Source organism: Marmota marmota, unplaced genomic scaffold, assembly GCF_001458135.2.
Source record: "Marmota marmota marmota unplaced genomic scaffold, marMar, whole genome shotgun sequence".
NCBI lineage: Eukaryota > Metazoa > Chordata > Mammalia > Rodentia > Sciuridae > Marmota > Marmota marmota.
This window is the reverse complement of record NW_026003318.1, coordinates 797,751-929,223: the sequence shown is the minus strand read 5'-3', so window position 1 is coordinate 929,223 and position 131,473 is coordinate 797,751. Positions and strand designations below refer to the sequence as shown.

General features: G+C 41.6%; 10 protein-coding genes and 1 pseudogene across 10 annotated transcripts; 10 read left to right on the top strand and 1 right to left on the bottom strand.

The window, feature by feature from the left end:
- Positions 1–6,068: 6,068 nt before the first annotated feature.
- LOC107160357 (olfactory receptor 2M3-like) lies at positions 6,069–7,003 on the top strand. Its single transcript, XM_015507036.1, is given in 2 exon segments — positions 6,069–6,684; positions 6,687–7,003. Coding segments are annotated over 2 exon segments (933 nt in total).
- Positions 7,004–18,185: 11,182 nt separating this feature from the next.
- On the top strand, positions 18,186–19,122 carry LOC107160361 (olfactory receptor 2M3-like). Its single transcript, XM_015507038.1, is given in 3 exon segments — positions 18,186–18,671; positions 18,674–18,803; positions 18,806–19,122. Coding segments are annotated over 3 exon segments (933 nt in total).
- Positions 19,123–30,050: 10,928 nt separating this feature from the next.
- On the top strand, positions 30,051–34,215 carry LOC107160344 (olfactory receptor 14A2-like). The gene is made up of 2 exons (XM_048797511.1): positions 30,051–30,309; positions 32,020–34,215. The coding sequence occupies exon 2, from the start codon at positions 32,031–32,033 to the stop codon at positions 33,198–33,200; it is 1,170 nt and encodes a 389-aa protein (XP_048653468.1). The 5' UTR covers positions 30,051–30,309; positions 32,020–32,030; the 3' UTR covers positions 33,201–34,215.
- A 7,511-nt stretch (positions 34,216–41,726) lies between these two features.
- Positions 41,727–42,686, top strand: LOC107160343 (olfactory receptor 14A16-like). The gene has a single exon (XM_015507023.1). The coding sequence runs from the start codon at positions 41,727–41,729 to the stop codon at positions 42,684–42,686; it is 960 nt and encodes a 319-aa protein (XP_015362509.1).
- Positions 42,687–52,555: 9,869 nt separating this feature from the next.
- Positions 52,556–53,554, bottom strand: LOC107160342 (olfactory receptor 1020-like). Its single transcript, XM_015507022.1, has one exon. It carries the CDS (start codon positions 53,552–53,554, stop codon positions 52,556–52,558), a length of 999 nt encoding a protein of 332 aa, XP_015362508.1.
- An 11,147-nt stretch (positions 53,555–64,701) lies between these two features.
- Positions 64,702–65,550, top strand: LOC107160341 (annotated as a pseudogene).
- A 7,002-nt stretch (positions 65,551–72,552) lies between these two features.
- On the top strand, positions 72,553–73,498 carry LOC107160340 (olfactory receptor 2T4-like). The gene is given in 2 exon segments (XM_015507020.1): positions 72,553–72,798; positions 72,800–73,498. Coding segments are annotated over 2 exon segments (945 nt in total).
- A 12,593-nt stretch (positions 73,499–86,091) lies between these two features.
- Positions 86,092–87,956, top strand: LOC107160339 (olfactory receptor 14C36-like). The gene has a single exon (XM_015507019.2). It carries the CDS (start codon positions 86,289–86,291, stop codon positions 87,291–87,293), a length of 1,005 nt encoding a protein of 334 aa, XP_015362505.2. The 5' UTR covers positions 86,092–86,288; the 3' UTR covers positions 87,294–87,956.
- A 439-nt stretch (positions 87,957–88,395) lies between these two features.
- Positions 88,396–89,541, top strand: LOC107160338 (olfactory receptor 14C36-like). The gene is made up of 2 exons (XM_015507018.1): positions 88,396–88,432; positions 88,892–89,541. The coding sequence occupies exons 1-2, from the start codon at positions 88,396–88,398 to the stop codon at positions 89,539–89,541; spliced, it is 687 nt and encodes a 228-aa protein (XP_015362504.1).
- Positions 89,542–103,025: 13,484 nt separating this feature from the next.
- On the top strand, positions 103,026–103,971 carry LOC107160336 (olfactory receptor 14C36). Its single transcript, XM_015507017.2, has one exon. It carries the CDS (start codon positions 103,039–103,041, stop codon positions 103,969–103,971), a length of 933 nt encoding a protein of 310 aa, XP_015362503.1. The 5' UTR covers positions 103,026–103,038.
- Positions 103,972–121,946: 17,975 nt separating this feature from the next.
- Positions 121,947–122,903, top strand: LOC107160335 (olfactory receptor 2T6). The gene has a single exon (XM_015507016.1). It carries the CDS (start codon positions 121,947–121,949, stop codon positions 122,901–122,903), a length of 957 nt encoding a protein of 318 aa, XP_015362502.1.
- Positions 122,904–131,473: the final 8,570 nt, after the last annotated feature.

The window sequence follows — 131,473 nt, the reverse complement described above, 5'->3', positions numbered from 1 at the left end:
AGAGAAGGGAAATTGCATGGAAATGGAAGGAGACCCTCATGGTTATACAAAATTACATACAAGCGGAAGTGAGGGGAAAGGGAAAAAGAACAAACAAGGGGGAGAAAGGAATTACAGTAGATGGGGTAGAGAGAGAAGAAGGGAGGGGAGGGGAGGGGAGGGGGGATAGTAGAGGATAGGAAAGGCAGCAGAATACAACAGACACTAGTATGGCAATATGTAAATCAATGGATGTGTAACTGATGTGATTTTGCAATCTGTATACGGGGTAAAAATGGGAGTTCATAACCCACTTGAATCAAAGTGTGAAATATGATATGTCAAGAACTATGTAATGTTTTGAACAACCAACAATAAAAGTTAAAAAAAATTAAAAAGAGCAAAGTCTCTTCACATGTTCTGGCATTTTAAGTTGTACCAGTAGACAGGGGGGATCTTAATTGAAACAGCTGGGTAAAACTTGGTGGCGGGGCTGGGTTGTTTCCCTTCCAACAGTGATCAGTTCCCACTGGGAGGAATGCTTCCCATTAACTTCTCATTTATTGTCAAGATAAAATTTGAAATATTAAAAAAAAGCTGTCTTTCTGGTGACTACTTCAAAGCTGAGCGTGGAGCAGCCAGCCAGTCAGCCTGGCCCCCATGGTGATATCAGACCCTGCAGGAACACCTCTGCCCTGGAGTGAGGAGGAATTGCTGTAACTGTTAGGAGAACACATAGGTGGGAGTGGAAGAAAACCCAAATCCTGCCAGCACAGGCTAAAAGGCCCCAGCCCGTACTCTTCTGGAGACTTCAGCAGTTTATCTTTTATGTTGCTAGTCCTTGGGGACCATGGCAAGGGGGCCCTGGTTTCAGAGGACACTGAGACTGAGAGCTGGTGAGTGACAGGCAGGAAAGGCACAAACCATGCTCTCAGTGGCTGACAGCTATGAGTTGAGGTCCCCAGGGGGCATTTGATCTTTTTCTTTGGGGTGGGTTGATGATCTCAATAATATGTCCTACTATAATTAAAGACAAGGGACTGAATCATCCGGAGGGATTGCAAATATGAATCACCCAAGATTTAGCAAAATCATGTTCCATGAGTTTTCCCCAGAAAATGAAACCTTTATAACTACTCTGTAAGTAGTACTATGTCTTCTTGGAAACAGAGAGAAGGTAAGTCTTAGAGACTCTCTGCATTCCAAAATATCTTATTCTTTCCTGAGTTCAACAACAGCTAAATATTAGAAATTTTGTTACTTGGATCCCTGAAGAGGAAGGTAAATTTTTCATGTTGACCTGTAACACATCCATTTATATCCTTTGTAAAATTATAATTTTTTATATTTGTCATAGTGAGGTTTTTAGACTAAATGAAACAATGCCGTTGAAGGTGCTAAGCGAATCTAAGGTTTTATTTAGAGCAAGAGAACATGTAATGGGAATCATCACAGGACTCTCAGCAGATCTAGTCATGCATTGAGTCTTTATGGGGACCTGGTGGACTCCACCTGTGTGTGAGCCTCTCTTGTATGATCAGCAGCATCTAAGAAACAAGCACACGTGTTTAACAATCAGGAACCAATCATCTAGTAAAGAAAACAGAATATTTTGAAAAACATTTTCTGCTAACAGTAGAGCTTATCCCAACACGACAAGAATGACAAAGCCTAAGTAATAATGTAGACTCATCTGAAGAATGTGTTCTACGAGACACACTTTAGTGGGGATTTATAAGGATTAACTCATTCTATATTTTGACAATCCATTGAAAAATGGGAGACATTAAAAATAAAACTCAGAGAGATTAACTAATATGTCTAGTGGCAGAAGAGTAACAAGGAGGGCCAAAATGCACACTCTGACTGGCGTGAAGTGAAGGCTCACGGCATTTGGCTTTCACAGCAGAGGCCAAGACCATGCATCTTCTGGGAGCCTGCACTTACAGACTGAAGGAGGGGACGTGAGGAGACAGGTATGGCTGTTTGAACTAGAAGAGAATGTGGTTAACAGAGGACTGTGGAAGGGGAAGGACTTCAGGATAAAAGAACCACCCTGGGAAGAGGCCAAACTCTGGGCTGAGAGTTGTGGAATCTGTAAATAGAAATGCACAGGGTTTGCCCTGTAAAACAGAGAACATGAGACACATCTTCCAACAACTTTCTGCAACGCCTTGCAAATGAGATCAGTAAGGAGGTAGAAGTCAGTTCTGCAGAACATTAGGATCCTGTGAGCCTTGAGCTTCTGAGAAGAGGAGTGCTCCACCTGTTTGTGAAGAGCGGAAAGAGGGGTATTGGAGTAACAGAAGAGTAGATTAGTTCTATCAGTGATGTTGGGGTGCACATGCATATAAGAAGGGTTTTCTAAAGTAATGAAGCTCTATTCCAAAATGGTTCAATGTAAGGAAATAGAGAAGGGATGCAGCTCAACAGTAACCCAGTTTATTCTGGCCACACCTCGGGGGGAGCCTGCAGTAGACTGACTCATCTTCCACTTACAGCCTGGGATACATGCTAGGAAGTTTGAGGGGCTTTTTTGCAATTAGACCACTGACAGGTGTTGTCAGGAAGGGTCCTTTCTGTTGGCACCTCCAATTTTTTGAGGTGGTCACTGTTCCATGTTGACCAAGTGTTTCAAGATTCCAGTCCAGGTCACATTTCCTTCTTTTGCTTCATGATGGGGTGTTGTCCGGAGTTCAGGTCAGGCTGAGTCAGAATGACCATGAGGTGACCCTGCTCTAAGATGAAGGATGGTTCAAAATGGCATTGCCTGTATCGAGTGCGACATAACCTTTAGCACTAGTTTCTTTTCTCTTTTTGTTTTATGAGGCAGTGGGGGAGGACAGAGGGGTATGCAGGGGTCTTACAGTTTTCTATCTGGAAGAAAGTATGGTTTTCCTTTACGTTTTTGTCTTTGCCCCTTCTATTGGAGGGAGGTGAATGATTTACTGCCAGGATGCAGGCCAGGGAGGACATAAGTGGGTCTGGGATACCAGTCTATTTTCACCCAACTCTCTATGGCCTTATTTTGTTTCCCTCCAACTTCATTTTTTTTTGTAGTTTTCAATATTCAGTGTCCTGATAATTTGTTAATTTCCACCAGCGACCAAGCCGGAAATCCCAGCTGTCTGCATAAGAAATAAGCCGGTGGTGGGAAACAGAAGCAAAGGCCATCACACTTCCGCAGACACTGGGAGGCAGACAGCCCACCCCAGTGGGTCCCACAGGAATGGTAATAATCTATAGAGACAAAAGCCAGGAAAAGTGTGTGTGTAGATTTACTAGGCGCTGCTGGTCAGAAAGATAGCAGCTCCTGGCTCCCTGGCTGGAGCAGCTTCCATTCTCAGCATGAGAATATTCAGTTGCAGGAAAACAGTGGAGCTTTTTAATTTCAAGGGGTTCTGTTACACCCTCCACATGAACCCAACATGACACCCTTCCTCTCCTAGTCCCACCCTACTTCCTTCACCTTTTAGCCTGAAAGTATAAAACCCACACCTTAACTCCTAGGTTCTGAGCTATGGAAGGTTGAAGGAAGGATGCACCCAGTTAGCCAGTGTTGTCTTCTTTTGCAAGTGGGGTCCTCCTTTCCTCTTGGAAGGAATCAGACCCCAAGCCCTTCTTCTGTGGTAAGACCACTCCCCAGCAGAGAAGCAAGGGGCGGGGGATACTATAAGAAAATACTGTCTTTATTTGCTATTTATCAAAGTAGGTAGATGTGAATATTTTCTTACAAAAGGATATCATTTCAGAGCCTGTCCCGTGTCTGCAGAGGTCTGCAGTTTCTGTGAATGAACAAACTGAAATATCTCAAACTTACATTGAGGGTGGAATGTGTTTCTGTCACTGTTGTATGTGTAACTAAATGCCTTCTTCTTAGTCTCACGTGACCGACTTACACTAAAGCTGTGCTTACATAGTACCCATGGAAGAGCCCCAGTTAACTGCATTCAGAAATAAACACCTTGACAGCTATGAAACACTGTGTGCTTTGCATTGGGCTACCCAGCCTGGGACTGCCTGGATCATGACTGGTCGGATTCTACCAACTTGCTGCTAAGGAACAGGAAAATGATGGGAAAAGGAAAAATGGGCTTTATGCATTTTGACCAGATTGGGGAGATGCAGCTAGATTGCTTCTCCTCAGATCCTACAGAAGTTGTAACAGCTTATAGACACAAAGTCCAGGTGATGTGTGGATGCAGAATTAGCTAGGCTGTGCTAGCCAGGGAACATGTCACAGTCTCAGGCTCTCTGGTCACTATTAGGGGTAGGGACCAGCCCTGAGCATCCATTCTCAATATGAGAAAGTTCAGAAGTTAATACAGTTTGGAACTTTTGATTACAAAGGAGATCGGTTTCAATCTTAGTCCTCATGACAGGGCACTAAAGAAAATGAGTTTGTTATGATCAATTACAGAATTTAAGTACAACTGTAAAGAGCCCATGAATCTGATATCCTTTTTCTAATTCAAAGATGTAGCACAAATTGTTGTAAACTTGGTTTGAAATCAAGGAGTAAGAGAATGCCAAACAAATATAGCCAAGTGAGAAGACTCATCAGAGAAAACACCCATTGCTTCTGGGGGGCTGTCATTATACTGAGCCAGATTGTCAAAGTACACAGGCCTTCCATAAAAATGAGGCAGCACAGAGACCTCTGTTCACACCTTAACTCTCGCAATCATGCCAGAAAGACTTGAGACATGTCATTCAGAATTGCAGGCATGAGTTTATTAGAAGGAATGGGGAAGTGATAATGGGATGCTATCAAGGGAAATGGTGGGTTCTCCTAGAGAAGAGAGGGGTGGTGCACCCTTCTTGCCCTCCAGTTTTATTGGGATCCTAGGGAAATTTCCAGAGTGTCCCCCAAGTCCCCCTTCTGACTTTGACTGACAGCACAGGAACTGCCTGTTCCTCCTCCAGAGACAGGGTGGTGCTCACTGAGGACACTTAGTCCCTGATTTTGCCTCAATTTCCTGCCCCCTGACTCAGTTTATCACCCTCGGACAGTGTCCCTTTTCTTATCCCTTCAGTAATCTCATGTCCTTCTGAGTGACATGTCTGAAATCTGTCTGACTTCATCACAAGAACAGGGGTTTGAAAGGGATGTTTTAATGCAGCCTCCATTTCTCAGAAGGCCCCAGTTCTGAAACACCACTACAAGAAACAGAATTAATTGAATAAACAGAAATATAAGATAGAATAGTTTCTTCCATCCAATAACATTTATTTACTTAGAAATATCCATATGGCATAAATTCTATTCTAGATAAAATGCTCAATGTTTTTTTAAATGACTTTAATCTTTATAACACTCTACAACACATTATTCACATTTTCTAAAGTAATGCCTAAAAAATTATTAATTGTTTAAGACCACCCAGCTAAAATAATCTTTATCAGGGTTTGAACCATGCCCTAGCACACTGTCTTATACCCTCTTCTCCAGGTGAGTGTCAATCCCAGAATGTTCCAGGAAACACCCCCTTTACAGGTGAAATGAGGGTAGGGAACTGTCAACAAGGCTACATTTCTACCAAGTTCAATACGACCTCCTAATAGACCTCTTACTATTGATGTATCAATTTCTTGGAATTTCTTTCCACTGGAAAATGCTTCCCTGTACATATTGGTAGAAATAATTTTATAAGGAACATAGAGTGAAAGTGTGGTATTTCAGTGGAAGAAGGTTATGGAAAAATATCTCCAACTTTCCAAAATGTGAAATTCTCCTGGCTCTTAGTGAAGTGGTTAAAGGATAAACTAGTCTGCGCATTTGACTTAACTTGTTGCTCAAAATGGATTGGAAGCCTCTTGAGAAGCCTCCTACAGGCTTAATACAAAACCTACCAGGCTGCTGGTTTGCATTTAAAATTCACTTCACTCTACAAGTGGGGCTCATCATCCATAGGCCACAAATTAAAAAAAAAAAAATTCAGTAAATAATTTTGTCATTCAGAAGCAACTTTGTAAGCTTTTGCTACAAAGTTGCAACTTTTTGCAACTTTGTAGCAAAAGCCTTTATATTCTATGACACATCCTGGATGTTCCTTACAAACTGTCCTCTCCACAGTGAGCAGCTCACCATGGCCTGGGGGAACCAGACCTCCAGCCCTGTCTTCATCCTGCTGGGCATCTTCAACCACAGCCCCACCCACACCTTCCTCTTTGCCCTGGTCCTGGGCATCTTCACAGTGGCCGTCATGGGGAACTCCACCATGGTGCTCCTCATCCACCTGGACGCCCAGCTGCATACCCCCATGTACTTCCTCCTCAGCCAGCTCTCCCTCATGGATCTGATGCTCATCTGCACCACTGTCCCCAAGATGGTCTTCAACTATCTTTCTGGCAGGAACTCCATCTCTCTGGCAGGCTGCGGGACCCAGATATTCTTCTATGTGTCCCTGCTGGGAGCCGAATGCTTCCTGTTGGCAGCAATGGCCTATGACCGCTATGTGGCCATTTGCCACCCATTAAGATACCCAGTTCTCATGAGCCAGAAAGTCTGTGGCCTCATGGCTGCTGCTTCCTGGCTTCTTGGCTCCCTTGATGGTATAATTGTCATTGTGGTAGCCTTGTCCTTCCCATACTGTGGTTCCCGGGAAATACCCCACTTTTTCTGTGATGTCCCTGCCCTGCTCACCCTCGCATGCACTGACACCTTGACATTTGAAAGGATGATGTTGATCTGCTGCATCATTATGCTTTCCCTGTAGGCATCATCATTGCTTCCTATGCTCGTGTGATTCTGGCCGTCATTCACATGGGGTCTGGGGAGGGTCGCCGCAAAGCTTTTGCCACCTGCTCCTCCCACCTCATGGTGGTGGGCATGTACTATGGAGCAGCCATGTTCATCTACATGCGGCCCACTTCTGACCGGTCCCCCACCCAGGACAAGATGGTGTCGGCCTTCTACACCATCCTCACCCCCATGCTGAACCCCCTCATCTACAGCCTGCGCAACAGGGAGGTGTCCAGAGCATTCATCAAGGTGCTAGGGAAGGGAAAGTCTGGAGAGTGAGCTGGCTCTCGTGTCCACACATTTTTTGCTTAATGTTTAAATTTATGGATTTAACCAATACAACTTGGTAGCAAAATGTTTTACAGTGAAAAATTTATACTCAACCATATAAGATTTGAAATTGAAGGACATTGTACATACTCATTTGTTCAAGTATTTCTCTTTTCTTCTTATTGTGGTAAAATGTTTTGTACGATTATAAGTGAATATTTGCAACAAGAGGAAGTACAGAACTACATGGTTTATTTTCATAATGACAATATGTGAGAACTATTTATCCATTCTAATACCCATTGTTTGCATTGATTAAACCTACTATGTCTTTTAACAAATAGAATTTAAGAAATAGTATTTTTATATTTGTATCCAACTTATACCTTAGGCTGATCAATTTGTAAAAAAGTAATCAAATTATTCACAGCATTCTTATAAAAACTAATTAAATTTAACCAAATGGAGAGAAGAAAGTTATCTTAAAGTTGACTGGGTATATGGACACTGTGTTCCTTTAGACTGTGTTAGATATGTTTCCACTTATTTCCTTCTACTACAGACATCACGTATATACATGGGAGACTGAAATGTGAATATAATTCTTCAAATTGTAGACTTATTCTCCTTAGATATTCTGATTCTTATTTGAGGCAAACACAGTAGTTGCATGGAAATGTGGTCAGTTTTTTTAGAGAAGTCTAGATTTTCTGAAATCCACAATTGCGTGTAAAATATATGTGTAATATATATATATATATATATATATATATATATATATATATATATATATATANACCTTACAATTTTAGAAGACTTGCTATATATATATATATTTTTTTTTTTTCATGCTTTCTAATAAAATTTATTCAGTTCTGGAAATGTTTGTAATTTTTTAGGGAAAACCATTGTACTTTAACATGAATTAAAACTTCTCTCTTAAAACTCTGTTGGAACATCCCCACCAATTTTGTTTTCTTTTATTGTATAAAAGTTACCACATCCTGGTCACTCTAAAGAACAACTATGCCTCTTATCACAGCTTACATTGGTCAGTGCCAATATCAAATAGAACTTCAGCTCAGGGTCTTACAACATCGAAATCTAAATGTTGGCTGGGATTGCAGTTCATGAAAAGTTCAGGGTCGTATTGTCTTTTCAACTTACTGCTGCACATTCAAAGCACACTGCTCCCATTTATGTGCTTACATGTTCATTCATGCTGCCAAATGAATACTCACCTGAGGAGGTATGTATTGCAAGGTGGATTACTTGGTCAAATACCCTGAAATACCATGTTAAATTATCTTGTAATGATTGGAGGATGTGAGCAAGGCAACAATGCAAGGAGGTAGGTGATACACAGAATCTAGAGATGATTTCCAAGAGAGAGGCTATAAAGAGATGGTATATTTTATGTACAGAAAAGACAGCCAAAATCCAGGTTTGCTGACACACACCTGGGATTCCTGGCACTCGGGAGAATTAAAATTTTGAGGTGGGGCACTTGCCTAGCAATTGCAAAGCCCTGGGTTTGATCCCTCGGTACCATTAAACAAACAAACAAAAATAATAACAAAATAAAGACAGTCAAATTCTGTCATGTCTCATAATGGTAAAGGGGTTATTAAAATATGAATAAGAAAATAAATAGTAGAAGGAAAAGGAAGGGCAGGAAAAGGATCAAAAAAAAGAAAGGGATAGAGGTTACTGTGATTACAAAGAACAAGGAAAGAAGTTAACTGTTCAATTTCAGGCCAGTTGTGATGGAAGCCCTAGGGGATCAAAAGAAGATGTTAAAAGCATGTACTCAAAAATATAAGAATGAATTTTAGGGATAACCTGAGGTTAGAAATTGTAATTTAAAAAGCATCCCCACTAAAAAAAAAAATATGAACACATCATCAAAGGACGTTACAATTAAGAAAGATTATTTTTGAATCCATCATAAGCCTAACAAAATATGTACAATATTTATATTAATTTTTAAAAAACTTTGATGGAAGACATAAAAGAATAAACAAACAGAAGGCAAGTCCATGTTCATGGATAGAAAGATTCAATATTGTCAAGGTATCGGTTTTTCCCAAATAGATCAAAAATCTATAGATAGAATTGCAATCAAGATATCTGAAGGTTACTTGTGTATGCAAACGGCAGAGGATATATAAGAGCCAACATAATGCACTATTTGTGAAAAATACGCAAAGATTCAATAAAGCATATGTAGTCAAGTGACTTAGGGCCAGGCAAATGTACTCAATTGATATTTTTGACAAAGGAACAAACATAAAACAATTTTAAAAAGATATTATCTTCAGGAGACCAGCATAGTAAAGGAAGAGACTTGAGAGCAAGGAGAAGGAAAGGGTAAAGAAAGTACTGGAGAATTAAATTATACATGTTCATGTATAAATATATCACAAGGAATCCACTGATATATACAAACATATATATCATTAATTTTTAGAATATACATACATATATATATATATATATATATATATATGATTATAAAAAAGAATGATAATGTAAATCTTAGACCAGGATATTATATTAACAAAATGCCTATCCAGAATTACTGTTATATACAAAATATAAACAATAATTAAAATTTAAACAATGAGAAAATGAATAGCCTATTTAAAAAATGAATACAACATAAGACACCTCACCAAAGAAGACATACATGGCAAATAAGCATGTGAAAGATGCTCGGCATCATATGAAATTAGGGGATTACTAATTAAAACAACAGTGAGATGTCTCTACCAACTAATTAAATATCAGAGCTTCAGTCTTTTAAAAATGTCTACACTAAATGCAGTGAAATTCATGGAGAAGCAGGAACTCTCATTTCTGATTGAATGCAAAATGGAACAGCCACTTTGGAAGAAAATTATTTGTTTTCTTAATAAACAAGACATACTCTTATCAAAAACCTCGCATTTAAAAAGCGTACTCAGACAACACAAACCCATGATGTGTCATGAAATAAATTGTAGGATATTTCAACATGCTATAAAAACGGCCTGCTTGGTTGAGGCTTCCTTGATGTGAACTAGAACCAATTAGCCACATGCACAGTAACGACATTCCATGACATTTTCCCAAGTGAGGTGAAAATTTATGTCCCCATGAAAAGTTTCACATGGGTCTTTATAATGGTTTTGTTCACAATTACCAAACTGGAAAGCCAAGAGGATGTTCTTCTGTGGGCGGAGGCATAAATGAAAGGTGGAACACTCATAAGTGAAACATTATTTAGCACTAAAGAGAAATTTGCCATCAATTTCCATGTAAAGACATTATGGAAACTCAACAGCCTATGAGTTAAGTTAAATTAATCAATTGTGAATAGCAAGCTGCATTCCATTTGATTCCAAATGTATAATATTCTGCAAAAGGCAAAATTTCAGAGGCATAATTTTTTATGCCTATTTTTATCTGATGGATCTTAGCAAAATTCCTAAAGCACAAGAAGTAAAATTAAGAATGAATAAATGGAATGGCATCAAACTAAAAGTAATTAATACTGCATTATAAATATTGTATGTCACTCTAATTTAGCACCCCAGTACCTCTCCTGCCCCTCACCTTTAGCACTTCTTCACAGCAAAGAAAACAATCTAGAGTCTAAAGAGAGTATACAGAATGGGAGAAAAATCTTTGCCACCTGCAACCCAAGGCATTAGTTTCTAGAATATACAAAGAACTCAAAAAACTTAACAGTAAAAAAAAATTAATAAATGGGTAAAGAACTAAACAGACACTTTTCAAGGAAGAAATACAAATGGTCAAAGAGATATGAATAGAAGTTCCATGGAGTAGACAAAAGGGGAATGAAGGGAAGGGAGGCGAACAGGGAAAGGAAGGGCGGGGGCATGAATCTGACATCACCTGCTATGTACACATATGAATACCCCACAGTGAACCTCGCCATGTGTACATCCACAGAATAACCCTGAGTCAATGGCAGAAAGATCTCTAGAGGAAGGGAACAGGGGGTGCTAATTAGAGTGACATACATTCCATGCTTGTATAATTTATCAAAATGGATTCTACTGTCAGTTATAACTAAAACAAAATCATTAAAATATAAAAAAAAGCATAGAATACCTTCCAAGTAACAGTTTAAATGTCTACTGGAATGATATACTTAACACATTTTCTAAAAATCTAGTTGACCTTATTTAAACAAAAATGTTCCTTCTCTAAAGCTTAATGTCAGGATTTTGTATTTGATTAAAATTAATATTCTGCTAACTAAACTCATTAAGCATTATTGACCATAAAAATATACTTTTTTCTTCATTTGAAACAGAGGTATTTAGAGTATAAACCAACATGAGCTACTCTGTGTACGTTTCCATATCACTTAACATGTTCTAAGTAATTAATATTACATTATAAATATTTATAGTATTTATAGTCTATCATAAATAAAATATATCATAAATGTTTATAATATTTATGAATATTTGTCATAAAAATTTTAATTTAAAAAAAAATTCCATTTTTTCTTAGCTATGTCTCATTAAAGATATGTAATAATTACTATATTTCAAAATCACTTAAAACAGTTGCTTAGCTACCCTTATGTTAAAAACATGATTTAACATGACTTAACCTCTACATTTCTTTTCTTTTGATTTTTTATTTCCTAAATTTAAAAAATGTATTTCCAACAGAAATGTTACTGGTAAAACATGAAATCAGTGGAGATAAACAAAAAGCTTTAGGGAAACTGAACAAACAAAAGAGCATTCTCGAGTTCACCAGATGGTGAAAAAGGGGAATGAAGGGAAGGGAGAGGAAAGACAGTAGAATGAGTCGGACATCACTTTCTACATTCTGATGTGAATATAGTGTCACTCCATATCACGTACCACCACAAGACTGGGAAGTCACACTCCATGTATGTAGGACATTTCAAAATACCTTCTACTGTCATGTATAACTAAAAAGAACATTTAAAAAGCGTTCTCAGACAATACAAACCCATGACATGTGTCATTAAATAAATTGAGGATAATTCAACATGCTACAAAAACGGCCTGCTTGGTTGAGGCTTCCTTGAGGTGAACTAGAACCAATTAGCCACATGCAGAGACTGTGGGAGGTGGGGGGAGACAAAGATCCTCTGTGGTCCCGGAGGCTTCAGAACCCTCTGCTCAAGGATAAGTCACTATACCACCACACAAAGAGCCCTGTGCTAAAGCGCTCAGAAAACATGAGAGGTTAAAAAGATCATCATATTTATTAGAGCCATCAAGTATTGGAGTGGTAATAAATATGCAAATAGAACTGGAGTGTTTCATTGTGGACTCCCAAGGGTACTCTCACAGGAAATTTTTATTTATTTGCTATCTCGTTAGATTTTACTTGCATATATTTTGATTAGCACTTGCAATGGTTTAAATGAATGAGGTTATCCCATTGGAAAGTCATGTTGAAACTTGATCCCCAACACTACACATTAACAAATGTGGCCTCTGGTGTTGATTAAGTCAGGACAGTGGAGCTCAGAGGAGTGAAATTAGCCCCTTTATAAAAGAGTCAAGGAGAAAGGAGACATGGTTGTCTTTCTGTTTCTTCTCTTCTCTGATAGATGCAATGTAGTGGCACCATTTTAAAAGTGCCGACCTAGTCCTTACTGGAGATAAATCTGTGCATACCTTGATCCTGAACTCCCAGCCACAAGAACTAAAATAATTTCTGATGTTAAAAATGACCCAATCTCTGGAATTTTTCCATAGTTCACAAAGAATATTTATTTTTATTTATTAATTTTTATACAATGGAGGAAAACTGAATATTTCTTGAGGACCGAGGATGTAGCTAGTGGTAGAACACTTGCCTAGCATTTGTGAAGCCCTGGTTTAGATCCCCAGTACTGCAAAAACTAAAAGCAGGTAAACAAACAAGAATCCTTTTTAGATGTGAAAGGGTGTTTAACATAATAAAATTCCTTGAAAACTATTGGCACCTTTCATCATTTTTATTTTTTTGTATGTCCCCTAATATTACTTTACACATGAATATAGAAACACCTTTGTCATTATTCCTCTGTTTAACATAGCTTTAATTTAATTTAAGAGATGTGTATAACCATTCATACATTTTCAAGCATTTTTGCGTCAGTTGCAGTAAATACATCATTCCACATTTCACAATCTGTTTGTGATAAAGTCTTCACAGTGGACTTCAGATAGTTCTACTTTTTCTTTTCCTGAATCCTCTATTTTATGATGTATTCAAACATATTGTATAAGAAAGGAGAAATTGCCTTTTAAAAGGAAAAAATGCGATATCTGGTGTGGAGAACTCTTGGTCAACAAACAGAATAAAACAAATTTAAATTTCTACTTAAATGTGTATTTGAAGCAGTATGTGAAAAATATGTCCACACACCTGGTGTGAGCAAGGCTGTGTGGAGTGGTGTGAGAGATTAGGAAAAAAATAAATTTAAAAAAACCTTTGGTCTTTTTTCTCTATGCATTTTATAAGAATATTCTAAGATGGTTATGAGAGAGCTAGTAGTAGATTCCGTCATCACAGATGGCAATCTTTCAAAAACAGAAAAATTCACAACAGTGCTGTAATCCCAAATGTAGAAGGGCAGCCTGCATGAACACAGAATGGCACCTCCTGATGTGCCCATTTGAAAATAACTAATCAACTTTTCAAAAGTTATATTTACCGGTAAATAAGGAAAAAAGAAAACTCTTAGAGATTCAATTTAATTAAGAATGAGAAATCGAACTGCCCTCTTTCCCTTGAACCATACAGTTTATGGATTTAAAAATCTTGAAATATTGAAAAAGCAGGGTCAACCAGAGAAAAAAAAATATAGGGAATTTGTAATATTCATTAATAAAGTGAAATGACTTTCTTTTTATGTTAAATATTGAGTCACCTTCACAAGTTCAGAACTAAATTTTATGAAACCCTAGGAGAAAACGTGGGTCGTCACACAGAGTACCATAATTGAAGACAGGGGACTGAATTCCCTGCAGGATTGCAGAAGCAAGCCACAGATTACTTTACAGAACTGTGCTGCAGAGGCTCACTCTAGAAATTTAAATGCTTTTGGTGGCCTTGGAAGTGGGGTGTCTTCTTGAACACATGTGGAAGGTAAGTCCCAGGAAGAAGGTATGTTCCAAAATATTTAGATGGTTTGGCCATTGTGGAGTCCAAGTCACTGGGTGGAATCACAGTCTATTCAACCATTGTGTATTAGAAATTCTGTCATTTGAAATTCTTCCAAATAGTGAGGTGATTTTTCATGTTGATCTACAACTTACCCCTTTATAGTCACTGAAATCGTAGAATAATGCATTTCTTATATTTCCAACAGTTTTCAGATTGAATGAAATAATACCAGTGAAGATGCTAATGGAATGGAATGCCTTGTTTACAGTGATATAAAATATGATATCTTAAGAATAACTGCAAGACACTCCAGTTCAATTGATATTTATGGGGATCTTAGGAACATGCCTTATACATGAATCTCTGTTGGATTAGGAACATCTCAGAAATAAGCACATAGCTTACCAATCAGAAACCAACAATCTCGTAAGGAAAATGAAGGGGTGACAAGGTCTGAGTAGAAATGGCAAGATTGATCTGAAGAATGCACGCTGTGACAGATGTGATTGCATGAGGAATTTTAAGGGGTAGCTTATCTTTAAGACAACCATGTGAGGGGTGGAGAGGATAGAAACAAAATCCTAGAGATGCTGTTTAACTTGTCTGGTGATAAAAGAATTGGTGTAGAAAAGAACGTAAGCCCAGGTTTTCCTGACCTAGAGGTCCTGGCCTTCACGTGCATGTGGAACAGAGAGGGAGGCCCTGTCGAGCTCGGTGTGTGCAGAGCTTGCCCTGGAATGGAGAAGGGAACAGAAAGCCAGCCATATGGCTGGAAGTGGAAGGAGATGTGGCTATCAGGGCTCCAGGACTGTAGGGAAAGAACGTAGTTGACTGACTGTACCCAGGCCCTGCTCACAGGAGGATGATGTCTTCAAAACCAACAGCCATGAAGGGCTGCTCATGCCAGCCCCCGTGGCAGGCAGCCAAGATTGCTGAGAGCTGTGGGTTCAGATTTGGCAAAGATAGAAGCAATGCATTAGCCAAATGTGAAATGAGAATCAGCAGAAGTTTATGGCCTCTTTGGGCAAAAAGACAAGCCAGAAGACAAATGCAGGTGAAGAAGCGCCCAGCGCATGGAACTCCTGCTAAGAGGAGCCCGCAGCTTTCTTAGCATCCCTAACCTTTCAGTTATTGGCTGGCTAATCCCGTGATTTGTGTCCAATCTGAAAGATGTCACTCTGATGCTCTGGGTACCCTTCAACTGCAGCACGTGCAGTTGAAACATGGCTGCAGAAAATAGAAAAAGGAGAGGATATTCAAGAGCTGACTTGATGTGTGTCGTTTTCCAACAATTTTATAGTCATCTGTGTATTTCAAAACTTAGAGAAAGAAGGCCAGGCAGGGTGACAGCACAAGGGAAGGAAGGAAATGCATATTGATAAAGAGAGGGTATGCAACTGGCTCACGGGAGTGGTCTTCATCTACTGGGCAATATATTTCAATCAGCAAGCATGGGCAATCAGGAGCATTTTTTTTTAACTTGATTCAAGATTTTCCTGAGGGGTGTATAGTGAAAGGGTTGCACAAGAGTGAATGATAGAAAAAGGTTTAGAATATGTAATTAGCCCTTTTGAAACATAGAGTACATTCTATAATCTATGGTCACCCTGCTGAGCAATAGAACTCCAGAGATCATCTCTCTGATCTTGCCATAATCTAGGAGTCCTTGACCAACCTTTCTCATCCTTCCTTCTCCCACCCCATCCTCAGCCTCTGGAAAGCACCATTCTATTCCTGGTTCTGCAAGGTCCACATGAGTGAGGCCATGTGGGGCTGGTCTTTCTGTGCTCAGATTATTTCACTTAATGTAATCTCCCCCATTCTGTCCATGTGGTTGAAAGCAGATCATAATAAGCACATTTCAAATATTCTAGAAGAAATCATTTTGAATGTTCTCACAACAAAGAGACAACAAATGTTTAAAGAACTATATGAGCTTATCCTGATTTGAACATTACGCTACGTATACACATGCAGAAACATCCCATACACCACGTAAACATGCAGAAGTATTACATGTCAAACAAAAATAAATATAACATAAATAAATCACATAAAGAAAACATAATTAGCAAAAATCTTATGAAGGGTGGGAAAGTAAAAAATTTTAAACAACTAAGCAGCATGGTTTGTATTAACCCACACAATTAGGGTTGACTTTAATGTTAATATAGGAACTGTGAGAAGCATTGATAGGACGTGTGGAACTGATGAGGAATCACGGCTTCAGGGAACGCCTAAGTTATAACTGGAGTGTGTTCAAATAGTGGGGGACCTGCACACAGACACTCAGGAGGACAAACAACTAAAAATACAATTATCACAATTTGTTCAGATAGCATTAAAGAAGAAATAAAATGCCTGATCTCCCAAGAAGGAGGACCATAAAGAAAATGAAAAGGAGGTCAAAACACAGAGTTAGAAAGATGCTACTTTTCAGCCAAATAAGGACTCGTAAAGGGATTTTCCAAAAAATATTGAAGAGATTGACGTTTGTATAAACTACATTAGTTAGAGATAGGGGCTGGGGTTGTGGCTCAGTGGCAGAGCTCTCACCTAGCATGTGGTCGACCTGGGTTCAATCCTCAGCACCAGATAAATAAATCAATAAAGGTATTATGTCTCTCTATAACTAAAAAATGTTTTTAAACATAGTTAGAGATAAAGTAGGGATGGGCTTTATTCCCTCCAGTGGTACTTAATATAAAAATACTTACAGAAGCCATGACACAAGCAACGTTCTAAACAGCTTAAGGTTTCATTTCATAACTTCATGCCAACTTCTAATATGTCCATTTACAGAGTGAAAAATAAGGCTTAAGGAAATTGATAATTACTTAATGTCACACAGCAAAAATAACCTGTAGGCATAGTTTGTGTTGTGTGCTTATGGTCCCCTCTGGTGGGTCCCAGGGAGAATGGTCTATTCTAATGTCTCACAGGTACACCTGACTTTCAGTGATGGAATAAGAGAAGAAAACACTGGTGAGGACCGTCTTCCATGATAACTCACTTATCAGCAACACCCACTGGTTAACAGCTTCTGTGTGTGTGTTAAGACATGCTTCCCTCTACATGAAATTTTATAAACACCACAGTGTGATGAAGAAGGTTCCATGGAAAATGTAGCAGAAATGCCACAGAATCCCAGGAAATCCAGGACTCCTCCCATGATCGTAGTGTTGTTTGGAAAATAAAGGTAGACCCAGAGACAAGATGCAGAGGCAGGAAGGATGGCAGAATGGCAGAGGGGTCAAGCTGCCAGCTTTATTTATATCTATCGTACTTTAGGTCATTGGCATCATTAGGACCTATTGTTCATGGTATCACTAGGCATGGTACAGACTTAGCAACTTCATGCAGCTTATTCCTCAGTGACATACTAAGTTGCAATATCCAATGTCTCTCAAGAAGTTCCATTGTATAAAGTTACTGTTAAGTGGACAGGTTTAGGCTCAGCGAAACATTGTGGTTGTCTAACAAGAGAGTTCCTTTATTCCTAGGAACTGTGTGCCTAAGGTCAAGGTAGAGGCTGATAAGACTCTAGTACAGAGCCTCCTCATGCGGGGCATTGCCACATCAGCTAGACATTGCACACATGTTAGTTATCTTAGTGGTTCCTAGGAGAAACTGCAGGATGTCCTAAGGGTGGGAAACAGAGTACCTGTGACCCCCAGGGAGTTTGCTCACCAGAGGAACACTTCCCTGTGTATTTGCACAGTCAGAATTCCTACATAGTGTAACTATAAAGGGCATTGACACTACACCTTTGAGCTGAGTTCTCCCTGTAACCAGATTATGTGACTTTGAGAAGACTTCCAGGTTTTTACTGTGATACCCAGCATGTGCACAATGTAGGTATCTTGCATTTAAAAGCACATCAAGTTACAAACAAGCCTTAACCACCTGATGTACAAATCAAAATTACATGTATAATTTTGTAGTGTGCTTGTATAAGAGAAAAATCCTCCATATTTCCATAGCACAAACCTGCCCATTTCTTACATGCTGTCCTCTCCACAGTGAGCAGCTCACCATGGCCTGGGGGAACCAGACCTCCAGCCCTGTCTTCATCCTGCTGGGCATCTTCAACCACAGCCCCACCCACACCTTCCTCTTTGCCCTGGTCCTGGGCATCTTCACAGTGGCCGTATTGGGGAACTCCACCATGGTGCTCCTCATCCACCTGGACGCCCAGCTGCATACCCCCATGTACTTCCTCCTCAGCCAGCTCTCCCTCATGGACCTGATGCTCATCTGCACCACTGTCCCCAACATGGTCTTCAACTATCTTTCTGGCAGGAACTCCATCTCTCTGGCAGGCTGCGGGACCCAGATATTCTTCTACGTGTCCCTGATGGGAGCTGAGTGCTTCCTGTTGGCAGCAATGGCCTATGACCGCTATGTGGCCATTTGCCACCCATTAAGATACCCAGTTCTCATGAGCCAGAAAGTCTGTGGCCTCATGGCTGCTGCTTCCTGGCTTCTTGGCTCCCTTGATGGTATAATTGTCATTGCTGCATTGCCTTGTCCTTCCTATACTGTCGTTCCCGGGAAATACCCCACTTTTTCTGTGATGTCCCTGCCCTGCTCACCCTCGCATGCACTGACACCTTGACATTTGAAAGGATGATGTTGATCTGCTGCATCATTATGCTTTCCCTGTAGGCATCATCATTGCTTCCTATGCTCGTGTGATTCTGGCCGTCATTCACATGGGGTCTGGGGAGGGTCGCCGCAAAGCTTTTGCCACCTGCTCCTCCCACCTCATGGTGGTGGGCATGTACTATGGAGCAGCCATGTTCATCTACATGCGGCCCACTTCTGACCGGTCCCCCACCCAGGACAAGATGGTGTCGGCCTTCTACACCATCCTCACCCCCATGCTGAACCCCCTCATCTACAGCCTGTGCAACAGGGAGGTGTCCAGAGCATTCATCAAGGTGCTAGGGAAGGGAAAGTCTGGAGAGTGAGCTGGGTAATTGTATTTATGCTTTGTTTTTGAGCACACTTGATATGCTTACATTTATATGCAGGCTAATGCACATCAGCATCAAGTTTTCTCATCTTTGTAGTTCTACTAACCACAGCATAAATCACCAGCAAACATTGTTAGGATAGATAATGCACATCTGTGTGTTGTCCCTACTTAGCAAATGGAGGTGGTCATCTGTGGAAGCAGCCCCTTAATTGATTGTAGCACTCAGATTTTTAGCATGTGGTACATTTAATCTGGACATGGGATTGCTTATGTAGAGTCCAGTATATCCTGGACTTACCATTTTGCTGAAATGACTCATGGTTTTTTATCTATTAACTCATAGATAACTTTTAATATAAATATTGAAATGAAGGTAACTTAGGTGGAGAAAACAGGCATTACTTGGAGGTTTGGCATGTTGTGTTTGTGGTGAACACTGTCCTTTGGGGTACTGGATGACTGAGAAACTCTCATTTATTTTCTTCCTCTATAGATTATTTTATACATAGGATACTGAAATGTTCTTAAGAATTTCTGAGTGTGGATTTTACATTCTTAGGTGTTCTAACCCTTAGGTGTGGAATATACTGCAATTGATTTGCACTGTTTTTTGAACAATTGCTTAACTGATGTGATCAATTTTTAATAGAAAATTGTTTCCTAAAATCTTCATATTTTTTCTTAAATTTTATGTATGACATACATATTTATACATAGATAGATATGTGGTTGTTTTGGTATTATATAAGATGAAAGGCAGTCGAGATTTTACCCTAGCCCTAACTGCCTTATAAAACCCCTATTATTGTGTTGCTTTCTTCTTCTCCATAACACTAACCACAAACCTAGCACTGTAATGAGCTTCTCTTTATTTTAAGCTGGGCCTTCTGCTCAGTGAGCTCTTTTGCATGTGGCTCAGAGTCATCTTCCATACTGCAGTGGTTGTTGAAGTGATCCCCTTCCTCTGCAGCAGAAGGACTCTTGCTTTCCTCTCTGAAGCTAGCAGGAGTGTTTGTTCCTCTCAGGGTGAGGCACAATCCTCTCTAAAAGGCCTTCCAGCTGGTTAAATCAGGCCAATATCAGAATACCTCCCTTTATATGGCTTAAATCAACCAAAGTTGGATCTTAGCATCCTGAAAAAAAAAATCTGCGATCCTGGCATATAATGAACTTGATCCTGCAGGTAAAGCTAGAGGGTGCAGATCATGAGAGGAGCTCAGCATTCCTCCTTCAGGATATTCCACGAGTCATTGCAGACCCATATCCACACAGACACAGAGATGACATCGCCAAAAACTGGTCCTGGCACATGTGTCTTACAATAGTGGTGATGTCCTTGCGGTAGACTGCACTGTGTCATCTAGGAATTCTTTACACTTATTTTTAATGGACTAATATATAACTTGGAGGTTGATTATGTTTCTCTAATTTGCACATTGCTCCTCTACTTACTGTAGAACAGCACTCAACACAGTGCATGCAATAGTTTATAAACAGGGATGGCTGTGAATTCCTTTCCCTTTTTCAGGTCTAGCAGACCATTAAAACAAATGCTTCTCCTCTGCTCAAGCACACAGGTTAAAAAGCAATATCTGAGTTCAGCGAAGTAATTCATAACACTTTTCTACCTTATTAAAAACAAGACTACTTTGGAGGTGGGACATGGTTGCACTAGTCTATAATCTTAGCAACTCCAGAGACTGAGGCAGGGGACCACAAGCTCGAGGCCAGCCTCAGCAACTGTTTCAAAAAAAAAAAAAAAAAAAAAAAGGCTGGGGTGATTATTCAGCGGTTAAGATCCCTGAATTCAATCCCCCAAAACAGGAGAAGAAAGTCTACACTTCACTACTCTTCAACCAAATTGTCTTACTCATATAATAGCTTGAATTTTTTATAGAAATTTAATTCAATTTTGGGTTAAACCAATGTTTTTATATTTGACTTTAAGGAAGTAAATATAATGATAAATAGGTAAATATAATAATAAACACTATATTACCCAATCAAATAATATTACTAGCTGGGAAAATTTCTAAGCTTATTAAAGATAGAGTATAGTAAAAGATTATTTAAGAAATATGATGGTTTTCATATAGATAAAATGAATCACAACTGCAATTAATAGCCTAAGTCTTTGCTAAGGTATTTAAAATGTTAAACTATAACAAACCTTAAGTCACCTACTAATGATTATGGTTAAGAAAAATATTTTGTCTCTATGTAAATGAAGCTTCAGCCTCTGATATTTTTAAAAATAAATGATAAACCTTGAGATGAATGCTATGATCATATATTTCCCATAAATCATTTATATCATATGTGAAACATTTTATGAGATATATGTATAAATATGTAATATAGAATAGAGGAATTCCCTCACAAAATGTGCAATGTTAAAAGAATTGAGGCACGGACTCATTATAAATTTAAAACAATAGAAAATTTTAGAGCATTTTGACCAATAACATACACATTTTTAAAAAGGAACAATACAATCCAAGTCAGAGGAATGATCTGATTCAAATACCGTACATGCACTGGATGTAGACGTGTAGGATTCAAATGTGGTCCTAAGAGCAGCTCAGTGCCAAAAAGTGTATAGAAGATTGAATAGCAGAGTGCAGGCTGGAGTTAGACCTGGGCCTGGGGAAGATGGAACAAGCAAGTGGAAATGCCCAGGTGGGCGGTGAGGAGCGGAGAACACAGGTGGTGGATGCCCAGGGCAGAGGGCAGTGTGGGTGAGCAGGGCCTCAGAAAGTCAAGGAGAGCCCAGAAGCACGTCTTCCTGGCAGGAATCGGGCCTGGCATTGCTCAGCGTGGATGAAGGGGTAGCTAGCGAGGCCCAGGGACCTAGGCTGTCGTCTCAATAAGAGAGAACAAGGATTTTAGAGCAGCACTAAGTGCGCAGTTCCACGTGCCAGCTGCGGTGTGGCGCCCTCTGTCGGAGCCTCACCGGTCGCTCCTGGGGCCCAGCATGGATCTCCCATGCCACCTAAATTGCCCACTTACAGTGTAAGATTCAACGTTTTTTTAGCATCTTCCCGAGTGTGGTCAGAATCGACATAGTTTTTCACCTTTATCACCCCACCACCCTTCATTACTAGCGGTCATCCCCCACCCACACCACCTTCTACAGACGCTGACCCCCTTCTACCTGCAGACCTGAATCCAGCTCTCTGCATAAACTGGGCTATTAGTGTCCCAGGGCTGGTCAGTTCTACTCAGCTGGTCCTCAGGGCCCATCCGTGTTGCAGGTGTCAAAACTTCAACCGACATATTACCCTACAATATTCTACCATATGGATACAATATGTTTTGTTTATTGATCTATCGGTTTGTGAATCTTTGCACTGGGCTCTTATTTGAAAACGTGTATAAATTTTTGTGTAAAAATGTGTTTTCATTTACTTTTAGTATATAATTAGGAATACAATTAGGAGGTCCTCTGGTGACTCTATGTCTAACTCTTTGATCATTTACCAGATTATTTTTCAAATCATACTACCTTTCACATTGTCTAATATAAGAATAGTACTTTACATTCCAACCGGCAGTGTACAGAGTTATAATTGGCCCACTTTCTCACAAACACTTGGTATTATTGCTATTTTGAACAAAATGATCCGGGTGTGCAAGTTGATATCACATTGTAGTGTTCATTTTATGTCCCTGATAATTAATGATGTGGTGAATGTCATTTATGTACTTATTGGTCCGTTGTAATATCTTTTTTCCGGGAAATGTCTATCTGGTGATTTGTTAATTTTTAAATTGGGTTATGTATCTGTTAATTATTAAGGCTTAAATGTTATTTATAGTTCTAGATATAGGATTATAACAGAACATATGAGTTACAAATATTTTTTCTATATGTTATGTAGTTTTTCATAGTTTTATGATGTTCTAAACACAAAAGCTCCATTTTTTGTTGTTTTTCATTGTGATGAATTTCAGTGTTATTCCACTCCCTTTTTTTTTTTTTTTTTTTGCTTACACTTTTGGTATTATGTCAAAGAAACTATTTCCAAACCCAAAGTAATAATTCTTTCTTTCTGTTTATATTTTCTTCTTAGATCTTTATAGTTTTCATTTTCTGTCTCAGATAATTGATGCATTTTGAGTTATTTATGTATGATATGTGATACAGATGCAAATTTACTATTTTTCATGTGAATAAATAAACAGTAGTCTCAGTGCACAAACACACAATTTACTGTGTCAGCATATTTATTAAAAAATCACCTTATATTGCCAGGTATAGTGGTGCATACCTGTAATCTCATCAGCTCAGGAGGCTGAGGCAGGAAGACTGCAAGTCCAAGGACAGCCATAGCAATTTAGCAAGATCCTGTCTAAAAAATTTTTAGAAGGGGCTGTGGATATGACTAAGTAATTGAACACCCCTATTTTCAATCCCCAATACCAAAAATAGGGGGGGAAATCACATATATGAATGTAAGAGTTTAACAATTATATCTAGTTGATCTGTATGACTATTTTTACACCAGAACAACAGAATCTTTAGTACTGTAAGTCTGTAGTACGATTTAAAATTGATGTGTGAGCACTATGAATTTGTCAACCTTTTGTGCAGAATTGATTTTGTTATTTGAATATTATATGCTAAACTTGTCAATTTCTGCCAAAAATCAGATGGTAATATAATGTGTTGTTTCTATAATTTAATATAAGACATATTTGCCACTTGATGATAATGTCATCCATGCTATAAACTTGGTATATCTTTCTATTTCTTTGGTTATTCTTTAATTTATCTAAAAAGATTCTTTTGTTTAGAGTATAAATTTGCACATCTTTTGTTAACATTATCCTGAACAGTTTGTTATTTTTAACATAGTGATAGATAGAATTTTTTTATATATATAGGGGATTGAATCTAGGGCCTCACCCATACTACAAATTACCATGGAACTATTCTTCCAATTCAGGAATTATTTTTGTAATTGTTTAGTCCATTCATTGCCAGAACATAGACATACACTTGAGTTTTATATATTGATTTTTTATTCTGAAATTTACCAAACTCATAATTAGTTGTAGTATATCTAAGTTGTTGAGAAGTTCAGGGTGTTCTCTTTTTATTTCATTCCATTGATGTGGCTTTCTAAATAGTAATACTGTACTGGCAGTGCTGTGGCACCAATTGTAACATGCCCGAATCCAGGCACATATGGATGATTCCAACATTTTAGAAAAATGGGAATGATTTATTTCAAATCAACCACACACTAGAGACTGTAAGCATTAAGGTGAAAATTTTTAAAAGGTAAGAGAAATATGTAAAGAAAAAAATCACAAGAGAAATTTCAGAGCACTTAGGTAGGAAAATGAAATGCAGCATGATACCTACTGACTTACTGTCATTTTGATTGGTACTACATTGACTTTGTAGATCAAGATGTAAAATACTGACATCTTAACAACATTGAATTTTCCTATTCATGAATGTGGATTAACTCTCTATTTGCTTAGTTTTTCTTAGATTTTTCAATTCAAAATTTACATCGGTGTTATGATTAGTTTGTTAAATTTATACCATAGAAGGACCACCCCCACCCACCAGCAGACACCCGCAGGAGCTCAGGCCCAGCCAAGATCTGCCTCCACCAACCTGTGTGGGAGCCCAGGCTTAGTGTAGTGTAGACCTTGGTCCACCCCCACTACCACCACTGCCTGAGAGCCCAAGTCTAAACCACTTCCATCTTGAGACACTGCAGTCATCCCCAAAGCCTTCTCCATGCAGTAGCCTCTACCTTAGGACAACAGACAGGGCCTAAGAGCTAGCTGCATCTTGGAGCAGGCATCCCAAAGCCAGTGTATAGCCCATCCTTTCAGTCCCATCTCTGAAAGACTTTGCATCCATCTTGTGGCACCCCCACTGCTATCTGAAGTTACCACCACTATTGCCTCCACTACCTATAGTTATAGTAATGTCCACCTTGGGACACCAGCAGGATCTGGAAGCCCAATACCATGGTGAGGTACAGATAATCTGCACAGATACTACAAGATTATAGGGTAGAAACTGTAATACCTCAGATCCACACCTCAAGTAAGGAAATCACATAGTCAACATAAAAAAAAAAAAACAAGGGAGGAAAGGGCCCCAAACAAATCAGGATACTACAATAACAGGACCCACGCACAGTGCAGTTGATGAAATATCAGAGAAGGGGTTCAGAATGTTTATAATTAAAATAACCTGTGAATTAAAGAATGACCTAAATGAAAAATACAGGCAAAAACTGATCATTCCAGCAAAGAGATAAGAGAGCAATAGCATCCATTGATCACACCAACAAAGAGATAAAACAGCAAATACAGTAAGCAAAATATTACTTCAAGAAAGAGACAGAGACTCTGAAAAAAAACAGAAATCCTTGAAATGAAGAAAACAATAAATCAAATTAAAAAACTCAAAAGAAAGCACTACCAACAACCTAGATCACTTGGAAGACAGAACTTCAGATAATGAAGACAAAGTGTACAATCTGGAAAACAAAATTGACCACACAGTGAAGATGGCAAGAAACCATGAACAAAACATCCAAGAATTATGGGATAGTATCAAAAGGCCAAATCTAGGAGTTATTGGGATAGAGGAAGGTACAAGAGTTTCAAACCAAAGGAATGCACAATCTCTTCAATGAGGTAATATCAGAAAGTTTCCCACACATGAAGAATGAACTGGAAAATCAAATACAAGAGGCTTACAGGACACAAAATGTATAAAGTTACAACAGATCTACACCAAGGCACATTATAATGAAAATGCCTAGCATTCAGAATAAGGACAGAATCCTAAAGGCTTCAAGAGAGAGGAATCAGATCAGATATAGGGGGAGACCAATTCGTATCCCACCAGATTTTTCAACCCAGACCCTGAAAGCCAGGAGATCATGGAACAACATCTACGAAGCTCTGAAAGAAAACGGATGTCAACTAAGAATCTTATTTCCAACAAAATTAAGCTTTAGATTTGATGATGAAATAAAAACCTTCCATGATAAACAAAAGTTAGAAGAATTTACAACTAGAAAGCCTGCACGGCACCAAGATATTCCATGAAGAGAAAATGAAAAACAACAATGAAAATCATCAAAGGGATGTATTATACTAAAGGAAACACTAATCAAAAGAGAAACCAAGTCAAGTTAAATATCAAAAATAAACAAAAATGGCTGGGAATACAAATCATTTCTTAATAATAACCCTAAATGTTAATAGCCTAAACTCTCCAATCAAAAGACATAGATTAGCATTGGATCAAAAAAAGAGACCCAACAATATTCTGCCTCCAAGAGACTCATCTTATAGGAAAAGACATCCACAGGCTGAAGGTAAAAGGTTGGGATAAATCATACCACTCACATGGACTGCGGAAGCAAGCAGGGATTTCCAGCCTCATATCAAATAAAGTAGACTTTAAGCCAAAGGTAATCAAAAGGGATAAAGAAGGATATTTCATCTGTTTAAGGGAACCATACACCAACAAGCCCATAACAATAATAAAAGTATATGCCCCAACAATGGAGCATCTACGTTCATCAAACAAACTCTTCTCAAGTTCAAGAGTCAAATAGATCACAACACAATAATTTTGGGTGACTTCAACTCACCTCTTTCATCTCTAGATAGAGCCTCCAAACAAAAGCTGAACAGAGAAACTATAAAACTCAATAATACAATCAATAACTTAGATTCAACTGATATATATATATATATATATATATATATATATATATATAAAATATTTCATCCTTCAACGAGAGAGTACACTTTCTTTCAGCAGCACATGGATCCTTCTCTAAAATAGACTATATATTATGCCACAAAGCAACTCTTAGAAAATGCTAAATATAGAGATACTACCTTGCAGTCTATCAAATCATAATAAAATGAAATTAGAAATCAATGATAAAATAAAAAATAAAAGCTACTCCAACACCTGGAGACTAAATAATATGCTACTGAATGAACAATGGATTGCAAGACATCAAGGAGGAGATTAAAAAATTCTTAGAGGTAAATGAGAACACAGAAACAATCTATCAAAATCTCTGGGACACTATGAAGGCAGTATTAAGAGGAAAGTTCATTGCATGGAATTCATTTCTTCAAAAAAGAAAAAGTCAATAAATAAATTACCTAACATTACATCTTAAAGCCCTAGAAAAAGAACAAATCAACACCAAAAGCAGTAGAAGACAGGAAATAATTAAAATCAGAGCTGAAATCAATGAAATTGAAACAAAAGAAACAATTGAAAAAAATTGACAAAACAAAAATTTCATTCTTTGAAAAATAAATAAAATTGACAAACCCTTAGCCATGCTAACAAAGGGAAGGAGAGAGAAAACTCAAATTATTAACATCTGTGATGAAAAAGTAAATATTACAAAAGACACTACAGAAATACAGAAGAAAATCAGAAATTATTTTGAAAACTTGTGCCAATAAAATAGAAAATATCCAAGGCATTGAAAAATTTTTAGAGTAATATAATTTGCCCTAATTGATTCAGGATGATATATACAATTTAAATAGACCAATTTTAAGCAAGGAAATAGAGGACCCATCAGAAGCCTACCAACCAACAAAACTCCAGGACCAGTTGGATACACAGCTGAGTTCTACAAGACCTTTAAAGAAGAACTAAAAAAAAATAGTCTTCAAATTATTTCATGAAAATAGAAAAATAGAAATAGAGGAGCACTTCCAAACTCATTCTATGAGGCCAATATCACCCTGATTCCAAAACCACACAAAGACACATCAAAGAAAGAAAACTTCAGACCAATATTTCTAATGGACATAGATGCAAAAATTCTCAATAAAATTCTGGCAAATCTAATACAAAAGTATATCAAAAAGATAGTGCACCAAGATTAAGTGGGGTTCATCCCAGAGATGCAAGGTTGTTTCAACATACAGAAATCTATAAATGTAATCCATCACATCAATAGACTTAAAGATAAGAAACACATGATTGTCTTAATAGATGCAGAAAAAGCATTCAACAAAATACAGCACCCCTTCATGTTCAAAGCACTAGAAAAACTAGGGATAACAGGAACATATCTCAACAGTAAAAGCTATCTATGCTAAGACCAAAGGCCAACATCATTCTAAATGAAGAAAAATGGAAGGCATTCCCTCTAAAAACTGGAAAAAGACAGGGATGCTCTCTTGCACCACTTCTGTTTAACATAATTCTTGAAACACTTGCCAGAGCAATTAGACAGGTATAAGAAATTAAAGGGATATGGATAGGAAAAGAAGAACTGAGTTTAGCACTATTTGCTGATGATATGATTCTATACCTAGAAAACCTAAAGAATTCCACCAGAAAACTTTGAGAACTAGTAAATGTTCTTAGCCCTGTTCATTGAAGGGATACATCTAATCAGGAAATAAGGTGCTAGAAAGACTTATGAGCCACATCAGTCTCTAAGGTATGACTTTTTGACATTTCAGTTGGCCAATCTGAAACTCTGTAAATGTCCATCTTAAAACCATTTCCCTCTTGTGGACTAACTCTTATAATAATAGAAATTGATAACATGAATTTGCATAAAATGTCTCCTCTTTTGAACTTTTTGCCTTCACTAAGTCTTTTCTTGGGCTTTTCTTTTAATGGTATCTAAATATAAGTTCTGTGTTTTAAGAGTTAACTTTTCCACCTTTTCTCCCTTAATGTATGGACCTTTGGGAGGGCGAATTTGGCCTTAAGGATTGCTTGGGATGATGGGGAAGAGTCATAGCATGAGGAATTTCTCTGGAATCCTGACGTCATGTCTCAACCCCTATGACTGACAATATCTGAACTTTCTTAGAACTAGCCACTCCACACAAGATTACAGCCATGAAGTCCAATTGTCCAGGAGAAAAATTGGATGGAAAGGAAAAAAAATTATCTCAATTACTCCAAACACCAAATATTTCATTAAGTAGAGAAGGCTGTAGATACAGGAAGGAAACAGTGTCAGTCTGGTTCAAGAGTACGATGAAGCATGCAAAGAACTTTTTGGTCACTTAGGAAGGCTGTTTCCTGATCCACTACTTTTATTCTTTATACCATAACATGTTCTTGATTATCACACTGTAGATGTAACACACCTACTATATGTTGCAGGGAAAAGTCATGTCAGATGAAAATTATGGAAGAAGAGGGAAACAGAACTGGATTACAATGACTGTTAACATTAACAAAAGCTAGGGACTTCTTCCTTAAAGATTTCACAGGCATTTCCCTCTTCCAGGGGCTGCGCTCCTGTCCCTCACTTGAGTTAGGATTCAGCATATGAATTTTGGAGGACAAATCAGTCCATGGTACTGTCTGTGCCCTATTCTATGTGACTTAACATTGTGGTTGTAAAATACATTCTTCAAGCTTTTCACAACTTTATGTAAAATTTTTCATTCAACTCTTGAAGTTAATTCCATTGTTGCAATTTATTCTACTCTAGACTTGTACTGTTCAGCTCAGGGAATTTATGCTGTTTTAATTTTTCAATATGATATATAAAATTTTAGTTATAATTTGTATCATTATAACTATAGTGCCTGCACTTCCGTGCAGATTTTGTGTAGTGGAGTCATACCTTTGTTTTGAGACACATTTTAGATCCCAGTGCAAACTTTGCAAGCAGCAGAGGAAACCAGGGAAAAGAAGCAAATATCATTAGGACCTCTTTCTTGACCCCTTCAGACATGCCCTGGAGCTCCCACTTCAGCTTGCCTGGAATTCAGAGAGGAAGTGCGTCCCTCTGACTGCAGTGGAGCACAGCCCCAGTGCTCTGGGAGCTCCTCCCCACTGGGAGGCTGATGGCACTTCTCAGGGATGTGCTACAGGAAGAGGCAGAGCACAGAGCCAGCCATGAGGCCTGTGGGCTCAGAGCCAGGCTGCATGCTGCTGTCACTCCAGGCCACCAAGGGTCCACAGGGACCAGCTATGGTCCCTGTTAGAATTGTCCTCATCTCCTACCCTCAGTCCACTGTTTCCCAAAGGATGATGCAGAACACAGTGAAAATTATTTCAGGCTCACTGAAAAGAGGGGAGGTCAGACAAGGTGAAACCACTGAGCTTCTCCCTCACACCCAGGATGGTTGAAGACTCTCAAGAGAAAGAAAATTTCAGCGTTTCTGGTCCTTCTAGGTGAGTCTGAATACTGGGGCTTCAGGGGGTGGTAGGGAAATTACTGGGGAGCAGAGATCCTCCATGGAATGAATATATATATATATATATATATATATCCAAGTATGTTTTCAAGAAGGAAGCTGATATATGCCAAATCTAAATTTACTTTCAAGTGCTCACTTTAAGACTGAAAATAATTGATTGACACATTATAGTTCATATTTATGGGATGCAATATGATATTCCAATACTTCCAATACATGCACATAATGTGTAATGATCAAATCTGGGCAGTTACATTTGAATTTGATTAAAAAATTATTTACATAAAGCAATAAGTCCATTTTAAAAAAGGAAGCTTCTTGGGAATCACAGAATATGAACTCCTCATTTTATAACTAGAGAACCAGAAAATCTCCAAGTTAGCAAACATTAATTGTAGTGTTGTTTTTTAAAAGGCTTTCTGTTATACAGCTCCCTCCACATTTTCTTTTAATTCTTTTCAAGTGCATTTATTTCTTTGGTTTTATAATAGGAATCACATATAAAACATTGGGGGAAGCCATAGAAAAGTAGGTCCTTTCAGAAGATGATTACTCGGGATTTTTAAAGAATGCAAGGGCTTTATTTCCAGAGAGGAAATAACTCAGGAAGCACAGCCAAGGAGTGCATGGTTGGTGGTCAGCACACACACTGCAGCCTCCTTAGCTCCTGCTGGCTCATGCAGTCAGATAGTCCTGATTGCAAACACCCGCAACCCAACACTGAGAATTGTCAACTTGATGGGGTCCTCAGATGAGCAACTTCATCCACTGCCTTGATAGAATCTGTTTGGGATTGCAACAGCAATTCCTTAAATTTCACACACAGGCCATCCGTAGGAGCGTTCTGCTGTCTTAGCTAGAACAGGCCTTAATTCCTTTCTAACTCACAAGATGTAGAAAGCATGACAAGTTGGACAGAAGTCAATGGCAATAATTATCAAAGTATCATTTTCTTTAGAAAGTAAGTACTTTATTTTCTAAAGGCCTACAGCTAAATATCTAATTTTTATGAAATGCTTTATTTTTACTCAAATTCAATTAAAGTCATTCTGTATTTCCTATATAAAATATTTTCTACATTTTCTTCTTTCTCAAACATTAAATTACCCACTTAGGTTGAAAGATAAATTTCAACTCCATGATGCTCAGCGCTCTATAGCTATAATTATAGTTATAATTATTTGTGCCTTTTGTTTTGTAAAAACACTGGAAATATAGTCAGAGAGACAGACAGAGAGACAGATGATTTGTGTATGGCTGCATATAAAAGCAGACTGTGGGTTGGTAATGGTGAACATTTCCCCCCTGTTCTTTGTGCTTCTCTAACTTATCATCCATAATCACTATTACTTCTTCATTATAATGATACACCTATATGATTATAAATTTTCTTTCACTTTTTCTCTCTCCTTTTTGCCATAAGATTCAGTTTTTATACTTTTGTTCAATGTATTTAATAATAAAATATAAACTACATTAACTCTCTATGAATATGTTACTAAGTATTAAAAACAGGATTATTTCAATATGATTCAATGGGTATGCCCTCTTTGAGCTGCTTTACAAGTTCACTGGCTTATTCCAAAAATTTTACTTAGAAATTCAGGAATGATTCAAGATAAATTTTATAAACTTATAAAATTTATTGGTAGATATGTAAAGTCTCCAATTTTCGTTTTTTCAGTTTTCTCCCTGATGTGCCTTCTCGGCGTTGCTGTGACGCACATCTGGAGTGGAGCTGGGCAGGTCGTTGAGCCTGCTGTGTCAGGAGAGCTGTGGGTACAAGCGTTATTGCAGAGCAGAGCTGGACCCTGCACCAGCGGTGAGCACACACTGTTGGTCCAGAGCAAGGCTCAGTGGGAACCTGTCACGCGTCCGCCCTCCCCTTCCCTCCATCAGGTCCACAGCATGGCGGCCACGGCCAACCACACGGTGGGGATGGAGTTCTACCTCACACCATTCTCCGAGGCCCACGAACTCCAGCTTGCACACGGCTTCCTGTTCTTGCTGATTTACCTGGTGGCACTGGTGGGGAACCTTCTCATCATCGTCCTGGTCACCGTGGACCAGTGTCTCCACACCCCCATGTACTTCTTCCTGAAGAACTTGTCCCTCCTGGATGCTTGCCTTGTCTCAGTCACTGTCCCCAACTTCATTGTGAGCTCCTTGTGCCACAGGAGCACCATCTCTTTCCCAGGATGTGTCTCACAGGTCTTGTTGGTGATTCAGTTTGCTGGGGCTGAGCTTTTCACCCTCACGGCCATGTCCTATGACCGCTATATGGCCATCTGCCACCCCCTGCACTATGACGTCATCATGAACAGGCGGGTCTGTGTGCGCATGGTGGCTGTCTCCTGGTTCCTTGGGGGCATCTTCGGGGTCTTATACTCTGCAGGAACTTTCTCTTTATCTTTCTGTGGCTCCAGAAAACTCCCACAATTTTTCTGTGATGTCCCCTCTCTGCTGAAGATTTCTTGCTCAAAGTCACATGTCACCATTGATGTTAGTGTGGTCTTTGGGGTCATATATGCACTTTTCTGTGTTGTGTCCATTGGATTTTCATATGTGTACATTTTCAAAACTGTCACAAGAATGCCATCCTCACAAGGACGGTCAAGAGCCTTCTCCACCTGCACACCCCATCTCATAGTGGTGACCACATTTTTTGTGACAGGCGTCACTGCCTATTTGAAACCAGTGCCGGAATCCCCACATCCTGTGGACTTTCTGGTGTCTGTTCTCTATTCCGTGATGCCTCCGTCTTTGAACCCTGTTATATACAGCCTGAGGAACAAGGACATCAAAGCCTCTCTGTGGAAGATTCTATGGAAACTGTGTCATAAGTATTGCAGGGGAAAACTATAGGACTATTCTCTAGAAAGGATTAATTAAACATCTTTATAAATTGTTGTTTTGAGGGTTTATGGTATATGGTTTATTTTGATATAAGGTCAATAACTGAATATTTTGGTTTGTATACATGTGTATTTTATTTAGAATGAGGTTTATAGGTTCATGACCATGATCACCAATGATTGTCTTAGAATCATCAATTGTTTCTTCCTTAGAGCGTATCCATGTGATCAGAACATCCATGATACTGGGCAGTTTTCTGAATGACCAGCTCCTCAGAAACTGTTGACACAATTCTTGCAGATGTGACTAGGTTAAAGGGTTTGGGGTGGCTGGTGGTCCCAATCTAATCACCTCAACCCTCAGAAACTGCAGACTAAGATTTTCCTCAGAGAAGGACTGACTGTGGGAGAGTTGTCTGACCTCGCTGTCACTGAGGCAGGACTGTCCTGTGCTGCAGCATGAAGGAAACTTCTGGGGACGGAAGAGTCTGTCCTGCAGACTCCCAAAGAAACGCAGCCCTGCCGGCTCCCAAGACTCCAGCCAGAATGATCTTGGCCTGTAGAATAATGAAGATTTATTCTAAGACAAGCAACTGGTGAGGGTTATGACTACAGAAATGTAAAACAACTACAAACCAAATCTTTCCCCCCATAAATGCCTTTGAATCAGAGTTTCTGGCATATGCATAGATATAGATGCTAAGTCTTAGTAAAAGGTGATGAAGATTGGGAACAACCACATTATAATCCTCAAAATTTTCACAAAATGGCACAAAATTTATCATTTATGTCCATTTTCATGTTGTATTTCATATTTCAAATATTAACATAAAATATAAACATTTTTATTTTGTTATTTTAGCTTTATTATTTCATAAATTATTTATTTAAAATATTATAAAAACACCAAACTTGCTTGCATTTCTTCAACTTACCAATCCTTGAATTCCTGTTTTTGTTGTTACTGATGTTTTTCCATTTGTCAAGATTAGTATTTTTGGCTGCTGGTTATTTTGCATCTATTTCCCCAGTGTATTTTATCATTGTTTATAATCTTCTTTTATATATTTAAGAATATAAATTAAAATAAATTTTTACTGTGAGGAAGGATTTAAAATTAACCGAAATTTTTATTTATTTAAAAAATAAAATTGTAAAGAGAGGGAAAGGCAATTTCACAACACCTATGTCTCCCACCACTACCAGGTCTGACAGCCCTTGAAATTCTTCAAGCAGAGGGAAGGAGATGAAGTTAGCATTCAACTTGGCCATAGATTGCCTTGTTTTTGAGTTCTAGTCAAGGCAATTAGTCAAGAAAGATAAAAACATTCACATTATAAAGGAGAACAACAAGCAGTCTCTATTTACAGGTTTCCACATCTTGTCAAGAATCACCCCTTACCTGTGATTTTGCTTTCTGCCAGTTCAGTTACTTGCTGTCAATGAGAGTAAGAATACATCAAATAGAAAATTGTAGAAATAAACAGTGCACAGAATTTAAATAAATTTTCTAACAGTGCTTGTAGTCATAATTTTTTATTTCTAATATTATTGCATATTAACCTCTCACTGTTCCTAATTTGTAAATTAAACTTTATCCTAGGCATTTATGTCTAGGAAAGCCCATAACAGACCAGGTGGATTGCTCTAGGTGACTTCTGGCATTCACTGAGGGGCTGGTAACAGCTTACCTGGTAGGACTAGTTATGTGGAAAAACTCAAAATTCCAAATATATTTTGAAGACAATTGTATTCTTATCCTTAAATTTTATTTATACTATGAAAAGGGACTTCAAACATCCAAAAAAATCTTGAAACAATTCAGAACTCTTACTTTAAAAGGCACAACAAAGGTACAGGATTCAAAACACTACATTTTTTTCCCTCCATTTCCATCCCCAGTGCCTCGCTTCCCCTCCTCCCTCACACTATCTCCTTCTACACTACTGATGAACCTCCACTTATTTACATATTTTTAAATTTCTGATTGATAGATCTACTTAAAGATGGAATCCACTGGAGTGTATTGATACATGCACAGAGGGAATATTGCCAAATGTGTTCTGCATTTCACCCTCTTCTCTCCCTCTCAACCTCTCTCCACTGATCTTCCCTATACCATCGTGTTATCTATCTATCCCTTCCTTTTTCCCCCTTATCTTTCCCTTGCTTCAGCATATGAGAAAAATCTTTCAACCCTTGATTTTCTAAGTCTGGCTTATTTCATTTAGCATGATGTCTCCAGTTCCATCCATTGACTGGCAAATGCTACAACTTCATTCTTCTTTATGGCTGAGTAAAACTCCATTGTACATATATACCACATTTTCTTAATCCATTTATCTATTGATCAGCACATGGGCTGGTTGCATATTGGTGTGGTTTAGATATAAGGTGTCAACAAAAGCTCCTGTGTGAGACAAAGGGAGAAAGTTCAGAGGTGAAGTGACTGGCTTATGAGAGCCTCAACCTAATCAGTACATTAATCCACTTGAATGGATTAATTGGGTGGTAACCATAACCAGGTAGGGTGTGGCTGGAGGAGGTGGGTCACTAGGAACATGCCTTTGGGGCATGTATTTTGTCCCTGGCAAGCAGAGTTCTCTCTGCTTCCTGGTGCCACGTCCTGAGCTGCCTTCCTCCTCCACAACCTCCCACCATGTTGTGCCCCCTGACTTCCAGCCCAGAGCTATGAATTCGATCTTCCATGGACTGAGACCTCCAAAAAAGCTCATGTGTGAAGTAATGCGAAAGAGTTTAGAGGTGAAATGATTGTGTTATGAGAGCCTGAAACTAATCAGTGAACTAGTCCCTTGTTGGGTTTAATTTGGTGATAGCTGTGGGCAGATGAGGGGTGGTAGATCATTGGGGCATGCCTTTGGGGCACACATGTTGTCTGTAGTGAAGGGAATCCCTCTCTGCTTCTCGGCGCCATGACCCCAGCTGCTTTCCTCTGCCTCTCACTTCTGCCACAAGGTTCTACTCCACCCAGGCCCCAAGGAAGGGCTGGCCATCTGTGGACTGAGACCTTTAAAACCATGAGCCTCCAAATAAACATTGTGTCTTTAAAACTGTTTTTGTCTGCCAGATGAGATGGAGCACACATGTAATCTTGGGAGGGAGGCTGAGGCAGGAGGATCGAAAGTTTTAAGTCAGCCTCAGCAACTTAGTGAGAACATGTCTCAAAAAAAAAAAAAAAAATTTAAAAAGGCTGGGGTGTGGCTTACTGCTTTAGCTCTCCTGGTTCATACCAGAAAAAAAAAAATTGTTCTTGTCAAGTATCTTGGTCAAATCAGTGAAAAAACTGACCAAAACACCTCCTTTATTTGTTCTTGTTAGGTTTTTTGGTTACTGCCGCAGTCTGGCTGGGCACAAAATAACCAAGCCGCCAAGAGGCACTTGTAGGTTCAAACAGGAACTCCTTTATTGCCCCAACTCCCGCAAACCCCACCCAGGGGCCTTCCAGGAACTCCACACCAACCGGAACTCCCTCCACCAGAACTTCACCAACCAATGCGAATTCCCCAGGAATTCCCCCCCCCCAGTAGTGGGCGCCAGAAGCGGACAGCAGGGTCTATATACAACTGAATACACAGCTTAACTAACCATCATCATCTCAATGGCTTGCTGGTGTCACCTCTCAACCACTCCCTTCTGGCAAAATGCCATGTGTCATTCCAACTCGGCTGTGGCTCTCAGCAGGTTACAGTGCCCAAAAGCTGACTGAAACAGAAATCTTGGGTGTTGTGAGTTGCACTGCTATGAACACTGATGTGGTTGTATCATTAGGGTGTGCTGGTGGGATAAAGAACTCGGAGTAGGGTAGCTGGTTCATACAGTGGTTCCATGCCCACTTTTGTGGAATCTGCATACTTTCCAGAGTGATCATAATAATTTGGACTGAAACCAAAAATGTATGGTAAACTTTCCCCCCACATCCTCACCATAATTTATCATTTATTATTTGCATTCTTTGACCAGAATGAGATAAAATTTCTGTGTAATTTTGGTTTTCTTCATTGCTAGGGATATTGAATTTTTAAAATATATTTATTAGCCATTGTGCCTTTTCTTTTTAAGAGAGAGAGAGAGATGTGTGTTCAGTTCTTTTGCCCATTAATTGATTGGGCTATTTGGTTTGGGGTGTTAAGTTATTTGCATTCTTTATATATTCTAGATATGAATCCCCTATCTGAGCAGCAAGTAGCTAGCAAACATTTTTTTCCAGTTCTGTGAGTTCTCTTTTCGTGCTCTTTACTATTTTCTTTGCTGTGCAGAAGGCTTTTGATTTGATGTTGTCCTGCTTACCGATTCTTGGGTGTATTTTTTGCACTTTTAAGATCTTGTTAAGGAATACTGTGCCTTCATCAGTATGATGGAGTATTGACCCTATGTTTCTTTTCTAACAGTTGCAAAGTTTCCTGGTCTAATTCCTAGTTCTTTGATCCACTTTGTTTTGACTTGTGGGAAGAGTAAGAGATAGGAACGTACTTTCATTCTTCTGTATGTGAAAGGTTGGGTGAGAGAGAACATTCTTATCTTTTTCCTAATTTTAGAGGAAATGTCTTCAGTTTTTGTCTGTTCAACAGGACATTGGCTTTGGTTTTGTCATGTTTAGCTTTTATGATGTTGAGGTAACCTTCTTCTTGTTGAGAGCCACAACCAAGTCAAGATGGCGCCTGGCATTTTGCCAGAAGGGAGTGGTTGAGAAGTAACGCCAGCGAGCCATTAAGATGATGATAATTAAATTAAGCTGTGTATAATTATTAAGATAATGACTGATTGCTGTAACTGGATGATGCTAAATTGAAACAAGCTGTGTATTCAGTTGTGTATATAAACCTCTGCTGTCTGGCAGTAAGGCGGCTCCTGCTACCTCAGGTGCCCGCTACTTTTGAGTTCTCGCAGAGTTCCTATTGAGTTCCCTTTGGTTCTCGCGGAGTTTCGGTTGAGTTCGAGTGGAGTTCGCGTTGGGTTCGGGCAATAAAGTAGTTCCTGTTTGAACCTACAAGTGGCTCGTGACCTCCCAGTTATTTGTGCCCAGCCAGACTGTGGCATCTTCTATCCCTGGTTTCTCGAGGTCTTTTAACATGAATGGGCATGGATTGCATCAGAGGCCTTCTATGCATCTGTTGAGAGGATCATATGATTCTTGTCCTTAATTCCACCATGTGGGGGATGACCTTTGTTAATTGGCATAAGTGTGTCAACCTTGCACCTCTGGGATAAGGCCCCGCTTGGTCATGGTGTGTGTGCATGCACACTTTACTCTCCACAGTCCAGTTATGCTAGGACAGGGAGATAATTTGCTGAGAGACCTGGAGATGGCATGTGAGAGATAGGTTTATTGGGAAATGCTTCTGGGAAATGTCCAGTGTGATGGGCCGAACAAGTAGCTCTTCTTCCCTCCCAGTGTCTACAGCACTTCACCCCTGGCCTCATGGCACTCTGTCCACTGGAAAGCAGCAGGAGGAGCCCTTATCCTCTCTACAGTGGGACACTCCAAACCAGTTACCACAGGGAACCAGCTAACCAGTCCCAAGTCCTAGCACTCATGAGGGTAAGTCTGTATCCCTCAAGATGATACTTTTCCAGTATCCAAGATGACACTTACTCTGTACAAGTCCCGTCCCATTTTTCCCTTGACTTGGATAAGTTCTTAAGAATGGAAAGACATTTCAGGGACATAGTGTTTTGCTGTCTTCATTTTCTTCAAGGATGACATAGTGTCAGGGACTAGAAATCAAGGCCCTGTGCAAGCTAGTCAAGCACTCTGCTACTGAAGTACACAGCCAGCTTCTTAAACTGGCCACTTTATCTCACAACTTTTTGTCATCTGAATCTGAGGTTATTGTGAACACTGTAATTAATATGTATTAGCGTAGCATTCAATCTCAAAGAATTTGTTTGTATGATTATAATTGGACACCTTCTAATTTCCAGATAATTTATGAAAAATAGCACCAATATCAAAGCGTCTGCATGTGGTACAAGTTTTAGCTTTTGATCTCTGTATCACTGATTAATTAACATCCCTCATTAGAATTATGCATTTGCCGCTCTAAACTCACAAGAGAAAACAGAACTCGCCAATACAGAAAAAATATGGCTTATGATAACTTAAAAAATAATAACCATGGATTTGTACTGTGAGATGATAAGTCCCTGGGGACATTCCAGATGCACGGTCCCTCCTGCACGTGCCCGCCACAGGGGTTAGGTAAGTGTGTCTTGGGTGCTCTTTCACTAAGCACTGGGACTCCTGAGGGCGTTCAGTGTTCACACTCACTCACGCACAGTGTCATCCCCGTGCATCCTGCACACATGTGGAGCCAGACTGCATCTTGAGCAGCCGTGGAGATGAGTAAACAGTCCCCACATCATCTCCCTTTGGAACATTTCCAACTTCCGGCCTGTGGGACAGGGACAACAGAGAAAACCAGCACCACCCTCCCTCTGCTTGTGCTTATCTACCACTGCATTTGCAAACTAGACAGCGGGACAGTGCTGGGCTGGAGACAGCAGGGACAGTGCTGGGCTAGAGACAGCAGGGGACAGTACTATGCTGGAGGCCTCTACCATTTGGAAGGTAGTGTGACCTTGGACCACTTAACTTAGTGATCTGTAGTGATTTCACCAGCCTCTACATCAAAACTTGAATGGAAATGACAATTTCCATTTCACACAGTGCAGATACTTTAGCAAATTTGAATGTTCTTTTATTCTGATTATTGATTATAATTTCAGTTAGAAAACAACTGGCCCAGGAGAAAACTTGGGTTTCAATGTCCCAATTAGAAGTGTTTCTTGGATGATTAAATGTCAACTTAAAGATAATTAAAACACATTTTGTAAGTATAGGTCACTGAGAAATAAGACATTAATTTTGAGTGTATTTTCTGAAATATGTTCTCAAATAATTTGTTTCAAAGGCTTTATCTTTATTGTGAAATATTGGCTCAAAGATATATCAAATTTTGTAAATAATCATACTATGTAAATAATCATTACAGGAGAGTTTTACCACTGAGCTACATTACCAGCCCCTTTTTTTGTTTTTTATAATTTTTAGACAGGGTCTCACTAAGTGGCTTAGGGTCTAAGTTGCTGAGGCTGGTCTTGAACTCATGATCCTCCTGTTTCAGCCTCCTGAGCCACTGGTATTGTAGGTGTGTAGCCCCCTCACCCAGTTTTGCCTTTTTTTTCTTTGTTTTTAGACAGGCTCTCGACAATTTGCTGAGTTTGACTTCAAACTTGTGATCTCCCTGCCTCAACATCCCAAGTAGCGGGTATTACAGATGTGCGCCACCATAACCTTCCCAGGAATTTTAGAATTTTAGACTAAATTTCATTATCTAAATTCTTTAAAGGACTGTCTTTTATCCAGCTGGTTGAATTAATTTCATTATTTAATGGATAGAAGGATAGTCAATAGAAAGGAAATTATAAAATACTGGCAGAAAAGTGTCTCAACTATGGTCTTAGAAAATTATATCAGAAGTTATGAAGTAAAACACAGACATTATGGATAAATAATCACTAGACATGAATATTGGTATGCTGGTATACACTTATATCAACATTTACATAGCTGTATATCTGCCTGTTTATGGATTTCCATCTAAACTTGGTCAATTTTTAAATCAACTAGAAAGTTATATAAATTTTGTCCTTGAACTATAGAAAGAACTCAGAATATCTTAAGAAAATGTTCATCTGGAAATTGGAAACAGGATTAGCAGCTATTATAGAGAGAATGAAAATATAAATTTAAATAAAATTTTAATATGTCTTGCCTTTTTAACGTTGTGCACCAGTATTTAAAACAAAGTTTGGTACGCCTCTCTCTGTCTCTCTCTCTCTTTCATCTACCTAGAAATATTATTTCAGGAATATATGAAATAACCTTATAAACATAAACTTGAAAAAATTGAAAGGATATAAGAGTGTTAAGAAATATAGAATATAGAAATACAGAAGCCCAAAATAAACTCTGAGAGTAAATTTAACTAATTTTAAAAATGACCTAAAGTCTCAGAGAAAATTAAACAAGCAAGAAACTTTAAAAGAGCAGGTAGATATATGTCTGTTGTGTTGTAGAATTTATTTTAAAGACAAGTATCAAAAATATATTAAAATATTAATTGCAGAAGAATTTGCAAAGCAAAATGGAAATAGTCCTGGCAGGCAGCTATCAGTCTGTCTCTCCCTCTTTAGACATTTTAATACAGATACTTCTTTAGAAGACACAGGTTGCTTTGTGCTGTGTTCCTGTAAACAATTTGTGTCTACAGATGGAGAACATTTTCACAGACTTAAAAAGAGAAATTGAGAGAACAAGCAGTGGACAATGGGACAAATGAATGATTCCTTTATTGGAGAAAATTTACTGTTAAATCCACATCATTCATATGCATGCATAGATACACACAGAAACACATTCATTGACGTCTGCTAGGTGTTGGACAGGAATGCTTGGTATGCCTGCCCTTTTAATCACACATGTCCATTTTTACTGCAGAACGATTGTTTGAGAATGAGTAATAACTCTATGGTCACAGAATTTCTTCTCCTGGGTTTTTCTGACTCACGGAGTCCTCAGCTCCTACCAGCTGTGATTTTTACTGTGATATACCTGGCTGCCCTGGTGGGGAATGGCCTTGTCATGACCATCACCTCCCTGGACCCAGGCCTCCACTCGCCCATGTACTTCTTCCTGAGGAATCTGTCCCTCTTTGACATCTGCCTCATTTCTGCTGTGGTGCCCAAAGCCGTGGCCAACTGGGTCACCCACTGCCACTCCATCTCATTCCTTGGCTGTGTGGCCCAGGTCTTCCTGGTGCTTTTCTCAGCAGACACAGGCCTGTGCCTCCTCACAGCGATGTCCATGGACCGCTATGCTGCCATCTGCCATCCCCTGCACTATGAAGCCATCATGAGCAGGGACACCTGTGTGCAGATGGCCACTCTGTCCTGGCTCAGCAGTGGCTTTGTTTCTGCTATCCACATCGTGAGCACCTTTTCTTTATCTTACTGTGGATTCCATGAGATCCAACAGTTTTTCTGTGACATTCCCCAGTTGTTAGCTGTTTCTTCTTCAAAGCGTGTGACTGCAGAAATTGTGCTCATTATTATTAATGTCTTCCTGGACATTGGCTGCTTTGCCGGCATCGTCGTCTCCTACGTCTTCATCTTCTCCACCGTCAGGCGGATCCCGTCCACAGCAGGGAGGGCCAAAGCCTACTCCACCTGCCTCCCCCACCTGGCAGTTGTGGTCCTTTTCCTTTCAACTGGTTTTTGTGCTTACCTGAAGCCCCTCCTGGGGTCCTCCTCCTCCACTGACCTGGTGCTCTCTGCATTCTATGTTGTGCTTTCCCCGTCCCTCAACCCCGTCATCTACAGCCTGAGGAACAAGACCATGAAGGCAGGATTGAAGAAGTTGGTCACCGGGAAGCTCCTGAGAAAGCAGCACATCCTCCTGTTCCTCCAAGAATAGTGAGATTCCTCCCTTCCCGTTCGTGGATGTACGGGGTCAGTCTAGGCTGGTCTGTGTTTGTCTCCAGCGTTATCTGGAACCAATGTGCTCATCTTAGTTCAAACTGGAATAAAATACACGACCAGGTTATTAGCAAAGCTGCGCTTGGCTGTACCCATCCTAGTTTGGGAGCATTGCCAGAGAAAGTGTGCTCATTAGTGATTTGCCGCAGGTTTCTCTAGGTTATCTTAATTGGTTTCTTAAATCAAGGCACACATCTTGGTTTTGGATATTTGCCAAGGCAGTTATTAAAAAGTCATTCTTGAGTGAGACTCTAGATCTAGATGCTGTGGTTTGTGCTCCAAAGAGGAAAAACAAACCATTGTGACCTAAAAATCTCCTGGCGAATGGCCCTGATTGCACTGGACCTGCCTAATCTCACTTCACCCTGTTGGGTCTGTTGGGCTCTACCCTGGCCTGTTAGACATTCTTTCCTGAGCACACATTTCTAGAGCCTTACATGTTACTTATATTGTCCTCATTTACAAAATTAGCTCCACAGTCAATAAAATATTCACTCCTATCTCAACAGCACATTCATAAATAGCACTGAAAAGCAAAGGAGGGGCACTTTGCCAGGAAATGCATTTTCCACAGATGGGCAGTTCTCCTACCTAGGCACGAGCACTGTGTCTCCTATCCCCAGATGATCATGCCCTTTCAACATTTTGGGGTTGCATAAAATATGAGATGTTGAGAATTTGTTAATAATTTCTGTCTTATACGTGAAAATAATTGCTGTGTTCTTAAGTTTTCACTTTACTATGTACTTCTTACCTATACTTTGAAATGTTCTTAATTTTCTATTCTCATTGACCAATATATGGAACTAACATATGAAACTGTTAAATATGTGATTTATTAGTTCTTTCTATTACTTCCTTATGATTTAAATAAGAGGTGTTCCCCAAATCTCACGGGTGAGACAATACAAGAATTTTCAGAAGTGCAATGATCAGACTGTGAGACGTGTAACCGAATCAGGGGATGGATCTGCTGATGTGGATTAACTGGGAGGTAACTGTGGCAGCTGAGGTGTGTGGCTGGAGGAGGTGGTCAGTGGGGGGATGGCTGTGGGGTTTGTATTTTTTCCGTGCTTGGTAGAGTTCTCCTTGATTCCTGTGGGCCATGCCCTGAGCTGCTCTTTCACCACACCCCACGCCCTTCCTCCATGATGCTCTGAATCACCTCAGGCCCAGGGCTGTGGATCAGCTCACTGTGGACTGAACCTCTAGAAACATGAACCAAAATAGACTATCTCTCCTCTAAAGTGCTCTTGCTGGCTATCTGTTAGGGTCTGTAAACAAGTCAGGATGGCGCCTGGCATTTTGCCAGAGGGAGTGGTTTGTGAAGTAACACCAGCAAGCCATTAAGTGTGGAGATTCCTTATTGGTTGACTGCTGTATCTAGTTTATGTTAATTAAGATAAGCTGTGTGTAATGTATATATACCCCTCCTGTCCTACAATAAAGGGCTCCCACTCCAGCTGTATCAATCTACACAAGTTGCTCGTCACCCCCCGGCTATTTTGCCCAGCCAGCCGGGCTGCGGCAGCTATCTTTATTACATTGACCAAGATCTAACTAAAACAGTATAATATCTGACCCTAATAACTGCAGGTGCAAAACTGGCTATGAATCAAGCTCAGTGATTTCCCATAGCACTCAGCCAACCATACCAAGAGCTGGAGACACACTCACACACTCACACACACACACACACACACACACAGTGAGAATTTTAAAAAGGAGAAAAAACTTATACTTGTCTTATGATTTTTCTGGTTCATGACCTTACCTGAAAATAAATGTACAGTGAAAAATATTTGGGGGAAAATATATATTAGTTAGAATTTACTAGAGGAAAAGGAAAAAGTTAAGTATGCTTTGTGTCTCCTCTTTATTTTATTATTTTCTAAAACATTTGTTCAAAATAATTAAGACTAGAACTCTCCTGCTGTTCAGCAATCCCACTGCTGGGCAATCCACAGGTCAAGGGGACATTTGACAATGGAGCACATCTAGGCCGCAGCCCTGCGCCCTGGAAATGAAGTAGTGAAAACAGCTGACCAGAGAGGCGGCCAGAGTAAACACCCCGAACTCGACATTGGACAGCTCAAGACTTGACGGGACTTGCAACATGGGATTTGGTTACTGGAGCAGAAAATGAGGAAAGAATTCCTTGAACCCAAGCCCTGACAATTGTGGAGCCATGGTGCTGGGAGCCATTAGCCAAGTAGGTATGACAATTTCCTTGCCATCGTACCCCATGTTGCTTAGTGGAAGGACTCGTGGAAATAGGACATTTTGCAGTGACATTGCATGTAGGTGACCTTGCTCAAGGACCAGGGCGGATTAGGGTGTTCCCGGTTTAGGATAATCGGGTTTAGGGCGTTCCCGGTTTAGGTTCCAGGTTTAAGGTTTAAGATTATTCCTGCTGGGAATAGGGCGTATCCTGCTGCCTGAGTTCCCCTTGAGTTCTCACGGGATTCAGACAGTATTTTTTGGGAGATAGAAGCCCAGTGGATGTGGATTTGGGCAGAGAACGTGGATTTCCCCAGAACGTGATTGTAGACGGCTGGTGTGAGTTCGGGAATAAAGAGTTGCTGTTTGAATCTACAAGCTGTGTGGTGGCTCGTGATTGTGTGCCCAGCCAGACTGCGGCACCATGGGGAGGGGTAACAAAGAGAAGAGGGGGAGGGAAAGCCCATGAGCTTCCTCCTCGGAAACAGCTGGGAGGACAGCAGGCTGAGTTAGCTGGTCAGCAGCCCCAGAGACAGTGGAGAAGCTCGCACAGGCCAGCCGGGGTGGGCTGAGAGCTGTGCGGCAGAGTGGCCTCTGCAAAGCCTAGAGTTGGCCCGCTTCCCTAGAACAAGCCGAATAAACACGGGCTCTCGCCACGTACAGACAGCCACAGGTAAACCCAGAGGGAGCACCTCGGGAGTGGCTGCCTCTGACACTCATCAGAGAGGCTCCTGTGGAGGATCATTGCTGGCTGAAGACTCCCCAAACCCCCTGCTGCAGACAGAGGAGTGAGGGGGACTTTGCCCAAGAGCAAATCACTCCCAGGGTGTAAGCCCCAACCCAGCACTCCCCCACCACCAAAGGAGCCAATTGGCATCATACCCCTGTCACAGTGGTGAGTGGTGGAAGCCTTGGTGTTACAGATGCCCACAGAGGAACTGTGCCCACAGGCCTCACGGGTTCAGTCACCAAGAGCTTTGATAGGGCTTTACCAAGAATCCCCAGTGGATGAGGCAGGTGATAAGCACTCACAGCCACAGGGGCTCAGACCAAGGTGGGCCCACTGACACTCCACCTCCATTACAGAGATGGCACCCTGACCATCTCCACCAGTCACACAGACCACTCACAGAAAGCCTGTGCTCACAGGCCCCCCCTTTGCAGACAGCCACCAAGCTCTATGCCACCATAAAGAAGGCCCTGCAGGGGCAAGTGAATGCTTAGAATTCCACAGAAGTCAGCAACAGCCCTGAGCCTCCCCTGTTCCCCTCACCTAACGGAAATAGCCAGTGGATGCAACACCCCAAGCATGCAGACGGGCCTGTAGGCTGCCGACCATCCTCCAGCTGGTGAGAAAGTGACAGAAACCAGGGAAGCAGCTCTTGATCCCAGCATGGTTCATCTCATGGACAGAACTTCCAGTGCTTCAGATAGATAGCTCTGTTTACTTCACTAAATAGTATAAAGACAAAACATTGGGAGTTCAGCTTTTTAGAAGCATGAACGTGATTGGAGAATCTTCCCATTGGAAGGTTACAATAGGAGCAGATGACCTTTCCAGAGAATTCTACCAAACATTTACAGAACTAACAATCTTTTTAAATTCTTTTGAAAAATTGGCATTGGGGCAGCCCTTCCAAAATTATTCCATGAAACAAGTCACTGCCCTCAAAATACAAACAGACAAAGACATAAAAAGAACAGACATATAGAACAAAGACATATAGAACAATATTCCCAAATGTTCCTCAACATTAATCCTAAACAAAATACCAGTATACTACCACCACCCACATAACCAAACGGCACGGGCATGTTCCCAGAGAAGACGAGAAATGGTTAATGACTGTATGAAAAGAGACTCAATATCACTTATAATCAGAAAAATATTCATAAAACTACAGCGATGTCTCTTAGGGACTGTGTTCTCTTTAACAATCACACTCTCCTAGCCCCGGTTGTACGGTTGTACCTGCCCTTTTCTAGTCAAACTGTGAGATTTTCGAATCTTTCTGCCCTGCTTTCTGCTCCTGAGTATCACAGTAAACTGGGCTGAAGGCTGCCTCATTATCCATGCCTCTGCCCCAGTGCTGCTCTGGCCGGAATTTCCTCTTCCAAGTTAATTAGCCCAGCATCTTTAAATCCATCCTCACAGAAAGTCTCAGGATACAGGCAGAACACAGGCGATTCCTTTGCCAGAACACCAACAGTCTCTAGTCCAATTTCCATTAGAACCCCCCTTCCCCTCTAAAGCCTCGTTAGAGTTTTTACTGTCTGCTGTTTTATTGGCCTTCTTGTCTCTGCCTTCCCACCAGAACTGCCCATTAAGCTCCATTTACAGCATTCAAAGGCTTTTACAGATTGCTTTTTTTTTTAATTTCCGTTCATGATCCCCCTTTTCCCTCTCCATTTTCCCTCCTGTCCTCTCCTCCGACCCTCTCCTTTCTCTACCCTACTAGACATCCTTTCACTCATCTATTAATTAGTCCAGATTGCGTCGCTAAAATTCCAAAAGTACCTCTCGCAAACCAGCTCCAGTGTCTTCTGAACTGTGTGGTCAGGTGAGTCATAGCAATAGAAATTGTCACTAACAATTTCTGTTTCAGTTAGATTTTTGCATCACTGTGACCAAAAGACCTGAAAAGAACAACTTAGAGGGAAAGGTTATTTAAGCTTAAAGCTTTATGGGTTCAGTCCATGGTTGGCTGAGTCCATGGCTCTGGGCCTGAGGTAAGGCTGAATATCATGGTAGAAGAGGAAAGCAGCTCAGGACATGGCAATCAGGAAGCAGAGAATGTTATGTAAGTGTGTTTCAAAAACTTAATGTGCATCTCGGTGACAAAAGACAAATAACTCAATCCAACATGGCAGAGTTTTATATTTTTTGTAATTTTTATTAGCCATTTTAATTATACAGAAAAAACACAGGTTTCATTGTGGCATGTTCATATTCATCACCCAAAGAGGAAAATCAAGTGGCAAGTAAGTGCATGAAAAGTCTCACAGTATCATTAGTCACTTGAAAGCAAAAATTAAAACCATAGTGAGACACACGTCACACTAATGAGAACTGCAAACATAAGAAGAACAAAAACAAAAAACGTGACAGTGAAGATTGTAGAGAAATTGGAACCCTCAACACATCACTGAGGGAAAATGTAAAATGGTACTGGTGCTGTGGAGAACAGCTCTACAGTTCTGCAGAAAGCTGAACGTGGTTACCACTAAACCCGCCATCCCATGCTAAGTGTGTACCCAAGAAAAGTGAAATGGCCTGTGTACTGACACTTTGTGCATAAAGATTCATGATAGCATCAAAGTGTATATCAACTAATGAATGGGTAATTAAAATGCAATATGTCCATAAAATGAAATATTATTCATCGATAAAAATGAATTACGAGTACATTCTAATGACATAGATGAGCCTCATGGACATTAAGATCAGTGAAAGAAGCCAGTTGTAATGGCTTCATGTTCTATATCTATATTGTATGGAATACCAATAGAGGCAAATCTATAGACATAGAGAGCAAATTAGCAATTGTCAGGGGCTGGGGTAAAGAGAAAACAGACCAGGGCTGTTAAGAGACACAGTGGGCTTTTTGGAATGATGGAAATGTTGTGAAAGTAGGGAGTAGCAATTTTTATGCAACCTTGGGAATGTACCAAAAACACTAAACTATACATTTTATATGGACAAAATTCATGGCATGTGACTTAATCTCAGTAAGATTGTTGTAAAAATATACTCTATCTATATATTTGCATAAGTTCCCAAAGACAAAAATGGAATAATATACATTATGGCAGAGTTAATAATAGAAAAAAAAATCCTGGAAGCAAACCTCTGTAAATAAACTTCTAAGGAAAAAAAATATAATACATTTAAAAATATAAAAACACCTTTAAGTTATAAAAGAGCAGAATTTATTTACATGTGATAATATTTTATAAATCAACTGTGACCTTTTTAGTGTCTTTTCTGCTAATTTTAACATACATACTAATTCTAAGTTGGTTTTTATTAAATAACTATTTTGCTTATTATCTCTCACATTTTTTCTGTCTGGCAAAGTCATTAGAATTAAAGCATTTTAAATTTCGTCTTTCCTGGGTTGTGCACAATATTACATAGTCTTTTTATTTATTATATTATTAGCACACTAAATATATAAATTAATGGGTTTCATTGTGACATTTTCACATGAGCATCCATGTGTCCAGTGACCCTCTCTCAACCTCCTCCCCTGCCAGCCTGATCCCCTTCCTTAGCAGTCTCTCCTGTTGCTATGTCATCATCCCCACCCTCTAAGTTTCACTTACACAAGAAACTTGTGATGCTTTCATTTCTGAGTCTGGCTTATTTCGTTTAATGTGGTGGCTCAAGTTGCACTCCTCTTCTGAAAATGACGCCATCTCATTGATCTTTGTGGATGAATAACCATCCATTCTGCACACGCACCACATTATATCTGTCCATTCATCTGCTGGTGGGCAGCGAGGCCCATCCCACAACTTGGGCACTTTAAATAGTTCCCCAATAAATGTGGGTTTCTTGGGGAACTATAAACCAATAAACTAGATCAAGTAGCTCTTTTGAATGCTGACTTTGACTCCTTTGGACATGTATGTGGCACTGGTATAGATGTATCACAAGGAAGTTCTAACTTCAGGTTTTTGAGGCACCTCTGTACTATTTTGCATAATTATTGTTGTCATTTATACCCCTATCGTCAGTGTTTACAGGTTCAGCATCAACATTTGTATTTTCGTTTTGTTGAGAGTAGCCTTTCTTACTAGGGTGAGATGAAATCTCATTTGATTTTTAATTTGCATTTCCCTGATGGCTAAACATGTTGAGCATTATTTATATATTTCCTGGTAATTTGTACTTCTTCTTTTGAGAAGTGTTTATTCACATCATTTGCCCATAGGCTTTCTTGTCCTTTTGTTGCTGAATTTTTTAAGTGTTTTATATATTCTGGATATAAGTCTTCTATCAGATAAATAACTGGCAATAATTTTCTCCTATTATTTTTTGGGGGGGTGAGGCTGGGGGGCTGGGGATTGAACCAAGGGGCACTTAACCACTAAGCCACAGTCCTTTTTAATATTTCATTTAGAGACAGGATCTCTATAAGTTTCTTTAGGTCCTCGATAAGTTGCTGAGGCTGGCCTTGAACTTGTGATCCTCCTTCCTCAGCCTCCCAAGAGACTGCAGGCATGCCCCACCACACCCAGCATGATTTTCTCCCATTCTGAATGGCTGTCTCTTTACCTTGCTGATTTCTTTCTTCGTGCTGCAGAAGCTGGTATAATTCCATTTGGCAATTCTTGCTTTAATTTCCTGAGCCATTGTGTTCTTATTCAAGAAATAATTATGTGTATCAATATCTAACACTGAAGAAAATCTCAGTGTTACATTAAGGTCTTTGGCCCATTTTGAGTCCATGTTTGTAGCTTCAACCATCCATGGCTGAATGTCCAGTTTTCCCAGCACTGTGTTTAAAAGAGGACATCAGTTTTCCAACCTGTGTTTGGGCTCCTTTAATCAAGAATCAGATGCCTGTAGATGCCTGTGTCATTCCAGGATCTACTCTCTAGTCCATTGCTTTGCATGTCTATTTTTATGCCAATACCATGCTGTGTCTGTTAAGATGGCTGGCTCTGTGTTGTATTTTTAAATCACTGTTGTGATGCTGCTAGAATTGTTTTTTCCTGAGAATTGTGTTGGCTATTTAGGACCTGGTGTTTCCATATGACTTTCAGGGTGGTTTTGCCTTGGTATTTGACGAGGATTGCATGGAACCTGTAGCTCACTTTGTTAGTATGGCCAATTCAATTAGAGCATTAATACTCTAATGCAAAAACATGAAATAGAGCTGTGGCCACAGCTCAGAGTTAGAACACTTGCCTAGCATGCATGAGGTCCCAAGTTTTATTGCCAGCACCATAAAACTAAAACTAAAGTAAAACAAAAACCGTGAAACACTCAGTGATCAGTCTGTAAAAGTATGAAAACTGTAAAGTTTTCTTTGTGATGCAGAAGCTGGTGTAATTCCATTTGTTAATGGTGTAAAGATCGGCAAATAGATCAACAGAACATGAGAATAGTTTCAGAAAACAAAATCCCCAGAGGGGTCGGCAACTGATTTTTAACCTAAGTCCAAGATAATTCATTGAAAACAGGCTAGTATTTTTTAATGGTTCTGAAATATTGGAATTTATGTGCAAAATGAAACTTGAACTCAGCCTGGCACTATTTAAATTAACTGAAACTGATCCTTGGACTCAAATGTAAGCCCAAAACTGTATCTAGTAGAAAAACATAACTAAGAACTTATGAGTTTGGATTAAAGATCTATTGTAGTAAGACAATGCAAACACATCCACTCATAAATTGATACATTGGATTTAATAAAAACTAAAACCTCTGCTCTTAGAAGTGCAATGCTAAAGAAAGATATATCAAGTCACACACAGACTTTAAATCATGTATTTCATCAGGGGCATTTATTTAGAAGATATAAGGAACTTCTAGACCTCCATAATCAGAAAAACGTTTTTTTCCCACCCAAGGGAGAAAAAAGAGCAAAAAGTTTAAACAGATATTTCACAAAGCAAAGGTGTTCACATGGTAAATAAGTCCACGAAAAGATTCTATCATTTTGCATTTAGCAAACACATGTTAAATCAAAATGTGACACAACTACATAATTACTAGAAGAGCTTACATGAAGAAGGCAGACCATACCAAATGCTCACAGGGATGAAGAGGACTGAAGGGCACACATTGGTGACGAGAGCATTAAATAGCACAAACTCTGAAAAGCCACCTGTATTAACTATGACAGTCAGCCCTTCCACCCTTCAGGTATTTAGTTAGGTGAAATTAAAGCAAACACCCCAAAACAGATTTATTCACAAAAATATCCATGATTTCTATATGTGTAATAGCCCCAATCTGAGAACAGCCCAAATGTTTATCATCACACAAAGCAATAAACAAATTATAGTCTATTCATACAATGAAAAATTATCCCAAAATGGAAAGGATAGAGCATTGATATTGCTACTAGTTGGATGGACGTCAAAATAATTATGTTCAGGAAAAGAGCCAGATCCTCCAAGGTGCCCACAAAAGATGATGTACATCTTAATTGTTGAGTGTGTCAATTATGCTTCCACAAAGACTGCTTAACATATAATTTAATATGAAAAATGCTAATTACTAAATTATATATTTCTAAATATTTTTAGGTTAAACACCGAAGCATTTTATTTTTCTTTACCTTTGGAAAGGATTTGCATTTGTACTTCAAGATAAAACATTTTACTGATTTTATACAAGTACAATTTATACCTATTTTCTGGTGGTGCTTGATCAAGATGCTATATGAAATATGAGGTAAAAAATGACATGCTCTTTCTGCCTATTTAATCATCCATTGTTCCAGTTGTAACATTTTATTCCCCATAAGCCTTGATATTGCTCATTATTAAAGATATCAAGACAATTAAAGGACACTCTGTCTTCTACATTACAGATGTCCACACAGAAACGGAGAAGCCTGGTAAAGCCACCTAAGTGCCCACCCACGAGCCGCGGTGGTTTGGAGCAGATTCCAGACTGCTTTGTGAGATCCACAGACCCAGAACCCCTGAGAGCTTCCGCTTGCCCCTCTTCAGAGCCTGCTTGACATCTTTGTTCCTCAAGCTATAGATGAGGGGGTTCAACATGGGGATGACAACCGTGTAAAAGATGGACACCACCTTGCTCTGCTCCAGGGAGGAGACGGCACTGGGCTGTGCGTACATGAAAAACACGGTCCCAAAAAACAAGCACACCCCAGTGAGATGGGAGGCACACGTGGAGAAAGCTCGGTGGCGTCCCTGCACGGTGCGGATCTTCAGGATGGCTGAGATGATGCAGAGGTAGGAGACCAACACAACCAAGAAGGTGCTGACAATGATGAAGCCACACAGGCCGAGGAGAACCCACTGGTTCACAGAGGTGTCTGAACAAGACAGGGACAAGAGTGGCGGGACGTCGCAGAAGAAGTCGTTGATCTCATTTGGCCCACAGAAGGACAGCCTGAAGGTCATTGTTGTTTGAGTGACAGCATTCACTAGGCCCCATGCATAGGACCCGGACACCAGTAGTCCACAGACCCAGCGAGTCATGCTCATGGGGTACAGAAGAGGGTTGCAGATGGCAGAGAAGCGGTCGTAGGCCATGGCAGCCAGGAGGAAAGCCTCGGTGGTGCCAAACAGAGACAAAAAGAAGAACTGAGACGCACACCCAGCAAAGGACACCCTGCGGTCATCTTTCAGGCAGTTTACCAGGGCCCTGGGCGCAATTGTGGAAGAATAGCAGACGTCCAGGAGGGAAAGGCTTTGGAGGAAGTCGTACATGGGGGTGTGGAGGTGAGCATCGGCCCTGATGATTGCAATCATGCCCAAGTTTCCCACCATGGTGACGACATACAGCACCAAAAAGACCAGAAACAGAGCTTTCTGCATTCCTGGCCCACCCCTGAAGCCAAGTAGGACAAACTCTGACACCTGTGTACAGTTGGCCATTGTGTAATGGCAGCCGGAGGAGGCGGAGGAGGAAGAAGGCCAGGAAGGGGAAACTCTGCAAGCTCCGTACAACTTACTGCCTCAGGGTTAAAATGAAATTAGAGATCTCCACGTGGCACTAAAAGCATTCTGTTTATAATCCTGTTACAGTGTCTTGGTTTATTGGATTCCATAGGCCATGAAATTGGAAAAACCTCTGCTGCAAAGGAAATAAAAATGGGATCAAATAAGCATTGACATAACTTTGCATCCTTTATTTACTTCACTTACCTAAGGGTTTTGTTTTGTTTTGCTTTGTTTTATTCTTAAAATGCTTTAGAGAAGTCTCAAAATCAAAGAATAAAGACAGTGACTGAGAGTCCAGCTCAGTGGCAGAACACTTGCCTAGTGTGCAAGGCCCTGGATTCAATGCCTTGCAGTGTGTGTGTGTGTGCGCGCGCACACACACACACGCACAACATTGGACATGAGTGCCCCTGAGAACTAGCCATTGAGCCAATCCTGCATCATATAAGAACTGTCATCAGACAGAGCTGGGAGATGTTGGCAAGTGACATTGGTTGTCTGGACAAGACCAAACCCTGTGCCACACCCTCTACACTGGTTTCCTGTTACTGCTGAAATAAATTACCTTTAATGGCATAAATCAACAGAAATTAATGATCTTTCAGTTCTAAGGAAATACAATGCAGTGCCCATGGTCTGCACTTGTTAACCAGCACGCTTCCTTACGGAAGCCCTGAAGGAGAATTTGTTCACCTTTTCCAGCTTCTAAAGACTTGCATTCCTTAGCTCATGGTCCCTTGTGTTTTTAAAACTGGAAGCACAGCATTTTCTCTTCTCTCTGACCTCTCTGCTCTTGGACTTGCTTTTTCTGTATGTAACCATCCTGTCTTCTTAAATGCCCTTGTGTTGAAATCGGATCCTTCTAGATGGACCAAGATAACCACCACCCTGCCACCCTGTCTCAATGTCCTTTGCAGTGAAAGGTACTGTATCCATGAATCAGTGTGTGGATATACTGGGAGGGTAGCTCTCATACCCACCATGGTATATATTTTATATATATATATATATATATATTTTTTTTTTAAAGATTGATGAAGTTGTGGTTATAATACAAGGCAAAAGAAATCCAATAATACATGGTGTTGTTTTTACTAATTAGGCCTTTTACTACAATCATTCATTAATCCATTCTTGAATTAATGATTATCAAACTATTTTTCCTTTTTATCTATAATAACTCCCCCTCTAATACACTCTCTTCATCATTAAAAATTACACACAAAACAACAATAATGTATTTAAGCAGCTAATCTTAGGGCACCTTGAGCTACAGTAAGCTGGAACTTCATTGTAGGGTAAGATTTCCTCCTTGGAATGGAGCCGGGGACGGAGCTGTAACTGGGTGACTGTTGGAGTCAATGTGTTGAAGGAGAGAGCAAGTGCCTCTCTTACTCCAGCTCTGGGTGGACTGACTCACAGGCTCCTCACAGTGGGCAGGGCACAGCATGGCTGCCCACTTCCAGTGCCAGCTCACACTGCTGGAAGTGATCCCAAAGTCTTGTACACAAAGAAGCAGATCACAAATCCATCCCAGGCACAAAGCAAGGCAAGTCAAGTTAACGCAAAACATAGTTACAGCTGTGACACTGCCACAAACATAGCCATGACTGTGCTGCTGCACACCACCGTGCCTAGACACAGTGAGCCTGCTGCAGGGAGTGTCATACGTCTTACAGGAGGCCCTGAGGAGAGGAGGCACTAACCAACTAACTCCAGAGGAGCAGGAGTATGATCCTGTCTCATCAAAGGCCACTCTTCTTCCTGGGAGAGTTAGTGCCTAAGAATCTCACAAAGGAAATCTCATCAAAAAAACAGAGCAAAATCATGCAGCCGGAGTTTTTGATACATTTGAAGACTTGACATCCATGAAAACAAAAGTCTCCTTTTTTGGGGAACTCGGGGGCACTCAACCACTGAGCCGCGTCCCCAGCCCTATTTTGTATTTTATTTAGAGACAGGATCTCACTGGGTTGCTTAGCGCCTCACTTTCTGCTGAGGCTGGCTTTGAACTCATGATCTTCTTGCCTCAGCCTCACCAACCACTGGGATTACAGGCGTGCACCATGCACCCAGCCCAAAGTCTCCATTTTAAGTGCTTTTCAGATAAGCATTTATAGCTGTGTTGTAACAGATTGATGTAAAAAATGAAGGTCACCAAAACCTAATTCTGAAAAAAAAAACAGCTATTGGATAATTGTTATAATATATCAATCTAAAAATATTAAAACTGTCTTTAAAACTGCTCAAAAAAGCCACCAGTACCACATACTAATACCACTGAGTTTCACCATTAGGAAATGTGCCAAGATGTGCCAAGTTGTCCTGCTTATTTTTTTTTCCTGACTCCAGAGCCATTTCTCTTGGCCCCTCATTGACCTGACACCTTTTTAAATGTGAGCACTGAGCAACACGAGTACTGCTGCGTGCTCTTGTTTGGGATCTTTTGCTGGATTATCACCCTCTGTTGCAAACCTTCTCTGTGCTCCTTAGAAACCCCCAATCCTGAGATAGCACAACATAGAAATGAGTGACCCAGCACGGGGTCTGGATCTGTCTGAATCAATTAACATGAGCTTTGAAATGGGAAAAGCATGCGTAAGCTTTCTGATATGAAAGCCTTGAAACAGACAACTGCTGAGGTGCATGTTGTTATACTGTTGGATCCCCCAAGTGTCTTATTCCATGGATTCCTACATTTATGGGAACAAGGTAGAAAATCTAATGAAACGTCACACCTGGATGTCAAATACTTACAGTCTTTGGATGAATGTCATCAGAAAATGCAGACTCTGGGAGCAAAGAGCTCTCGAGGATGGCGGAGTGCAAAGTTAATATTATATTGCAAAATGTGTTCTGAACTCTAAATTAAGATACACTTCTACCTCCTATTCTGTTAGTAGTCCAATGAAAAGTTTGAGCAATGAGCTCTGTAGTTCCATAATAAATATACTGAGTGATTTCTCATGCTAGACAGGGTACCAACTGCTATACAGGTGTTTCATTTGATCTTTATGCAAACTGTTGTGTGAGGTAAATACTGTGATCATTCTCATTTTACAAACAGGAACAATGAAATTTGGAGAGCTAGGCCATTTACCCAAAATCACTCTGTTAATAAAAATGAAGTTGCAATTCTAAATGGGAAATTTGATTTCAAAAATCTATACCACAATGTATCTTTTTTAGACAAGAGACTAAAGCATTCATATGTCTTAAATTTTGTTGTTAAAAAAAATTAAATTGAATCATTTGTATTTTTATGAGACACCATGTTATAGATTCATTTCAGTGATTTTCAACTTAAAAGATCTAAATATTGGTTTATGTATTGACAAATGTCCCTGATAATGCTAAAAATATATTATAGACTCTTGTGCAAAATAAGCATAGTGATATGAAGGCTGCACCTTAGAATCAGTGCAGGAAGGTGGTTAACATCAGGGACTCTGGTGCCGGAGCCCTGGGTTCACTGACTGAGTGCTCTCCTGGACAAAGGTCTTGTTCTTTCCATGTTTTAGTAGACGGACCAGTTAAATGTGGATAATTAAAGTGTGCACTTCACTGTAAGGACCAAAGTGTTTCACAGATAAAAGTCTTCCAGAAAGCATGGCCATGTAATAAGCACAATTAAGTATGGCCATTGTTAATAGTTCTGCTTTTAAAACTTAGTCCATTGTTGTCCAACACTGTTTAATTGAGTTCTACCATTTTCATAGCTCCATTGGGGTTCTTCAGCAAAGTGTGGTTGATCTAGCTTTCTTGCTGCCTTGCTAGAATTTAACTTAATTGTGCAGAGGGTCTTGAAGAAGGGTCTTGATTAAGGTCAAGTCAGCCTCACCTTAGTGCCCTGTGCTCTGCCCTCCCTTTCAGCTGACTCAGCTGCCCCTCCAGCTCTGCAGTGAGTTCTGTCCTCAGGAAATCTCAGCACAATTTTGTGAGAGTCGAGAGTGAGGATTATAATAGTTCCTTCAGTGTGGGTCCCCAGGGTGGCTCCCCACAGTTCTGTGTTAACAGGAGCAGAGTGGCTCCTTCAGGTGCTGCGACTTGGCAAGGAGACAAGATGAAGTCCCAGAGCAAAGATCTGAGAGCAGAACCTGACAAACTCAAAGCCACAACTGTCCTCAGAATAAGAAAGTAAGATGTGCTTGTAAGTTTGAGGTTGGAACACTTAATGGAAGTTTACATGTTTCCACTCCAGGCCCACGGCTGTTATCTAGAAGAAGATGAATACATGCCAATCAAGTCCAACAGGTACTGGTCAGGCTTCTAGCTTGCTGGTGACCTAATCAAACTCAAAGACAGAAATACATTTGCAGGCATATTTTGTGATCCATTCTAAGTTATTTTTTTAACTGACATAAGAAATAGGTAGTAAGACACAAAGATTTCACTTTATGTGTTTCTGATTAGAGTGACAACTAATATCCAAAACTGATAAAAATCATATGCCACATATTAACCCACATAATGCATGAGGAAATGTTTGCTTACATGACCTTTGAAATATTCCTTCAATTCATAATATTTTCCAAATCATACACATGAAATGTAAGACCTGAAAACATATGAACTCCCTGCAATGTCACCAGAGACTTTGGAATTAGAATTTTAGTAAAAAAACACATCTCAACTTCAATGGAGCTCACGGTCTATCCTCATAATTTCTGAAGTCGTGTTGAAATGGTCTGGAATATATACAGACACATAACAAGTTTTAAGTTCTATAATGTGTGTTTGGGAAACTTGATAAAATGGAGCCCTCTCTCTTCTTGAAATCTAATGCCTTCAGTGTTTATAACTGAAATGACTATACTAGTGGAAGATTCAATATGTTAGGTACAGTAAAATAAATGAAGGTTATTAAGTGGATTAAACAAAGTTGGTGCATATTTAAAGAAACCAAATTATTTCAGCCATTTAAAAATATTTGCTCAGGGGCTGGGGTTGTGGCTCAGAGGTAGAGCGCTCACCTGGCATGTGTGAGGCACGGGGTTCCATCCTTAGCACCACAAAAAAGATAAATAAATAAGGGTATTGTGTCCATCTGCAACTAAAAAAATATTTTTAAAAATTTTATTTAGAAAACATATGTTCAAATGATATTATTTACTTATAAATACATATTAAACTAAATGTAGAATTCAATACCTGTTTTGTAAATATGTATTAAATGTATATTAAATTACATGTATATGTAATGCAGATATATATAACGATGTTATCTTTTTAAAAAGTATAATCTGATGTAAAATTATCATCCATGATTTATTAAATATTGTGGTACATGTTGTGGGTGAAAACATGCAAATAACAAGATAATTGCCTTCATGATTGCTGCTATTTGCTACTGAATGGTAAAATTATCACAGGCATTCAAACAAACACAGCTAAGGATGTTCATTGGGACTAACCATACAGGTGTGGAATATAATTTGCTCCAATTCAGTCCCCAGGACTTCCTCTTTCCCTCCCCCGTCCCCTCCTTATACTCCACCGATTCTTCTTCTTTGTTTCTTTGTAATTCTCTTTGTAAATCCATATAGCAGTCTCAGTCAGTGACCTCTCCGCCAGACTCCTTTCTCCCAAGATACGAGGAGATATATGGAAACTGCACTTCTGGGCACCCTGGGAGATTTGCACCCTATCATGTGTGTTAAGGGTAAAATTATCAGGTCTTCTGAAAACCATCTAGTAAGTAAGTGTCAGTCTCTGAAATAGCAGATAAGCTGGCGTAGCAGAGGGTTTCCTCTTCCTGAGGACCATGTGGACCTATGCAGAAGATCCACCACCTGTAAGAAGGTTGGTGAATTCTGTAAGCTTCTCCTGAAGCATCTGGAAGACCTCAAGTCAGAGTGAGTTGCAGGAGGCACACCCAACACACCGTCCTGGGAGAGGAAAACTGCGGCGTGTTGGTTACTTCCTGAGATCCAGACTCTGCACTGTGCAGCACGGACTTTACAGAAATCATTCCAACCAAGATAGTCACGTCATAGTTTTCAGGAACCACCACTATTAACAAAGAATTTTTAAAACACTTAAGCTAGCCTTATTTATTTTATGCTCATTGCATATTTTAAAAGTTTTTCTTATAGTTGATTGATTAATAAAATGTACCAAAAATATACACATTTACTGGTAATATAAATAATAGAACAATCAAAGACAGAAAATAATGTTCCTGAATAAACAGTGTAATAATTGCTTCTGTTTAACGTTATTAGTAGTACAATGGGTGGACAGGAACAACTTCCCTGGAGTCCAGAAAATATGAGTCAAGGTCCACTTTCACAGGTGTTTTCTGAGACAGCAGCAGCTTTCCTGGTCCTATTGAGTGTTCTACAGAAACTTTTGCCATGAATTAGAATGTTTGAAAGCATTCATTGAAAATTTCATGTCTAAAATTAAGATCATTTAAAAGCTGCCCTTCGCCCTGATGTGGGTCAGCTTTGATGGAAGTTTTTGGATGTTTTTCCTGTTAAGATGTAAGGTAGTCTGTGGTAAAGGAGATGAGAACTAAGTTCACCACTCCATCTCCCACTCAATCTCAGTGGACACAAACCTCTGAAAGTAACTCTCGTGTGGATAAAGAGAATGAGCCCCAAGGCAAACACCCTTCGAGGTTCCTTTACATAAGTAAACGTGAAGGATGTTCAGCTTTCTCAACTGATTCTCCTACATGTGACTGGGATATTTTCTCAGATTGCTAACATTTAGAGTATATTATATAAATAGACAAAATATTTTATTTTGTGATGAAATCATTTTCAACATACTAAAAGGGACCACATCTTGAATACCTATTCCAAGTTATCTTTTACCATATATTAACTCAAGGTAAATTCTGTGCATATATAAACATATACAAATATATACACACCAATGCACATATATCTGCATACACAAGTATGTATGACCATTTTATTTAGCATATACTTATTTCATTAAGTATGTAGGGGAAATGTAATAATGAGATGAAGGATTAATGATTATTCCAATTTTTATATTTGACCCTTATATATTATAATAGAAATCCAAGCTTCTTCTCTCCCATATACATATATTTGTACTAAAAAAGCATTTATCACCACGTCTGCTTTAAAAATATATCTATTTTATCACTTGGTATGGCATTATCATTATCTCATACCAAGTGAAGGTGAAATGTTAATAAAATAGGTACTTGTCATTCCGTTTTTCTGTATGCTTAACAAAACACTGTTGAAATCCTGAGAACTGTTTGCTAATCTTGTTCCCAGAATGTGCTGTCCCCAACTGCCAAACTGCAGAATGCACTCCCTCACTCGGTTGCAGGCAAACTGCCCACTCGCCCTGACCCTTCAATGAACTTCCCTCCCTGCCCTCTCCAAGAAAAGTATATAAGCTCTGCTTAAGCTGTTCCCAGTGCTCTACCTCTCTTTGCTCTAGTGAGCTCTAAGCCCCAGCATGCTGGTCCCCAAATAAACCCTTTTGCTGTTGCATGAGACAGTCTCTTGGTGGTCTCTTCCTCCGACGTTTCTCCGGTCCCTTACAAAGGGCATAGAAGTGAAGGGCTGTGTCACATGAGGTAGTCCCCTTCAGGAACTAGCACCTATAAAAACCACCAGGGGATTTCTAACTATCACACAAAGTCTGTATACAGAATACACTGCACTTGGGGGCAGAATCATCCAGACTGACAGTAGTGAGTATTTTAATAAGAGTATTTACAAGGTTTAAGAGTCTTGGATAAGACGATTTAAGATGGAATGTTTCATGCTGTAACTGCTGAGGACTTGGCATAGTACCTTCAGACTGGGGCACACAATGAGGCCCAGACCCCAGAGTGGAATCTGGGGTGTCACTGGATGAGTTTTTGTGAGCCATCACCGGATCTGTGAATCCTTCATGAGCAGGTTGATGGCCAGAGCAACAAATACACACACAGATGTGTTCGATCCTAGGAATTTCGTGAAACAAATGGTGAAGTCGATTGCATTCCATTCTCTACCTCCTGACCTACTAGAACACACAGTTATGTTATTTGCAGTTCTTAGTGTGACCTCATAATTGCTCCAAGTCTGAGTTTAAGTATAGAACGTGTGGGTCTACAGATCTGATCTACTGATGTTCTGCATCACCGTTGTGCATCAATTTCCCCTTCAAGGCAATTTGAAATTTGGCATTAAATTTTCTTCTACTATTTTTAGATAAATTTTTAGCAAAGGCATGGTAAATAGATGATTTTGGTTTTTTTCTTGACTGACCTACTTTTTCATTGGTGTATTACAGTCATACATAAAATTGGAATTCAATGTGCTATGCTTCTACATGTATATGAGATAGTTTGGCTGACTTTATTCTGCTGTTCCACCCCTTCTGCATTTCTCTTCCCTCCCCCTCCCCTTCACTATTCATCCTTCTATTTTCATGAGAGTCCTTGTCTCCTTTTTTAAATTACTTATTTCTCTCTAGGTTCTGCATATGTGAGGAAACATTTGACCCTTGACTTTCTGGGTCTGGCGTATTTCAATCAGCATGATGTTCTCCATTCATTTGTTTTTCTGGAAAATGCCATAATTTCATTCTTCTGACAGACTGAGAAGAAAACTCCATTGCCTATATACACCACATTTTTTTTATCCATTCATCTGTTGATGGGCACCTGGGCTGGTTCCATATCTTGACTATTGTGAATTGTGCTGCTATAAACATTGATGTGGCTGCATCACTGTAGCATGCTGGCTTTAGATCTTTTGGAAAAATACCAAGGAGTCAGATAGCTGGGTCATGAGGTGGGTCCATTCCTATTCTTTTGGGGAATCTCCATACTGCTTTCCAGAGTGGTTGCATTCCCACCAACAATGTTTGAGTGCACCTTTTTCCCACATCCTCACCAACACTTATTATTATTTGTATTTTTGATAATTACCATTCTGACTAGAGTAAAGTGAAATCTGAAAGTGGTTTTGATTTGCATTTCCCTGACTGCTAAGGACATTGAATATTTTTATAGACATGAAAGAAGCAGCAGAATTATATATGCTGCTACCAGCAAATTACTAACTTCTTGATATTAAGATTTTTTTCAGATGCATTAATGATATAAAATAACATAGAGAGTGCTTTTGTCATCTTTTTCACTACTGTGACCAAAAGACCCAATGAGAACAAATTTAAGGAGGAAAGTTCATACTATACTTTATTGTTGTTGTTGTTGTTGTTTGAATAAACACTGAGGAGTAAATAGCTGAGTCGTGTGGTGGTTCCATTCCTAGTCTTTTAAGGAACCCCATATTGATTTCCATAGTGGTTGTGCTAATTTACAGTCCTACCAACAGTGCATAAGGGTTCTTTTCTCCCCACATCCTCTCCAGCTTATTATTATGTGGATTCTCAATGACAGCCTTTCTAACTGGAGTGAGATGAAATTTCCATCTAGTTTTGATTTGCATATCTGTGATTGCTAAAGATGTTGAACATTTTTCATATAATTGTTGCCCTTTGTATTTCTTTTTTTTTTTAAGAAGTGTCTAGTTTATTTGTTCACTTGTTGATTGGGTCATTTGAATTTTGTTGTTGTTATTGTTATTGTTGTTTTTGTTTGAGTTCTTTATATATTCTGGATATTAATCCTCTGGGAGCAGCTGGCAAAGATTTCCTCCCATTCTTTAGGCTATCTCTTCATGCTCTTAATTGTTTCCTCTGTTGTGCAGAAGATTTCTTCCAAGTTATGTAATCTAAATTGGATGGATTGACTTCGCAAGAAGAGTTTTGAGGTTGGGTCTTTTCATGGAGAGGGCTTAGACTCAGTTTGGATGTCAGAGGTACAGGTGGCCTGAGGTTCACAGAAGCTTTAAGAAGGAGAGAATGTTGTTTCTTTTGTTTGACTCTGAGAAAACTGGCACCCAAAACTGGCTTGATTTAGATTATAAAGTTAGATGGAAGCAAAGCTAACACTTGGCTAAGAGTTCTGCAAGTTTAAGACAAAAACCTTTCTGTTATAATACTCTATATCCTGTCTCCTGGCCTACGCGGGCCCCAATATGGCTCTGTGGAATGAGATGGCTAGCTAATCTAAGAGCTCAGACCTTCTGGTCCATTTTGAATGCAGATTCTTTATGTTGGAGCCATAGTACTGAACTTAGACAATTAGAAAACAATTCTTCAATACATATAGGTTTCAAATGAACACACAATGGATTTTTATATCTTCCAAATGACAGAGAAAGGAGATTCTGCAATTAATTATTAAAATAATCATTTTATTAAACAATTACACTTTTACAATTTTTTTTTGTATTTTACAAACATAGAGTCCTGGAGCAATCCTCGAGGCACATATATTGCTCAATTACAGAATGTGGTGAGGAAAGGTGATAGAATTTTCTCAACTTCAATTTAAATCACATAACATAAATTTACTGTTTTATTATTTCAAGTATACAGTTCAGTGTCTTAAGAATATTCTGTGTTGTGCAAACTATCTCCAGAATTAATTTCACATTGTAAAACTGAAAGTAGGCACATTAAACCACTGCTCCCAACTTCCCCATCCTTTCAGTCTCTTACCAACTATCCATCCACTTCTATTTCTCTTTGACTACTCTATATACCTCATGTAGGTGGAATTGTAGTGGATTTGTCTTTTGTGACTGACTTATTTCACTTAGCAAAATATCCCCAATAAGGATTCATGTTGTAACATGTGTCTGAATTTTCTTTCTCTTAATATTTCCATTTCAGTCTTTTAAAACAGTCTTTTGTAGATCCATTTATCTGTCAATGAAACTTTGCTTTCCTTCTACCTCCTTGTGGATAATGCTACAGTGAACTTAGGAGAGTAAATATCTCTTTTATATACACACCAACAAGCAGAATGGCCAGATTGTATAGTAATTATATACTTAACTTTTGTGAGGGTAAAACATTATCCTTGATTGCTGTATCATTTTCGTGAACACTTACAGTTCAGAGGATCTAAACGATTCACATACTCCCCCAGACTTGCTATTATTTATTTATTATTGTAGCCATATTGTGGGTTGGAGATGATTCTAATTCATATGTCCTTAGTTACAAATGACACGCAGCAACTTTTCATGTACTTGTTGCCCATTTGCTTATTTTTGGAGATGGCCCTTGCTGGGATCATGCTTCTCATCTTCTGGATCTATACAGAGCCCCGCCTCTGGACCCCCATGTACTCCTTCATCACCCAGCTCTCTCTCATGGATCTCCTGTACATCTCTGTGACTGTTCCCAAGATGCTGGTGGGCCAGGTCACAGGAGACCATTGTATAATCTCCCCTGCAGGCTGTGGGATCCAGATGTTCTTCTACCTGACCCTGGCAGGGGCTGAGTTTTTCCTTCTGTCAGCCATGGCCTATGATGACCCAGAGGGTCTGCCGGCTGCTGGTGTCCGGCTGCTGGCTCCTGGGAGCATTGGACAGCCTGCTGTTCACGCCCATCACCATGAGCTTCCCCTTCTGCAAATCCAGGAAGATCCTGAGCTTCTTCTGTGAGGCCCCTACCCTGCTGAGGCTCTCCTGCTCGGCCGTCTCCCTCTACAAGACGCTCATGTACCTGTGCTGCGTCCTTATGCTCCTCGTGCCCACCATGGTCATCTCCAGCTCCTACACCCTCATCCTGCTCCTCATCTCAGGACCAGCTCAGCTGAGGGCCGCAAGAAGGTGCTGGCCACCTGCTCTTCCCACATGACAGTGGTGCTACTCTTCTTTGGTGTGGCCATCTACACTTACATGCTCCCCGGCTCCTACCACACAGCGCAGCAGGATGTGATGGTGTCGGCCTTCTACACCATCCTCACCCCTGTGCTGAACCCCCTCATCTTCAGCCAGCGCAACAGAGATGTCACTGCGACTCCGAGAAGCCTGCTGCAGTCAAGGAGGCGCCTCCCAAGGGTCCTGAGAGGGAGCACCTGGGAGTGAGCCTGCCTCTTCCCCTCCCTCCTCCTCCCCCATCTCTCCTTGGAGGCCCCATCATGGAGCCCACACATTTTCACTTCCTTCTCCTGGGTGTGGCATTTCTCCTCCACACTGCTTACTCATTCCAGCTCTTTATATTTAATTGTTAAGTCTTTTTAATTGTGTTGCAATATCCGCCATAAGAAAAGCCATATAAAATGCCTTTTACATTATTTCATTAATTTTTGCATAGTCTTGGGATACGCGTGCCTCTCCATGAAGACTTCAGATCCCAGCAGACCCCTCGAGCGAATGTGGCTCTTCTCATTTGAAATACCCCTAAGCTGTTGGTCACTGTGGCAACCCACCATATTCCAAGGTTTGCTTTCATATCTCAGTAAGTGCAAATGACACACTTTTCTAGATACTAAAAGCTAGATCATTTCCTGAATGTTTTTAGTACTGTTTGGCTATAAAAACTACTTCTAACAAACGACATTCCAGAGAGTTCATGGAGCCATCTGCTTTGATGAAAGTGCTTTTTCTAGGTGGGTTCCTTAGATTTCAGTCTATTGTAGGTGATGGTCTACCATACTTAGACCAAATATGCTACCGTTGGAAGAAGGTGAGATGTTATAGAATCTTAATCTCTTTAGCCTTTTACTTATAGAACTGAGAAAATCACAAATAAGTTTTAGGCTTGTCACTACCCCTTACTTCTTCCAGCGTAAATCATGCTGTGAAGAGAATATTGTAAATCCACCAGAACCAGGAGATCGTTATTATTTTATGTAGTTTTTCCAGAATCAAGATATAAGGAGATGATTGCTGTTTCTTAATTAAGCATTTCCTCTGATTAACATGCAAGGATGTGATTTGGGACCCTCTGCTGTTCAGGTGCCACCACCAACAGGAGCCCTGACCTTCTGTTTCATGGTGGCGGCTGGGTACCAGGTGCTCACACCGGCCACATCTTCCAGACCAACAATTCTCCCACCCTGCAGGCCACAGAGAGAACATGGCCTGTGGTCACTGCTGTATTTGGGACATGTCTCTCTCTTCCACCAGGCTTGGTGCTTGTACTATATTTTCTCTTTTTCTGAGCTTGTAAGAATTGATTGATAACTACATTGCAATAGTTCCATTTTTCTCTATGCTTAATACTTATATACTCTCTTCTTAATTTTTTGTTCATTAACCTATAAATTAAGATATTTAAAGCCCATGAAACCTTTAACCTCCTTCAGGTTAATGCAAAAATTTAAAATACCTAAATAATTCCCCTCTCCCAATACTTGGGCCATTTTGGTTGGTTGTTTCTATATCTTTTCCTTTATAAAGAAATTCTTAAAACACCTTTATACCATGGTGTTTTAAGATTTGTAATGCAAAAAAAAACATAATAAGAGAGCTCATGTAAAATGGCATAATTTGGTGTGAACATACTCTATATACAGAGTTATGAAAAATTGTGCTGTGAATAGATGATTATGAATGTAATGCACTCCACTATTGTCATGTATGTAAGAAATAAATAAATAAATAAACTAAAAAAAGAAAAGAAATTCTTACTAGATGTACTTCTGTCATAATAAAAATTCTTTACATACCTCTCACAGTATAGACCTTCCACCTGAGTGTCTGCTGTGTCAAATGCTCTTAATTTGGGTGGATCCAAGGACATGCTTTAATACTGAAACATATGTCCAGGGTTTAAGAATTTTAGATTGCAAGTACTTTATAGCTGTTTCACTTTGAGACAGAATTCAGCTGAGGGTGATATGTGAATTTATTTACTGTTACATTTGTCTCTTTTATTTGGAATAGTATAAAAGTTTTATTTGGAATACTATACCTTTTATTACATGTCAATTTTAACTCAATAAGTTAATTAAAAATCGAAAGAAAACCATTTTTTTTCCTAACAACTTGAGATGTCACGTTTATGTTATGGTAACTTTTATTAGTGATGACTTGGTGTATTTAAGTAGCTGGAAGCCCTGATCCCCAATATTGTTCTTTTTTAAAGATTTTCAAATAGGAACGTCATACTCCCCATGTGCTGCTGTTCCAATGATCTTCCTCATAGGAATCAGGTTAGCACCATCTTGGGAGGATGGCAATCTGCCTGCTGTAAGATGTTCATGCTTCCCAAGAGCAGAGGAGATCCTGTCACTTCGCCAGGGATGCTGTAACTGAGCACTGGGCCCGTGTGTCCTAGAATACCAGAAGTGTTGCTCCAGGGTTCTGGAACCACAGGTCTGAGGTCAGGACATCCCTGAGCCCCTGGCTTTCTGCAGGAGAAAAGCAGGAACTGATTGTGGCCTCTGTCCCAGCTCCTGCTGGCTCCTGGGCTATGGCTTTGTGACTCCAAAGCTGTTACAAAAGCTTTGTGTGTCCAGGTCACCCCTTGTGTGAGGACACTGCTCACCTCATTAGGGACCTCACCTCACCTCAAGTAACTGCATCTAAAACAGCCCTATTTCCAAATAAAGCCACATTCTGAGTTACCGGACACTAGGAATTCATGGTGTGACATTTTAGGCAGGACACAATCCAACCTGTAACACTCTGGCACTCCCCAGTTCTACATCTTCACCTGCAAACACCCTCGTCCCATGGCAATACCCCCCAAGTCTTTGACCATCCCCGCATCAGTGTTGAGCCCTCGCCTAGCATCACCTACCGCAGGAGAGGTGAGGTGGGAGGAGATGGACCTCTCAATTTGTTGGACTGTGGCAGTCATTGGTAACCATTTCACTGTGTTTATCAGAACACCATGTCCTTACATGCACACACATCAAAAAGAAAAAAGCTCTACCACATTGTATCACTTAGAAATCTGATCCCAATATAACTATTCAGTATTTAAGGAGGATTGAAACTATGTCATAATTAACAAAATGCAACATAACCTCACTGTGTTCAGCCACATACAGTTTCACGCACTTTTAGTGTAGGAGAGTTTTCCCAGGAAACTGGTCATAGAGGCCTCGAAGGCCTGGAGACACAGCTGGGGAAGCCGGGAGGGGAATGCTAGCAACTCAGACTGGGAGCCTCCTGTGACCCTGCCACAGAGCTGGTGGAGACGGCCCTCAGGGCTGCGGTGGCACCCTCCACTACTGAAATGCAGCAAACTAGACACCTGCAAGCCGCTGCAGGAACGTAGTTGGGGTAGATCCTGAAATATGGATGTGGTCCTGTTGCCTCCTCCTGCTTCTGCTGCCAGGGACCATCTCCAGACATGGGAGAAAAGACCCAGTTTCTTTCTTCCTCCCACCCTCCAGAGGACCCTGGGGCTGCAATTCACAGCCTTACAGGAAAGCAGGTGGCCAAGAAGGCAGGACAAACCATCTTCAGCCTGAAACCCTACAGGTCAGAGGTGGCTGCTGCTCAGGAGGCAGCCTGACCAACAGTGTGTAGATGAAGGCTGTCACTAGACCTCTGTGTTAGGGGAGATGACCAGCATCATTCTAGAACTCACACTGGGAAATAATTGAGAATGATTTGTCTGCAAGAGAGAAACTGAATGCCAAGTTAAAAAAAAGATATATATATATATATATATATATATATATATATATATATATATATATGAGATAAGAGGGGAGATGGTGGCATTCCACACATATCACCTGCAGAGACCCACAAATGTTATGTAAAATGGAACAGGACAGATACAACTGACACATAATTCATACATAAGAACTTGGAGGTGGTGATGAAATGTGCAATGATTGTTAATATCTTTATATTAACAAGATTTTGTGTTTGACAATAAAATGAAATTTTTTTAAAAAAAATGAGAAGCCAGAAAAGGACAGCAGTAATGATAGCCTCTTTATCTCTCTTAATTACATCTTCTTCAAAGTCCCAGAGGGGATTTGTCTGCAGAAAACCGTCTCCACTCCTGAATGGGCTCCCAGAGCCAGGATGATGTCACGTTCTGACTCTTCTTTGCACACCCGTGGATGAGGCTGAGGCATCATCTGGAGGTGAGGTTAGCCACACGGCCACATGCAGCAGGGCTGAGGGGATCGCTGCTCTTGAGTGCTTTGCTCCAGAGGTGGTCTATTAGGATGTCACTGCATTTCCTTGTGGTGCTATTTTGTTATCGTCTACTTGTATGCAGAAAAATGGATGTCTTTTTCTTTTGAATGTCATCTCCTGTAAAGCATATTTAGTGTAATATAATAGGAAAGGGGTTTTTACCTTCCAATTATTTCTGGGTAAATTGAAATACATTCTTTCCGTATCACTGGATGTAAATAATATAGTAAGTTTTGCAGAGGAAGAATGACTGATTTTGACTTTGAAATTCTTTCTAAATGAGAAAACAGTGTCTGAATCATATTTATGCTCTTTGATCAAGCTGATATCAAGTGGCCTAAAATCCAAATTACAAACTGTGGAGGGAGGACTCTGTCCCCAAGAGGACTGAGTAGATTTGATTCTGGGCTCCACAGTGGACTGAGGGAAGCCGGGTGACCTTACGGATGCCCCCAAGAATTTGGATTTTTCAACTCTTAAAGGTCAAAATAAGATGAGTGTGTACTTCACAGACTCTCGGGGAAGATGAAATTTGGTAAATCAGCCCTAGTACTGTCAAGCCCTCTAATTCCTGGTTGTCCTTCCTGAGATTTAATATTAATGGCAAGAGCTTACAGGGGTGAACTTTGAGAAGCACGTACTAGAGAGGAAAGGGGTCAGATTTTCAGGGTAGTCTGCTTGACAGAGCTGTAAGCTTCAAATAAAATCTGCATTGCTCTGCCACCAGCACCAACAGTTCTCCAGACTAAACACACACTGTGGTATGTACGGAAAAACCAAGCACAGAGAAGGGGAAGCATCGGAAAGGAGGTGGTCACTGTGCATGATACAGACCCAGAGATGTGTTCCCTGGTGCACCAGATCAGCTCTTGGCTGTGGCTTGATGACAGTGACATTTTACTCAAGTGCACGAGTCTTGCCCAGCACCATCTACCATTTTCTCCCACCACTAACAGCAAGCAGCTTCCAGCCAAATCTTTGCCCCATTCTGACCACAAGTTTGGGATTGAATTGGCAAGTGTGCCTTGTCTAAAGCTCAGCTTCCATCTGCCAATGCAGGTGATAACATAGAAATATTATAATTTTAAGTACAATGTGTCCTGGATTTGATAAACATTGATGTGCTGTCTACTGCATCAGCACCTCCAGAACTTGAACTTGCTAAAAAGTCAAGTGTTTTAGCTAGTGTTTAGAATTATTATTATTGTAAGAACATAGCATTGCACTTAAAACTTGGAAAATTTCCCTGAAATACCCCTGTATCATGACCACTGTCAAAGCCATCCCCAGAACAGCCCACATTTGCAAGGTCCATTAGAAAGTGACAAGTTGGAACAATTTTGTTCCCGTAGGCATTAAGTAGAAGAAATCATTATGGGCCTTCTTTAGAAACACCAAGTAGTTTTTGCTTCTGTTACTCTTTCATATTTTGTAGCTCTTCTAACATTGCACTTTAAGTCACATTTATTTAACTTATTTTACTTATTTTATTTAACTTGTTTTATTTATTTAACTTATTTTATTTATTTTACTCTATTCCCTGGATAGAGTAACCACACCTTCCCTAAAAGTTATAAAGTTTAATTAATCTTGGATTTGTCTTCACTGTCTAGTGCAGAAGCAAGCTATGAGTGGCAAGACGGGGGTGGGGGTAGTCCACTAATAGAGACATCTAAGTGCTGTTCGGTGGTCCTGAGGGCATCTCAGCTCCCCTGACAAAGTGATTGCAGCAGGCAATAATACAGGTGGCATTTGCAAAACCGGCAGAATCCTTGTCTGGCAAAGACAGTGACCCTCTAAGTCCTGGCCCTCCTCCCTGAGATTTAATGCAAGTGGAAGAAGCTCAAGGAGAAGAACCATAAGAGGCAAGTACTACAAGAAAGGGGGTCAGGTGCTCAGCAAAACTGGCCAACAAGATTAAGAAGTATATATTATATGGGTTTATATAATACATATACACAGTTCATACAAATTTATATAAATGAGTATTCAGACACTTAAATTGTCTAGGAGTACAAAATTTCCAATTTCACCTCCTTGGTTGGTCATATAGATACCGATGCCATAACATGTCTTATGCCATAAGACCATTAAGAGTACCAGGCTCCTTTTGCAAAATAATTAATGTGAATATGAACTCTGAGAGCACATTTGTTTATCCACTGGCAAGGTTCTGGGAACATTCCTTACTGTGTTTAGTTGAGTCTCACCACACCTGAGGTCAAGCAGAATGAACAGAAGAGGGTCAGGGAGGGAGCGTCCCTGGATCCCCAGGTGAAGACTCTGGGCTGCTTATGCTTAGGTCCATCAGGGGTCTTTTGAGCATTTGGACTCACCAGGATATCAGAGATGTATCAGGGTTTTATCCACAAAACCACAGAGACTCACATGGGGTTTGATACCGTGGACAGAAGGGGATGAAGCATTTGGTATGAATTTTCCTCAAATGATGTTTTAGAAATGTTCTAAATCTTTATATAAGTAATGTACTTCTCACATTCGTTAGGATCTCACCAGAAGCCTTAAACCAGAGAGGCTGATTCAATTCAGATTTCTATGACAAAAGCTTAGAAATAAGGAGTTTTATTTATCTTTTCTCCAGTGATTTACTGTCTGTGTTTGCTCGCAGTGGTGACTTTTCAAATTTCCAACATTGGTTTACAAACAGCATCTTCTATCAAGACGCGCACATCTCCCAACTCTGGTCACTTCAGTATGAACCGCCAATCCCTTTAAGCCACAGTCCCACAGTGGTGAATTATTAATTTCTGGGAAATTCATTGAATTACAAGTAATTTATAAGCCCCAAAGTTACAGACCTGTAGGACTTTTCTGGTCAGCATAATTAGGTGGGCACACACACACACACACATGCATAAACACACACACATACACCATTCATTTCAGCCTTCTGCACAACACTAACCAAAGCTTTCTTGGTGGCCCAGGTGGAGCCTCATGGACATCACCCCCTGGATGACCAACCACACGGGGTGGGCAGATTTCATCCTAGTGGGACTCTTCAGGCAATCCCAACACCCAGCTCTGCTTTGTGTGGTCATCTTTATGGTTTTCCTGATGGCCTTGTCTGGAAATGCTGTCCTGATCATCCTGATACACTCCAACACCCAGCTTCACACCCCCATGTACTTCTTCATCAGCCAGCTGTCCCTCATGGACATGATGTACATCTCCATCACTGTGCCCAAGATGCTCCTGGACCAAGGTACTGGGTGTGAGTACCATCTCTGTCCCAGAATGTGGGATACAGATGTTCCTCTATGTGACACTAGCAGGTTCTGAGTTTTTCCTTCTGGCAGCCATGGCCTATGACCGCTATGTGGCCATCTGCCATCCGCTCCGTTACCCTGTCCTCATGAACCAAAGGGTGTGTCTCCTCCTGGCATCTGGCTGCTGGTTCCTGGGATCAGTGGATGGCTTCATGTTCACTCCTGTCACCATGACCTTCCCATTCTGCAGATCCCGGGAGATCCAGCACTTCTTCTGTGAAGTCCCCGCTGTGATGAAGCTCTCCTGCTCAGACACCTCGCTCTATGAGGTTTTCATGTACCTGTGCTGCGTCCTCATGCTCCTCATCCCAGTGACAGTCATTTCAGGCTCTTACTACTTTATCTTGCTCACTATCCACAGGATGAACTCAGCAGAGGGCAGGAAGAAGGCCCTGGCCACCTGCTCCTCACACATGATGGTGGTCATTCTCTTTTATGGGGCTGCTATCTATACCTACATGCTCCCCAGATCCAGCCACACCCCAGAGAAGGACATGATGGTGTCCGTCTTTTACACCATACTCACCCCTGTACTGAATCCTTTAATCTATAGTTTTAGGAATAAGGATGTCATGGAAGCACTAAAGAAAATGTTGAATGTGGGACCAGTTTTTAAAGAAAACACAGCGTAAGAAATTGTTATGATAACCTATTTATATTTACAAGTTCCTTCATTCTGAGCACCATGAGTTTAGAATTGATTCCCAAGGTTACTCCTCAGATGCTAAGACCACCATGGCACTTCAGCTCATTTTCACACCTCTTTCAGGAATTGCTCCTTGAACCAGAAAGCTGTTGGGTTTCACCCTCGTCCACCCAAAGTGCATTATGCAATGACATGGTAGCCATGTGGAATCCCACAGGAGCCCCTAACTCCACTGATTCTACAAGAGAAGAGCCATGTTCTCGGAAAACAGTGACGGTAGCATTCAGAGGACAAGGTGTACAACTGAGAGAGAGAAGTTCTAGTGTGCTGTTGCACAGCAGGGGGTTATAGATGGCAGGCACACACTGTGTAGTTCAGAAAGGAGAAGCCATGATTTGAACATTCTAACCATCAAGAACTGATCAGCATTTTAGGAGACATATACCTTTAGTGATTTAAATAATACACAATGTATTCAGGCATGGAGACAGCACATGGTGCTCCAGTAACACAGATTTGAATGTTATTGTATATCAGTTGAAATAATGAAGATTTTAAAAATAAGTTATAAAGGAGACAATGTTTAACTGGAGGTGGATCAGAGAATAGGGCATATAGATGTTCTCTGTATTACTGTTTTTCGTGTGACTTTCTTGAAAATTTGAGGTTAATTCCAAATAAAGGCTTAAGAGATCAGCCTCCTCTGCCCCTGCTGGTCTTCACTGGCAGTGATAGAGCGTCTTTAAAAACATGCTCATTTCAAATTTCTTATTTGTGCCTGGAATAATTGGTGACTTTTTTGCTCTTATTAAAGACTACCTTGTTCCACGTGACCATTTCTGAATGCATATACTTAAGGACAGGAGTCTTTTACCGTGGTAGGTTTTGGTCCAGAATTGCCTAAGGGACCTTGGGAGACATAAATGCAGAGTGAAAGAAAGAAGCAGGAAGTGTCCATCAGGGGAGAACATCTTGTTTTTTTGCGGAGCTGGGATTGAAGTGAGGGCCTCATGCATGCTAGGCAAGCACCCTGCCACTGAACAACACTTCCAGTCCTTGAGTTTCAAAACCATGCAATTTAATAATCAGGTAAGCTAAGGTAGCATATCAAATATTCAGTGTTTCATTTATTCAATAAACATTTTGATGCTAATTAAATAAAAAATATTCTACATAATATTAAAATATGAATACTACATGGTCACAGTTCCCAAGGAATTGGAGCTAACATTATGGTTGGACAAGATAGGTGCCCGTAGGTCTGTAACACACGTGGCTGCACCTGGGGAAATGCACAGCTCAGGCACACGTGGTTTCCACCTGTGACATGTGCATGCTGTCATGCAAAAGGGACTGAGAGAAGATCCCAGAGCTCAGTGCTGAGGAGAGACTAGGTGTTGTCCTCAGATAACTGCAGGAGCTGGGAGAGGAGGGCCAGGACCTGGGACAGGATACCAGGGGAAAGTGACAGCACAAGCAAAGGCAAAGTTCAGGCAGTTGACAAAGCAGGGGTAGAAAACGTATGCATGGTGCCTTCTTTCCTCCCCTGCTTTTATTTTATTATTATTATTTTTAAAAAGCCATGTAATACTCATATTTTAATGTTATTTAGATGGAATTTTTTATTTAATTAGCTTCAAATGTTCATCAAGTAAGTGAAACACTGAATATTTGATACCTTAGCTTACTTGATTATTAAATTGCATGGTTTTAAAACTCAAGGACAGGGAGTGTAGCTCCGTGGCATTGAACCCAGGATAATTGAGCCACATCCCCAGCCCTTTGTATTTTTTTCTTTAGAGAGAGTCTCACTATGTTGCTTAGGGTTTTGCATTATATGCTCAATTATTGTCCTCAGTGACCCAGACTTTGTAAGAGCAGTGAGAAATGATCAGACTTGCACTTTACAAGTGCTGCCAATGGGTGAGAAGCAGGAAGAGAGCATCTGGGAGAGCAGATGAGTGAAGACAAAGAGCTGAAAGGGGCAGGTGAGGGTCCTGGGGAGCTATCTGGGCTGAGCGGGTGTGGGCATGCCCTTGGTGAGTGTGAGCCCCTACCCCTGGTGCCCAGCATGGAAGGAATCAGTGGTTTGCAAAGTGTGGTCAGTTTTCCTCTTGGCACACTCCTTTTCAGGGTTTCATGGCCGTGAAACAAAGATCTTGCTGTGTTTTGGAAAAATAGTAGGAAATTTCTTTCTTTCTTTCTTTCTTTTTTTTTAGAGAGAGAGAGAGAGAGTTTTTTTTAATATTTATTTTTAGTTCTCGGCGGACACAACATCTTTGTTTGTATGTGGTGCTGAGGATCTAACCCGGGCTACATGCATGCCAGGCAAGCGCACTACTGCTTGAGCCACATCCCCAGCCCAGGAAATTTCTAATGCTTTGCTGCAGTGAAACTGGAGACACAACATACGTGAGGGTTCTGCATCCCTCTGGTTGCTGGACCGCACTGAAGAGTCTGTAACACCTGGGGAAAAGGGTAGCAAAGCACAATGCAGTGCAGAGTCCTAAGTGTCAAAGACAAGTGTTTAATGCTCTATCATAAATCTGAAAAAATCAGGATGCTTTTAGAATAAAAAATCGTCACTTTAGATAATGAGTTGAAATTCATTTTTAATATCCTCTATTGATAAAGCTATAAAAGAAATGTGGAGAGTAGAAAGGTTTTGCTGAATAATAAGTAGTATCTAAAACTTAAATCCCTAGACAGATGAATGATTGATACTCAAAGCTATCTGCACAGAGTCAACTGTTGAAATGCAAGGTCTTTCTCTCCCGCCCGTGCCTGTTTGCAGGGTGAACAGTACCCATACCAGCTGAGAGCGTTCAGACTTCAGTACGTATGCAGGTATTTGAACAGGTAATACCATCAAAAGCATGTGGCCAAATGGATTGCTTTCACTGCCACAGTCTGGCTGGGCACAAATCACGAGCCACTCAAGCAGGAACAAACTTTATTTCTGAACTCCACCAGCACATTCCATACACGCTCCCCTGGAACTCTCCTGAACGCCACCCACAAGGCCCCCAGGAACACCACACACCAACCGGAACTCCCTCTCCTGGAACTTCCCCAAACAACGCAAACTCCCCAGGCAATCCTCCTGAGAACTCCAAAGTAGAACTCCAAGAGGTGGACAGTAAAGGTCTAATATACAATTGAATCAATCCAGCATCATCTTAATGGCTCGCCTCTCAACCATTACTTCTGGCAAAATGCCAGGGGCCATTCCCACTCAGCTGTGACTCTCAGCATCTCACTTTATGATAATAAGGATTTCTGTATCTTCCAAAGCATGTTAAGGACTTTGATTCAAGTTCTTTGCCTAATTTAGAAATAAATCAGTGTACATTAGGTAAAGACACCTGCATTATTTTCCACATTTTTTGTTTTTGTACTTTCTTCAATGTGCTCAAAGGATACAGCTTGACGATATGGAAGCCATTTTCTAGGGATGGCTAAGGAAACCAACTTAAATAGAATTACCTTCCTTTAAATTGACATTTAAAAGCATGTTTATGTCTTTTACTATTCTCTTAAGTGATTATTCTGTAGACATATGGCTCTGTATCAGTTTGGTGTTGGATTCAAAAGGCATAAACCTCCCCTGCCATGGTTAGGAACGCTGAAATTGCATAACAGAAACTTCCCTTTTCCTGGGGAGATTTTAGAGAGGTGACCTGAGAGTAGAAGAAGAACTGGAAGGAAGCAGGCAACACGACAAGGCAGAGGGCAAGGTGGGCAGAGGGTAGAAGGAGGCTGGACAGGACCAGCCCATGCGGTATGCATGCATGAAATACTATAGCGAGACTGGATTAGCATGTTCAATTTATAGTGTTAATAACTAAAACTTAGACAAGAAAAAAATGAAGCACTGACCTACAACATGATTTTCAGCTCAGTAGACTATCATGGGGATGCTGCTGGTTCTGTGCCTAGAAACTGTGTCACAATACACAGGGTGGACTAGATGTCATTTATTTAAATTAATTTATATAACATTAAATCCATGGCCTCTTCACTGAATATCTACAACAGTTGATTAAAGATGATATTGTCTTGTTATCTAGAAACTCCTCTTTGTACTAAGATAGAGATAACAGGGATTGCATGGTTTTCCTCCCAACCAGAAACAACAAAAAGAACACTGAGAGTATATGGAACAACCGTTGTTCAAACATGGGCGTTAAGTTAAAGAGAAGAGGAATCCGTGAAAGACTGTAAACAGATGAGATAAGTTGCAGCCCAAGAGTTTCCACTCTGTGGTCCAAATGGGGATGCAGGTGGACCCCAGTGGTCTTACTAACGCAGTGGAGAAGGGGGCATCTAGAATGATCGGAGGAGCAAGTCTCCTGAAGAGTGTGAGGTCCTTGGGAAGCATCCTCCAGTCTTTAGCTGAAGACCCATCCACCATATGTGTGAGGAAAAGTTTCAAAGCACTGGAAGAAACCTGGAGGAGAAGGGAGTAAATCTGTGGAGGTCCCACTAGTTTGCCAACAGCTCCTTGTCTCAGGATCTGTGATGCCAAAATAACATCAAAATTCATGGGCTCAGGTAAAAATAAAGTTTTGACTTGATAGTAAGGTAAAATTTAGAAAAAATGCTACTCTGTACTAACAAAGATTAAAAACTATTGCAAAAAAAGTCAAGCTGCTTTTAAGATAATGTCAAAATGTGTACTAATAAAACTGCTCAATACCAATAATGAAAAAATGAAAAAATAAGACATCTAAAAATTATCATACATGCAGAGATTCTGCAACAATGCAAAACAAATTCTTTAAAATACATCTCACAACCATAGCAGAACACACTATCTTCCCAAGCTTATGCAGCACAATCACAATCAAAACTTGTAGACTTCCTGGCTGAATTCTGCCAATCTGTCAAGGACGGATACTAATCCCTCTTTATGGCTGTCCATATGGATCATAAATATGCCTTAAAAATGAGGAAAACAGGGACTGGGGTTGTGGCTCAATGATAGAGCACTTGCCAGCACCTGTGAGGCACTAGGTTCAATCCTCAGCACCATATAAAAATAAATAAAATAAAGGTATTGTGTCCATCAACAACTAAAACTTTTTTTTAATTAAGGGAATATAAATTATAAAATATGTGCTCTCAGACCACAATATAATTAAATTGGGAACCAACAGCAGAAACACAGCCATAAAAATCCCAAAATATTTGAAGATTGCACAATATCTTTGAATAGCACATGGGTCAAGAGGAAATTACAATACAAATTTAAATATGTTTGGGAGCTAAATTAAAACCTATAAAATTAATTGGATGCAATGAAATTAATTCTTAATGAGAAAATTGTGGAATTGTTAAGAATTTTTATCATTAAAAGATTTTAAAATTTGTCAAAATTTTAAGATAATCATTCGGTATTCACCTTCACTTTGTTAATGTGGCCTTTATTGATTTATGGATACTGAACCACTGTAGCAATCAGAAATTAAACCTACTTGAACATGGCATATGACTTATTTTGATGTACTGCTGAATTCGGTTTGGTTGAACACTTTTTCATCAGGGATACACAGCTACTTTTATTATCTTGTTGTGACATCTCCTGGCTTTGGTGTCAGAGTATTCATGGCCTTGGGAAATGAGTTTGGATGTGTTACTTCCTCTTCAATTGATTGGGAGTGTTTGAGAAGGATTAGTATCCGTCCTTGACAGATCGGCAGAATTCAGCCAGGAAGTCTACAAGTTTTGAGTGTTTATTTCTTGGGAGATGTTTTCTTACTGGTTCACACTCCATACTTCCTGCTCGTACTTCCACAAAACCAAGGGTGTGAGTGATAGACACACAGCTAACAGCATACTCAACAGCAAGCACCTGACGGCCTTTATTCCCACATCAGGAAGAAGACAAGCCAACTGCCACCATTTCTACCAACGCATTATTGAGGGTCCTAGTAAGAGCAACTAGGCAAGAGAAAAATAAGAGGTCCCAATCAGAAAGAGAGACAGTAAATGCTTCCATTTTGCATGTGTGACACTACATAAAACCTAAATATGCTACCCAAACTCTATTAGAACTAATGAGAGAATTCAGTAAAGCTGCACAAATAAAAATCAACATCCATATGTCAGCAGGTTTTCTATAGGCTGACAAGAAAATAACTGGAAGTAAAAAAAAAACTAACCTCTTTTTTATTTCAATACACAACCAAAGTCAAGGGAAAATGTAACTAATGTAAGGAGCTGAAATATCTGCCTAGACTTCCGTAAAACACTGATGTAATAAACTGAAGTCACAAACAGGTGGAAAGACACCCTGTGTTCACAGGTTGGAAGAATTAACAAAAGTGTCCACGTCACCCAAGCAATAGACACACTTAATGGAATTCCTGCTTAAAAATTCCAGTATCATTCTTCCCTTAAGTAGGAAAAAAGTCCTGAAAGTATTATGGAAACCTAAATAGCCAAATAATCTTTAGGGAAACAATGAAGGGTGTATCGTACCACGTCACTTCTAAATATATCACAAAGCTGTTCTCATCAAAATTGATTGGCATTGGCTTTGAAAGACTCATCGACCAAGGAACAGGATCTAGAAGAGAGCAAAACATACACATTTCCAATCAATGCATTTTGACAAATGGATCAAAAACAAACATGGGGAAATAATGTTTCCTTCAATGAAATGATGCGAGCAAACCTGGATGTTCACACACAGAATGGTGAAGCTGGTCCCTTTCCTCAAATCAGACAGCAGATAAACTCCTTGTCCTTCAGTAAAGTTTATCATGAATTGCAGCATCTCAGTCACATCTGTTGGCTCCACTTCTATTTCTCATTTTCTTGCTATGTCTGCAGGTTCTTCATTCATGTTTTAAACCCCTCCCAGTCTCCACGAGGAATGACACTCTGACCTCCTCCCACTAATCCTGACTGTCCTTAGAGACATCTGGAATGGCAAATCTTGTCCAAGGGGTTTCAATTTACCTTGCTCATGTCCATCAGAGCAGCCACTCTCTCTAGCCTTGCAAAATGTATCATGATTATATAATATAAATGTACATCATTATATAAATACATATTATACATGTATTATCTAAAGCCTAAGGCTGGCCTTAAATTTACTCCTGACCATGAGCAACAAAAAAGATGTATGTCAGCACCCATGAAAACACCGCTCCTCTCATTTGTATCCCCCTCAGCGCTCCTGGAAAATCATATGCTTTATCAGTGAACAGCAATATTTTAAAATCACCTTTATCAGAGCACTAGGTAGCAACAGGAGACTTCAGCCTCAGTGGTCTGTGTTGTGAACAGATGTGCTCGTATCAATTTTTGTTACCCCACTTATGGAGCAGAGGCATAGCCAGTCTTGTAGAGCTCTTAGTGATGGGAAGATTCCCAGGACAGTGAATTAGCCTTGAATTCGACTTACACTCACCAGGTGCACAAAGGCAAAAACAGTGGCAGGATGTCCTAGATACTAAGCCGGGCAGGGACTTCTCCTCTCCAGCTGTGAACGTCCCATGTGGCATCTTCCATGATGAGGTTGTTCCATCTGCATTTAAAACCTCTTTTTTAGTGCAACCAACATCACCAGTGATCTGATACACACCCATGGTGACTACCAAGAAGTTCATGTAAAATGTTTCCTACGTAAAACAGTGTAGTTTAAGCTAATAACAGCCTTACTTTGGTCACGTAAAAAAACTCAACACTTTTAGGGTTGGGGTTGTGGCTCAGATGTAGAGCGCTTGCCTAGCATGTATGAGGCACTGGGTTCGATCCTCAGCACCACATAGATATAAAAAAGAGATATTGTGTCCACCTATAACTAAAAAGTAAATATTTAGAAACAAAAACAAAAAAACCTTTAACACTTTTAATACCCTTGTATGTCACAATTTCCATATAATGTTTATCTCTTGATCAAATGCTGGGAGAAAGAGTGGGGCCCTCAGATGGGCCTCTGTGTCCAGCAGCTGAGAACAGGGCTGGAAGCAGTGGTGTAAGCACACTCTGCTGGGGAGACAATCTTCAGGCACAATCTGGACACAGAAGATTCCTCAGGCCCATGCATGGCAGCAAGGGCTAGGTGGTGTAGGCCTGGATCCAGATGTGAGTGATGTGTGCCAGCTGGGCTGGTAGCTAGCATGTGCAGGATTGTAGAGACTGGCTGTGAGCCAGCAACAAAGGTTAGGCTGTCCACCTGGGCCTGAGCAGCTAGACTGCAAAACTGTGGTCAAATGCACCAACATGCAGCCCCGGGGCGAGCTGCGTATACACACACACTGGAAGAGGCAGGATCCAGGCAAGAGAACAGCTTCAGAGGCTCAGCTTGGCAGCACACAGCAATTTATCTGCAGAAGTCAGCTGTGCATACTTAGGCAGTGGGGAATGACTCTCGAATGGGATTTCAGAGCTCTTTGCTGACACACTTGTACTAGTAGCTGTTCTGTGACCTTGGGATAAAGTGTCCCTAGAAATGCCAGCTGGGCTGGCTCTAGAAAGAAGGGTTCTTTATGCACCTGGAGAATGTGGCGGCTGCTGATGAGGAACTCTGGGCCAAGGTAACTGAGTGGGAATAGCTCAGGGCACTCTAAGAGGAGATTGGAGCAGGGTGGTGGACCAGCCACCCAGAGATGGGCCAGGTCCCCAGGGTGGAGTGAGCACAGTAATGACAGTATTGAGCCTCTGGTGGCAGGACTGCCTGAGTGGCTCCACAGAGGGAGAAAGGAACGAGGTGGTGGATCAGAAACCCAGGAGATGCAAAGACTGCAGGGCTGGGTCCCTTGACTGGGACATATGTCTTGCAGCTCTGGATGACTCCTGGGAGCAGAGGGCGGGGAGCTGGCTCAGGTACCTGAAGCCTGCAGATGCAAAAATCATTATGGCGTGATGGTGAAAGGTATACGGAGTCCTCTGTTTTGTTGGAAGTTAGAGTTGCCAGCAGCAGAAGTTGGCAGGTTTCTCTACAGAGAAGCTGCTGGGCACACTGATGGCACATCAGCGTCCTAACAGCCAAGAGGGCAGAAGTGATGCAAGCTTCTGAGTTCCTTGCCTAGTAGGGGACTAGGGGCATGTGGTGACTCCAGTCACATGGGTGATACTGAAAAGTCCCAACCCCCTTTCTTATTTCCCAACTGACTCCAAATACCTCCCTCACGTCGGTCTACCCAGACAGAGGTGGGGGTTGGAGCCGGATGCTTGGGCAGGGTCCTGAAATGCAGGGAACGCTGCTGAACCCCCACTCTTCTTTTCTCTGCAAGAGGATTATGCAAGCCAAGGAGTTTCATCTCCATCCTGTGCAGTGCTAACTTAAGGGATGGGATGATGAAGACAAATTCAAAATGTTCTTCTGATGGGTTTGGGAAAGGTTTTTGCAGAACTTTTTTTTTTCCATGCTGCATTACTCTTCCACTTAAGTGCATCCTAATGTCTCCATTGCTTTCTTTTTTCCTAAAAAGACCAGATCTCCAACACTGCCATCATGTTGACATTCAATTTCAATAAATTGAAATGGGAGCATTTTCAAGCCAAAAGCATGAAAGGAAATGAGTTTTTTAAAAAATGAATTTTATGCCAATATGAAGCAAGAAAAAAACATTTAGAGAAGGAGGCAAACATTCCAGGAGAGGAAGTCGAAAGTCAGCATCAGGACACTCCTCCCAGCCAGTCCACCCCAAGGAAGTTTTAACCAAGCTCTCAAAAACCGAAGGGTTGAGAGAAGATTCTGAAGGTTGCAAGAGAAAAATCAGTCCATCCCACATGGGCATCACAATGCATCCAACAGCAGACTTCCCAGCAGAGGGCTTATAGGGCAGGGGAGAGTGGGATGAGATGTTCTCATTACTGAAGAAATGAAACTTCCCAATGAGAACTCTGCACCCAGAATGTGCCGTTTCTTAGAAATGAGAGATAAAGATATCCCCAGACAATCAAAAGCTGAGAGGTGTGCCCTTCCATAAGTTTTGGATGCTTTTCAAATACACATTCTACACCTTTGGCATCTCAAGTCCCTCTTATAATACTAGGAATACGGAGGAAGGAAGGAAGGAAGCACAGGGGGATGGAAGAAGAAAGGAGGGAAGGAGGAGACACTCAAATAGGGCAAGGATCTGCCGAGCAGCATGGTGCACAGCAGACTAAGGCCCAAACAGCCCCTGTGTCCAGCAGCGCGTGAAGGATAAACAAATGTGGCCCCTGTTGAATAGTGTGAATACTGTGAGTCACTCATGAAATGAGGTTTTGGCACGTGCTACGAAGTGCATACCCTTGAAAACACTGTGGAATGTGAAAGACGATGAAGAGCAGCTCACATACTGTAGGAACACAGTCATTAAATACACATAGTAAAATAAATAGGAAAAGAGGAAGATTAGTATTTATCACAGGCTTCAGCAGGAGATAGGAGGAGATCTAGCCTCCCACGGGTGTGGGGCTCTGTTTGCAGTGCTGGAGACTTTGGGGAGTCAGGACCTGGTGCACGTGCATCACAGTGAATGACCTGAAAGCCACCAGATAGCTCACCCTACAGGGGTGAATTTATTTGGCAGGAATGTAAAACATATCCAGATCCATTCAGCTGGTATCAGGTCTCAAGTGTGAATCCAGCCACAATGGCCCTGGCACTAAACCCTGTCCTCCACAATGTCCTGGCCTATATTTATTCATGGTTTTCCAAAGTTCCATTTATGGAAGACACTGTGATATGTTCAGAGTTCTTAAAGACATGCAAGCAATGAGCTGTGTCACTCTCTCCAATCTGAACATGGCAAATACATAATCCTGTCATTCAGAGAGGGAATGGTGGAGGGCATCACAGATTACCAGGCTCAGGGCACAGGCTAGTCATCTGGGCCCCTCAGAATGCAGGACTTGGTCTCTGAGGCACACACAGAAGCCCCAGTGAACCCCCACGCAGAGAGGACTGCTGGGTTCCCCATTCCCACAGTGCCTGATTCCATGATCCCCACACACCTGCACAGGTAAAATATGTCTACTAGTTCAACCTCATGTCCACCCTGTAGTTGACTGGTCTTTCCCCTGTACTCTGGAGAGCACTGCCTGCCTGAGTCACTGTGAGCTAGCCCCATCATCAGGAGGTGGGTGCTGTGTTCCCGGAGGACCTCTGGGGACTGCAGGGACACAGTCACATTTTATATAAAGAGAGCACACCAGCCTGTTTGCACAACCTGAAACTGTCCCTGTGTGCCTCTGGAGATGTCCTGAAAGCCTGTCTGTCTGAAAACTCCTGGGAGACCAGATTTCAGCCAGAGATTTGGAGAAGACAGCAGGGGAGACTGTTTTGCTTCAGGAGGAGAACACACGACCCTCAGAGTGAGTGTTTTATAATTCAACCAATGGCCCAGGTGCAGTGAGGTGGCAAAAAAAAAATGATTTTATCAGAAGAATAAGTCAGAACTGTTGTCTTGAAATCATAAGAGAATAGAAGCACTCAGAGTAATTATCAAATGTTTTATTGCTATATTTCTAAATCCACAGTGGCACTATCAGGGAGAGGAGTGCATTCATAGATAAGGTGAAAGCTGAAATGTGGGGATAAGTCTTTCTTTATGCTGTCCCTATGAATTTAAAAGTTTTAGTGTCAAACCACTTTGCTTCATTTTAACTTGAATAATGTGCATAGTTGTATATATGTAAATTTTATAAAGATATATTTTATAAAGATATATATATTTTTATTAATATAAAGTCAAAATCGTAACATACAAAAGAAATCACAGTAGACCACAGGAATTTTTTAAAGGAACAATGGATTGATAGAGACAGGTGCAAACACAGGCAAATCTCGGACAACTCTGGAAAAAGTTAGCAAAACACATGGTCCTCACAGGGACAGCCCGGTTAATGTGACTCGAAACTTGAGCAAGGAAAAATCAGACAGAAAATAGCCATGCCACCACTCTCAGGACTTAGCGAGGCAGGGTTGTACCTCAAGTGGGGAGTCAGCAGTTAATGAACTTCTTACTAGGAAAGGATTGAAATACCTTTGCAATGTTAATGAATAAAAGGGGGGAAACTAAAAGTAATAGATCCTATCTACCAGACCCAGCCAGAACTGACCGCACACAGCAGCTTCCTACAGTTCGTGGAGGTAAGAGCATGGAGTGGAAGGTTCTGGCAAGCAACAGAACATGAGGAAAACAGCCAAAGAGAGTGAGTGTGGCAGAGGCTTTCAAAGAGAGTGGGTGTGATCACAGGGGGCTTACTTCAACTAGAGCTGTGACTTCAAATTCAGTTACAGCTTCAACTTTGCTCCAAGCATTCACTGAGTCATAATTTGCAGAATTGAAAGATTTCCATAGAACAACATTGTAAAATCACATATAAATCAGCAGCTTACCACCCATTCTGCAAGTCAGGGCAGTGGCAGGCTTTAGGAATGTGTGGAGACTCTCAATACTGATTTCTGCACATAGGGACAGGACAGTGAATAGAGACATGTCTCTTGATGACAGGCAGACCATGCTGGAGGGCACTGAGCCCATCCTTGCTGGGTGTCCACATCCACCCAAAAGTGCTGGTCAGCTCCTAATGACACTTTCATGGAACTGTGACCTTACTCTAACACAGGGATTTCAGATGCACTGGGTACTCAGTCTTCATTGAGACGATGACTCGGTGCTGGGTGTTACAGAAGACAGGGAACCTCCTGAGCTCTGAGTCCAATCTACTCAGAAGAGTTGAAGCCAATCAGGAGGCCACTAGTGGATGTCCCTCCATGCACAGATTACCTAATACAGCAGTAAACACTTGGAGGAAGAACATCTGAGATGGTTGTTGACTGTTGTGTGCCCCTTGTCTTCTTTCCTCTGCCTCCCAGTCGACAGCATCTCCACAAGATGGCTAACTCCACCATGGTGACCGAGTTTCTCCTCATGGGCTTTGCTGAAGGCTGGAAACTAAGGTTCCTCTACTCCATGTTATTCTTACTCATGTACCTGGCCACCCTCTTGGGGAACCTTCTCATCGTCACCGTCACCACTGCTGACCAGAACCTGCACACGCCCATGTACTTCTTCCTCAGGAACCTGTCCGTCTTGGACATGTGTTACATTTCAGTCACTGTCCCCACTGCCTGTGTCAACACTCTCACTGGCCACAGGGCCATTTCATTGGCTGGCTGTGCAACCCAGATCTTCCTAGTCATTTTTTGTGCCTTTGTGGAGATTCTGTTTCTCACCATCATGGCCTGGGACCGCTGTGTGGCCATCTGCCAGCCCCTCCATTATTCAACTATCATAAACCTCCAATTCTGTGTCCACCTGACCCTGGCTTCCCTGCTCAGTGGCCTGGTCTACGCAGGTGCACACACTGGAAACACATTACAGCTGAACTTCTGTGGCTCTAACGAGGTCCCTCAGTTCTTCTGTGATGTCCCCTCCCTGCTGAGGCTCTCTTGCTCTGACACGTCCAGCAATGAGCTCTCCATTTTCATCTCCGCTGTGGTGGTCTGTGGAGGCTGCTTTATTTTCATCGCCATGTCCTATGTGCGCATATTTTCTACTGTGCTCAGGTTCCCCACACAGGAGCAGGGGAAGGCCTTCTCCACCTGCGTCCCCCACATCCTCGTGGTGACCGTCTTCCTCAGTTCTATCTCTTACGTGTGTCTACAGCCATCAGTGACCTCTGAGGGGACTCAGGACATTGGTCCTTCTGTGTTTTACACTATAGTTCCTCCCCTCTTGAATCCTATCATCTACAGTCTCAGAAACAAACAGGTAAAGGAAGCTGTGCGGAAACTCATATTGAGAAGGGTTTATTCCAGAAAAAAATAAAGATATTTAAAATGGTAATTCTCATTTCACCCAATGACTTAGAAACTTTAAGAAAGCATTTCTTCTCTGCATTTTACATATTAGACCTCCTGCCACAGTACCATCCCCTTGAGGCCTATAGACTCAAGTGTTTTCAGGAAATGCTGTGCATTTCATTTACAATTTTTATTCTCCTTCCCCACATTTAAAAAAATTTCAGCAACTCTTTAATACGTATGTTTCATAAAATTTGGATAAAATGCTAAAGACTAGATGATATCTTGATCTTATCTTTAGCAATATCAATGCTAATAATGCAGTGAAGAAGACCTTAACAAATTATATCTGATCCAGGCTGCAGGCATAGAGCACTTGGATGAGGAGGAGGATGCCTGTCTGTAGGGATTTTAACTGTGGAAATGTACAGGGAAGCGTTCCCCTGGTGAGCAAACTCCCTCATGGTGACAGGCACCTGGTTTCCACCCTTAGAAAGCCCTGCAATCTCTCTTAGGATCTAGTCATATAGCTAATATATGTGCCAAGTCTAGCTGGTATGGCAATGACTTGAGAAGCCTCTGTGTTAGAGCCTCACCAAGCCTCAACCTTGATTGCAGCCACATAGCTCCTGGGAATAAAGGATCTTGCTTGCTTGATAACTACAATGTTTCACCAAGCTCTGCTGCTCCTGGATCTGCTGCCTAACACTAACTTCAGACAATGGACTTTCTGGAGAGCTGCACAAAGCCCCTAACATTGCATATTGTAACTGAATTGTAACTGCAGAATATCTAACCTTACTGATACTCTAAACAATAACAAGCTTATGGTACTAATGACCCAATGTAACCTATTAGTATGAATAAAAATAACTCCTCAAACAAAGAGCCACTCTGCCATCTTCCCTGCATCTGCACCTTGTCTCTGTCTCCTCTTTATTATTAGTCCTTACACCTGTCATTTCAGAACAGCCTCACAGGACAAACATGTGCTGTCCACCTTCCCCACAGACTCCTACAGAGGCACCCAGACCTGTACCAGGGTGAGTGCATGAGGGGCAAGGACACTGCCAGAACTCACAGGCACTGTGGGACAGCAGCACTTAACTGAAATGTGGGACATCACCATGTCCCCCAGTGAGGGGGATACACAGGAGGCCGATGGTCAGGAAGTGTGAGCTCAGGGCCATGTCACAATGGGTCCCATGCCCCTGAATAAGTCCTGTGGAGACCTTCCAGACTCACAGTGCTCAGCTGGAGAAGCCACATCCAGCAGCTGCCAAACCCCACACTGGCCCCTGACCTGTGGAGGGAAGGTGGCTCTGGTGGGGCTGTGCTGTCCATAAGAGAAGCTCTGAGCACAGTGCAAGCAATGGAACCCCACACTCTGTGCTGGAGGGACTGTGGGATATGGGACCCTGCCTCCACCAGGACTTGAGGAGAAAACACACTGGGCGGGTCTGCTCTTCACCACAGAGAGTGGGACAGGCCTCATGGAGCCACCCAGGGGGGTCCCACCCAGCTGTGCCCCCCAGTGCTCAGACTGGCAGCACATTGGGGATAGGCATTCCCTCCACCTGAGGCTGTAGTCTGTGGCCATCCCCTACCCACACCCTGTGACAGTGTCCCCAGAGACAGTGAGTCAATGTTNTTGTGCCTTTGTGGAGATTCTGTTTCTCACCATCATGGCCTGGGACCGCTATGTGGCCATCTGCCAGCCCCTCCATTATTCAACTATCATAAACCTCCAACTTTGTGTCCACCTGACCCTGGCTTCCCTGCTCAGTGGCCTGGTCTACGCAGGTGCACACACTGGAAACACATTACAGCTGAACTTCTGTGGCTCCAATGAGGTCCCTCAGTTTTTCTGTGACATCCCCTCCCTGCTGAGGCTCTCTTGCTCTGACACGTCCAGCAATGAGCTCTCCATTCTCATCTCCGCTGTGGTGGTATGTGGCGGCTGCTTTATTTTCATCGCCATGTCCTATGTGCGCATATTTTCTACTGTGCTCAGATTCCCCACACAGGAGCAGGGGAAGGCCTTCTCCACCTGTGTCCCCCACATCCTCGTGATGACCGTCTTCCTCAGTTCTATCTCTTACGTGTATCTAAGGCCGCCGGTGACCTGTGAGGCGATTCAGGACATAGTTCTCTCTGTGTTTTACACTATTGTTCCTCCCCTCTTGAATCCTGTCCTCTACAGTCTCAGAAACAAACAGGTAAAGGAAGCTGTGCGGAAAGTCATATTGAGAAGGGTTTATTCCGGAGCATAACCAAGATACATCAGAGGATGATTCTAGTTTTGCCCAGTGACTTTCAAACCTGAACCAAACCCTGCCTGTCTGGTTTGCAGAGCAGACTGCCTGCTGCAGAATGGCCCTTGTGAGGCTGCAGACTCAGTCTTATCAAGCAACTGGTTTGAATTTTGTGTCACACTTTCTAATCATCCCCCTCCAAAAAAAATCTGTAAGGAACTTTAGCAGCTGAATGTTTTCTTAAATGGAGTTCAACATATTTGCTGAGAATCTATATAGACTGGGCATTTTTTACTTGTTAAATATTTAGTGACATCAATGCTAAGGATGCCCTGAGGGAGATATTGAGAAATCAAGTATGAAGATAGCAACTAGCCTGCATGATCAAATCATATATTTTGTATGAAATAAATATTTAATCTTGTATATAATTTAGTCAGTTAAATTAGTTTGAAAATGAACAAGATTAAGTCCAAAAATATTATACTGTTAGATTTATTAGGAAGCAAATTAATGCTTCAATATATCTGGAAAATAAAAGAGATAAACTTGAAATGTCAACTGAGGAAGGGGTGGTGGCCACCAGCTCTTGTCCTTCAGAACCAGCCCTATATTGGCTGTAAGAGAATCTATGATTCCCCCAACTGGGTCCATTTGTTGTTGCTGTGGAAATGCCCTAAGTGGCCAGGTGCATGGGATGAGCCTTTGTGTGCATGTCACAAGCCAATAGCCCGTGTTTCATTTTCAAGGCTGTGAATTCTCACCAGCTCTGCTGAGTAAAGTCTTCAATGTCTCAATGAACAGGTTAAACCCAGCTGTCTGCCTACATATTACATCTGGTCAGCTCAATTCAATCTCTTCATTTGGTTCCATAAAGGAAACATCTATCCACACTGTATCCTAAGATGTATTTTCAATGTTTAATCATACTGGAGAGATATTCTTCCTAAAATTCTGGGTTTTAAATTGTCATATTCTATTGTTATTATTGATAACAACTTTGAACTATGAATATAATATAAAGATAGTAAGTAAATTTAATGTAAAAAAGCAAAATGATTGTTAAAGTTTCATGTTAGTCGATTAAATTAAAATAATTGAAATGTTTGTGGAATTTAAATCCATTCATGAAATCTTAAGGTATGGGCAGAATGACAATTTCAGGAAACCATATTGCTCTACACTGCATGGACAGATTTCAGTATCAGGAAGAAAATTTAAATGTATTTATCTAAAAAGTAGAAATATTGTAAGTATAGGAGACTGTTTAATAGATATATTTTTAAAATTTGATTGATGGCATATTTGTTAATAAAAAAATTAATAAACAGTCAAAACAAAACACAGTCAAAAACATACCAATACTGACCAATTGGAAATGAGGGGAAATGCGGGGCTTTTTCAAAGCTAGAGGGAGTTTTCCGATGCTGGTGCTAATTAAGTACAGCTCTGGTCAAATAACTGAGGATATGCATGGTGACGGCGATGACCAGTGAGGGTCAGCTCACAGTTGTTCCCACGGACCCCTCAGCATAGACTCTAGAGGTGATGTTACAAAGGCACTAAAGCCATTTTTCCTTGATTTGCTGAACTCTGAACGGAAGGTTGCTTCCCACTAGATCACATGGAAATGGAAACCTGCCTTGTGACAGTAGAAGGAGAAGGGAATGCTAGGTGACCTCTGAGGTGCTGTAGAAAAGTAGAAGGGACCTGTTGCTGCAGACCCCTCCCACCCTAGGAAGCCCAGAGGGAGCGTCCTCACCAGACGGTAAGAAGTAGACCTGTGAGAGGAAGCCTTGAACGCTCATAGAGCCCTTGACTGTCCCTCTGGCTAGAAATTACAGTGGAGACCAGTGTCCCTGACTGGGGAACCCCAACTGCCACAGGACAGCTGAATACCAGGGGGACATGGGCCCTGGGGCTGCGTTTAATTGCCTGTGGTGGAGGCCTGTTGGCCCTGTGGAGAACAGAGGCTGAGCTGCACAGCCTCCAACTCTCAAAGGCCGCGACGTGTCCCCACGAGCACGGTGGCCCAAGAAGAAAACTAAATGCAAGCGAACCACATTCTTACGGATCTAGAACAACATCTAGTGAGTCGCTACGGCAGTCAGGAGCTCCTGGCACAGAGCACTTAAGGAGGGGGAGGCTGCCTGTCATTTCAGAACAGCCTCACAGGACAAACATGTGCTGTCCACCTTCCCCACAGACTCCTACAGAGGCACCCAGACCTGTACCAGGGTGAGTGCATGAGGGGCAAGGACACTGCCAGAACTCACAGGCACTGTGGGACAGCAGCACTTAACTGAAATGTGGGACATCACCATGTCCCCCAGTGAGGGGGGTACACAGAGGCCAATGGTCAGGAAGTGTGAGCTCAGAGCCATGTCACAGTGGGTCCCCTGCCCCTGAATCAATCCTGTGGATACCTTCCAGACTCACAGTGCTCAGCTGGAGAAGCCACATCCAGCAGCTGCCAAACCCCACACTGGCCCCTGACCTGTGGAGGGAAGGTGGCTCTGGTGGGGCTGTGCTGTCCACCAGAGCAGCTCTGAGCGCAGTGCAAGCAATGGAACCCCACACACTGTGCTGCAGGGGCTATGGGACAGAGGACCCTGCCTCCACCAGGTCTTGAGGAGAAAACACACTGGGCGGGTCTTGCTCTTCACCACAGAGAGTGGGACAGGCCGCATGGAGCCACCCAGGGGGGTCCCACCCAGCTGTGCCCCCCAGTGCTCAGACTGGCAGCACATTGGGGATAGGCATTCCCTCCACCTGAGGCTGTAGTCTGTGGCCATCCCCTACCCACACCCTGTGACAGTGTCCCCAGAGACAGTGAGTCAATGTTCTGTTTCCTGAANGAGGAGCCCCTTTTGGACCAGATCCTGAGTGGAAACAACTGCCTGCCCTCTTTGCCATGGGCACTGCTGGTCTCTTCCCGTCCACTTGCTGTCCTCTCAGCTGGGCAGTGCATGCAGGCCCCTCCCCCAGCCAGGGGGCAGAGAGGCAGTACCCTGACTCTGTGCTTTGCTCCCACTTGCCTTTCTACCTCTCTGTGCTGTGTGGGTTCCCACCTGTTGCCCTGACCCTTCTCTATCTGACCATATGGCGGCCACTTCTATTCCAACATCTTGGCCCTCCTATCTTCTACCCAAATCTCCAGGGTCCATTTCCTCTTTGTGACCGAAGCAGTCATGCACATCGCAACTTCAAGGTTTCAGAGAAGGAAGAGGACAATTCTGCCCTCCCTAATGCAGACGGGTTCTCCAGGAGAGCATCACTTTGTGTGGTGCCAATGCTGCGGCTGAATTCCACTCTGGCTCATCCGAGAGGAATATATTTAATGACTGGGAACCACCAGGGACCGGTCTTTGTCCTTGTTGCAGATGGAGACACACTGGCCATGTGTCCCGCCTGTGCAGTGACCTCCAGTGCTAATCAGAAATTCTTTCCTGCATCTGATGTTTCAAATTGGTCTAGCTGAGCTCTGACAGGCACATCCTGGTCTGTGGGTGTCACCTTCTCTTTGCACTTACCAGAACTATCCCGAAAGTCCTGGGCTGGACTTCTCAGTTGTGCAGCCTAGGCGAGGTGGCTCATTCTCTGATGTCCACCTCTCACTGTTCCTCAGGTCTCCAGGTTCCTGTTGATCTTGCCTGCTGAGTTCACAGACTGTCCCAGGAAAGACTCTGAAGCCAGTCACTCATGCAGGCAGCTGAGCATCTTGAGCTTCAGCAGGGGCCACTGTCTTGGGTAATGGTAGAGGGATGGTCCTCATCTACTATGAGCCTCCAGCTGCAACGAGTGAGCACTCCTCCTGACTCCCCTGGGCTGGAGAGGAGCCAAGTCCACATGCAGGAGCCATGGGGCCAGAGGAAAAGCTCCTACTCATCACATAGGTCACCCATAGAGCCACTCTGAATGCAGCACTGGAAATCCAGTTTCTTCAAAGAAGATGCACCTGGCCAGGGCTCTTGCATTCTTCTGTGTAAGGGTTCTGCCTGAGGAAATGTACAAGATAGCAAATTTCCTCTGATGAGCAAAATCCCTTGGGATAGCAGGCATTTTGTTTTTCACACTTAGAGTATTCTGCAGTTTCTCCCAGGAACTAGTAAGATAACTACCACATGTGCAATGCCTAGCTGATGTGGGAATGTCCTCTATGAGGAGGCACTGTGCAAGAGTTTTACCTTGATCTCAGTTCCTGGGAATAAAGGAACTGGCTTGCTGGGTAACTACAATGTTTCTCCAAGCTCCTGGACCTCCCCACCTAATAGTAACTTCAGACAATGGACTTTCTTGAGAGCTACACAAAGCTCCTTCCATTGCATATTGCAACTGTGGAATGTAACTGCAGAATAAGCTACCTCCGTGATACAATAAACAATAATGTAGTAATGGCAACAGTGACCTAGGGCAACCTCCTGGTATCAGTAGTGGCCACTGAGACCAACAGCCACTTTCTGCCTCTGCATCCTGTCTCTGAGTCTCCTTTTACACTTCTGAGTTCTCTATCACTTTCTACATGGTCTTCAGCCTTACAAAAATTTGGAGGAAATCTTTTGTCCCTTAACTCAAGACAAAGCAGCAATGTTCTGGGAGGTATAGTGCTGCCTCCCTGACCTGCACTGGCCACCTGACTTCAGCAGACAATTGCCCTTCTCAATCTCTAATAAAACAGGCTCAGGACCCTCCCTGAGCCTCTCTTTCTTAGTTGCAAACTCAGGGTAATATTCTTAATATATAGGTTTTTTGCAGAAGTGTCATTTGGCAATACCTGTGAGGGAGCTAAGTCCATTTAAAACCTGCCCAAGCACTCTTCCAACCCACTTAAAAGTGGCCGGAAATATCGTTCCTGGGCTCTCTTTTATGTGATTATGTACATAAACTCTCTCATCTTCTCCCCAAGGTTGACATTTAGAAATAGCAGTAACACCAACAATCCACCCAGCCCAACCAGAAATGCCAGAAAGGAGAGCAGCCAATAGGACAGTTGGGCTTCTCTCCACCCACAGGGACAACTGACACCTGTGGGTTCTTCCAGTGTCCTTTCCCTCCAGACCCTGTTTCCTAAATCCACCAAGTCAACCACCCCTACAGCTGGGAAGCTAGACATTCTGTGACCCTTCTGCAACCCCAAGAAACCACTCAGAAATTTCCAACAGTGTTCAACATCTCTCACTAAATTTACTTATTCATTTTTGCACTAGGTTTAAGAAAAGGAAACAGACACAAGTCACCATGCAGTGCCCAGATACAATCTCCCAAACCTGTGCTCTGTGTCCTCCAGAGAGTCCCAGAGTCCTACCCATCCATGGGTCATCCAGTGCCACATCAGACAGACTACATACCTCAAGCTTAATGACCACACCCCACTCAATGCAAAACACACACAGTGTATCCCACACTTGGATGGACAACATTGGATACACAGAAGTTACCAGGCGTTAAAAGAGACACTGCTAACAGAACCCCTGAGGTCTTTAGTCCCAGATAATTAGGGACTGTGCTCAGATGACACAGAAAGGTAGGGTTTCAGTGGACACAGCGAAGATCATAGTAGGTTTCCTAGACCTGTGCCAGAGGTGAACTGTGGGCTCACCACCTCCACACCCGGGGACACTCACAGGTCAACCCAAGGGATGGTTCCAAATCCTGATGAAATCCAAGTCAGGAAGCCTCAGTAGACATCGCTCTACCAGGAGATGCATTATCATAAACAATGATGATGTCGATTTTGGTAACACACATAGCACACATATTACAACATATTTACGTATTGAAGTAATGTATGTTTCCCTATTTATTCAGCTTGCTCACTCAGCCCATTTGATTGTATTTCTCTTAATGTTTTAATGCAACAACTGAAATCTTTCCATCGTTGTTTTCCTAACTCAGGGTTACACATGCTCCACTCAGTCCTTCTCTCCTGCAATATCTCTTCCCGCCTCATATTCACCCAACTCATCTTTGTCTGCTTTTATACCTTGGATCCTATTTTTTTCTTATTTTCTTTTTTTGCTTGCCCAAATTTTCTCTCCTCCCCCATTCATCCACTTGTTAGTGTAGAAATAATTTTAATACATTTAATAACTAAATTATCGCATTATTCCAGAAAACTATCAAAGTCCCATATAAAAAATAAAGGAACTAGAGAACATTTTTAACACGCTTTTTTTTCTTAAGATTAGTTGCTACAAAGCTTTGCTATGAAGTGATTTCAGATTACAGGATTTAATATCTTCTTCTAAAGTTGTACTGATACTGGGGAAAGCAGAGGATACCTGTTGAGGGCAGTAATATTAAATAATGATATTGAAATATTAAATATAATATTTAATAAGTATTAAAGTGATATTAAATTAAATATTAAATATTATCTTTCATACTCATTAAGTATTATATTTATATTCAATAATAAATAACTACACGGCAATTAAGAAAATGACCCTTGCCTCAAAGTAGAACCCATCATCCTCCCAGCAGATGGATACAAACCATATGAAAAATCAAGGGAAAAAACCACCACAAATAGCCCACAACACTGCAGCAAGTTATTGCATTGAAACTGTGGAGGAGAAATATCAGAGACAGAATGTAGAAGGTCCATAGTTAAATGTTCAGTGAGCTAAAATGTAGATGTAAGGAACAACAAACTTAGAAAATATAGGAAGTAAAAGTACATCTCAATAAAGAGAGATTCTGAAGAAGAACCAAATAGAAATATCAGAAATTAGACTCAAAAAATTAAATTAAAAATTCAAATGAAAGCACCATCGATACATTAGACCACATAGAAGGCAGAATAATCAGCCCTTGAAGAAAAAGTATGTAATCTTGAAATTAATGTCAACAATAAAGAAAAGATATAACAGACCATGACCACCATGTTTAAGAAATCAGGGTAACAAACCTAAGAATTATTAACATACACAAAGAAACCGAAATACAAACTAAAGAAACACACCATCATTTCAATGAAATAATTTTAGAGTATCTTCCAAATCTTAGCAATGAAATGAAATTCCAAATATAAGAAGCACTTAGTGCCCCAAATAAGCAGATTATCCTCTCCATATACATTGTAATGAAAAGTCCTTAATATACAGAATAATGATAGACTTTTAAGATCTGTAAGAAATAAAGAGCAAGGCACATTTAGAGATAAGCCAGCTCAAAATTTAACTGGTTTCTTATCCCAAATCCTAAAAGTCAAAAGGTCTTGAAATAATCTATACGAAACCCTGAAAGTAAATGAGTACCAGCCAAAATAGTATCTCCTGCAAAAATACACTTCAGAATTGAAGATTAATTTTAAAACTTCTATGATAATTGGAAGCTAAAGAAATTCATAACTACTAAGCCTGCTCAGAAAAACATACTCAATGAAATATTTCATGAAGAAGTGGAAAATAAGTATCAGACTCAGCATAGAGATGACTCTCATTAGAATGATGCTCCACTAAAGGAGAATCAAGTCTGAAGTAAGCATCAGAAATAAAATGACAGGGATAAGCATCTCTCTACAATGACACAGCATGGGAACTCTGCAATGAAAAGATATATATTTTCAGAATGGATTTGCAAACAAGACCCAAGTGTATTGTTTACAAGAAACTCACATTACAGGGAAAGACAGCCACAGGCTGAATGGGAAAGGGTGGGAAAGACATAAAATGAAAATGGAGACTCAAAGCAAGCAGGGTAGCTACCCTAATGTCAGACAAAGTATAGCAAGTCAGACATAATCAGAAGACATGGGAAAGGTCAACTCATATTTGTCAAGGGAATCATCCACCAACATGACACCATGATCACAAATTTTATGCCTCAAACATTGTGCACCTACATACATAAAGAAAATCCTTTTAAATGTAAAGAAACAAACAGATGATAATACAATAATCCTGGGTGATTTCAACACACCACTTTCATCATTAGATAGATCAACTAGACTTACACTAAGTAAGGACTCTTTGGAACTCACAAATACTACTAAATAAATGGAAATAAGAAACACCTATTGAATATCATATCCACTGACAACCAAATTCAGTGGCACATGGAGTTTTCTCTAAAATGGATCATATTGAATGACACAAAATCAGACCTAGCAAATATCAACAATAGAGATAATTTCTTGGATCCTATCAGATTACAAAGGAATCAAATTTGAAATCAACAACTAAATAAAATGGGAAACCATTTTAACACCTGGAGTTAAATCATACACTTTGGGGAATTTGTCATAGAATAAATTTTTAATTAAAAAAATACTTAGAAACAAATGAAAACAGCATATAGCATGTCAAAAACTCTAAGAGGGAAGTGAGAACATTGAGTGCCGACATTAAAATAGGGAGATACCTATTGGGTAACAAGTAATGGAATGCTACATCTGAGGCCCAGAGAAAGAACAAGGAACTAATTCCAAAATCAGCGGAAGTCAGAAACAATTAAAAGCAAAGATGAGGTCAAGAATAAAATGCCAATATGAAAGATCAGTGCAAAAAAGATTGGGTTCTTTGAAAAGATAAATAAGATTGATAAACTCTTAAGCTAAACTAATAAAAAGAAACAGAAAGAAAGCCAAGTCCACATACGTACACATGAACAAGCAGATCTAACTACACCAGTTATGAAATGCATAATCCACTACAAAGGGGTCTGAAAAATGTATTTCAATACACTAGAAAATCTACAAGATACTAATAATCTCAAGACACATATAACCTACCCAAATAGAACCAGGAGAATATAGGAAACCTAAACAGACCAGATTCAATCAATGAGATTGAAGCAGCCATTAAAAGACTTCCCACAAAAAAAAAAAATCAGGAACAAATCTATTTGCAGTTAATTTCTACAGATCTTTAAAGAAGAATTAATGTCAATCCACCTCAAATTATTTCCTGACTTAGAAAGGGAAAGAACACTCCCAAATTTATTCTATGAAGCCAGGGTTACCTTGATAAACAAAAACAGACAGAACAAATAAAAGAAAGGAAACTTCAGACCAATTTCCCTCATAAACACAGATGCAAACTTCATAATAAAATATTAGTATGTGACATTCAAAAACAGATGAAGAAGCTATCACACCATGATGACATGGATCACATCTGAGGATGCTAGGTTGGTTGAACAATAGCATATCAATGATGTAATTCATCACATAATAGAGGGAAGAACGAGGATCACATGGTCCTCCTATTAGATGAGAAAAACAAACAAAACACCTTTCAACACATGCAGCACTTTTTCATGTTAAAAATCAAGGATAGAAGAAACTTACCTCAACATTGCAGGCTCCATGCAACAAACCCAAAGCAAACTTCCTACATAATAGAGAAAAACTGAAACCACTCCCTCCAAGATCAGGAACAAGATGGGGGACATTCACGCTCACCATTCTGATTCAGAACGCTTCCTGCACCTGCATCCAGAGCACTCAGTCAAGAAAAGGAAATTGAGGGGCTGTAAGTAGAAAAAAAAAGAAATCTAACTATCTCTGTTTGCTGACAACAACAACAAAATTCCACCAGAATAATTCTAGAGCTAATAGGTTCAGCAATGTAGCAGGATACAAAGCCAATATACATAAGTCAATTGTGTTCCTATTTCTAATAATGACTGCCCTGAGAAAGAAATCAGGAAAACTATTCTGCTCAGGTCCAACCATAAAAGAATACTGGGGAATAAGTCTGATCAAAGAAGTGAAAGACCTCTCAGTGAAAACCTGAGGAAATTAAAGATGACCTTAGAAGTTAGAAAAACCTCAAATATTCTTTGACAGGCAGAATTAATATTAGCAAAATGGATAAACTAACAAAAACTTATAAAGGTACAAAGAAATCCCCATCAAAATATCCTTGATGTGAGAAAAGAACAGTCCCAAAACTTATTTGGAAGAATAAAAGACCCAAAGTAGTAATGTGAACCAGGAGGCAGGTCCTGGAGGCATCTCAGGCTTGATCCTTCACGCTACAGAACTGGAGGGAGAAAGCAACAGGATGATGGCGTCCACACCCACAAGGACCACGGACACAGGAGGCACAGAGAGAAGCCAACAGGTCATCTGATACCTTCACAGGAACAAAACTCACGTCTTGGAGAAAAAATGGCCTTTCTATCAAGTGGTGTTGAGAATATCAGACAAATGAATTATCCGTCAATGGATGAATGAATCAAAAGAAGCTGTGGCCCACTCCTACTGTTGAATACTGTGAATCATCTATGGAACGGGGTTATGGAACTTGCTACAGTGTGCTTACCCTTGAAAACATTCTGGTTCATGAAAAAAGACAGGAAAAACAAAAGGCCACATACTCTAGGAACACATTCACTAAAACTACATAGAATTGATAAATAGGAAAATGAAGCAGGTTAGTATTTATCACAGGCTTCAGCAGGAGATAGGAGGAGATCCAGCCTCCCACTGGTGTGGGGCTCTGTCTGCAGTGCTGGAGACATTGGGGAGTCAGGGCCTGGTGCTCGTGCATCACAGTGAATGATCTGAAAGCTACCAGACAGCTCTCCCTACAGGGGTTAATGTATTTGACAGGAATGCAAAGGGTCTCCAGATCCATTCAGCTGGTGTCAGGGCTGGTGTCCAGGCACTAAACCTGTCCTCCAAATTGTCCTGGCCTATATTTATTCATGGATTTCCAAAGTTTCAAGACACTGTGACATGTTCAGAGTTCTTAAAGACATGCAAGCAATGAGCTCTGTCACTCTCTCCAATCTGAACATGGCAAATACACAATCCTGTCATTCAGAGAAGGAATGGTGGAGGCCATCACAGATTACCAGGCTCAGGGCACAGGCTAGTCATCTGGGCCCCTCAGAATGCAGGACTTGGTCTCTGAGGCACACACAGAAGCCCCAGTGAAACTCCACACGTGGAGGACAGCGAGTTTCCCGTTCCCACAGTGCCTGATTCCATGATCCCCACACACCTGCACAGGTAAAATATGTCTACTAGTTCAACCTCATGTCCACCCTGCAGTTGACTGGTCTTTCCCCTGTGCTGTGGAGAAAACTGCCTACCTGAGTCACTGTGAGCTAGCCCCATCATCAGGAGGTAGGTGCTGTGTTCCCGGAGGACCTCTGGGGATGGCAGGAACACACCCACATTTTATATAAAGAGAGCACACCAGCCTGTTTGCACAACCTGAAACTGTCCCTGTGTGCCTCTGGAGATGTCCTGAAAGCCTGTCTGTCTGAAAACTCCTGGGAGACCAGATTTCAGCCAGAGATTTGGAGAAGACAGCAGGGGAGACTGTTTTGCTTCAGGAGGAGAACACACGACCCTCAGAGTGAGTGTTTTATAATTCAACCAATGGCCCAGGTGCAGTGAGGTGGCAAAAAAAAATGATTTTATCAGAAGAATAAGTCAGAACTGTTGTCTTGAAATCATAAGAGAGTAGAAGCACGGAGAGTATTTATCAGATGTTTTATTGCTATATTTCTAAATCCACAGTGGCACTATCAGGGAGAGGAGTGCATTCATAGATAAGGTGAAAGCTGAAACGTGGGGATAAGTCTTTCTTTATGCTGTCCCTATGAATTTAAAAGTTTTAGTTTCAAACCACTTTTGCTTATTTTAACGTGAATAATGCACATAAGGGTGTATATGTACATTTTCCAGATGAGATAAAAGACACTAATGTGAAGTCAACATCATGACATACAAAGCAGTCATGACAGACAGAGGGAATTTGGAGAAAAGACGTAGAGAGAGGTGGATACACAGGCAAACCTCAGAGATTCCCAGGAAACCTCAGCAAGACACCTGGTCCAAAGAGGGACAGCAGGGTTAACATGACAAGAAACCTGAGCTGGGAAAAGTCAGGACACAGCCATGACACCCTCTCAGGACTTAGCGGCCAATGGTTTTCCCACAAAGGGAAAGTCAGTGGTTAATGAACTTCTGACCAAAAAGGATTGTAATACCTTTTCAATGACAAAGAAGAAAAAATGGGAAAGTAAAAAACACCTATCTACCAGACCAAGCCAGACCTTACCTCACACATATGGTTCCTACAGTTCATGGAGGTGAGAACATGGAGTGGAAGGTTCTGGCAAGCAACAGAACATGAGGAAAACAGCCAAAGAGAATGGGGGTGGCAAAGGCTTTCGAGAACCCCGCAATCCCCTCCTGGGAGAGGAAAGGAGAGCAGGAGGTGCAGAAGACCAGAGAGGGTGATGGGCAGTCCAGGGCCCTGCAGCCTTGGCCTTAGGACCCCAGCAGAACTAGGCCTATGTTGACCTGCGTACAGGGCTTGCTGGGTAAGCCAGGCTCATCTCCCCACACACTGCTACACTTACAATTTGAGATGCACTAGTTAGCTCTCTTTAAGACCGTTTCTTCCTTAGTAAATGACTCTTGTTGATGGAGATATTTAATATAACAGTTATATCACTGAGGCACAAATATTATCCTACAAAACTAACATAATACATAAAATCTGTGTTACAAAATTGCACATGCTGATAGAACAATAGGGAAAATTGTTCTAGAGAGAAGTGAAGTATTAGTCCATGGAGCAAGGAAAGACAGGCAGTAGAGATAATGAGGGAGGGGACTTGGGGGCAGAGGACAATGCAGAACTACGGTTGTTTGTGTCAGGGTGCTATCCTGTGGAACCAGTACCAAACCCAGGAGTAAATTTGGGGGCAACATAACCACCCAAAAAGCCAAATACTTTTAATGACAAATAATCAGAAGATCAAGATTAGGAAGTACCTCCATCCATTTTATTACAAAGGTATACATTTGAGTGTCATGAAACCCAGGCTTTGGTAGAGTACCTACAACATCCACAGCATGGATCCCGAGGAAGTCCCAGTATTCAGTTCCCCGTGTGATCACAGGGGGCTTACTTCACCTCGAGCTGTGACTTCAAATTCAGTTACAGCTTCAACTTTGCTCGAAGCATTGACGGAGTCATAATTTGCAGAATTGAAAGATTTCCATAGAACAACATTGTAAAATCACATGTAAATCAGCAGCCTACCACCCACTCTGGAAGTCCTGACAGTGGCAGGCTTTAGGAGTGTGTAGAGACTCTCAATACTGATTTCTGCACATAGGGACAGGACAGTGAATAGAGGCATGTCTCTTGATGACAGGCAGACCGTGCAGGAGGGCACTGAGCCCATCCTTGCTGGGTGTCCACATCCACCCAAAGGTGCTGGTCAGCTCCTAATGACACTTTCGTGGAACTGTGACCTTACTCTAACACTGGTATTTCAGATGCACTGGGTACTCGGTTTTCATTGAGACGATGACTCGGTGCTGGGTGTTACAGAAGACAGGGAACCTCCTGAGCTCTGAGTCCAATCTACTCAGAAGAGGTGAAGCCAATCAGGAAGCCAGTAGTGGACGTCCCTCCATGCACAGATTACCTAATATAGCAGTAAACACTTGGAGGAAGAACATCTGAGATGGTTGTTGACTGTTGTGTGCCCCTTGTCTTCTTTCCTCTGCCTCCCAGTCGACAGCATCTCCACAAGATGGCCAACTCCACCATGGTGACCGAGTTTCTCCTCATGGGCTTTGCTGAAGGCTGGAAACTGAGGTTCCTCTATTCCATGTTATTCTTACTCATGTACCTGGCCACCCTCTTAGGGAACCTTCTCATCGTCACCGTCACCACTGCTGACCAGAACCTGCACACACCCATGTACTTCTTCCTCAGGAACCTGTCCATCTTGGACATGTGTTACATTTCTGTCACTGTCCCCACTGCCTGTGTCAACTCTCTCACTGGCCACAGGGCCATTTCAGTGGCTGGCTGTGCAACCCAGATCTTCCTAGTCATTTTTTGTGCCTTTGTGGAGATTCTGTTTCTCACCATCATGGCCTGGGACCGCTATGTGGCCATCTGCCAGCCCCTCCATTATTCAACTATCATAAACCTCCAACTTTGTGTCCACCTGACCCTGGCTTCCCTGCTCAGTGGCCTGGTCTACGCAGGTGCACACACTGGAAACACATTACAGCTGAACTTCTGTGGCTCCAATGAGGTCCCTCAGTTTTTCTGTGACATCCCCTCCCTGCTGAGGCTCTCTTGCTCTGACACGTCCAGCAATGAGCTCTCCATTCTCATCTCCGCTGTGGTGGTATGTGGCGGCTGCTTTATTTTCATCGCCATGTCCTATGTGCGCATATTTTCTACTGTGCTCAGATTCCCCACACAGGAGCAGGGGAAGGCCTTCTCCACCTGTGTCCCCCACATCCTCGTGATGACCGTCTTCCTCAGTTCTATCTCTTACGTGTATCTAAGGCCGCCGGTGACCTGTGAGGCGATTCAGGACATAGTTCTCTCTGTGTTTTACACTATTGTTCCTCCCCTCTTGAATCCTGTCCTCTACAGTCTCAGAAACAAACAGGTAAAGGAAGCTGTGCGGAAAGTCATATTGAGAAGGGTTTATTCCGGAGCATAACCAAGATACATCAGAGGATGATTCTAGTTTTGCCCAGTGACTTTCAAACCTGAACCAAACCCTGCCTGTCTGGTTTGCAGAGCAGACTGCCTGCTGCAGAATGGCCCTTGTGAGGCTGCAGACTCAGTCTTATCAAGCAACTGGTTTGAATTTTGTGTCACACTTTCTAATCATCCCCCTCCAAAAAAAATCTGTAAGGAACTTTAGCAGCTGAATGTTTTCTTAAATGGAGTTCAACATATTTGCTGAGAATCTATATAGACTGGGCATTTTTTACTTGTTAAATATTTAGTGACATCAATGCTAAGGATGCCCTGAGGGAGATATTGAGAAATCAAGTATGAAGATAGCAACTAGCCTGCATGATCAAATCATATATTTTGTATGAAATAAATATTTAATCTTGTATATAATTTAGTCAGTTAAATTAGTTTGAAAATGAACAAGATTAAGTCCAAAAATATTATACTGTTAGATTTATTAGGAAGCAAATTAATGCTTCAATATATCTGGAAAATAAAAGAGATAAACTTGAAATGTCAACTGAGGAAGGGGTGGTGGCCACCAGCTCTTGTCCTTCAGAACCAGCCCTATATTGGCTGTAAGAGAATCTATGATTCCCCCAACTGGGTCCATTTGTTGTTGCTGTGGAAATGCCCTAAGTGGCCAGGTGCATGGGATGAGCCTTTGTGTGCATGTCACAAGCCAATAGCCCGTGTTTCATTTTCAAGGCTGTGAATTCTCACCAGCTCTGCTGAGTAAAGTCTTCAATGTCTCAATGAACAGGTTAAACCCAGCTGTCTGCCTACATATTACATCTGGTCAGCTCAATTCAATCTCTTCATTTGGTTCCATAAAGGAAACATCTATCCACACTGTATCCTAAGATGTATTTTCAATGTTTAATCATACTGGAGAGATATTCTTCCTAAAATTCTGGGTTTTAAATTGTCATATTCTATTGTTATTATTGATAACAACTTTGAACTATGAATATAATATAAAGATAGTAAGTAAATTTAATGTAAAAAAGCAAAATGATTGTTAAAGTTTCATGTTAGTCGATTAAATTAAAATAATTGAAATGTTTGTGGAATTTAAATCCATTCATGAAATCTTAAGGTATGGGCAGAATGACAATTTCAGGAAACCATATTGCTCTACACTGCATGGACAGATTTCAGTATCAGGAAGAAAATTTAAATGTATTTATCTAAAAAGTAGAAATATTGTAAGTATAGGAGACTGTTTAATAGATATATTTTTAAAATTTGATTGATGGCATATTTGTTAATAAAAAAATTAATAAACAGTCAAAACAAAACACAGTCAAAAACATACCAATACTGACCAATTGGAAATGAGGGGAAATGCGGGGCTTTTTCAAAGCTAGAGGGAGTTTTCCGATGCTGGTGCTAATTAAGTACAGCTCTGGTCAAATAACTGAGGATATGCATGGTGACGGCGATGACCAGTGAGGGTCAGCTCACAGTTGTTCCCACGGACCCCTCAGCATAGACTCTAGAGGTGATGTTACAAAGGCACTAAAGCCATTTTTCCTTGATTTGCTGAACTCTGAACGGAAGGTTGCTTCCCACTAGATCACATGGAAATGGAAACCTGCCTTGTGACAGTAGAAGGAGAAGGGAATGCTAGGTGACCTCTGAGGTGCTGTAGAAAAGTAGAAGGGACCTGTTGCTGCAGACCCCTCCCACCCTAGGAAGCCCAGAGGGAGCGTCCTCACCAGACGGTAAGAAGTAGACCTGTGAGAGGAAGCCTTGAACGCTCATAGAGCCCTTGACTGTCCCTCTGGCTAGAAATTACAGTGGAGACCAGTGTCCCTGACTGGGGAACCCCAACTGCCACAGGACAGCTGAATACCAGGGGGACATGGGCCCTGGGGCTGCGTTTAATTGCCTGTGGTGGAGGCCTGTTGGCCCTGTGGAGAACAGAGGCTGAGCTGCACAGCCTCCAACTCTCAAAGGCCGCGACGTGTCCCCACGAGCACGGTGGCCCAAGAAGAAAACTAAATGCAAGCGAACCACATTCTTACGGATCTAGAACAACATCTAGTGAGTCGCTACGGCAGTCAGGAGCTCCTGGCACAGAGCACTTAAGGAGGGGGAGGCTGCCTGTCATTTCAGAACAGCCTCACAGGACAAACATGTGCTGTCCACCTTCCCCACAGACTCCTACAGAGGCACCCAGACCTGTACCAGGGTGAGTGCATGAGGGGCAAGGACACTGCCAGAACTCACAGGCACTGTGGGACAGCAGCACTTAACTGAAATGTGGGACATCACCATGTCCCCCAGTGAGGGGGGTACACAGAGGCCAATGGTCAGGAAGTGTGAGCTCAGAGCCATGTCACAGTGGGTCCCCTGCCCCTGAATCAATCCTGTGGATACCTTCCAGACTCACAGTGCTCAGCTGGAGAAGCCACATCCAGCAGCTGCCAAACCCCACACTGGCCCCTGACCTGTGGAGGGAAGGTGGCTCTGGTGGGGCTGTGCTGTCCACCAGAGCAGCTCTGAGCGCAGTGCAAGCAATGGAACCCCACACACTGTGCTGCAGGGGCTATGGGACAGAGGACCCTGCCTCCACCAGGTCTTGAGGAGAAAACACACTGGGCGGGTCTTGCTCTTCACCACAGAGAGTGGGACAGGCCGCATGGAGCCACCCAGGGGGGTCCCACCCAGCTGTGCCCCCCAGTGCTCAGACTGGCAGCACATTGGGGATAGGCATTCCCTCCACCTGAGGCTGTAGTCTGTGGCCATCCCCTACCCACACCCTGTGACAGTGTCCCCAGAGACAGTGAGTCAATGTTCTGTTTCCTGAACCCCTCAGCAGGCTGGCTCCTGGCCCCCTCTGAGAGCTGGCTGAGTGTTACTGTGAGGGACCCCTCTGAAGCCACTTGTTCAGGAGGAGTCCCTTTTGGACCAGATCCCAATTGGTTCCAACTGGCTAGGAGGACCTACCCAGCATGTGGCCTCACGGGGACAAGTTCTTCATGCTCATGACACATTCAAATGATTGTAAATAATTTACATGTTTTTCATATACTTTCTGATCATCTTTAAAAAAAAAAAAAACAGTGTAAAGTATTCTAATTAGCCAACTCCGTGTGGAGTTTTTCCTTAACTGGGCCGATCCCCACCCCAGTGTCATTTTTGTCTTTTTGTCACCCTGTTTTACTTTAGTTTGTTTTGTTTCATTTTGTTTTTTGTTTTTTTACCATTTTAATATTTGTCCTTTTACTTGGGTCTTCTCTTTACTTGGGGGCACGTTCCACCTAGATTGTTTTCTCATTTTCAGCACGAACATGTTCAACGAATCTTCCCACAGTGGGAATTAAATTTTTAAATTTCATTTAAAAATGAAAATATTCCTGGTATTAAAGATATCCCTCCATTCCATAACTTGATTCAAAGGATCAGAATTTTAACTCATGAATTGCACATTTAGGCTTCTCCGTGTGGCCTTTAACTGTTTTGACAAAGGATTTCAATTTGCTACTTTGAAATTTGTCAACTCATTTGTCTGAATTTGCATAACTAGTATTATGCCCCGTCAACATGATATTGCCATTTCCACTAAAATTCAGTAGTAATTCAACACAAAAATATTATTCTAAAGATTTGGTTATTTTTAGAGAAATATTGTTAACAAAATGCATGTAGTAATTATATCTTCTCATGAAGATAGTATTCACATAATTTATGTAGCATGCTCAGTTCTTACTTCCCTTTATTTCTGATCTCTCTTTGCAGAGAATACCTTGGAACCCTATTTCCCGCAATATAAATTGTTCTTAAAACATTTTCAGTTTTTTAATTTAGTGACCAATCTTCTGTTAAACTTGTGTGTTTACCAATTACCACAGGATTGTAGTCCCACCTTCAGGGCCAGCAGGGGTGACTGTCCCAAATGGAGCATGATGCTCACCTCTCATGGGCTTAAGATTTTGAGGGCATCTGCGAGAGCCTCATCTTTCCTAGGGTGTCAACATGTACTGCTGGGTCACTGGAATACATTTGAGCTGAAAATTATTCCATCTTATCCTTTGCATTCACTTAAAATCAGGCATTCTATCTAAAAGACATAAGTACCTGGCCTAAAACTCCTGCACCTTCCCAGGAGTTCAGAAATGAAGGACAGGGAAAAACCTTAGCCAAGATGTGGGGGAAGAGTGAAAAAAAGATCACTTTTTAGGTAGACATCAGCCTTTTGTAAATATGGTAAGTGGTGAGTATAAAGTAGAAATAGTATAGTTAAAACATTTGCTCTATAAAATTGTTAACCTTTAAATATATAATTGCTACTAAAAACAGAGTTCTTCTACTTCAGAAAAATTAGTGCTGATAGTGCTCCCACCCAGCTGTTTCCCCAGTGCTCATACTGGCAGCATGTTTGGGACAGGCATTCCCTCCACCCGAGGCTGTAGTCTATGGCCATCCCCCACCCAGACCCTGTGACAGTGTTCCCAGAGACATGTTCTGTTTTCTGAACCCCTCAGCAAGCTGGCTCCTGGTCGCATGTGATCAATTATGGATCAGCATCCACTTAGAACATTCAGCCTTTGGTTTTGGGGGATTGGCTTACTTCACTTACCATGATATTCTACAACTCCATCCAAGAACAAGAAAAGTCCTGGATCAGGTGGATTCTCAGCCAAGTTCTACAAGACTTTCAAAGATGAATTAACACCAATACTTCTCAAAGTATTCTATGAAATAGAAAAGGAAGGAACCCTTCCAAAGTCATTCTATGAGGCTAATATCACCTTAATACCAAACCAGACAAAGACACATCCAGGAAAAAGAACTTCAGACCAATATCCCTGATGAATATAGATGCAAAAATTCTCAAATTCTGGTAAATTGCATTCAAAAATGTATTAAAAAGATAGTGCACCATGATCAAGGGGGATTCATCCCAGGGATGCAGGGTTGGTTCAACATACGGAAATCAATAAATGTAATACATCATATTAATAGACTTAAAAACAAGAATCATGATCATCTCAATAGATGCAGAAAAAGCATTTGACAAAACACAGCACAACTTCATGTTCAAAACACTAGAAAAACTAGGGATAACAAGACTTACCCCAACATTGTAAAAGCTATATATGCTAAGCCCAGGACCAGCATCATTCTAAATGGAAGAAAATTGAAAGCATTCCCACTAAAAACTAGAATAAGACAAGAATGTCCTCTTTCACCACTTCTATTCAACATCATCCTTGAAACTCTAGCCAGAGCAATTAGACAAAAAAAAGGATACAAATAGGTAAAGAAGAACTCAAACTATCATTACCTGCTGATGACATGATCCTATATTTAGAAGATCCAAAAAATTCCACCAGAAAACTTCTAGAACTAATAAATGAATTCAGCAAAGTAGTAGGATATAAAATCAACACCCATAAATCAAACGCATTCCTATACATCAGCAATGAATCCACTGAAAGAGAATTTAAGAAAACTACTCCAGTCACAATAACATCAAAAAAAAATAAAGTAAAATACATGTGAATCAATCTAACAAAAGAGGTGAAAGTCCTCTACAATGAAAACTACAGATCACTATAGAAAAAAACTGAAAAAAAAAGCTCAGAAGATGAAAAGATCTCCCATGCTCCTGGATAGGCAGAATTAATATTGTCAAAATAGCCATACTACCAAAAGCATTATATGGATTTAATACAATTCCTATTAAAATCCCAATGACATTCTTCATAGAAATAGGAAAAGCAATCATGAAATTTATTTGGAAAAATAAGAGACCCAGAATAGCTAAAGCAATCCTTAGCAAGAAAAGTGAAGAAGAAGGCATCACAATACCAGACCTTAAACTATACTACACAGCTATAGTAATAAAAATGGCATTGTTTTGGCACCACAATAGATTTGTAGACTAATGGTACAGAATAGAAGACACAGAGACAAACCCACATAAATATGTTATGTCATACTTGACAAAGGTGCCAACAACATTCACTGGAGAAAAGACAGTCTATTCAACAAATGATGCTGGCAAAACTGGAAATCCATATGTAGCAAAATAAAATTAAACCTCTGTCTCTCACCCTGCACAAAAATCAACTCAAAGTGGATTAAAGACTTAGGCACTAGAACAGAGACCCTGCGCCTAGTAGAAAAGAGCCTACAGATTGTGAGAAAATCTTTACCACATTCACCTTCAATAAAGCATTAATCTCTAGGATATATATATATATATATATATATATATATCTCCAAAAAAACACCAAAGAAACAAATAATCCAATCAATAGGCTAAGAAACTGAACGACACTTCACAGGAGAAATACAATTGATTCATATATTGCTAGTAATCTCTAGCAATTAGAGAAATGCAAATCAAAATTACTCTGAGATTTCCTCTCACTCCTGTTAGAATGGCAATCATCAAGAATATAGGCAACAATAAATGTTGGTGAGGATGTGGTGAAAAAGGTGCCCTCATACATTGCTGGTGGGACTGCAAATTGGTGCAACCACTCTGGAAAGCAGTATAGAGATTCCTCAGACAACTCCTCAGACAACTAATGAAATGGAACCATCATTTGACCCAGCTATCCCACTCTTAGTTTATACCCAAGGACTTAAAGTCAGCATACTACAGTGATGCAGCTACATCAATGTTTATAGCAGCTCAATTCATAATAGTAAACTATGGAACTAACCTAGGTGTACCTCAATAGATGAATGGATGAAGAAAATGTAGTATATATACTCAATGGAATATTAATTAGCTTTAAAGAATAATAAAATTATGGCATTTGCCAGCAAATGGTTGGAGTTGGAGTATGTCATACTAAGCAAAATAAGCCAATCCCACAAAACAGAAGGCCAAATGTTTTCTCTAATATGCGGATGCTAATTCACAATAAGGTGAGGATCACTAGGGAAGAATAGTGTTATGTTAGATTAAATAGAAGGAAGTGAAGGGAGGACAGGGGTGGGACTCTGTGGATAAGAAAGATAGTAGAATGAAACAGACATTATTATTGTATGTATATATGTGACTGCAGGACCAATGTGATTCTGCAACATGTACACTCAGAAAAATGAGAAATCATATCCTATTTATGTATGATATATCAAAGTGCATAAATGCATTCTACTGCATGTATTACTAATTAAAACAAATAAAAATTTTTTAAAGAATATAATTAAGCCAGGCACAGTGGCTCACACCTGTAATCCCAGCAGCCTAGGAGGCTGAGACAGAAGGATCACAAGTTCAAAGACAACCTCAGCAAAAAGCCAGGTGTTAAGCAAGTGAGTGAGACCATGTTTCTAAATAAAATACAAAATAGGGCTTGACATGTTGCTCAGTGGTGACTGCCCCTGAGTTTAATCCCTGAAACAAACAAACAAACAAAGGATACAATTAATAAATGATGTGGGAAATTGGCATACCCATGTATTATTGTTGGGGTTGTAAAATACTACAAAACTTTTGAGAGTAGTTTGGAGAGTTCTGAAAAGACTAGAAATAGAATCATCATATGACCCAGCATGCCTTGATGTTCATGCTAAAGAACTAAAATCAGCATACCATATTGTTACAGGCATATTATGGGTTATAGAAGTGCAATTCACAATAGCCAAGTTATGGAACCAAAAAAACAGGTGCTTATCAACAGATGAATGGATACAAAATGTAGTGTATATATACAATGGAGTTTTATTCAAGCATAAAGAAGCATAAAATTGCAGCATTTGCAGGTAGAAGGATAGTACTGGAGAGTATCATGCTAAAGGAAATAGGCCAGACCCAGAAAGTCACGGGTCAAATGTTTCTCTCACATACAGAAGCTAGACCAAAATAAGGAAAAGAGGGCAGAATAATCCCATGAAAAACAGAAGGGAGGACAGTGGAGATAGGAATTGGGATGAAGGAGAGTGAAGAGAAGTGGGAGAAGGGAAGAGTAGTGGAATGAGATTCACCAAATGGAGCTATCAGTGATACAGACGCACATGAATGTGTCACAGTGAACTCACATACAGATACACATACATATCTATGTGTATCACCAATTAGTGAAAAACTGCATATAAAAAGAAGGACCAGTGGAGGAACAGGCCGTGGAAGGGGGTAAGGGGAGAGAAATAGGAAGTACTAGGGACCTAAGTAGAGCAAATTATATTCTATGCATCTATGATTGTGGCAAAATGAACCCCAATATTAAGTATAACTAAAATGCACTATATAACATTTAGAAAGATATCCACAGACTGAAAATAAACAGATGGAAATGTTATGACTTGCAAATGGAGTTCATAAAACAGGAGTAGCTATTCTCATATTTGACAAAGCAGATTTCAAGAAAAAAATCAATCAGAAGAGACAAAGATGGCAGCTACCATTAAAGAGATCAATCCAGCACTGGAGATATACCTCAGTTGGTAGAGTGCTTGCCTCACATGCACAAGGTCCTGGGTTCAATCCTCAGCACCACCAAAAATAAATAAATAAATATTTTTTAAAAAGAGAGAGAGATCAACCCAACAAGATCTAATAATAGAAAATATCTATGCCTGCAAATGTCACTGCATTTAATTTCATAACAAAAAAATCACTCTTGACTTTAGGTACCAAACAGAACCCAGTGAAATAATACCTGGTGATATCAACATACCCATTACAGTAAGAAACAGGTCATCCAGAATAAAATCACTTCTGATCCGAATGATACTACAAATCAAGCACATGTTAACAGACATCTATAGATAGCTGAGTTTAATATATATGTATATATAATGATATATATAATTTGATATATTTATTTATATATGTATATATAATTATATATAATTTGATATATATGTATATAAATATATAATTATATATGTACATAAATATATATGATTTTATATAATTTAATATGTGTATATATGTAATATATATAATTTGATATATAAATATATAATTATATATAATTAATATATGTATATATGTAATTATATATATATAATTTGATATATTTATATATACATATATAAATATATAATTATATATTATTTAATATACATGTATGTATATATATAAAATTAGAAATCAAAAACAAGAAAACTATTCCTAGAATCAAATGATAACAGTAATATAACATAAATATACCTAAACTTGTGGGATACTCTGAAGGCAGTACCAAAAATTAAGTTTATATCATTAAGTGCTCATATTAAAATAAAGTAAAATAAAATAAAAGATCACAAATAAACCATCCAATGCAACATCTAAAGCTCTTAGAAAGACTGGAACAAATTGTAAAACCAGTAGAAAATAGGAAATAATAAGATTACAGCTGAAATCAATAATGTACAGAATAAAAAGACAATACAAAGATTAATGCAACCAAGACTTGGTATTTTGAAAACAAACAAGATTGATGAATCCTTTGTCAAGCTAACAAAAAAGAAAAAGGATAGAAGAGCCAAATCAACAAAATTAGAAATGAGAAAGGGGATAATACCACAGACATTTGTGAAATCCAAAGGATCATTAGGGACTATTTGGAAAACGTATATTCCCATAAAATGGAAAAATTTACTTGATATTGACAAAATTTTTAGACACATATGACCCTACACAACTTGAACCAAGAGGATATAGAAAACCTAAACAAGCTAATATCAAACAATGAGATTGAAGCAATAATAAAATCTCAAGAAAGAAGAACTCAAGAGTAGACAGACACCCTGGTGTGTCCTACAAGACCTTCAAGTAGAACTAACATCAATCCTCCTTAAACTAGTCCATGAAGTAGAGAAGGGAGAACACTCGCAAATTTAGTCTATGAAGCCAGTATCACTCATATACCAAAACTAGAAAAAAGACTCATCAAGGAAAGAAAACCACAGACCAATATCACTAAAACATATAGATGAAAAAATGTTAAAACATTAGCAAACCACATTCAAAGTCAAATTTAAAAGATTGCACACCAAGGTCAAGTTGGATTCATCCCAGTGATGCAAGGCTGACTCAATATTCATAAATCAATGAATGTAGTCCATCACATAAACAGAATCAAGGTCAAAAATGATGTGATTGCTATGGGCCAGGCTATATGGACAATGACCAGACTCCACTTTACTCTGAGACTCCATATCATATAAGAAATGCTTCTCCCATGGGAACACCCTGCCTCTGTACCCATCACAGTTGCTTAGCATAGCATGTTTGGCAATACAAGATGGTCATTCTCAGACAATTATAAAATTGTTCTCTCTTTCTCATTTTTCTTGGACATTGTATCGATTGTCTAGACATTAGTAAGCATTCTTTAACTTGTACCCAACTAGGGTCATTTTGAGCCACTTCCCTTCTGCTTATGATTATGGAAATCCCGAGGGAAATACCAATGTACCCACTGCATTGTTTTGCTAATGGCTCAATTCAGCTTCTGTACCCCTGCTTGGTTGCTTGCTGCTATGCCAACCTGGATGCAGTTTTTGCCTTTAAATACCTTGAAATGCTCAGGCTTGGGGATGTTCCTTGCAGAGACAGTTATGGGTCCTGCAGGGAGTAGTCAATTGCCAGTTAAATAAAGATTATCCAATTCAAACAAAATGGACTTGATACATTTTCTGAGTGGTCTGCTCCATAACAGTGATCACTTGAGTAGATCCAGAAAAAGACCCTGACAAAATTCAGCATCCATTCATGTTAAAAACACTGAAGAAACTAGGGATGGAAGGGATTTACTACAACATTATAAAACCTATACATAATAAACCCAAAGCCAACATCATACCGAATGGAGAAAACAAAAAGTATTTCCTCTAAAATCAGGACCAGGACCAGGATATCCACTCTCACCACTGCTATTCAATATAGTCCTTGAAACTCTAGGCAGAGCAATTGGGCAAGAGGAAAAATTAAAGGAGTACAAATCAGGAAAAGAAGTCAAATTATCTGTTTGCTGAGGACATGATTCTATTTCTAAAGGAACCAAAAAACTCCTCCATAAGTTATAGTTCTGATAAACAAGTTTAGAAAAATAGCAGTATACAAGCAACATACAAAAATCAATAACTTTCTTCCACTCTAACAATGATTCCACGGACTGATCAAGAAAGCAACACCATTCATAATAGCTTTGAAAATAATAAAACACTTGGGAATGTATCTAAGGGGGTGAAAGACCACCACCACAATGGAAATTATAAAACCTTAAGAGGATAAGACTTATGTTGGTGGCTGGTTACAATTAATATCATCAAAAGAGATATATTACCAAAAACAATCCACAAATGCAATGCAGTGTCCATTTAAATACCAACAATGTTCTTTACAGAAAAAAAAAGTCCTAAGCTTTATATGGAAAAATAAATGACTTAGAGAAGCCTTTACTAGATTGGTGATTGCAAAAGCATTCATTTCATTATTTAGATGATGAATGATGGGTACCGGGAAGCTGCTTGGTGGAAAAGAAAGACGCAGGGATTGAGGTTCCTGGTCTCTGCTGGCACAAACTATGAAACAGCCACAAGAAACACTTGTTCTCCCTTCTCTGGGCGGTTTCCGTATCAGTAATTTAGCCTCTAGGGGAAAAGAGGCGTAAGGTGAACCACACTAAACAGCTGTTCTCAGGCTGCTAATTAAAAGAAAAATGAACTGCAAAGAAGAGGGGCGGTCGCTCCTTTCAGAGTGCAGAGTGCCTTCCTTGTTTGCCATTTAAACGTGTTTGAGTCAGGTCTTCAGAACCAACTGGAGCCAGTTAATGGATGCTCCGCGGATCCCAGGAGGCGCCATCTCCGCCAGGCTGTGACGCCCTCCTCTGGCTTCTTAAACCCTCCTCTCCAGGCTCCCTGGAGCTGGGAGCCCGTGTGCAGAAGGGGAAGCTCATGCTCCAGGTCAGTGACCCTCTTCAAACGCTCCAGTTAGCACCCTGCTTGAGATGTCTGCCTGTCAACCCACATCTCCTGCGAGGTTTCAAGGAAAGAAACAGGCTGAGATGGAGACAGAAAACAGAAGCCCCATGGCTTTGGCTTCTGAGACCTTGCCCGCTGTGACGTTGTCTGTAACTGGTTTTGCCTTTCAAGGTATCCCTCTCTCTAGATAGACAGACCCCTTGTGTCACCTGTGCCTGGCCCACCTCTGCAGTTTCCCTCTCTGTCCTCCATCCTCCGGGTAAGAAAGCCACTTTCTGCCCTTGAGCTCGTCCTTTCCTATCTTGATTCAAATCTTGTTGGACAAAGTGTAGGTCACTGTAATTTTTCTATGCATATATGAGTCTGTAAAGAGGTTTCTTACCCCAAAATAGATTGTGCACACATTCACATGAGGAATCAATTAAGCTTGATCCTTATCATTGGTGGGTGCTAGGAAGGTTGGATTTAGTGAAGTTGGTAATGTCCATCTTCTACTGTTTCTGGTTTATTTTTGCTACCAGTAGCAATGATCTATCTGATGTCTTTTCATATGTTCATGTCTTCACACTAATTGTTTCCTGAGGATAAACTCACAATAGTGGCTAATGCAGAGATACTTTGCAAATATGTTTGATAACTATTTCCAGGGAAGTTGAATTCACACTCACACTGGAAGTATTGACCACTTCCTCATATTGAAGATCTTAAATGATACTGTGATTCTTTAAACAGATTTTTTTTCTGTTTGCACAATAACACATCTTTGTTAGAGAGATTTGAATATTGCACAGTTTGCTGAAGTGCATTTAGTTCTTGTGCTGAAGTGTTTGAGACACTTGTTCTGATGATTATGCGTTTACAAGTCTCATTCTTAACCTCTAAGTGGCATCATCGGTGTCTCCCCATAGGAATTTTGAAGTAGGTGTTCCCTCTGCTTGACTCCTCCTCTAACCTACGTGTAGCACCTACGTGTGTGTTGGTGTAGGGGTGGTGGGTGTTCACATCTAGATACTCTTTTCTCGCTGGTTTTCAGACTCTTTCTCTGTTATGTGTCCTCTGGATCTCCCCAGGACCCACAGGGTTGTAGGCAGTTTTTTTAAGTCCTCTTACACAATTAATACATGCTGGACCTTTCAGATCAAATTTAGAATCATTTTGCTTTTTCTAGAAAAATTCCTTGTGGGTACTTTCATTAAGATTGCATTTTGTTACTTTGTAATTTTCCCCTAGTTTAGTCAGTTATAAGCTACTTCATCATTTTTTTGCTACTGTTATATAGAAATGTTCTGTGGCTACTTGGTTGAGGGTATAAATGAGTGCTTGTTGATGTGGTGCACCTGAGGCACTTTTGACACCACAGTGGGTTCCTGCAGGACCAGTGTGAGCTGAGGTGCAAGACCACAGTCACCAGATGGAGGGAGAACTGTGCCCAGGCTCCCTGGCAGGAGGCAAGTGTGGCCAAGCCCTGAGCAACCAGGTCCTTAGCCTGGCAACTTCATGTTCAGGACTTCATGTTGCTCACAGAGGCTCCACAGAGAAGAGGCCGTGGGATTATCTGAGCAGCCTGGCAGATTTGTGCCCTGCTGGAATTAATCTCTGCTATTCACTCAAAAAACAGCCATAGACTTTTCAGCGATTGGTTCATATTTATGGAAGGTATTATCTTTTGGAAACTCTACCGGGTTATAAAATAAATGCGAATTACTTCCATATCTTTCTACATACTGCAACAATTTTGAAGTTTTCTCTTAGAAGATCTTAGCGGATGCTTTCTGACCTTTAAGGGAGAAAGAATATCTCTATGAAAAGGTTCCAAATTTTTCATCTCAGGCAGGGGGATGCAGGACTATATTCCCAGCTGCTCAGAAGGCTGAGGCAGGAGAATAACAGGTTTGAGACCAGCCTGGGCAATATAATGAAACCCTGTCTCAAAAATAAGAAGGCAAGAGGCTGAGGCAGGAGGATTGCAAGTTCAAAACCAGCCTCAGCAACAGCAAGGCACTAAGCAACCCAGTGAGACCCTGGGGATACAAAAATGGGCTGGGGATGTGCTCAGTAGTTGAGTGCCCCTGAGTTCAATCCCTGACACCAAAAATAAATAACAAAAAGGGCTGAGGATATAGCTCAGTGACAGAGCACCACTGTGTTCAATTCTACTACAAAAAGTCCAGTTTTTCCAAATCTGGAGGAGTTATTTATTATATTCTTGGCACACATATATATGTATGTGTGAATGTGTGAGCATTATCTCTAGAACACACACATGCTGTGTACACATGCACACATACACATAATATATACTTTAAGTCATTTTCATTGAATTTCTGACTATATTAATGTGAAGTTGAAGTAGCATTTCATGCTGTCAATATCCTGCTGTTCTTCTCATACCTGTGGTCAGACCTTCCCTTGTTCTTGGGATCTGTGTGTGGATGCTTTTCTGAAGGACTGGGTTAGAGCTTGCTTGCATCACCTAGTATTTCTGCAACAGCTCCACACATCTCAGAACTTTCCCACATGAGGTAGTTGCATTACTGAAGTTTCAATCTCCTTTGTCCTAGGTAGTGTTCAACCTCTCTGACTTAGGTGTGAACCTGCTATTTTAAGAGTTATAATATATTTTTGTGAAAAAAAAAATATGCGATGGGAACCAACTTAATGTATTGAGCATATTTTTTTATTTTTAAAACTTTTTTAAATTTTTATTTAAAACTCAAATTTTTTAAAATTTTATTTAAAACTCAGAACTCTTCCTTGCTCCGTGTATAACATGACCTTAGGTTAGAAACTCTGCATGTTTCCGTTGTTCTTAGTTCTGCATCTTCTTTCCTTTCCATTTTGAACCTTTTTACTTTTGCTCTCTTTGAAGAGTGAGCCTACCATGATCGGAAAGGGGTTGTTCACCCTGTGTCAGGTTGTAGCTGGGATTACCACAGCTGTTTTCTGTCTAATCTCATTGAGCGCCTTCTTAAATCTCCTGAACTCTGACAGTCCATGCTGCTTTCATACTCTCCAGGATCTTAGAACTCACGTGTGCACACACACACACATGCATCCTGGTCTTCTTTTAATGCCACTGATTGTGTTAGTGCTCTTCAGAATTATTTTCATCCATGTGGCTTTTTGTTGGAGTTGTAAGTAAAAACCTACCATTTCTGACTACTTCACTGAGAGAACAGTGGTGGACTCTTGGTGAACACGTAGAAATTGATTGTGTTCCCTTCCCCTGCGTCTGTGCAGAGGGGACTCTGGGGACAGGGGCTCTGGAGTGACCCCCACCTAGCAACCAGATGGTGATAAGTGGGGGAGGAGTGGGGGAGGGGCTTTCAGGAACGTCAGCTCACCCTGCTCTGTGTCACAAGTTTGGCTGTTGGGGTTGCTGCACTGCTTCTGCAAACCGGGCTGGGCACACACGTGTGCTCACACACACTCAGCTGTTAAGAATACCTTGAGTTCTATGCAGTTTTTCTAATCATGTTTGCATTTTAACATATGCATTTTAAATAAGTTTAGTGTTCACTAGTAATAATAATATTACTTTCTTCCCTCTTCTTACTTAATTTTAAATAAGACTAGCGCTCCTACACAAACATAGGGACATATCTGACTGCTCCCCCACCCCAGTGTCTCTCAGACTGTCTTCCCTTTTTATTCTTTTGGTACTGGGGGATTGAATTCAGGGGCACTCGAACACTGAGCCACATCCCCTGCCCTATTTTGTATTTTATTTAGAGACAGGGTCCTACTGAGTTGCTTAGTGCCTTGCCATTGCTGAGGCTGGCTTTGAACTCACATTATTCCTGCCTCAGCCTCCTGAGCCACTGGGATTACAGGCATGAGCCACCACAGCAGGCTCTGTCTTCCTTTTTGATCCATACGTTACAGACACTTACATATGTACCGGGCACAGTGAGCAGGTTTGGTACATCTGTGCTGTGTAGCAAGAAAACCAGGGGGATTCCCACATAATCTCACCAAGCATACTTCCTTTCTCTCTGTGGAAAGCAACCAAAATCCTCTCTTCCCTCTGCCGTGACATGCACTGCACAGGTGGCCAGTCGGTCACCTCCGGCAGCTCTCCAGAACACACTCTTGGCATGTGGCTGTGACATGGCGTCTGCTGACCACCCATCTGCTGACGTGGGTGGCTTAGCATAACCTCCCACTAGTTCATCCAGATTGCCACATTTGGCAGGGCCTCTTGGTTTTTATGAATAAATGATATTCCTTCTGTCCACATCCACCGTTCCCGGCCTGTCCCTTCACTCCTGGAGGCCAGATTGACTTCCTGTCCTGTGGGGGACAGTGTGGCCTCTCCTCAGCACGCTGGCCATTGTTTCTTGGGTGAGTACCATGCATTGGCATTGCTGGGCACACGGCAGCTCCGGTTTCAATTTTTCTGAGGCGCCTCCGCCCCACTGCCCATCCCAGCTGTCCTAATGTCTTTCCCATGCCCCCGTACAGAAGGCCCTTTCTCCGCGTCCTCACCAGCGCTCGTTTGGGGTCAATGCCATCCTGACAGGTGAGACCCTGCTGCCAGGTGGTTTCGTGGGCGTTTCCCAGAGCACAAAGGTCACTGCACGTCTTCCACACGCCTGTTTGCCATTTGCGGTGCTGAGGTCCTTTTGTTGCCTGTGGCCTCTGGGGTCCCCTCCCAGTCATCTTTGTCCAGTCTGAGGGATCCTTTAAGGGATTTTCTTGTTTTCATTATATATTCAAGATGTGGATGTGCCACCCACAGCCTGGATGTCCCTTCGGTTTCTGGGGCTCCGGGAGGTGTGCTGTGTCCTCTGGTCTCCGAGGCCCTCCAGACACATTCACCAGTCACCATGTCTAGGTCTTGCGACTGATAGGCCAGGAGTCTTATGAGAGGGAAAGGGGTTGGGACGAAAGGTCCCGGGACAGAAGGTACAGCCTGGACTGCCCCCGTCTGACCCAGATGTGTCTTCCTCTTGCAAACCTGTAAGAACCACAAAGATGTAACATTGATTTAAAACAAACCAAAAAAGGGGCTCAAATGTACAAAAGGGACAGTTTTTTTTAAAGAGCAGAATGAACATATGGTAAAGGTTAAGCAGGTAGTCGTAACTTTTGAAGTGACACTTAATTCTGCTCACAGTATTTTCACAAACAACTCTGACCTCCTTTCCCTGCCCAGCTGCCTTGAAGAGCTGCCCCAGTACCTCACTATCCCTTAGTGCTCTTGTGTCCTGCACTTCCCGTTCTTTCCCTGCTGACCTGGCTCCATTACCTGGGCTGTCACCTTTGCCACTCACCTGCCCTGTGCCCTTTGGGGCTGTTCCATGCCATCCCTCACTGTCCGGAGGACAGCTGTCCCCACAGTCCTTGCTGGCTCTGTGGGAAGCCTGTCCCCTGGCTCCTGCCTGCTCTGTTTCTCCCATAACAGGGATGCGAGGTGTGTGGAACCCTCTCTACCACTCACTAGGCTGTCACTAGCAGTGTCTCTTTGATGCAGGTTTGCAGTGGGAATGAATGTGAAATTGACATGTGAGTGGGGAAGGAGCTGATGGCCACGGCCCGCAATCCGATGGACAAGGTCAGCCTCTTCTCTGATGCTCACCACAGCTTCTAACTGTGTCTTCAACTTAATGGTTGTTTGTAAATGAGGCAGATCACTTTTAAAATGGTGATGAAAATTCCCAAATTGGCCAGAGACCTGACTAAATTATTTGACTGTTTGATTGAATCAATTGTCCAGCAGTTATATGGACATCTTAAGTAATGGGAGCCCTCTCTGAGGGAAGAGCCCTCTCTGGAACCCTGGTATTCTGCCATAACTCTCTCACACTGAGCAGCAGTTGCCAGGTGTCCCCTGTCTGCATTCCATGGGAAACAAACTTTCTAGTTGCTCTTCAGCAAAAGGTAACTGAAAATCCAGCTCACCAAAAAGTGCCTAATGTCTAGTTATACAGAGAACTCTAACTTGCTGGTGCTTGTTACACAGGCATGTCTGCATGACCCCCCCCCCCTCACCTCCGTGACCTTCCTCAGCTCCACGCGTCTCTCTCTCTCTCTCTCTCTCTGTGCCCAGGTCAAACAACCTCCATGGATGGAAACAGGAGCTTCTCCAGCGATTTCACGCTGGTGGGGCTCTTCCCTAACACTAGGGTCTCAGGCCTCCTCTTCGCCGTCATCTCCATCATCTTCTTTGTGGCCATGACGGCCAATGGGGTCATGATCTTCCTGATCCATGTGGACCCCCAATTGCACACGCCCATGTACTTCCTGCTCAGCCACCTGTCGCTCATCGACATACTGTACATCTCCACCACTGTGCCCAAGACCCTGGTGGACTACCTGAGGGGCCAGAGGACCATCTCCTTCGTGGCCTGCACTGCCCAGTACTTCCTCTACATGGGCTTTGTTGGGGCCGAGTTCTTCCTGCTGGGCCTCATGGCCTATGACCGCTACGTGGCCATCTGCAGCCCGCTGCGCTACCCGGTGCTCATGAGCCGCCACGTCTGCTGGCTCATCCTGGGCAGCTCCTGGTCTGGTGGTGCTCTGGACAGCTTCCTCCTCACTCCCATCACCATGCGTCTCCCATTCTGTGCCTCCCACAAGATCAACCACTTCTTCTGCGAGGCACCCACCATGCTGAGGCTGGCGTGCGGTGACAAGGCTGCCTATGAGACGGTGATGTACGTCTGCTGTGTCATGATGCTGCTGGTCCCCTTCTCAGTGGTGGTCGCCTCCTACGCCCAGATCCTCCTCACCGTGCAGCAGATGAGGTCGGCCGAGGGGAAGAGGAAGGCCTTCGCCACCTGCTCGTCACACATGATGGTGGTGACCTTGTTCTATGGGGCCGCCTTGTACACGTATATGCTTCCCCAGGCCTACCACACCCCACTCAAAGACAAGGTCTTCTCCGCCTTCTACACCATCCTCACGCCCCTGCTAAACCCTCTCATCTACAGTCTGAGGAACAGGGATGTGATGGGGGCTTTGAGGAGGGTGAGGGCCCGCCGTCGAGGGGCCTGCGCTGTGGTGAAGGGTGAACTCTGACAGCAGAGACCTGCTCGTGGTCCCGGGGCACCATGAACAGTGTGGGCCACGCTGGCCACAGCTGCCAAGGCCAGTTCTGCAGAGTGGGCCTCAGCATCCCTTCCATCAGAGGCCTGTCATCATGGGGACATGCACACCAGGGCGGTGACACCAGGGTCCCCGGGAACACTGACGTGCTCTTTCTTTGTTCCACCGATTCCAGTTCTTCTCTGATTGCAGCTCATGCAGAGAATGTCCCCAGATGTCGGGTTGATATTGTATACCCTGCACATATTTGATGGCTTCATCACAACATTGTTTAAACTGTCCATTTAAACTATCCATTGGCAGAATATGTGGAGAATTTAGGGACGTCACCATCTGAAAGTGACTGATGCACTGTAATCCCTCCAAGGAAAGCCCATGCAGACTCACAGGGGTTGTGAGGATCCAAGTATCCTTTCTTTGAGTGGCAACTGAAAACATCCCTCCTTTGTCTAAATTTGGTTCTGGAAAAAAATGAATCATGAGTTTTCCAGAAATTCAAAGCCTAAGCTTTCAACTGTGAAAGGTTCTACTCCGTTATATTTGTTATGGGGCAAATGATCATTGCTTTGGAAGTGAGAGGGAGTTGGAAAAGAGGTATCCATTAATCTAGCAATCTCCATAATCATGATCCAGCTCCCTCTGCGATTAGTTAGGATTGTTGGTCACGTCGAACCTCTTTGTAGATATTAGTGGTGGGAAGGATGTTTCCATCCTCTCGGGCCTTCCAGAGAAATCATGGCCAGCATGTTTTTCTTCTCTACATCATTAAGTTTCTCACTGGATACCTGATTGTGGTCAATGATTCAATACCATTTTCTTTTAGGAAGCTTGACATCTGGGGAAGTGTTTGGCCTGGATTATAGATCCAGTCAGGGAAACCAGGCATACACTGCAGGCCCTTGGGCCACCCCTGCGTGGTGCTTGCAGGATTTGTGCTCTTGCAGCACAGAACTTAGAGGCTGCTCTTGCTAAAATCACGGACCCTTTGCTCGGACCTGCTCATGGTAACAAAGCAGGACAAAAAAAAACCCACTCCCGCCCCCACTCTGTGCCTGTCTCCTCTGCTCTGAGCAGGCTCTCCTGCAGTCACGGATTCCAGGACAACAAGCCCCAGTGAATCCCATTTCTTGTTCTCCAGGCAACAGCAACTTTCTCATCACAGGAAAGACCCAACCCAAACACCCTGACATAACGTCTACCCGACCACTGCTAGTCCACACAGGTCACCTGTGAACGCCTCTGTGCGCCCACTCTGTTCCTTCCCTGTGAGGCTCTCGTCAGTCCCCTCTGCTGAAGACAGGCTGAGGGGATGGACCCCCTTGCCTTTCCAGCAGGCTCCTCCCCTGAATCACTGCTCATCTCTTTGATTGGCACCTTGAAATGGGTGGCAGACCTGGTGGTTTGGGAAGCCTGGAGCCAGGATTCTCACCCTGAGACTCTCACCCATGTGCCAGTGCTCACAGGGTGATGGCAGGTGAATCAAACACAGCCATACCTGCCATCGTACTGAAAACCTGCTGGTGCTGGGCAGAGCCTGTGGCCAAATGAACAAATGCCTGGGAACTCCATGGTGGGCTGACCTCAGCTCCCTGCGACAGCAGGCCTGCTCTTGTCCAGGGCAGCCTTGTAGACGCTCTCTGTCTGGAGAATCCCATTTCCCTCCGTCTGCCTAGACCAGCTGGGGAAGGGCCAGGTTCCAGATGACAGCAAGGGAACCTCCAACCCAGAAGAGGCTGAGGCACAAGAAACAATAAATAAGGAGGGAAGGAGGGACTGACCTGTGGGAACTGGGCGGCAATCTCAGGAACACCCTCGAAAGTCCTGCCAACTTCTGCCCATCATGTGATGTCTCTGAGGCTCACTGTCTCTTCTGTAAAATCTGGGTGAAGACACATTTTACCTTGTAAGATGTTAAAGAGCAAAATGATAAACTTAAAAACCCTTCATGAGTACTCGTCAAAATCTAGTGTTTTAGCTATTCTTAACAATGATAGTACTGCATGCTCATAATATTCATCATTTTAAATTTCTGCCATCTGTCTTTTCCTCCCTGTTTCCCACATGTACATATGCTGTTTTGTTAATTATAGTAAGGTAAAGAAGGGCTGAGGAGGAGCAAACTGAATATCATAACTCTAGGGATTGAAAATAACTTCAGCTGGGCGCAGTGGTGCACACCTGTAACCCCAGCAGCTTGGGAGGTGGAGGCAGGAGGATCACAAGTTCAAAGCCATCTCAGCAACTTAGGCCCTCAGAAACTTAGCAAAACTCTGTCTCTAAATAAAATGTTTTAAAAAGGGCTGGAGAATATGACTCAGTGGTAAAGCACACCTGGGTTTAATCCCTGGTACAAAAACAAATAGAAGAAGAAAATAACTTCAACCACAAAATTAGCAAAAGAAATAGACAATGTTCAGAAATCAGAAGATGGATTGCCCAGAAAATTCAAACCCATGCCCAAGACTAGAAACTGCAGGGCTTTTTTTTCCATTTTCTAATTACCTTTCCTTTCCAGAAATATTAGCTACACTCTCCCCAAAATACACAACCAAACCCTCAAAAAAGGCAGTCAACAACCGATTATCACTTGACGCCAGCCCCCTCTCTACATCCACAAGCAGATGGAGCACACAGGAGGTTCGTGGCTGGGATGCGATGCTGTCACTGGGCCATGCCTTTGTCAAAATGCAGGAAGTCACACAACAGAAGGAGCAAAGCCTCATGTGCACTGTGGACTTTAGTCCATGGAGAAGTGTGGACCTTGGTTAAAGCAAGACATTGACAGTAGGGAAGGGAGCAGACAGGCACTCTGTACATTTGTCCTGGTTTTTGTAAACCTAAAGCTAAAGTTAAACAGAAACCTTATAAGTCCCTGATCCTGTGTTTCATCCAGAAGTCATTAGAAGCTCTCTGCGGATGGAGGGAGAGCCAAACGCCCCATCCCAAATGTAACATTTGATGTATTTCAAGTTGACTCTTCACAAAAACGGAAGGCCTCTGAAGACACGGGAATGGCTCTGAAGTGCTGTCTCTTTGCCAGAGGAACTTCACGTCTACCTGCTTTAGGAAGTGACAGATAACCACAGGCATCGCTCATCTGATAGGTCCACCCCTCCTCTCTAGGAAGGAAGGGTCTTTCCTCTGGAAAAAGAGGTCGGGGTCTGCTGTCTGCCAGAGAGGGGTGACCACGGGGGCTATTTTAATCAGCTTTGCATCCCTGTGACCAACATTCCTGACAACAACCTAGAAGAGGCTCACAGCATCAGAGGGTCAGTCCTTGGGGGGCCATATCCATTGCTCTGAGCCTGAGGTGAGACAGGACATCTTGGTGAAGGTATATGATGGACAGAAGCTGCCCGGCTCATAGCTGAGTCAGGAAGTAGAAACAGGAGAGGAGGAAAGGGGCCCAGGGATAATGCCCCCATCCAGGGCATGTCCCCATGACCCGCCTCCTCCAGCCCTGCCCCTCCTGCCTCCACTTCCACCCCTTGGTCCATCCAAACCTCCACTCAGTGGGTGTTCAGTAGGTGTTTCACCTCTGAACACTCCTGCAGCAACACAGGAGCTATTTGGGGCCACTTCACATCCACACCGTTGCAGCGGCTGTTCCTGGGAGAACCCGTGTGCTTGACAGGCCCCGGCTGCTGTCCTGCGACCTTCTTGACCTCCACAGCCTTTCCCCATGAGCCACCCCATGTTCTTTTTTTCTGTCTGTTTATTTCATAGACTAAAGTCACCTAACCTTCAAACTTCCCCTGGAGTGTTTCGCCAAGTTCTGCATTTTCCCTCGCACCAGAAGAAAGCCATCTTTCAAGAGAAGGGTGCTGCCGCAGGACAGACCTTCTAAGGGGAGGGGACTCATCTTTCCTCAGTGGGTGTTCTAGCAGCCATTGTGAGGACTCAGTAGTCCAGGTGACCCTGCTGTGCAGATCGGAAAGGACACACTGAGCCCACCCTCCTCTCCTCCATCACAAGCCTCCTCACAGACTTCCTCTGATAGTCCACTTTTTCATTGCTGTGACCAAAAGAGCCAGCGAGAACAATTTTAGAGGAATTAAATTGCTTCAGAGGTCTCAGTCCCTAGGTGACTGGCTGCATGGCTCTGCATCCAAGGTGTGGCAGAATATCATGGTGGCAGAATGTGGTGGTGGAAAGCAGTCAGGACAAGGCACCAGGAGGCAGAGAGAGCTCCCCTCGCTATGGACAAAATGTAAAGCCCAAGTGCACACCCCCGGCAACCCACCTCTGCCAGACACACTCTTCCTGCCCAGTCACAACCCAGCTAATCCCTAACAGTGGGTTAATCCACTGACTAGGTCACAGCTCTCATTTGACTTCTGAGCCTTTTTGCACTATCTCACACATGAGCTTCTGGGGGACACCTCGTATCTAAACCATAACACCCCCAATGTTTCTGCTCAGGTTGCAGATTCCAGTAGTTCCCAGGACTGTGTAGGAGATAGAGGTCCACATCTGCAGTTATGGGCTCATGCTTGCAGTAGCTGATCCAGAGTATAAAGCAGATGAGATATTTTAGTGGACTTGTTAATATTGTCACCTGATCCTTAAAATTCTCAAATCCTGCCACCTAAAAGCCCCGTGGAACGTTACCTATAAGAACACAAGGTGCCGTGTGGAATTAGCCTCTCTTAGCATCTCACTGTGACTCTCTTGCACACCTTAGTGAAGGCTGTCACACTCAACACGCATCTCTCTGTGCCTCTGTGGACTAGTCAGTGTGGCCAGCATAGCCACCAACTAAAGGGGGCCTACACATGGCACAGAAAATGAAGACTGGAAGAAAGTGTACCACACTATGCATGAGAAACACATGTGCCATCTTTGAAACCTTTACAGGGGCCTTCTAGCCTGAGTCTGTCCCTGCACAAGGCAGTCTGTACAGCTCAGCCTGCTCACATGGTGTTGGTCGTCTATAGTTTCCTATCTGCAGTGATTTGTTAGTATTGAGCATATTTACACCTGTGCCTTCTGAAGGTCTCTGCAGTTTGTCTCCATCCTCTCTTGCTTGGTTTAGGGAATTGTGCATCACTTCTTAGGATCACCTCCCCCTCTGTGTCTGAGGGGTCCCTCCAGCTCTTAGCAGGGTCTGTGACCACTCTTCACCATTCTCAGGGCTATGTGGATGAGGCACTGCCAGGGTCTGTTGAAATAACAGCTGTTTCCTACATCTTATACTTCCTTGTATTTCTTTAAGATGATCCTGAAGAACCCCATGGACATCTCTAGGATCTTCCCTTACACATTGCAAAGCCCAGGTCCTGGGGGTGCAGGCCTGGGTGAGAAGCCGAGGGGTCCTCTGAGCAGCTGCAGAGGGCAGCAGGGGGCCCCACTGCCACCTGCTCCTGGCAGTTCCTCCTCATCCAGAGCTATTTTGCCGAAACTCTGACCTGGGCCACTGAGGGTATTTATTACACAAAAGATAATTATACCGAGTTTGTTTTATTGCTTTTGATTGTTTTAAATGTTGTTTTGTTTATTTGTTTTTCTTAAGGAGATGACAAACAAAAAATTTTTTTCTTCATTATTTTATGACATTAAAATTAAAGCATCAAGAATTTAAAGGCTTGGGAAATGGCCCAGGTAGCATGTTGCTAGCACGGGGCCAGAGCTTCCAGCTGACCTGGCAGGAGCGGGCTCCCAGCTCTGCCCTCCTCACAGCCTCCCCATGGATAGAATGACTGCGAGCCTGTCTTCCCAGGATCAGCTCAGTGCTTTCCAGGCTTGACAAAGAGAAAAAGATCCATCAAGCCGTGAGGAGGAGTGGGATCTGGAAACAACGGTGGCGGTGTTTTCAACAAATCTAGTGGACACCCTTAGTATATGGCTAGACAAAGCTATTCTCACTCAAAACTGAAAACACTGAGTCATTCATTCTGGAAAAGTGCTATTAAGATATATTTCCCATTATCATGAAATTTATAAGCATCAGGTACAATTCCATGGATCCTAACATATTCACAGAATTGTGCAATAATTACACCATTTAATTTTAGGCATTTTCTTTTTAGTGGTGCTGGAGTCAAACCCAGGGCCCCAGGCATGCTAGGCAAGCATTCTGTCACTTGTTTTAAACTTTTGTTTTGAGACATGGTCTCGGTAAATTACCAGTTTCAATTCAAACTTGCAATCTTCCTTCTTTAGTCTCCCAAGTCCCTGGGATTACAGGTGCCATGCCCAAGCTTCATTAACATCATTTACTGCCATCATTCCAGGAATGTACGCATAAGTTAATAGTATATCATAAACATTATTATTTATTTTCATATTAATGTTACATAATTCCATGTGTCCAGTTTTCTGCTTTGTCATTCTGGATGATGATTTCTATCTAGATTTATGTAGATGTTATACCATATCTTTCAACAAATCAAGAAATTAAAATGTTTTGAGCAAATAACAGAAGAACCAGATATCTCTTGTTTTTATGAAAATTCATGCAGTGCTTTGGCCTAGAATTAAATGTCTTATCCTCAACCCTCTTGACCACTCACACTCAATAGTCAAAGAGTGTGGATCAGAGACAGTCCCACCATATGGGAGGAGAGACATTCTGTGAAGAGGAACAGAGGACCTGGCTGCTCCTCAAGGACATGCCTTGGCTGAGGTATCACACTGCTGAGGGGTCCCTCCAGGAGAAGACTGGGCTGTGTCTCTTGCCACTGAGGGGTCTCAGGAGGGATGAGAGTGTGCAGGCACACCCATGGTGAGGAAGTAGTGAGCAGGGAGGGCACACTCAGAGCAGCCACAGCTCATGTCCATCAATAGCAGGACTTGGTCCAGGCTGCACAGACAGCTCTCAATCCAGGTTAAGTGACACAGTGAGGACCACAGACCTATTTCAGTAGCCACAGAAACTCCAGCCCAGTGACACGTATAGAGGAGTCACCAGGAACTGCTTGCCCAGCCTTGTCAGTTGAAGGAAGTGATTCTTGGCAGTGACATTTGGTTTGGAATGTCCTGTGTTCTGATTAAGTTAGAGAGCCAGATGGATGCTGGTCTGCAAAATGCTGTCCTCAACACCAGGAAGGTCCGCCACAAGGTAGCTGGCACTGGGAACTTGCTGAAGTGTGGCCTCACAGCTGAATCTCGTCTTGTCCTCCAGAGGAGCTTCTTTGATGTAAAGTGCAACTCATTTGGGGTCAGGGACTGAACCATAATAGAGACAGAGCTGGTCAAGGACCTGAGCCCTTGTGTTCAGCCACCTCTTCTTCAGCTGTTCTCCATGCAGAAATGCCTGGTCATTATGTTTGAGGAAGAGCATGGGGGGAGCTCGAGGTTAAAAGTGGTCCAGGATGTGACTAGAGGTCTCAGGATTTGGTGGTCTCTGTCCTCAGGGAAGCAGCTGCATTCCTGTCCCAGGTCTGCTATTTCTGGCATATCCCTTTTTGTAAATGCAAATGTCCTCAGCTGTGGAATCTCTCTACTCAGACCATGTCACAGGGTCGACTTGGGGATCACAAGCCATGATGCAAAAGCTCCCCAGAAGCTGCAGATCACCACACCCAACAGTGGAGGAGAGGAGCTTTCCCCCTCTCCTGCCTTTAACCACCCACTCCCTCCCTGGAGGAAGCCACTAGCCAGTGTGTGGCTTTTCCTCCCAGATATTTAAAATTGAAAGGCCATGCATATTTACACTGAGCCAGCCGTTTTATGCTAAAGCTTTACCTTCATCTGGTTACGTTCAGCCTCATGATACCAATAAGGAGCCTCATTTCAGTGCTCAAATGACAGAGCAGAGGACCCAGGACACAGGATTGCATGACTTACCCAGGTCCACGGCTGAAGGCTGGTCTAAGCCCAAGCCCCCTGCACCAGCACCCAGGTGCTCAGGCCCTCTGCTCTTCTTCTGGCTCTGCACTGGCTCATCTACAGGAACACGGTTCCCACTCACCCTATCTGCAGGTGTGTTGAGGGCCCTCTCCACGACCTCCCTGAAACCCCACTCTGACTCAGGAGGCTCTATGGGGCACCAGTAAACACTGGCATCCGAATTTAAACTCTGAATCTCAGCAGCAATTCCACCCTGGACTAGGAACTGTGTATGGGCCACCAGGAGGAATGGGAGCCATGAGTATCCAGGAAAGCACTGCTCACAGGCCAGCGCCATCTGTGGACTCACCATTTCAGGCTGACCCAAGTGTCCTTCAGTGCACAGCTGAGGACCTGAGCCCCATTCCTGTCCTCTCCTCCCTTTCCAGGCTTCTTCTGCCCAGGACGGTGGCCCAGCAGCAGCTTGGTCCAGGCTGGTGAAGCAAACTCCTCCATCCACTCTGGTCCTGTGTCCACATGGAGCCAACTCCCTGAGGAATTCATGAGCAGCCCCACCAATGTGCTTGCTGACAGGTACTCTGTGTCCTCCTGGCCTCCTGGGGCCCTGCTGCAGGAAGAGGCCCCTCTAATGCCGAGGTAAGATGGGAAATAGTTTCTTGGTTTATCTTATTTTCAAATGAACTCGTTTGGAAATCTGACATCACACATGACAGATGACATAGAGGTTTCCCTGGGGGGGGGGGGGGACTGGC

Coding starts and splice junctions, on each gene's coding strand:
- LOC107160344 (XM_048797511.1), top strand. CDS start 32,031: ATGTGCCTTCTCGGCGTTGCTGTGACGCACATCTGGAGTGGAGCTGGG.
- LOC107160343 (XM_015507023.1), top strand. CDS start 41,727: ATGAGTAATAACTCTATGGTCACAGAATTTCTTCTCCTGGGTTTTTCT.
- LOC107160342 (XM_015507022.1), bottom strand. CDS start 53,554: ATGGCCAACTGTACACAGGTGTCAGAGTTTGTCCTACTTGGCTTCAGG.
- LOC107160339 (XM_015507019.2), top strand. CDS start 86,289: ATGGTTGTTGACTGTTGTGTGCCCCTTGTCTTCTTTCCTCTGCCTCCC.
- LOC107160336 (XM_015507017.2), top strand. CDS start 103,039: ATGGCCAACTCCACCATGGTGACCGAGTTTCTCCTCATGGGCTTTGCT.
- LOC107160335 (XM_015507016.1), top strand. CDS start 121,947: ATGGATGGAAACAGGAGCTTCTCCAGCGATTTCACGCTGGTGGGGCTC.